The sequence below is a fragment of the Canis aureus genome, chromosome 7 (genome assembly GCF_053574225.1).
Source record: "Canis aureus isolate CA01 chromosome 7, VMU_Caureus_v.1.0, whole genome shotgun sequence".
Lineage (NCBI taxonomy): Eukaryota > Metazoa > Chordata > Mammalia > Carnivora > Canidae > Canis > Canis aureus.
This window is the reverse complement of record NC_135617.1, coordinates 69,551,537-69,689,300: the sequence shown is the minus strand read 5'-3', so window position 1 is coordinate 69,689,300 and position 137,764 is coordinate 69,551,537. Positions and strand designations below refer to the sequence as shown.

At 54.0% G+C, this 137,764-nt stretch overlaps 3 protein-coding genes and 2 long non-coding RNA genes across 10 annotated transcripts; 2 read left to right on the top strand and 3 right to left on the bottom strand.

Moving 5' to 3' along the window:
- Positions 1-7,827: 7,827 nt before the first annotated feature.
- LOC144317674 (uncharacterized) lies at positions 7,828-15,146 on the bottom strand. Its single transcript, XR_013383693.1, has 4 exons — positions 14,695-15,146; positions 13,665-13,769; positions 11,901-12,044; positions 7,828-11,800 (listed from the first exon to the last, which is right to left on the bottom strand). It is a non-coding gene; the product is annotated as an uncharacterized LOC144317674 (long non-coding RNA).
- An 8,014-nt stretch (positions 15,147-23,160) lies between these two features.
- On the top strand, positions 23,161-91,192 carry ITPR3 (inositol 1,4,5-trisphosphate receptor type 3). 3 transcript variants are annotated; one of them, XM_077904400.1, is made up of 58 exons: positions 23,161-23,410; positions 38,815-38,885; positions 50,801-50,922; positions 53,230-53,316; positions 53,909-54,067; positions 54,223-54,321; positions 54,664-54,747; positions 56,992-57,138; positions 57,346-57,441; positions 58,029-58,079; positions 58,234-58,376; positions 59,364-59,463; positions 59,545-59,705; positions 60,270-60,411; positions 62,511-62,672; positions 63,374-63,546; positions 64,113-64,232; positions 64,570-64,752; positions 65,796-66,047; positions 66,135-66,279; positions 66,626-66,767; positions 67,405-67,604; positions 68,993-69,122; positions 69,588-69,645; positions 70,664-70,829; positions 71,729-71,893; positions 71,996-72,070; positions 72,479-72,604; positions 73,274-73,396; positions 73,478-73,678; positions 74,230-74,505; positions 74,729-74,854; positions 74,972-75,097; positions 76,304-76,424; positions 76,963-77,153; positions 77,646-77,794; positions 77,996-78,104; positions 78,233-78,323; positions 78,416-78,585; positions 80,162-80,336; positions 80,514-80,698; positions 80,810-81,010; positions 81,140-81,250; positions 81,657-81,752; positions 81,882-81,983; positions 82,092-82,178; positions 82,667-82,777; positions 82,875-83,067; positions 83,319-83,444; positions 83,887-84,059; positions 84,711-84,875; positions 85,528-85,720; positions 86,197-86,301; positions 86,389-86,516; positions 87,409-87,574; positions 88,153-88,313; positions 89,491-89,652; positions 90,321-91,192. In XM_077904400.1, exons 1-58 carry the CDS (start codon positions 23,322-23,324, stop codon positions 90,387-90,389), a joined length of 8,040 nt encoding a protein of 2,679 aa, XP_077760526.1. In that variant the 5' UTR covers positions 23,161-23,321; the 3' UTR covers positions 90,390-91,192. The 3 variants fall into 3 exon arrangements, with proteins under 3 accessions (XP_077760526.1, XP_077760527.1, XP_077760525.1); XM_077904401.1 differs by having other exon boundaries at positions 23,162-23,410; positions 74,230-74,481; XM_077904399.1 differs by lacking the exon at positions 23,161-23,410 and adding an exon at positions 33,992-34,142.
- Positions 91,193-92,211: 1,019 nt separating this feature from the next.
- On the bottom strand, positions 92,212-105,726 carry UQCC2 (ubiquinol-cytochrome c reductase complex assembly factor 2). The gene is made up of 4 exons (XM_077904414.1): positions 105,538-105,726; positions 95,933-96,007; positions 95,068-95,137; positions 92,212-92,391 (listed from the first exon to the last, which is right to left on the bottom strand). The coding sequence occupies exons 1-4, from the start codon at positions 105,673-105,675 to the stop codon at positions 92,264-92,266; spliced, it is 411 nt and encodes a 136-aa protein (XP_077760540.1). The 5' UTR covers positions 105,676-105,726; the 3' UTR covers positions 92,212-92,263.
- A 4,261-nt stretch (positions 105,727-109,987) lies between these two features.
- On the top strand, positions 109,988-113,928 carry LOC144317673 (uncharacterized). Its single transcript, XR_013383692.1, has 2 exons — positions 109,988-111,194; positions 111,497-113,928. It is a non-coding gene; the product is annotated as an uncharacterized LOC144317673 (long non-coding RNA).
- IP6K3 (inositol hexakisphosphate kinase 3) lies at positions 113,719-137,533 on the bottom strand. 4 transcript variants are annotated; one of them, XM_077904403.1, is made up of 7 exons: positions 137,316-137,533; positions 136,161-136,417; positions 127,644-127,980; positions 119,876-120,080; positions 118,537-118,712; positions 117,259-117,434; positions 113,719-115,373 (listed from the first exon to the last, which is right to left on the bottom strand). In XM_077904403.1, the coding sequence occupies exons 3-7, from the start codon at positions 127,840-127,842 to the stop codon at positions 114,906-114,908; spliced, it is 1,224 nt and encodes a 407-aa protein (XP_077760529.1). In that variant the 5' UTR covers positions 127,843-127,980; positions 136,161-136,417; positions 137,316-137,533; the 3' UTR covers positions 113,719-114,905. The 4 variants fall into 4 exon arrangements, with proteins under 4 accessions (XP_077760529.1, XP_077760530.1, XP_077760528.1 ...); XM_077904404.1 differs by having other exon boundaries at positions 136,161-136,364; XM_077904402.1 differs by lacking the exon at positions 136,161-136,417 and having other exon boundaries at positions 137,316-137,532.
- Positions 137,534-137,764: the final 231 nt, after the last annotated feature.

The following is a 137,764-nucleotide window of genomic DNA, read 5'->3' as shown; positions in this document are numbered from 1 at the left end:
CTCTGCCCCCAGCTAATCCCCCCTACCATGTCTTCCTCCCAGCCTCCCCATCCCCCCCACCCTCCATCTGACCTTTGCCTTCTAGAACTCCTGGAAGTTTCCAACTGGAGGTTTTAATTTGGAAACTCCTCCTGTTCTTAAGCAGTTGGTGGAGGTGGCTGCTACGGCCCCTCCCTTGGAGTCAGGGTCCCTCAGGATGGAGACCCCAGCTTCAACCCCTCAATCCCGAATTTTGGGCCGCTCCTCCATGTTCCGCTTTTTCCGTAGCCTGGTGGGGAGCAAGGGCAGCCTAAAGAGCTCTGACAAGGGCCTGATGGGGAGTCAGGCATGCCCCTCACAAGAGCAAGATGCCACCCCCCTGATGATAAACTGCCAGGGAGGGGTGGGGAGGAAGGAGCTGAGGCCGCCCACCACACTGTCCTACACGCTCTCTGTGGCTTTGCCACAGCACAATTCCTTGGGGCTAGGGATGGGGGACACAGGGGCCCAGATCCCCACTCCCATGGAGGTCCTGAGAGTGGGGGCCCAGGGTAGAGAGGTGAAACCCATCCTGTCCAGGGGAAGCCAGAAGATGCTGGGCAGCCCATCGGAGAAGAAGGAAAGGGAAAAGAAAGAGAAGGCAGTAGGGGAGGCCTCCGGAGATACAAGGACCTCAGACAAGTGAGGGACTGGGCTATGGGGGGCAGGTAGGGGCCTTGGATGGGGGGACTGGGGCAAGATATGGGGCTGAGATGGGAGGACCCATATTGAGGAGGGTCCAGGAATATAGGTCTTCAGATGGATAGAGGACTGGAGTAAGGCCCTCACCTGGGTGCGGAAGGGACAGATATATCGAGGATAGGAGGGAACCTGAGGGGCTTGGGGACCAGAGATGGGGTGAGTCTTCCCACAAGTCAGAGGTTGTGGGTGGAGGCACCAAAGATGAGAGAAGGACAGGCTGGGGATCGGGAGGGGCAAGTGCAAGGGTGAGCCAGGCTGCCATGGCTTCCCAGCTCCTTCCTGGTCCCCACTCTACCCTACCTTCCCTCCCCATTCTCTCCCTCCTGGTCCCCACTCCCATGGGGACCTGGCATCACTCCCTGTGAGGAAGAGGGCCCACCTCCTCTTCTGTTCCCCACCTTCCTTCTCACTCTGCCTTCAAGGAGGGATACCCCCCTGTATGGTGAAGACCCTAGAGGGCCAAGCAGGGATCTGTTGGAGGTGGGAGGGGGGAGGGGCCTGAGCAGGGCCCATGGGAGGGCCTTAGGGAGTTTGGGGGGTTTAAGGAAGCCTTTGTCACATCTCTGGCTCCACCTGCCACCCCCATCTGACTCTGCTTTGGGGTCAGGGGCCACTTTGTCCAAGCATTGGAGGTGGAACAGCATCCCCACAGAGGGCTGTGGGGCCACTGGAGGTCTGCCCCAAGACCTTCACCAGGGAGGAGAAGGAGTGTCTGCTTGACGGTGAGTGTGGTGGCCATAGGCATTGAGACAGTGCCAGAAATAGGCCCTTGTCCTAAGACTCGTTAGGGGTGTGGGGCCTGGAATGGAAGGACAAGGGATAGGTATGAGGGAAGGAGGGGAGGGAGGGGGCAGGCTGCCTGGATTTGAATCCCTTCTGGTGCACTATGCCAAGCTGTGGGATGGGGGCAAAGTTGCTCAACCATTCTGTGCCTCAGTTTCCTTACCTACAGAATGAGAATGGAGCAGTATCTACCTCAGGGGGCAGGTGCAAGGAGTCAGTGAGATGCTCTTTGGAAAGTGCTTAGTGCTATGCCTGGCACATAGGAGTTGTTTGCTAACAAAACGAGGCACCTCACCCTCACTTGAGCCTGCTTGGTGTGTCCCCATCCTGCTGGGCCCAACTAGGCCTGGGCTTACCCCTCGTTCCTGTCAGCCTGTCAGTTACACTGCTCCTTCACAGGAGACCTCAGGCTGGCCTCTTCGAAGGTCGGGGCAACTCCTTGGAACTGACTCCTCACCTTGTACAAGCAGCTTCAGAAATCAGCCATGGCCAAAGGTCTGTGGGACTAGGCTGGGGCAATAGAGGGGGTGAAGCCTGGGTCGGGGCCCCAACCCACATGTTGTGAGGCCCCGGGATTTGTGGCTTGCGCAGACCCCTCTCAGCCCTTGGGGAGCTGTTCCCTCCTGCCTTTTGTTTTATCTGGGGGTGGGGGCGGGGCTGCAGGCTTGGGTTCTTTTCCTCCTCACCTGTTCAGCAACCGGGCATACCCTCAGTTTCTTCTCAAGGAAAGCTTGTCTGATGAGGAGAAAGGCAAGGAAGAGGAAATGGAGGAAGATGACAGCTCCTTCAAGCTCTGTGTCCCAGGCATTGTCCCCCTGCAGTCACCGCTGCATAAGACTTTCAGATCAACAAATACAGTGGGGAAGTGCAGCGTGCAACCCGCCCTCAGGCCCAGAGGGCTCCCCTTTGACTGAGGCTCATGGGTGTGATACCAGTTCTTACCACCAGGTGGGACCAGAGGACCTAAGATGACTACTGGAGCCGGGTTGGCGGGGCCTGAGTCCTGCTTAGTCTGGCTAGAGTCCTTTCTCAGCATTTGGGAGGCAGTGAGGTGGGGACTGTGACTGGGGCTTGCGCTCCAGGAGCATCACCCTTTCTGAGCCCAGAATTCTAACTTGTTTGGTGCCCCTTGCTGCCCAGACACAGTGAGCAAGGATGGGAATAGCTTAACATGATAGCATAACGTGATCATTGCTGTCATTTACATAGCCATTATTACTATGGGCCAGACCCTCTTCTGAACACTTTTCATGAAATACCATATCACAACCCCAAGGTAGGTCCCATTATAATATCTACTTCATAGTGAGGAAGCAGAGGCACAGATAGGTTAAGTAACTTGTCCAAGGTCACACAGCTAGTAAGTGGCAGAGCTGGGATTTGAACCAGGGGAGTTTGGGTAGTTCCAGATCCTTGTTCTTGAGTCTATGGCTGGTGGAAAGTGGGGGCAGGTGTTTGTCCCTGGCATGCTCTCCCCAGGAGGTGAGGAAACTCACACTCATGCATGTAGGAGGGAGCCCACGGCCAGTGAGCTTCCAGGGGGATGTCAGGGAGATGGGGAGGAGCTGTGTGGCTGGCTCCAGGTAATGGAGATGTAGGGGCTGGGGTTGGAGATGACCAGGGACTGCACAGGGCTGGGATGAGGTCTGGAGAGTCGGAGCCGCCTTTTCTTCCATCCCCAGCAGGTTTCTCCACCCTCTCCTGCCTGTCCCATGCCCATCTCTCTGATTCTCAGGTTTCGTGGAGTCGGAGTTAAAGAAGCTTCTGATAGTTCAACGGGAGTCTGGTCTCTGGAAGATGGGCAGCCATGAGGGCCAAGAGCTGCTGACCCAGCCAGAGATCACCCTGGAGGAGGCGGGCATTGTGGATGGCCAGGTACTTCTGGCCTGTCCCAACCACCACCCCTCTGCCTGAGGCCATTGGAGAAAGTAGGGCCTCCTACCTCCATAGGCCCCTGGCCCTGGCCTCAACCTCCCAGGGCCTGGATAGGGAAGGCATGATTCCCTCTTGGTAGTATTTCTGAGAGTAGGGGCTTGACCCCCGGTGCACACACACTTGCCCAGCAGTCTCTCCATCTCTTACTTGACCCCATAATGTTGCTCTTTTCCTGTTTTCTCTCCCAATCCCCCATGCTTCCTCCCATAAAGGCTCATCGGTTACCCATCTGTGTCGCACCATGGCCCACTCACTGCCCACCCTCCTTGACATCAGCCTTCAAGGTCAGGCCTGTCCCAGCTTCTCTGAGCACATACAGGTGGATCTGTTATGGAAAGAAGTGTTGATGTGCTTTTTGAATTAATTTTCATTCATTCAACAACTCATTCTTTCATTCTGTGGACATTTGGCCCAGATAGCCTCTATAGTTTCCTTTTGTAGAAAAATGAAGGAAAGAGTGTAGGGTTCAGAGGCCAAAGGCTTTAGTTGAAGCCTTGTTTTGGCATGGATTTTCTCTGTGCTTTGGATGCGGGCTGTGGCATCTTTACTTGTAAAGGGAGACTGGTGGGAGGATCAGATGGCACTTGATCTTAGCCAAATGACCGAGAAGTGAGTGAAGGATCAAACATGATGAAGAGGGGGTGCCTGGCAGTGCCAAGGGCACTCTGGTGTTAGGGATGTGACTTTCCCCTTTCGGGGAGTGAATACCAGGAATGCCTGTCCCCATCCCCTGGGCACTGAGGGGCAGCCTTCTCATTGTCCTGAGTCACAATGTTCCCTTGTGCTCTAGGGAACTAGGCTGTGCACCCCATCCTAGACTACAGAGGGTGGTCAGCTCTGGCAGGGCCCTTTGCTTTGCCTTTTCACGCTAAAGGGATCTCTAGTCACCCTTCCTGCCCTCTTCTCACCCCTATCCTCTCCAGAACCATCCTTGAGTCAGTCTGCCCCTGTCCCAGGGGTACGGATCACGGTCCTGGGGTAGCCTGAGCAGTATTGGGGGCCCGTAGGGAGTTTCCGGGTTGTGGCAGGTCGGGGCCCAGCCCAGTCCTCACTTGGGGGACAGAGCTACCTCAGGAATGTCTTCCTTCTATGGGTATTTCAAGGGTCCTGTCCTCATCACCACTCCCTACTCTCTCTTTATCTGCCCTCAAGGACACCAAGCTGAGGGGGAAGGAAGCCACCCACCAGCCTTTGGGGAAATGCTGGGGACCTGGGGGGGGGGGGTGCTGAGGCAGCTGAAACACCACTCTAGGCTGGAGGGAAGGGTGCAGAGTCCCCGTGGTGTGGCATCCAGGACAGAGGTGAGGGAAGGGAGGGCTTGGCTGGGGTGCCTGACTCCTGGGGCTCCAAGGACCACCTCCCCCATCAAGTTGGAGGGAGGAGGATCCCTCATTTAGTGGGAGGGAGGTGGACTGGGCTGGCTGTGGGGAGATGGGGGAGGGTCTGGCATGGCCTCAGGGTGCTTATCTCTGGGGGTACAGAGCAGGAAGGGTGAGCCCACCGAGCTGATGCCTCTTTCTTCATCCATTTCTAACCCTAGCACTTGCTCCTGGAGGAGATGGACGAGATGGGAAACTGGCCCCCATAGTGAAGCTGGTGTTGGCCCGAGTTTGCTTGCTCCCAGGTCCCTTCAGCCCCAGTAGAAGTTTAGCCTCTCTCATGAGGGCACACCCGAGGCGCCCCTGGGGCCAAGGGGTCTTAAGATCAATGGTATTCATGCATCTGCAGGGTGGGCTGCCCAGCAGTGTCTCCACCCACCAGACTCAGGCCTGTGCTATTATTAATAAAACCCTCTTTGACTTTGGCCTCCTTGGCTATCTCTGGAGCTCACTCCTCATCCTCAGGCTAGGTGCCAGCTCAGTTTACCCAGGATCTCAGTCTAGCCCTCAGTGTGGCAGCCCTAACCACAGAGCCCTGGGTTCTAGCGGAGGGGCTGCAGTGGGGCATCTAAGCTGCAGGGTCAGAGGCTTGGTGTACCTGCCTGGGTGGTCCAGAATGCCAGGGAAGCCCCTGTGACCACAGGGCCAGACCCTGTGAGTGGGAGCATCCCTGACTTCCCTCCCTCCAAAGTTCCCAAGCCAGGCAGGCGGCCTCACGGGGAAGATCCGGGAATTCTGCAGCAGGAAGTTCCTGCCCAGCTACCACAGGGACAAAGCCAGGAAAGCAGCCTTGGGGTCATGGGGAGCTGCTTGGAGACTGGGCTGGGGGCAGGTAAGGGGTCCCCGGGAGTGACACAGGAGGGCCGCTGCTATAGGGGTGGGGGCCAGGCCCCATCCTGCTGCCCCTGGTTACAGCCCCTCTATGCCATGCTCAGTGCTAGGTGCCTCAGGGGATCTTGGCCAGAGGGAGGTCCAGACATTTAGAAGACCCAAATCTTCATCCAGGAAGCAAGGATAGGCTTGAGTTGGGGGAAATGCTGTGCCCTTAGTGGCCATGGAAGGGTGCACCTTCATACCTGGCTTTTCAGGGATGCAGTGGGAGGGAGGGCCAGGCCCAGTTTGGACACCAGAAGGTGTTGTTTGCCTGGAATCCTTGACTCAGGCTCTGGGCTAGGGGCTGGTGGAAGGGCCCTTCTGACTGTATGTCCCCTGAGTCAGCCAGGAAGCAGCCTCGTGACAATATGACTCACCTGTGCCCTAATTATTTTGTCCCAGAGTGCTGGCTGTTGGGAAGGGTGGGGGCCTTAGACAGTGGCCTGTGGGGGTTCCTGGTTCCACCTGGGCCCTTTGATCACCCTCAGCACAGATGGAGCACTCCTCATGGACCCTGTCTGTGCCCTACCTCCATCCTCATAGGCCCCTGACCTTGTGCCAGGCCATGCCCAGGCTTGGATGGGGAATCCAGGGCCCAGAGCACTGCAGGACAGAACGTCTGCTCCCCCGTTGCCCTCTGGGTGGGACCAGCCAGTGGAGTGCACAGACAGCCCTACGTTGGGTTGGGGTAGGCTAGGTCCCCACTGGCAGCTCAGGCTCCTTGGCTGCCCGTGTGAGCCACGTCGTCACTCATAGGTCACCTCTGCTCCTAGGGAAGGAGCATCTCATCCTCAGCCCTACAGGAGTGTGGCTGCTGGGGAGGCAGGGGGCAGGAACCTTGATTTAGTATCAGAGACTCTGAAGTGATCACTCCCCTCTCTGCTTCTCCCTTTCCCTTTCTCTCAGTGAGGGTCATGCCACCTCCTGCCCCCCTACCTCCGGAGGGTTCCCATGAACTACAGAGAAGGTCTCTGAGGCTGGGAGGTATCCTGTGGAAGCAGGAAGAGGGTCTGCGCACTGATGCAGGCACAAGGGCCTCATCTCGGCCCCTTGAAGTCCTTGGCTGGCTTGTGTGGGTGGGATGACACTCATGAGTGATGAAGGCAGGGGTAACATGACCTGGGGACCTGCTGTGGGGGAAGGCCCAGTGGGCAAGTGCGGAGGGCTGGACTCAGGCTCACGGCCACAGGGAGAGAACCGGGCATTTCCCAGAGGCTTCCAGGGACTTCTGTAGCTGCATCTGTGGGTCAGATCTGTGGACTGGGTGGCACTGAAAGTGGCCCTCCTCCCCCGCAGGCACACAGCAGGGCAGGGCTGGGTCAAAGGCCAGAGGGCTCTGGAACCCAGCCAGGGTGCCTCTCTCTGATTCACTCCAGAGCACCAGTTGGGTTGACAGTGGCCCTGGGCCAGCCTGTGGGTTTGAGGGGAGCCGTTATTTCGGAACTCACCCGGTCTCGGCTCCTTTTTGGGTTTCGTCTTCCCTCTGTTGTCTTTGCATGTGTGGCTCTGTTTCGTGCTCTTTCCACATACACACCCCTCATACTTCTCTTTCTGTGTTTCTATCTCTTTCTTACTGTATCTCTGGTGGGATAGAGGTAAGAAAAGCAGCCTGCGATTATTCTGAGGGCATTTTTGAAACCCGGAGGTGGCTGAAAGGAAGGTAGAGGGGAGTGATGGGGGGGTGGGGAGACACAGATGGTCCCAGGGAAAAGTGGCCAAAGCTGGGCCTGCCTGGAGAGCCGGTGAATCTCTCTCCCTGCGGGCTCCTGGGCAGGACCTCTGTGGAAGATGCTGCCTTGGGCCATATCTAGAGTCACTGTTGGTCAATCTTGCCTGTGCCCGAGCAAGGGAATGGCAAAACCACCTGTATTCTTTTCCAGGTGGGTGGTGAAATGGAGAACAGAGAGGCAGAGGGAAGAGACTCACTGGGTTGGAGCCCCAGCTGCAAGGCTGGCAAGCTCATGTGATCGCATACAGGACCCATACCTCTCAGAGTCTCACTTTCCACATCCATGACATGGGCAATTCATGGGGCTTCTCGGGTTGGCTATTCGGCGTAGAACAAATATTTATCAAGCACCTACTATATCCCCCTCCTATTCTAGGCACTAGGGAATAGAGCAGAGAAGATGTACAGAACCTTTATTATTTTCTTTGAGGATTTATCATATTGCTAGAAGGATAGACAACAAAATACATCAGGGAGTGATAAGTACTATGAAGAAAGATGAGCTGGGTAATGGGATGCTGTTTTAGATCAATGGGGTGGGAAAGGCAGCTCTAAGGAGATTATGTGTTAGCAGGAACCTGGAGGAAGGGGGGGGGGTGTTGGGGGAAGGGCATTACAGCAGAGGGAATAGCAAGTGCAGGTGCCCTGAGGCAGGAGCAGGCTCCAGTGTGTTTGAAGAAGGGGAAGAAGGAGGGTGGGGGGTGGGGACAGGGAGTGAGGGAGAGGGAATAATAGGTGAGGTCTGGAGGGAAGGGAGAGGACATGTATTTAGCCCATCTGAGTTTTTTCTGGGGATTATTTGAACACAGCGAGGAGTGACCTGATGTGGTTTATGGTTTCAGAGTCCTCCTTGGCTGCTGAGGGGGAATGAGACTATAGAGGCAGGGACTGCAGCCTGCAGCAGGGAGGCTGCTGGAGTCGTGAGGCAGGTGGCCTCACTGCTGTAATTATTACAGGGGTACTGACTGGGGGCTGCTGTGGGGGGGATCTCCCACCAGGGAGCGCCCCCTGGCCCGCACCTCTGTGCAGCAGTCAGCCAGGGGCTCCCCCAGGGCAACCTCCCAGCCCCGCCCCTGAGGGCAGAGAGGGGCACCCTGGGCTTGGAGCGGGAGAAGGCCCAGGAAGGCTAGTGGTAGGCCCCAGTCGTGTGTGGGCCACTGCAGTGCGAGGGCAGCACTGAGGTGCGAGGTGCCGCAAATGCAGCCTGGCCCCCTGCCCCCACCCCCAGGCCCCTCGCAGGGGCAGAGCCCAGAGGCGGTCTGACTTAATTCATGGGGAGAGGAGGATAAGATACCTCCCTGCTCACAGGAAATTCACAGTCGGGGGAGTGGGGTAACAGCAGACTCCTGCAATGAAAGCAGATGATGAGGTTCGGACAGTATGCTGGAGGGAGCCAGTCATATCAGCAGGGAGGAATCCAGAAGGCTTCAAGGAGGAGGCACCATTTGTGATTTGGACTAGCAGGGGGAGGGAGAATTCGATGGATGAAATGGGGGGGGGGGAGGGCATGCCTGCCAGGAGAACGCTGTCCTGATGGGAAAGTGTCCAGTGGGCACCACATCCCTCTGTCCACCTCCGTGAGCCATCCCAGACGTCTCTCCTGGGCCTCCTGTTCTGTCCACCTGTTCATATGTCATCCTTTGCTCCCTGCCATCAGTCCCTCTTCACACGTGCTCTCTCCAGGCCTTTCCTGGAGCCCCAAATCACAGCCACAGCTTCCTGGGCCTCTCTAAGCTGCTGCCCCACCATGCCCAGGTCCTCCCTGCCCCTCCTCAATAAGCCCTGCCCATGTCATACAGCTCAGCTCCAGCACCTCTTCTCCTGGAGCACTCAAATCTCCCTGGCTCTGCATGAGCAGGAGCTGTCAGCTCACCTGCTCTTCCCTACCCTGGACAGATACTCTGTGAGGACAGGATGGGTCCTGGGGGGCCTGGGCTCCCGTCGGCAGTGTCTACAGTGTCCACTGTAGTGGTTGGCACACAATAGACTCAACACATGCTGCTAGACTGAGGGGGGAAGGGAGGGGAGGGGCTCAAGGCTATTGCTGGAAAGATAGGCAGGGGCCAGATTGTATAGGACCACTAATACCATCCTAAATGGCTTGGTAAGATGTACTGTGGAGGGTGGAGGGGACAGGATTGGCCAATTTGGAGGCTCTCAAGTGTCCTAGTGAGAAGGGTGTGGGCCTGAGCTGGGACAGGGGCAGATGGGGTGGACAGGAGGACACTTAGGTAGTCATTCTCAACCAGGGACATTCTTTCTGCTAGGAGCCATTTGGCACTGTCTGGAGACATTTTTGGTTTGTGACAAGTTAGGGGAGGGTGCTACTAACATCTAGTGTGTAGAGACCTCTCTAGCTCAGTTTCCTCAGCTTTAATAAAAGTCATTAGGAGGATTAAACAGGTTAATACATGTTTGGTGTTTAGAAAAGTGGCTGATACATACAATACACTATGTAACATGAGCTACTGTTATTTTAAAACATAAATCCTCTGTTCAGAGCTCCACACTGGTTCCCCATCAGTAAGTGTGAGCCAAAGTCCTTCCAAGGGTGATAAGGCCCCTCTTTATCTAGTTGCTGCTCCGTCTCTGACCCCCTCTCCTGCTGCCCTCCTTGCTCTGTGTGCTCTGGCCTCACCAGCTTCTTTGCTGTTCCTCGCAAACACTCTCCCCCCTGCCCCCCCCACACACTCCTGCTTCAGGGCCTTTGCACTTGCTGTTCCCTCTGCTTTGGAGGCTCTGCCTTTAGGAATTTATGTGATTCATTTCCTTGCCTCCTTAAGGTCTTTGGCTGTCACCTTCTCAGGAGGGCTTCTTATCCACTGTATATGTTGTGGGGGGGCGGGGGGGAGGCATTTATTCCCTTTCATTCCCTGAAACTGGCTCTGTCCTTGTGCTCCTGCCTTGCTTTTCTTCCAAGCACTTTAATCATCTAATGTAGCACCTATTTCATTTGTGTGTATGTGTGCTTATTGTCTCTCAACTGGAACGTAAGCTTCATAAGGGCAGACATTGTTGCCTGTTTTGCTTGCTGCTGTGTCCACAGGGCCTCGAACTTTACTAGCACATTCTAAGTGTTCCTTAAATATTGCTTAAGTGAATGAATGGAGTGAGTGAGCGAGGGAAAAACTCCATCAGGAGTCAGAGAGGTAGGAGACGAATGGAAAGAAGAAAGAATGGTGCAGGGGAAGGGAGAGGCCAAGTTGACCTCTGAAAGGGAGAGGCCTGAGGCATGGAGCCTTGCTCATTTGCTCTCCCCAAGGCCTTCCATCCCTGCTTACAGGGATCTTCCTGCCTCTGCCAGCCAGGCCCTGAGTAGGGCACCCGCAGCCCAGGCAGATGGCCAGGCCTGAACAAAGTGTCCTTTTCCCTCTGATAAGCGGCCTCTTTCCAGGGGCATGCAGGGCAGGATGTGTCCTGCTGCTCAGGAAGTGCCTGAGGGTCTGGGTGGGCCTCTGGAGTGGGCATGAGGCCTAGGGCTGTAGTCATCCTGCCTGGAGGCTGAGCAGAGAGGGTGGGGCCGCGGGGGGCTGACCCCAGCCCGCCACCAACTCCTGCAGACACCCACTCCTCCTTCACTCAGCAACTCTATTGAGAGCCTGTTGGAAATATGGCTGTGCAAGTCCCTGCCTTGGAGGGGATGAGGGAGACTGGGTGACAGGTTGCCACACCCTGGGACATTGGCCTGCCTTGGCTGCTTTGCCTTGGGCTCCTGTGGTATGAGGTTGGACTGGAGGCCTAGATCAGCTCCAGGGACAGCGGGGACAGGTGGGGTACTGGAGAGGTGGCTCCCTTCTTGACCTCAGGGCAAGGAGTGAAGACCATGCATTTCTCCAGGCCTGCCTGAGCCCCCAGGTCTTCCACTCCCAATCTGCAAATGTTTCCCTGTGCTCCCAGGAAACTGTCAGTGGTTTCTGATGATTAGCTGTTGCTAGCTTCTTGGGAACCCTGAGCCCCAAGACCCCAGGACCAGAGCGCTAGCTCCTCCAACCCTCATGGACCTTTTTCTGGCTCAGCACACTCTTGACTCAGCCCCTTCCTCTTGAACCCCTCTCATCCTTTTGGTCCTGCCTCAGCTTCTCCACTGCGCTGGAAAGTCTGTGCCCTACAAGAGGGGAGTTTGGCCATGGCACAGTATCTTCTAGTGAGTGGAGTAACCCTCCCCTGTTCAGGCACACATGCCAGTGCTTGTACAAAGCAGGCACAGACTTAAATACCCCTTGGGCATATGCATCCCCCCACATACCTCTCCCAGTTGCCGACCCCCCCTGGGCGTAGGGCCTGAGGACTCCTTGGCCTTCGTTGTCATGGACAGGCAGGATGGGGCAGAGGCAGGTAGTGACAGCCAAGCTCTGCACTCTGGGAGCCCCAGTCTTCAGATCTGTAGGATAGGGGCTGACTTAAGGCCTCTTGGTAACTCTCAGGCCTCTAACCTGTGAGGTCCCTGTTAGCGCAGGGAGAGACCCATTCTGCAATGTTACCTGTGGTAGTTTAGAAGCATGGTCCCAGTATCCTTTGGCACTCTTTCCAGGGAAGGGTGGGATCTATGTCCTTCTTCCCTTGAATCTGTGAGGGTTGTGGCTGCTTCCATCAGTAAAATACAATGGAGGTGATGCCATGTGACTCTGGAAATGAAGTTATAGGGATGCGTGGGTGGCTCAGCGGTTAAGCATCTGCCTTCGGCTCAGGGTGTGACCCTGGGGTCCCAGGATCGAGTCCCATATTGAGCCTGCTTCTCCCTCTGCCTGTGTCTCTGCCTTTCTCTCTCTCTCTCTCTTTCTCTCTCTGTGTGTGTGTCTCTCATGAATAAGTAAAATCTTTAAAAATAATAATAAAATAAAAACTATTTTAAGGGATCCCTGGGTGGCGCAGCGGTTTGGCGCCTGCCTTTGGCCCAGGGCACGATCCTGGATACCTGGGATCGAATCCCACGTCGGGCTCCCAGTGCATGGAGCCTGCTTCTCCCTCTGCCTATGTCTCTGCCTCTCTCTCTCTCTCTCTCTATCATAAATAAATAAAAATTAAAAAAAAAAACTATTTTAAAAAAAGGCCACGTAGGTTCCTCTTGCTTCTCTTTTTTTTTTTTTAATTTTTATTTATTTATGATAGTCACAGAGAGAGAGAGAGGCAGAGACACAGGCAGAGGGAGAAGCAGGCTCCATGCACCGGGAGCCTGATGTGGGATTCGATCCCGGGTCTCCAGGATCACGCCCTGGGCCAAAGGCAGGCACCAAACCGCTGCGCCACCCAGGGATCCCTCCTCTTGCTTCTCTTAGGGTCTTGGTTTCCTCACCTTTCAGGTGGGCGGAACAGCAGCAGTGCCCTGCCACAGGGCCATTTGAAGAATCAGTGCATCGATAGAGACATGGAAGGACTATGGTAAGGTTCAGAAAATGCTCATTCTTATTGGCTCCGAATGAGAGCAGTGTGAGCTGCTAGGTGTGTCCTGGCTGGAGGTCTGAACAGGTTCTGGAGTCAGCCTGCCAGCTGCCACTCCCAGCACTCAAGCCCTTAGGGGAGCGAGCTGGAGAAGCCAAAGGAAGCTAATTAGTTTGGAACCCTTGAATCTGGATTTTTACTCGGGCAGCCTGGCATAGGCCTCTTTTAAAGAACTCCACAACCTCTGTCATCCCATCCCCGGCACCTTCCATTACCCACAACCTGGAAGTCATCCCTGCTGTCTAATTTCTTTTCCCCCTGCTGTGCGTTTTGTCTGTTGGGACAAAGGGAGAGCTAATGAATCATGGTGGTTGGTGCTGGAGTCTGCAGGAATCAGAGCAGGTGCAGCCTCCATGTGTCCCGCAGACTGTGGTACCCAGACAGAAGCCATCCTGGGCATGGAGGCCCACTTGGCTCAGAATGGAGGGAGCCAGGCCAGGCCCACTGGAAGTTGGAGTCGGAGGAAAGATTTAGAAGGAGGCTGGAGCCATAGGCCTTGGTAGAGTCCCTGTCCCAATGGTAAGGGTCTCCTCCCAGCCACCGCCGAGTTCTAGGTAGGGACTGTGAAGGCAAAGGAACTGCCCTCTCGTGGGCGTAACTCGTGGGTGAGCACATTCCCCTCCTGTCTGCAACCCTTCTGCAGAGGGTAGATTAAGCCGGCAGGCTCTGCGGGTCAGGCAGGCCTGAGTTTGGGTCCTAGCTCTGTCACTTATTAGCGGTGTGGCACTGAACAAGCCCCTTCACTTCCCTGAGCTTTCCTTATCTGCAGCATAGGGACACCTTACTAGTGGACAGCCCTCACCAACCTGTTAGATAGATGAGTTTCCACTCCCTCGGTAGCGTGGGGATGATCCATTAGCTGTTTGATTGCCTTCAAGTCTGCTCAGCTCTGTGAGCCTCAATTTTCTCATCTGTAAAATGGGGCAGGGATGAGGCTAGCCTAAGGGCAGTAATGCAGCCATAGCACCACCTAGGGGCAGTGGTCAGCAATAGTTTCTGTTTCTGACTCCTGCTCCAAGAGCTTGGAGAGAGCGCCTTCCTCTCAGTTCGCCCAGTCAATTCTAGAGGGCTGGCTGAGGTGCTGGGGGCCGCTCCTGGGTGTGCCTATGTTCAGAAAGAGGGCAGTGCTGACTAAAGAGGGAACTGCTGAGGCCCAGCTTGGCCCAAGACCTGCTGCTCAGAGGTCTGCTCTGGGTCAGGTGCCGGGCAGGAGCTGGGTGCCATGGCGACTGAGATGCTTAGGTCCTTGGGGAGCTGTCACCCTGCTGCCCCTGCAGAGTGGCCAGCAACACAGCACGGGACTCAGTAGGTATCTGTCAAACGGCTGGACGCAGCACTCCTCACCAGACTGCCCTGAAGGTCTGAGGCTGGGCCTGTTCATGGCAGACCAGGAGGTCTTCCAAAGAAAAGCCTGGCCAGCTTCAATGGCCCAGACCCAGAGGGCTCTGCAGCACTGGGGCCCCAGGAAGGTAGCACCTTGCTCAACAGCTCAGGGTTCTTCTGTGCACCCTGGGACTGTTCTCGTGTTGGGGTGGGATTGGGGGCTGGGCTTCGCCCGGCCTCTGTGAGGCTCCTCTCTTGGTCTTGGGCTGGAGAGGAAGAGAGCCCCAGGAGCTCCGTGGGGGTGTGGGAGGAAGAGGCTGATTGCTCAGCCCAGGAGTCCCTCCTCTCCCGCCCGCTGCTCTCCATCTGGCCGGCAGCCTCCCCCGCTGCCCCAGGACAAGGGCCCTAGTGTCTGCTTGGCTCCTGGGCAAACAGCAGGCCTTTCTCTCCTTCTCCCCTACAGAGTGCCTCAGCTGTGACCCTTCCCTGCCCCCTCAGAAGGGCATGGCTCACCCCTTGCTGCAGGACCTCTTCCATATTATCCAGAAACAGAGGCTGGAATAGGAGCAGATCCTGTTTGGTGGGCGAACCCCTAGATTTCAGCCATTCCCAGCTTCGGCCAAGGAGCCCAGGCAAGGAAGGGCGGGATCACAGGGCTCCAGCCCTGCCAAGGTGGGTGTGGGGCGTGGCTGGAGGCCAGGACCCAGCCCAGGTGGACTTGACATCATCCTCTCCGTCTCCTGCCAGACAAAGGCTGCTCCTGCCTGGCCCTGGCCCCAGGGAGATTTTCCATGCTGGTCCCCTTTCCTAGCAGGATCACTGAGATGATATCCTTCTTCTAAACGGCCTCCCTTTCAGCAGGTGAAGTGCAGAGGCCTGCGCAGCTTCCCCTCAAGGGGCAGGGCCCTTTCCCCCAAATCTGGAGAGAGGCAGAGTTGCCAGAAGCCTTCTCCTTTCTCGGGAGCTCCACTGTGCTGACCTGGATCCAAGGATGGGGTGACGTCACAGTGACTGGGAACTGTAGTCAGCCTCCACTGTAACCTCCACCAGTCCCAACTCCCTCAGAATTCAGGGGCATTTGATGCTCAGTCCAGCCTCCTCCTGGCCAGTGGGTGAAGTGGGCACTCAAACAACTGATTGTTCAGTTGGGGAGGCCTCAGGCATGGTTTGTGGAGAGCTTGATAAAATCTTGTGCCTTACCAATGTTTCCTCCTTGGTCTCCTCTAAAACAAAATCCACCATTAGATTGTCATTCCTTTAGACCCACAAGCCTTTCTCTTTATGAAGATCTCTCAGGACTATGCAAAGGCTACAGAGAATATTTGCTGACAATATTTGCTACAGAGAATATTTGCTGACAGAACTAAGGGCTTTACAAAGCAGTTCCTTACGCTAGACATTCAGCCCTGCCCTCCAGGTCCACTGTCCACTCTTCTCTGCTTACTCTCTGCCCTGGGAGGCTGACCTCTGTGGCCTGAAGTACTTAGACTCCCTCACCGTTTGAGCAATTAGAGGGCAAGGGAGGGCAGGAAGAGAGAGAGGTCCAGGTGTTTGTTCCATTGGCTACTTTTCAGGCTTGGAGTGGTCATGGCTCTACACAGTTGTTAGCTGCATGGCACTTTCCCATCATCCCCTCCTGGGGCAGGTTAACCTGCCCGCACCTCTGTGGGTGGCCCCATTCATGAACTTCTCTTCAGTCCCTCCTTGGGGATGTGTTGGCAGTTTCCTGCCATGTTCTCACTACAACAGTGCCAGATCCTTATTTTACACATGAGAATGCTGAGGGCCAGAGGGCCTGGGCAGCTTCTCTGTACCTGTTGGCAGGTGGTCAGGGCCAGGACTCCAGGGGTCTTGCCCCAGGACTTCTGCCTTCCGCTTCTGTTTGTGAAGGTGCCTGGGGAGAGGGTCACGCCTTGCCTGCCAGCACACCTCAGGGCAGAGGAGGAGGGAAGGCCTGGAGTAGGGCCCCCTGGTTTCAGGACTCCAGAGCCAGAGTGCCTCTCTCTCAAGAGATTAAAATTAGAAGGAATCATGCTTCCTTCTGGGACCAGAGGGAATCCCAGAAGATTCTTTTATCTCTCTCTTCACCAGCATGGGACCATGTGTTCAAGTTAGCTGACCACATTTTTATAATCTGTTTCCTGTCTGGTCCCTTGCATGTGAAGGTGGTTAGCAATGTCTGAAATACACAGATATGGCATCAATGACGGGGTCGTGGGGGTGGGGTGAAAGCAAACAGAATGAGTATTGTTTCCTTTTAGGCTTCCTGGGAGGGTGAGTGTGTGAGTGTGTGTGAGGGTGTGGATGAGAGTGTAGGAGTGAGTGTGAGTGTGTGAGGGAGAGTGTGAGAGTTGGTGTGAGTGTGTGAGGGAGACTGTGAAAGTGTGAATGTGCGAGGGAAAGTGTATAAGTGTGTAGGAGAGCACGGGTGAGGAAGAATACATGAGTACATAAGGAAGAGTGTGAGTGTGAGAAGAAGAATGTGAGTTTGTGAGGGAGAGTGTGACTATGGAATGTCTGAGTATGTGAGGAGGTTGTTGGTATGAGTGTGTGAGGGAGAGTGTGTAAGAGGGTGTGTGTGAGAATGAGTGTGTGAGAAACAATGAGGGAGTGTGTGAAAGTGAATGCGTGAGGGGAAGTGTATAAGAGTGCGTAAGAGAGCATATATGAGGGAGAGTACATGAGTATGTGAGGAAGAGTATTGGTGTGAGAGTGAGGAGACTAAGTTTGTGAGGGAGAGTGTGTGACAGGAATGTGTGAATGTGTGAGGGAAAGTGTGTGACTTTGTGTGTGATGTGAGTGTTGGTGTGAGTGTGTGAATGTGTGAGGGAGAGTGTGTGACTTTGTGTGTGATGTGAGTGTTGGTGTGTGTGAGGGAGAGTGTGAGTGGACGCTCCTGAGGCGACAGCCCTGGTGGTGGCTAAGTGGTTACTGTGGGCTGGGGTGCCAGCCCGGGGCAGCTTATGGCATGGGGAAGGAATTCTCTGGGAACCCCAGAGGGCCTGGGCTGGCACCCCACCCACCGCGGGTGACGGCTGGGTGGTTGCTGCACTGAGTCAGCCCTCTGGCCTGGCTCCGCCCCTGCCCTCTTGCTGCCCTATCAGGAGAGAGGGGCTGAGGAAGCCCTTCAGAACTACCTGTTATTTGCTCCAAACCACAAGATGGCACAGCTAGCTAACATGGGGGTAGCATTCCCACCCCTCCCAACTGCAGTCATGGAGGGACAGAAAGAGGTTAAAGAACAGTCAGAGCCAAGGGTGAAACTTGGGAAGGGGATGTGAACTCTCTTTACAAGAAGTCACAGGCCCAGAGAGGTCTGTCTGTACCCTGTGCAAAGTCACAGGGGAGCTGGGAACGTGTCTCCAGGAGGCAACTGAGGTGGGGGTGGGGACATACTGGTGAAGGAGGCCTAGGGTTCACAGCTGGTAGCCCCTCCTAGGTCCAATTGTCCTCTGTCCCCCCACCCCCACCTCCTAGGTGAAACCATGAATCCAGGGAGAGGGTCTGAGGACCACCACCAGTTCTTTTTTACAGGCCCAGGATGGACAGAGAGTGGAGGTGGGCTTCCTGGAAGTCTTCCTGCTGGCTCTTGGAACTTGGGGGTGATGCTTTGAACATCTTTATTTCTATTTATTTGGGGTTAGAAGCTGTATATTCACATAGTCCAAAATTCAAAAGTTAAGGGAGTGAGCCAAAGGTAATTTCCTCCCAATGGAGCCCCATCCCCTCTTTGGTTCCCCCTCCTAGAGGCCCCTGCAATTGCTGGCTCCCTGTGAATCCTGAGTTCAGGATTTCTTACTAGAGCTTGCCATCCCCTCTCTTCCCCCTCTGGGAGAGGTTCCGGTGGGAGGTGGGTATGAGGAGATATCCAGCCATCGACACTGGGGCCTGGATAAGGCACCCAATTGTCCTGGGGATGGTGGTGACCTCCTTCCTGGGTCTGAACTTGGCCCCAGCTTCCTAGCATCCTGCTCGAGCCACCCAGGAGGGGTGGGGCCCATTACTTCTTTTCACCTCCTTAGCTCAGCATCCCTGGAAGTTCCCTGCCCTCCACCTAGGAGACCCAGGCACCTGACAGACACCCCGAGCTGGGGCTCCCACAGTATCCTTTTATCTCCTGATGTAATTTATTTATTTATTTTTAAAGATTATATTTATTTACTCATGAGAGACACAGAGGAAGAGGCAGGCTCTCCGCAGGGAGCCCGATGTGGGACTAGATCCCAGACCCAGGATCACGCCCTGAGCCAAAGGCAGACGCTCAACCACTGAGACACCCACGTGTCCCTCCTGATGTAATTTATATACTCTCGCCATCTTCTTTCTCCTTGACTGTTCAAATCTTGGGGTGCCTGGCTGGCTCAGTTGGCAGAGCATGCGACTCTTGATCTCAGGGCTGTGAGTTCGAGCCCCATGTTAGTGTACAGCTTATTTTTTAAAAAAATTAAACATGGCTTTGTTAAGCATTTATTATGTGCCTGACCTGGCCTGGAGACATAAAGTGAAGTGGACATAGTGGCCTGCTCCAGTGAAGAGCTCACAGTTGCCTGGGGGAGGGCCAGAAAGCAGAGAGATCATTACAGTTCAAGATAGCCCGTGATATGTTCCTTGGTAGTATGGGGGGGGGGTATAAATTCCACATTAAAGAGTCTGACAATGCCAGGTGTTGGTGAGGATATGAGTCAGTGGGCACACTCCCAGTGGCTGATGAGAGGGGGAATTAGAACAGCCACTTTGCAGAGTGATTTGGCAGTTCTAGGGAGGAACTTCCCTGTGATCCAGCAATTCTACTTTCTAAGCTCTTTCTCTAGAGTTTTTCAAAACCTCTGACAGTATCCTCAAATAAGCATATATCGCACGTTCATGACGATGCAGTTCTCACCCTGATAGTTACCCTGATGACGTGTGATGTATGTTATTTTTGAATCAGTTTCGAGTTTTAAAAATGCTGATCTTCACCTGCTAAATTGATTTGACCCATTAATAGGTTTCAAGCCATGGTTTGAACAATGCTCTCAGGAGACAGGGAGGCTTACTGCAACATTGCTGTCACAGCAAAAACTGAAATAGGGCTTTCACGGTTACCAACAAAATGGATATGGTGTTGTGACATGGTCAGGAATGGACTATCACACTGTCACACTACTGCCCCATGTATTAAAAGAGACACACAGGGTGAAACCATCTGAAGCCATCTAGAATGGAAAGCCCTGCAGAATGATGGTGAATTGTGATTATAGTTGTGATACACTCATATCATTTATGAATACATCCCTATGTGGCATAAGCATAAAAACTGTACAAAGTGAAACCCATATCAGGATAGTGGTCACCTCTGCAGGGAGAGGGAAGGGAATGGGATTGGGGAGGGATAACATAGGGGACTTCAACTCAATTTTTAAGGTTCAGTTCTTTTTTTTTTTAAAAGGTTCTATTTTTTTATTTGAGAGAGAAAGAGAGAGAATGAGTTGGGGCAGGGCAGGGCCAAAGGAGAGGGAGAAGCAGCCTTCCAGCTGAGCAGGCAGTCAGATGTGGGGCTCGGGTTCCCTTCCAGGACCGTGAGATCATGACTTCAGCCAAAGGTAGACGTTTGACCAACTAAGCCACCCAGCTGCATCTTAAGGTTCAGATCTTTAAAAAATATATTGGAACCAAATTTTGCAAAATATTTACATTTGGCGAAGTTAGAGGAAAGGCACCAGGCCCTGACTATATTTTTAATATTTTATTTAATATTATTATTTCTTTTTTTTTTAAGATTTTATTTATTCATAGAGACAGAGAGAGGGGCAGAGACACAGGCAGACACAGGGGAGAAGCAGACTCCATGCAGGAAGCCTGACGTGGGACTCGATCCCGGGTCTCCAGGATCACACCCCAGGCTGCAGGCGGCGCTAAACCGCTGCGCCACCAGGGCTGCCCAATATTATTACTTCTTAAAATATTCCATAATAATGCTTAGGGGACTGATGTTCCAGAACATAAGGGAAGGAGATTTTCTTCTGACTCCTGGATGGGAGTAGAAGGGTGGAGTGGAGAGGGAAACCATTGAGCTCAGGTGCAGTGGTAGGAGTGGATGAGGCCCTGAGTAGGGAGAATGAACACCTAGTCCTTCCTAACTGGGGGCGCTGTGGTGATGGCTTTAGCCCACTTCCCTCCCATGTTGGCACCACACCGGTTTCCAGATGGAAACAGAGGCTGGGACTCGAACCCAAGCCTGTGAGTCAGAGCCTGTGCTCTGAGCAGTCTGCAGGATGGTTCCTCCTTGAAGAGCTGTGTGTCTGCCCAGGGAGCAGGGGTAGGGAGGAGCGGGGAAGGGTGGAGACAGACAGGATCTGGTGCACTGAGCTAAGATGTGTAGACTTGATTCTGTTAGTGATGAGGAGATTCAGGAGGATTTCAAGCAGGGGAATAGTGGAGTGAACTCACTCTAGCTATAGCATCTGTTTCTTAAAAAAAATATATATATATATTATAAAAAATATAAAATAAAAATGTTTTATTAAAAATATATTTTAACCAACGGAACCTTTCTTTAAGCAGACTCTAATTCAGAACCCAGAATCTAAAAGAGCTTATGGTGGAGTTGATTTGGCAGAAGCTGGTGATGGGGGCCTAGAGCCCAGGGATGGCTCCCCTGGGAACACAGCATGGATGTCATGTTCCAGAAAAATACCTGGAAGTGGTGTGTGTGGCAGGAGGCTGGCAGTGGCCTCCCTTCTCAGTTGGATGAGAGTTGTGCTCTCTCCCTCTTTCCCCGAGTCCTCCTGGTTGGTGGAGGGACAGAGGTTCAGAGTACTCCCAGGCTGGGTACGGAGGGAGAAACAGTGGCATGTGCTTTTGTGGGGAGGTAGACCTGAGCTCCACTGCCTGGCTGGGAGGCCTTAGCTAAGTTATGGAACCATCCATCTGAATCTCAGGAGCGGAGAACATGGATTCCTGGATGTGGCGGGCGCAAGGGAGGCACATGTCCTGAGTGTGGCCACCAAGAGGGTGCTTCCAGCACATCCCTCTTCATCCTTGCTGGGTGGGGAGGGGAAAAAGCAGGCCAGGGTTCAGCTCCATCAGAGGCTGGTGCTCAGCAGAGGCCCCGCACACAGTAGGCCCTCAATAAACATTTATGAAATGAATGCATAGGTTTACCTCCTATCAGTGGAGGCCTGACTCCTGGGAGCCAGAGAGGCTGTTCCAGCAGGGCTCCAGGCATGGACAGTGCCCGTCCAGTGCAGTATGGAGTTCTAGAGAGAGTATGGGGCTGCCAGTCAGGGGCCGGGCTTCTGGCTCTGGCTACCAGGAATATACCGTGTGACCTTGAGGTTTGGTGCTCTTTCTCTGGGCTTTTGTCATTTCTTTTTGGCAGAGAAATCTGGATGAGGTTTTTTTTAACTGCAGTTAAATGTGAGGTACATTAAAAAAAGCAATTAAATGGGTCACAATCAGTATTGTAAAATGAAACAAAATACCGAAATAGAACAGAAAATATCAGAGTGCATCAAAGGTCATCAGGGTAAGTATTGTTTTGTGAAACTATTGTTTCAATTATATATAGATAGCTGTGTGGACTGTGGATGTAAAACGTATTTATTACTGTGGGTCTTGGTAACAAACCGTCAAACATCGAGCTCAGCAATCCCGCAGGTGCCCCCCCCCCCCGCCCCCACATTCTAGGGGTCTCTGTGGAAAAGCCACACAGCCAGAACTCTTCTCTTCATTCCCCCGGGGTCAGCAGCTGTCTCTTTACTCTTCACTGCCTCCATCCCTCCCTGGGTCTCTCTTCTTCCTGCTTCCATCCAGTCCCCTCCTCCCTTTCTCCCAGGGACAACCCCCCCACCCCACCCTCTTCCCAGGAAGTCCGGGTGGGGGTTTCAGAAGAGAGTTAAATGGGGATGGCAGTGGACACTCGATTCCAGGAGTTAAGATAAAAGGATTAAGAAGCAAACACCCAAGCACTCGGGAACAGAACAGAAAGTAGGCGAGCTGGAGACGTGGGTTTGAGGGCTGGACTCCGTGAACCAGAGCTCGGTGGCGACACCGCAGCGGGTCACTCCCAGAGGCCCGGTACCGGCCTTGTCGTTGTTGGCACTCGGTGCGCTATTAACCAGCGAAGGTAGCTTTCTCTTTCGTCACCTCCCCACCCCCCTTTAAAAAGAAAGATAGAAGGAGCCAAGAGTTTGGAGCCAACTCCTGGAGAGGGAGCGGCTGAACTGATTCGGAAGTTGGATCTCTTTGTACACAGGAATGCGGAGAGAAAAAAACAAAACCCACCCCATTGCTTCATTTCCCCTCTAAGCCCAAGCGCCTTCTATTGTGCAATGAAAAGGCTTTTCACGTTGAGAAAAATGAATCCCGATTTGCGCTGCGAAGGAACGAGCGCGCCTCTGGGTGCGAGACGGCTCTCAGCTGGGGCGCTCCCGGGTGCTCCGCGCGCTGCTCCAGGTAGAGCCTGCGGGGGCGCTGGACCCCCTTCCGCGCGCGCCCGCCCCGGCTCGCTGCGACCCGAGGGCCGAGGGCAGGGCCGCCTGGGGAACCCCGAGGGCGCGGAGCCCCCCACCACGGCCGGGCCTCCCGGGGATGGCGGTTCCGCGAGTCTGTTTGGGAACTCGTTGGAGCTGGAACTCCGAAACGGGAAGCCCGCCAGAGCCCCAGGACTCCTTGGAGCGGCGCGGGGCCGGCGGCTCGTTCGCGCCCGGGAGGCCCGGCCCCGGACGAGCGAGGGGCGCAGGGCGCAGGGCGCAGGGCGCAGGGAGGCGGGCAGGCGCACATGGGTGCCCGCGGGCCGGCGGCGGCGGGGTGCGGGGGGGCGGGGTGTGGCTTCCCCGCCTCCCGGGCGGGATTTGCATGTGTGTGTGGCGGCCCCAGACTTCCTGCTCCTTCTACGCTGCAGGTACGCGCGGGCCGGGCTGGGCGGGCGCTCCGAGACGCGGGCACCTCCTCGCCCGGACGCCCCCGGCGGCTCCCGGGCCGCGCCGCGCCGCCTTCCGCTCCGGTGGCCGCTAGTCTGCCCCGGCCGCGCCGAGCGCCCCGCTCGCGGGTGGGGGCGCGCCCCTCCGGCCTCCGCGGTCACCGGCGTCCTCTGCACCCAGCCTGGCCCCGCGCCCCAGAGCGCCCCCACCGCCCCGGGGCCCCGGCGGGCTGCAGCCATGAGCGAGATGTCCAGCTTTCTTCACATCGGGGACATCGTCTCCCTGTACGCCGAGGGCTCCGTCAATGGCTTCATCAGCACTTTGGGGTGAGTGAGCCGAGTCCGAGGGGGCGCGGGCCGGGAGGGGGCCCGGGTGCCATTTGCGTGCGTCTGCCGCCGCCCCCGGACGGAAGACCTGGAAGTCCCCAACTTCAAGGAGCGAGGTAACGGCTCGCCTCTCTTTTGGAGAAAGGAAGTGAAATGTTCGCCAGGTAGAAGTCGGAGCCCTCCGCGGGAGTTGTTGGGCGGGGGCGCCCCCTCCGCGAAGCCTGCACCCCTGCAGACACCCCGCTCGCCTGTCTCGGAGCCCGGGGAGAGGCCACTTCCTCTGCAGGTGGTCCCGGGCGGGGCAGGTGGGTGGCTGGGGCCTGAGTTGGGGAAAGGCATCCGGGCCTGGACGTGACTGGCTCTGGGGGTGGGGCGGAGCTGTGGGGGAAGGCAGGCTCAGCCTGGAGCCCGGAGTCCTCTAGTGACGGTCCACTCGCACCTTTCCCCTCCGGCTCTCTCCTGCCCTGCCCGCTTTCGTCGGAGCGTCTTCTCCGCGCCCCCCTTCCAGGAGTCCCAGGTTCTGGCCGCCCCCGCCCCCCCCTCGCCCCGCGCCCCGCCTCTCCCTGTTAATTTCCTGCGCGGCTCTCCTGGCGCCCCGGGGTCCCCGGTCCCAGGATCTCCCGGGCACTTTACAAACATTAATTAATTCTGGACGTCACCCCCCGGGGTCTGGATAGCAGGGAATCTCTTCAGATCCCTGGAGAGGTCTAGGCCCGGAGCGGGGCATAGGGCAAAGGAATTAGGCAGAGCCAATAGGTTTATTTTCAAAGGAGCAGTTGGGTGAGTCGCTGGAGGTGGGGGTAGCGTGGTTTCTCCGCCTCTCCAGCCAGGCTTCTGGGCAGGGCCTGCTGTCTCTGTCCCATTTTCATTTCGGGGACTTGTGCTAAATTGTCTCATCCTCCCCACCGCACCCAGCTGTCCTTTAGGATAGACCCATCCTCCTCTGCTCCCCCTACTCTTCAGACCCCAGCCAGCCACAAGGTCCCTCCTCCCTGGAGCCTTTGGAGGACAGCCCTGGAACCCTCCCTCACCCCAGGCCTGGCTCCCCCTAGCCTGGGAAGTGGGAGTCACCTGGCTCTCTTGGTGTCTCCCAGGGTTGTTGGGAGTTTGGCTCTAGTCCCATTGGAAAGGGGAATCCAACAGGCCTTTGGGGATTGGAGGACTAGCTCGGCCAGCAGGGGATTCTGACTGGGAATTTCAGTATACCTGCCCTCCTTGTCCTGCCACCCTTTTCACGTTTCTTTCCCCTCCCCACTGAGTCGTGGATTCCCTAGCCACAGGGCCTCTCCCCCGCACTGGATCGGACAGATGTTGCTCATTTCCCCAGAGGATGGGGCTGGAACCACACGTGGGCAGCATCTGGACAGGCCTCCCCAGAGCACTTGTCCAGGGGGTCCTGACTGCTCCTCTGGCCAGGGCTGTGCTTGCAGCGAGCCTGCACACAGTAGGCACACAGTAAACACCTCTGACAACGCTGGGGGAAGGACAAGTGTGGGGGAAATGCGGGCAGATGGTGGAAGCCCCCCTCCTACTGCCTGAACAGCACTGGGGGCTTTTGGGAAATGATCATCTTCTCCGTTGCTCAGTGCCTGGGTCAGGGCTGGCACAAAGTGGGTGGATTTTTTGTTTTTGTTTACTAATTTATTTATTTGACAGCACAGAGGGAGCACAAGCCAGGGGTTGGGGGGCGGAGGCGGCAAGCAGAGGGAGAGGGAGAAGCCGATTCCCCATGGAGCAGGGAGCCAATGCAGGCTTGATCTCACAATCCCAGGACCTTGAAAACATGATCTGAGTAGACACTTAACCACTGAGCCACCCAGGCAGCCCAGAGTAGGCAATTTTTAAGTACTTGTGAGATCTGTCAGAGTCAGGGAAAGCATCCCATTCCACCCTCCACACAAGTCTCATCCCCCCACAAGACATTCTGTTGCCTCCCAACATAGCTTCCTCCTGCCTCTGCTCTTTCTGCTGCACTCCCTCCCTCCCCACTTCCTCCGGGCAGGACCTGGTGACCTCTGATGGCACTTCTACTCCAGGGTGCCTGTTCCCTGTGCAAACATCTCCAACATCTCCATTTGCACCGATGGATGCCCACCTCCCAGCTTGGTGCTCTCACACCCTAACTGCATCTTTTCCCCCTAACTTAATTTTCTATTTTGTGTTTCCTACCTCCCCTTTCATAGACTCTGCAGCCCTAGGTGACACTACTCTGATTCCTGGAACCTACCCCAGGCTCTAGGTCTCTTTACCTTTGCACCTGTGCTGCCCCCGCCCTTCGGCCAGCCTCCACCTGGGTAAATCTGACCCACCCTCTAAGACCTAGTGCAAAGTGACCTCTTTTGAGTGATTCAGCTCCTCCTCCCACAACCTGGGAGAATTAACCCTTCTTCCTTTGTGCTTTGCGTGGCTTTGCATAGACTCCTCTCCGGTATTGTGTTTCACAATTAGTTGGAGGGTTCTCTGTAGGGCCATCTAATGCTGGGCATTTTGCCGGGATTAACTAATTAATTACACCATTCATCCGCTCAGCGTGTCCACAGGCCCCATACTGGCCACTGAGACTCTGAGGGAGCAGTGGGTCCCACCCTCTTGGAACTTAGAGTCCGTGAGAGAATGGTCTCTAAACCCTGCTAAGTCCTCACTTCTGAAAGTGTAGTCCTCGGTCCAGCAGCCTCACCTAGATGCTAGCTAGAAATACAGCACCGCAGACCTCTGCCCGTCCCGCAAAATCTGTGTGCTGGACCTCGTGGCATTTGGTGCCTTCAAGTGTGAGCTGCTTTGCTCTAACTCAAACTCTTTCTGCTCTATCCTCACCGGAATCTATCTTTCTTTCTCCTTCCTTCCTCCCCCCACCCTTTTTTAAAAAAGATTTTATTTATTCATTCATGAGAGAGAGAGAGAGAGGGAGGCAGAGACAGATGGAGAAGCAGGCTCCATGCAAGGAGCCTGATGTGGGACTGGATCCTGTGTCTCCAGGATCATGCCCTGGGCGGAAGGCAGGCGCTAAACCGCTGAGCCACCCAGGGATCCCTCCCTCCTTCCCTCCTTCCCTCCCTCCCTCCCTTTCTCTCTATCTCTCTCTCTTTCTTTTCTTCTTTCTTCTTTCTTGAGAGCCAGAGCAGAGTACGAGCAAGCGGAGGGACATGGCAGAGGGAGAACCAGGCTCGATTCACGGCTGGATCCCCAGGACCCTGAGATCATGACCTGAGCCAAAGGCAGCCATGTAACTGACTGAGCCACCCAGGCACCCCTCATTAGAATCTTTCTGCTCCTGTCTTCAACTCTGGTCCCCTTTGAAGCCTTCACTCTGGCTCTTGATGCCCATGTCTGTGAACCCTGAAGGCTGATTTGACTGAGTTCCCAGGCTAGCCTAACACTTGATGTCTGAGAAGTGCCCAGTAAAGGCTAGACAAAATGAATTTGTTGAAGACAGGGGCGGTCTTGGTGGGCAGAGGGGCTGGTCAGCTGGGAGGTGGGAAGGGGGGCCTTGGTGGAGGAGGGAGTCTTGGGCAGCCTTCAGATTCTGGCCAGACTCTATGGGGTGAAGTAGAGGAGGTCAATTAGAGCTGCCTGAATAATTAGAGCTCCTGGTGCAGATTGTACATTAACTCTGGGTTGGGAGGATGGGAGGGGTCTGGGCCGTAGATCCTGGAGCAGGTCAAGACCTCAGCAGGGAAGGGAAAGCAGGCCCACGCCTGTTCTTGGCAGGATTGTGTGGCCAGGGCCACTGCCTCACAACTCACCCTGGGTGAGTGAGGCCAGGGCTGGAGTGACTGAAAAGGAGCAGTGAAAGGTAGAGAATTTATGATTGTTCCTGGCCAGCAGATGTGAGGAACTGGTCCTGAGTGTGCAGGGTGGGCCGCTCAGAGTCTGACATCCAGTTTCTTGAAGATCCCTCTGGGTGACCAGAGGGGTGGGCCCCCACCCACAGGGAATCAGTTGGGGAGGGTAGGTGAGCTGGGTCTTGAGGCTGAGCTCCTGACATTTGTCAAAGTGCCTTGGAGCACCATCTGGGGGGGGGTCTCAGGGCCTCTGAACCTGCGTCACCCAGGGCTGGGTGATCACAGGGAGTAGGGTCCAAAGGGGCCTCCCCTTGGGCTTCCCTGTCCACCTTCCAGCCTGATTCACTTCCCCAGGAGGGTGGACACTGGAGGTCAGCACCCTGAAAACACAGAGGTAAATGTGGAAGAAGGCCCAGTTCCCCAGGGTCAGGACCCTTGGGTTGGCAGCCCCAGGGGCCCAGCTTTCCTGGCTTGTCACTAACTCGCTGGGTGACTTTGGCAGGGCACTGCCTTCTCAGAGTGTGTTTCTGTCAGTCTGGATAGCCTCTAAAGGTGCTCTGTTTGCACCCGAGAATCCCCCTGGGTTCTTTAAAAAACATTTCAGCTTCTGAGTCCCATGTCAGACCAATTGTATCAATATTTCTAGGGCTGGGATCTGACAGTTGTTGTTGTTGTTGTTGTTTTAAACTCCCCAGGGATTTTACCTGGGTGGGGATCCCTGATCTAAGGGCCCTCTTCAGCTGATAGGCTGTGAGGAAGCCTACCTGTTGGATCCACCTGCCCCTTGCTCCAGAGAGCCCATCTCTTAGCCCTCTTCAGACTTCAGTAAGTCATTCAACAAACATTAACTGAGCACCTACTTTGTGCCAGACACTGTTCTAGGCACTGGGGAATCAATAGTACCCAAGATAATTCCAGCCTGTCTTAGTCTATACCCTGGGAGAACTGGGTGAGGAGGTCTGGAAGGGCCCTTTCAACCTTAAATCTCTGAGACACATGTAATCCCAGGGGGGAGGGCACTGCCCCTCTCATGCAGACTGCATTTCTGGGGCAACTTTCAGACCTGCCCTTGGCTCTCCTTTAATCGTGATTTCCCTGGAGATACTGGAAATCCCCCTGTCCTGTGCCCCAGGGCAGGGTCTTGGCCTCAGCTAGGCTGATTCATGTAACTTATTTTTTAAAAATACATATTTTGGGGGGTACCTGGGTAGTTGAATTGGTTGAGCATCCTACTCTTGATTTCAGCTCAGGTCTTAATCTTAGGGTCCTGAGTTCAAGCCCCATGTTGGGCTCTATGCTTGGCATGGAGCCTACTTAAAACACAAAAACAAAAACACACACTTAAAAGAAATAGGTTTTCTTTTTTGTTCAAGAATAATGTATGTCCCATGGAAAAACTGGAAAAACTCAAATAAAAAATTATGTGTGATACTACTGTGACTTACATGAACATTCTGTATGTGGATCTTTTAGTCTTCTTTTTTTTTTAACTTTCGATCTACACAAACGTTTACAAAACGATGTCAAACTGCACAGGTAGATTCGTATTCTGTCATTTTGGGAGGATACATTAAGCTGTATTTTCTAATGCCGACAGGCCATTGTTATGGCTGCACAGCATCGCACGGTATGATTTATCCTAATTAATTCAAGCAACTCTAGTCTTAGGCGTTCAGGTTGTTTCTAAATTTTTGCACTATAAACAATCTGCACAGAACATCCTAGTCCATACATGCCCGAACACTTGTCCAGTTATCCTCTCGGGCTAAATTCCCAGCAGTGGAATTCTGAGATCAAAAGGAAGGTCCATCTTTCCCTCATAGGCTCTAACTCTGTCTATGTGGTGGTAGAGGTGCTGCAAAGGTGGCCCTGTGCCCCAGGGGGGTTCTGACTCCACTTCATGGCCTAAATTTGAGAGTGTGGTACTAGGAGGTATGGGGAGAAAGATCAGCCTCCGCCCTTGAAGTTGGATGTGGTGGCTGTGATGGAGAGGGGTGAAGTGAGGAGAGGAGCTTGTGTGGGGTTTGCTCGAGGACAGAATAGGCCCCGGGGTTCGGCCGTGGGACGCCAGGGACCCAGGCTGCATCCAATTCCCTGGCCCTAAAGAATCTTGCTGTAGCCACTTTTCACACTCTGCCCTGCCCCACATTCCTGACCCTACATCCCCTTCCCTTCCCAGTGGGGTTGTGGGGTGGGTGGGGCAGTGGCTTGGGTTGGGGGTGGGGTGATGTGCTGGATTTTAAGGTGAGGCCACACCAGCCTTCTGCTCACAGCTCAGGGGGCGGTTTCTGAGTTTTGATTGCTTCTGAGACTGGGTCCGGAGTCTCTGTAGTCGACTCCAGGCCTGTTGTCCATGCTCCCCCCACCCCCATGTGGAGATAGGAGCTCCGCCCTAGAAGTGGGGGCTGTGAGAGAGGAGGAGAGGAGGTCTGGGAGAGGGGAGTAGGGCAGAGCCCAGATCTCAAATAAGTTTCATCATTGGCCTCTGAGTGTGAGCTCTGAGCTGCCCTGAGTGTGTCACATTGGTCACGCTGGCACTGGTACCCGGCATTTGCCCCCGACAGTCACAGTTCCCTGCAGTGAAGACCCCTGGGGTAGAAAGGCTAAAGGACTTGCCCCGGGTCACATAGCACGGGTCTGTAGAGAGGAGGCCGCAGGGTCTTTCACACCAGTGACTGTGGGCCACAGAGATGAGTCTACGTCTGGACAACTCAGCGAGCCCAGGGTGTGGGTGGGGGCTGGGGCTGGGTAGGGACACTTTGCAGAGGGGTTTCCACTTGGGGAGATAGGCAGGGAGGGAATCTGCAGGGAGCAGAGTACAATGATCCCGGTGGTGTGTAAATATGGGCATTTGGGGGTTGGCAGGTGGGTAGAGCCAGAAGAGGCAGTGAACATAAATCTCAGGCTCCCCCCCTCCACCGGGGGGTGGGGGTGGGCAGCTGCAGGTGTTGGTGCAGACACCTGTGTGTATTTGGTTCACAAATCCCTCCCATTACTCAGCCAGTCAGCTAGCACCCCCTTCCTCCAGCCTGCAGGAGTGCTGTCCTCTCAGGCCGTGAGTCTAGAAATGGGTGACCAGAGTGATTTAGGTCATGGGAGGCAGAATCAAGTCTGCATCTCCGAGATGCTGCTGCTGCTGGTAGTGGGTAGACTTTATTGAGCTCTTATGCGGTGGCTCTGGCCTTTACCTGTCACTTTGGCCCCTCACCACTGGCCTGAGGCATACATATAATTCAAGACACTCAAATGCCCACTACTTAGACTTAATAATTGTCCACATTTTGCCATATATGATGAATCCATTTTTTTTGCCCAAGTATTTTATGGTAAATTACATAATTGCGTGTTTTCACCTCTAAATACTTCATTACACAGCTGCAAGAAATAAGGATATGTTCCTGTGTGACCATAGTACTGGCATCACACCCTTTAATAATTTATCCGATGCCCAGCCTGAACTCAGATGTGCCCCATTGTCCTAGTGTGTCTTTGACCACTGGTTTCTTTAGTTCAGGATCCAGTCAAGGTCCACGCATTATTGGGGCAGCCTGGGTGGCTCAGCGGTTTAGCGACGCCTTCAGCCCAGGGCCTGATCCTGGAGACACGGGATCGAGTCCCATGTCGGGCTCTCTGCGTGGAGCCTGCTTTTCCCTCTGTCTGTGTCTCCGACTGTGTCTCTGCCTCTTGCGAGCTCTCTCTCTGTGTGTGTGTGTGTGTGTGTGTCTCATGAATAAATAAATAAAATCTTTATTAAAAAAAAAAGTCCATGTGTTACATTTGATTCTTAGGCCCCCACCTCTTGTTACATTTGATTCTTAGGCCCCCACCTCTTTCTTTGCCATGATGATCCTGAGTTCCTGACAAGACAGGGCTGGTTATGCCATAGACTGTCTCACTCTCTGGATCTGTCAGGGCTGTTTTTGCTGCCCTGTTTCCCAGAGAGCTCTGTGGCAGTCCAGAGCGGGGTGGCGGGGCCTTGGGGCCTGCCTGGCTGAGCCCTGAGGCTTCAGTTACTTTGGCGAGCAGGACAGGCTGAGTCCAGAGAGCAGGAGAAAGGCCTGGTCCTGGCAAGCCCAGTGGATGAGGTGAGTGCCGGCCAGGGGCATGGCTCCTGCTTGCACCTCCTCTGTCCCTTTTCAGCTTCCCCTCATGTCTCTCTAGTTCCCTGTCCCTCTTCTTAGCCTAAGAGGCATATCTTCCTGTGTCCCCAGCAGCACTGTTGAGACCCCAGCCCTTGCCAGAGCCCACCAGTCCTGAGAGCCAGAAACCCAGGCCTGTGGGTAGAAGGTTTGTACATTTAGCCTTGTACATTTAGCCAGGGATCTTTCTTTCTCTTGGGCCAAATTTGTCATTTTTGCCACCTCCATGCATCACTGGAGAGATTCTCGGGGTTCCCTGAGCATGTGGCTTACCTGTCCTTTCTAGATGTAAGCTCTCTGAAGAGAAAGCCTACCTGCCTGCCTATTGGTCCAGAGTCTATATCTCAGCCTTCGTCGGACTTCATGAAGTCATTCAACAAACATTTATTGATCCATGCTCATTTAAGTTCCATATACTGGCCCCTCTGGTGGCATATGGTGGATCCTTGGTACAGAAAGATAGGGAGAGGTTAAGTAAATGGATGTTTTTGCAGGGATGCAGAAATGAATTTCTTTTCCCTGATGAGCCAGGGATCCCAGCCAGTGAACCTAGGTTCCTCTCCCAACCTTCTTCCCCACCCCCATCTAGTGGGTGTGACTTTGGGTATTTGGAGAAAGGGACTCCAAGGCCTGTGTCTACCACAAGCCAATCCCAGTAGTCTAACAGTGGCTTCATTGGGAGTGGCCTTCCTTGAGTCTGGCCTAGATTTGTGGGGCAGTGGCCAGTGTCCTGGGCTGGAGTCAGAGATCTGGGGTCTGGAACTGGCTATTCCTTTGACTTGTTGTGTGACCTGGTCAGTTTCCCCTCTGTGCCTCAGTTTCCAAGCTAGATTGGGGGGGGGGGGCTGTCTAGAGTCTCTGATTCCCTGTCCTGTGGCTGCTCTGAGGGTGGCCATGCTGGTGGGTGCAGGCTTTGATTCAGACTCGTCTGATCGTCACTTGCTCCACCTCTAGCTCAATTCTTCCTTCTTATCTAATCTTTCCAGACAGCATTGACCCGCCTCACTGCCTTTCCTGTGGCTCCCACCTGGATCTCAAAGTGCAGCCAGGGCAAAATGGGGCCACTCAGGTCACTGGATGCATCTACCTTCCTCTTTTCCCCCCAAACAAGCTCTTGGGGTGCAGACCCCATGGGCATTTCAAGGACGGCACCCTCCTCCACAACTTTGTAGTGCAGACTTGTCAACCATCTCCTTTCAAAGGGTTCAGGGCAGGGCCCCCTGGGTGGCTCAGTGGTTGAATACCTGCCTTCAGCCCAGGGCATGATCCCGGGATCCTGGAATCGAGTCCCGCATCGGGCTCCCTGCCTGGAGCCTGCTTCTCCCTCTGCCTGTGTCTCTGCCTCTCTCTCTCTGTGTCTCTCATGAATAAATAAATAAAATCTTTAAACAAAAAAAACCCCAAACAACAAAGGGTCCAGGGCAGCCCTGAACACAGGCCTCCTGTCAGGCCCTCCCCACTTACCCTCATCCCACTGCCCACTTTGCTGATGGCCTCTTGGGCCCTGTGTAGTCCAGGCTCAAACTGGCTTTGTGCCTCCCAGTGGGTAGAAGGCTCCTAGCAGGCTCTGTCCTCAAAGCTCCCTAGTGTCCTCTGGACAGGCCCTGAGGTGGGTAGATGCAGGGGTCTAGGACATAGTGGCCCCTGTCCTCAGGGCAATCAGCATGGTGGTTATGAGCTTCTTGACTCCACCTCGCCCGTAATGGCTTCGTTGTAAGGTTTTGTTGAATGCATGGAGATCTAGCTTGTACATGTGCCATCAACTGACCAGAGCGGGGTGAGTGCCGGCCAGGGGCATGGGGTGGTGGGTGGGGCTGGGGATGGTGGTGTGGTGTTGAGTTTTACTCAGTGAACCTCACACTAAACTGTGGTGAGAATAGAATTAGGTATTGGATATAAAAACAGCTTATAAATTAAAACAGGTTCAGCACATTGGAAGGTTGGATTTTCTACTGTGGTCGAGGCTGGGGTGCCACCTGCTTTTAGATGAGGGGCGGTGTCGTGGTAGGACCAGGCGGGGAACTCTGCAGGAGCCTAGGCACGGCCTTGAAGACGGCAGGACTTGGCAGGACTCGGACAGGGCTCTGGTGTGCGAACGCCTGGAGGTGGGACGATGAGATCAGCGGGCGGCGGGGGGTGGGAGCGGGCCTTTGCCGGGACCTTGGGCGGAGACCGGGGCTCTCGGGAGGGCTGGGGAGGGTGAGGCGCCGCCGCCGCTTTCGCCGGAGAGCTCGGCTCTGGTCACGGCGCCAGGTGCGGACCGAGGCCGGGCACCTGTGACCCGGGTCCGGCCAGTTTAATAAATACAGATGCCCCGGTGAGGGAGAGTGGGGGGTGCGGCCCTGGCCGTGGGTGCCGCCGGCGCGGGGTGCGGGGGGAGAGGTCGGGAACGCGGCCGCGGCGCTCGTCACCCTCCCGCCCCCGCGCACTTGCAGTCGAGACAGGCGGGGCGAGGCGGGGCGAGGCGGGGCGACGCTGCGCGTGGGGCGGCGGGTTTCGCTGGGGCGCGGGCAGAGAGCACCCAGCGGACCCCGCCCGGCCCCCCAGCGCGCTCCCTTCCGAGGCGCTGCGCCCGCGGAACTCGGCCTCCCCCCGCCCGGTCTCCCCGCAGCCCGTCGGATAGGCGCGGCCTGCTCTCCCCTCGCCGGCGCCCGGGCTCCCACGGGGCTGCCTCGGCCCGGCCCGGCCGATGAGAACACACAGGAATGGAGGGAGGCTTTCGCGGGGCGCTTGGGGACATTTGGGACTCCACACATCCTGCCGATGGCTTCTCTGCTTGCCGGCCACGTGGGGAGCTGCCCTAGGCACCAGGTGGGAAATAAAGCGATGAGTAGGGCAAGGGGCCGCGGTCAGACGCTCCTGGGGGCGGGGAGGGGACGGGGTCGGGGACGGGGTCGGGGTGAAGCCCAGCGTCCCCAGGCCGCATGGACTGTGCACTACCCCCACCGCACATGGAGGCCGCAGGCTGTGCAACGTTAGAACCAGGAGGAACCCCTGAAGTCCCCATCTACTGCCCTTGTTTTCCTGATACCTTCGGGGAACACCCCTGCCTCTTGTATCCTCCCACTTTGCTTCTTTCCTCTGGTCCCTCCTACACAAGGTCCCTCAGCTGCGGCGGGTCCAGGATGGTTTCCTTCCTGACCTTGTTTGAAGTCCTCCTGAGGCCATGTCCCCCTCCTGATCAATCCCTGCCTTCCCCTATGTGGTTTCAGCTCACGCTCCCAAAATATACCATGCTTTGTAGACCACAGCGCACTGCGAGGGGCTGCGTGGAGCCCTGCCAGAGTGGGAGGGGACAAACTGGACAGCCCCGGAACGCGGGGTAGATTTGTGCCAGGGGGGTTAGGAAAAGCATGCCAGGCATCTGAATTTTCGTGTGTTTTTCCTGCACGTGTGGCCCAGACGAGGAGTTTCCAGGGCTGCTGTGGAGGGGTCAGGGTGAGGATGGATTTCTCCTCGGTCAGAGAAGCTCTGAGGAGGTGGCCTCCCCAAGGCTTGAGCGCTGGACAAGATAGGGGCTGTTACGGGCTACCCCAGCCTGCCCTCAACCACACTCACTTCCATGATGCCCTGTGGCTGTCCAGCACCCTTGGCAGTGCCAGGTCCTAGGCCAGGGCCTCCTCCCCTCCCCCATCCAAACATAGCCATTCGGGTTCCCTCCCTTCAGGGCTTTGCTAAGAGACAAGCAGCTAATCTGATTCACTAATGTCTTACAGGAAACTCTATGAATTATTCAAGGCTCTGTATAGCTCCTGCCTCTTCTTTCGCACCTTCTCTGATTGGCCAAGCTCTGACCTGTTCTTTCCCTGAATTTGGACAAAATCCACAGCTGGTACCACCAGTTGGCACTAATATATATTCTTCATAACATTAACTCTTCTGAGAATGTGACTTGTCTTCCCAAGGAGATTTTTAAACTCCTCGAGTCAGGGACCTACCTTACCTTTTGCTTCTCAAATACTTTCCTCAGCAGCTAGTCAAATGAATTAATTCATTCCATGTATGCCCTCTCTGTGCCAGGCAGTGGTCTAGATTCTGGGGATACAGCAGGAAGCAAAACAGACACATCCCTGTCCTCATGGATCTTCCATCCCAAGTGTAGGGGGGTTGTAACCAAAATAGATAAGTAAAATATACAACAGGTCAGGTGATGAGGAATATTATGGGCACAGTGAGGCGGCGGCGAAGAATGAGGAGTGTGAGAAAGAGCAGTTCTGAGTTTTAAAACAGATAGGGAAGGCAGCCCGGTGGCTCAGCGGTTTAGTGCCGCCTTCAGCCCAGGACCTGATCCTGGAGACCTGGGATCAAGTCCCACGTCGGGCTCCCTGCATGGAGCCTGCTTCTCCCTCTCCCTGTGTCTCTGCCTCTCTCTCTCTCTCTCTGTGTGTGTCTCTCATGAATTAAGAACAAACAAACAAACAAAACAAAACAACAACAACAAAAACAGATAGGGAGATGGGTGCCTGGGTGGCTCAGCGGTTTAGCGTCTGCCTTCCACTCAGGTTGTGATCCCAAGGTCCCGGGATCGAGTCCTATATCGGGCTCCCTGCAGGGAGCCTGCTTTTCCCTCTGTCTGTGTCTTTGCCTCTCTGTGTGTCTCTCATGAATAAATAAATAAAATCCTAAAAAAAAAAAAATGAAAATGAAATGGTTAGGAAGGGAGGGTGTTCAGGGGAATGGCCATTTGAGTGGGGATCTGAAGGAGGTGAGGGAGGGAGCCAGAAGGGTGTCTGAGGGCAGACAAAAGAACTAGTGCCGAATCTCCTGGAAGGTTCGAGGAACCTAGGGGAGGGTTGTGGGCTGGAGTGAAGTGGGCAGGGGGTAGAGGGAGGGGATGAGGTCAGAGAGGTGAGGGCTGGGTCATGTAGGTTCAGGCCATTGTGAATTCTTGGCTTTTACTCAGATAGGTAGTTCTGGAGGGTTCTGAGCAGAGGATGTTCTTGATTTGACTCACCTTTTAAAGTAAAGGTGTGAGGCGTGTGTGTGTGTGCTGTGTGGAGAACAGGTCTTAGGGAGATGAGGGGGGCACATCAGGAGGTCAGTGAGGAGGCAGTTACTCACATCCAGGTGATAGCTGGTGGGGGCTTGGGTCAGGTGGTGGTGGCAAAAATGAAAAGTGGTCAGACTCCACACAGATCTGGAAGATAGAACCTGCAGGGTTTCCTCACATATTGGGTGTGAGAGGTGAATGGAAGAGGAGCCAAAGATTGGCTCAAGGTTTTTTGGCCCCAGCAGTGAGAAGGATGGATTGCCACCAACTGAGATTGGGAGGACTTTAAGAGGAGCCCATTTAGGTGGCAGATGAGGAGCTCAGTTTTGAACCTGTTGAGTCTGAGATCCCCGTGGTCAGCCAAGCAGAGGTGTTAGATGTAGGATCTGGCCTTTGCGGGGGAGATGGATATGGGAGTCATTGATGAGTGTCTGAGTGGTCCTTTGAACCTGTGAGTGTGGCTGAGATGTGCAAGGAAGGGTATGCGAGCAGATAGCAGAGGGAAGAGGGCCAAGCTCTGAGCCAGTGCTGCGGGCCAGAGAGAGGGAAGGAGACCAAAGGGTCCTCCTCACAGAGCAAGCTGCCTCTCTGCTCCCCATCATTGTGAGGTCCTGCACAACATCTGCTCTGACGCTTCTCAGCCGGCTTCAAAACCAACCCTTCTGCTTGCTGGCTGTGTGTCCCTGGCCAGATTGTTTACCTCTCTGTACTCTGGCTTCCCTGCTCACCAAATGGAAATAATAACAAAGTGGATTTAGAAAATTAAATAATGATATATGAAAACATTAGAAACAAAATCCTGCTTGCTTTCATTATTCTTATTGATGACATAAGTGCTGTTGATGCCAAAGAGAAAAACAGGGTCCTGTCCTCAAGAAGCCCATAGTGTAGACATGGCAACTAGTTGCAGTAGGAAGAGACATGGCAACAGGAGAGGCCAGGACCGGGGCGCCTGGGTGGCTCAGTGGTTGAGCGTCTGCCTTCAGCTCAGGTCATGATCCCGGGGTCCTGGGATCGAGTCCCGCATCGGGCTCCCAACAGGGAGCCTGCTTCTCCCTCTGCCTGTGTCTCTGCCTCTCTCTGTGTCTCTCATGAATAAGTGAATAAAATCTTTAAAAAAAGAGAGGGGGGGGCAGGACCAGGTGCTTCGGGAACATGGAGGAAGGAGGCCCAGTGGGAAGGAGGGCACTGGCACTGGCCAAGGAAGGTTTCACAGAGTAGAGGGAGGGTCTGAGTGTGGAAGAATTAAGTGAGGTCTGCTAGGCCTGGGTCTTGGTGGGAAGCCAGGATGGGTTGGGCATGAACGGCATTGTAGGCTGCCACTGCAGAGATGGTCACCTCTGTAGAGATGAGAGCTCCAGGGACCTTGGGATCAACTGGAGATTTAGCATGGTTGGAGCAAGAAGTTGTGAGGCTAGCTAGGGAATGGATAGAGGTCAGACCACAAAAGACCTTGTTAGCCAACCCAAGGAGGGGAGGAGAAGGAGGTTTTGGAATCAGCTCTTTGACTTCAGGCAAATTATCTCACCTTCAAAGTCAGTTTCCTCTTCTGTTAAATGGTGTTAATGACTAGACCCTGGGAGGAAGTTGGTGAGAATTCATAGGGAACAGTTGTGAAGTGCTGAAATAGACCTGGCCTCTGAAATGGTGGATCGTTATCATCACTGTATCCTAGAGGCTGGGATGGCATTGAAGACTTTTAAATGCAGGAATGGAAGGAAGGGTAGACGGGTGGGTGAGTGAGTGGGTGGATGGATGGATTGGTGGCTGGCTGGATAGATAGATGGGTGGGTGGGTAGATGTCCTCCAGAGATTCAGGATTAAGCCCAGTTGTAGTTTAAGGGGGGAGGGGATTTGGGGCCCTAGGGTAGGCCTATAGGGAGGGAATGGAATGCAGCCTGACTGAGGTTGAGAAAGTGCAAGGTTCATTGTCCTGTCTTGGAGACCAAAGGACTGTCCCCCTAGTTTGAGGTCTCATAAACTTCTGTTTGTCTATCTCTAGTGTCTCTCTGCCTCTGTATCCTACTTATTTTTCTGATTCTATTGATCTTTTCTGTTCTCTTTCTCTGTCTCTCCCTTCTGATCTGTCTGACTTCATCTCCGTCTCTCTTAGCGCCTTTCCCTCTCCTTCCTCCATTACCCACTGCCCTTAGGTCGGGCGGCAGGGTCTCAGGGCTTTCACGGGAGTTGCATCTACAGCATGTGGCAGCCCAGGCTGGAGGAGACCCCCCTCACAAGACAGCTCTAGCTCTGTCAGGCAGAGGGGGTGGCCTGCTTGTGTCTCTGTGCTTTTCCTGGGGTCCCCCAGCCCCAGCCCCCAAAGACCTTGCCTTCTAACCTCCGTGCCAGGAAAGGGAAAGCCTTGATGCGTTGAGGGGGGAGCGTGACAGTGATGGAGAGGGATTTTTTGGAGGCTTCCCTGGTGCCCTGGCATCCCCTGCCCTGGGGAGATGGCGTCTTCCCTCCCACTGACCGAGCTGCCTTGTCCCTCAGGTTGGTGGATGACCGCTGTGTGGTGGAGCCGGCCGCGGGGGACCTGGACAACCCCCCTAAGAAGTTCCGAGGTGAGACTCCCGACCCCATACCAGCCTCCCCTCCGAGGCTGTAGGTCCTGGACCTGGGACGAGCCCGTTCAACCCCAGCCAGCGCTCCCACGGCCCGGCAGCCCTCATGCTGCTCTCTGTGGAAGCCCCCCATGGTTGTCTGGGGCCGCCCCCAACTTCTCAAGGGCATACCCACTTCTGGCAGAGGGCCGTCCTCCCCCAAACCCCCCATCAGCCACAAGGCCACCTTTGTCTGCCTGACTGGGCATTTTCTTAGCTGGCAGGGGTGTGGGAGAATTTCCTCAGGCTTCAGGAGGCCCAGGGTGAGAGCTCTTCCTGGGGGCTTCTGGTCTCCTCATCTGCCTGGCGAGGTTGTTGGGCCCTTCTCCTGCCCCCTGCTGTGTCCCCAGCCCCATGTGGATGACGCCAGCCCTGGGGGAACTCATGGATCCCGGGCAGGGCCCTGCTGCCTGACACTGGGCAGGGGCCTCCGTGTCCTCCGTGGTCAGTGGGCTCCTCAGCCGCCCCGCAGGCCCAAGGGCGCTGAGAGAATTAAATGATATCCTGCTGTCACCGTGCCCAGCCGGGGTGAGGTATTGTTGTGATTGCCTATGAGGCTGAGACAGACAATCAGACGGATCCTGGGCGTGGTGGGCAGGGTGGGAGCAAGCAGGGACATGCCGGGCTGCTGCCACCTTGCCTGCCCACGTGGCTGCTCCTCTGGGGAGAGATTAGCTGGGATTGTCCTCCAGGGGGATGCTGGGAGGGAAGCGGGGTTTAAGATAATCCTGTGGCATCCTTGGCCGTCTGTCTGCTGGGGCCTTGCCCATCCACCGGAGGGTGGAGGAGAGGGAGGGGGACCTTCCTCGCCCGCAGGGGGGCCCTGTACCTGCTGTTCTGCTTCTGCTTTTCTCCCAGGCCTCTGAGTGGGGCTGTGTGGGGGTCTCAGGTCAGGCTGTGCCCAGGTGTGTGGGAACCGCCTCTGGCACTGGGCGTGCCTCACCACTGAACACGCCTCGGCCCTGCGCCATCTGGCCCCGCTGCCCCTCTCACCTCCTCCCCTACCCCTTGCCCTGTCTCATTCCCTCCAGCCACACTGCCTCCCTGCTGTTTTCATGTATCTACCTCTGCACCTTTATACTCGTTCCCTCCGCCTGGAAGGTTCTTGCTCCAAATACTCACCTGGCTTGCACGGCAGTCTCCTGTCCTCAGTGGGCCCGTCCCTGATCACCTCATATAAAATTGCACCCCTGTCTCTCTTCCCTGCTTTCCCTCTCTTCACGGCATGAGTCTGACACACTCCGCGTATTTTAGTTATTTGTTTTCCATCCGTGGAGCTAGAATGTCAGCTCCACCAGGGCAGGTATTCTGGTTGTTTTGTTCACTGTTTCAGTGGGTGGTACACATCTGAGGAATAAATGCAGGCAGCAGCCCCTCCTCAGGCTTCCTCCCACCCCTGCCACCTCTCTCAGGCCTGGCTGCTCTAGTTCCCACTGCTGTGATGACCCGTCCGGAATCTCTCAGCTGAACCCAGCCTTGAAGGCACTGGGCCCGGGCTTTGGGGATTTCAGGGTGCTCGTGCGGGGTGCCCTGCTTGGAGGCACAGCTCTGACCATGCCTGCTTCTGGGTCCTGATGATTGAGACGGGGCCTGTGTCTCTCCTGGAGGCAGAAGTAGTAGAGCTTTGGGGATGCCTGCGTGGCTCAGAGGTTGAGCATCTGCCCTCAGCTCAGGGTATGATCCCAGGGTCTGGAGATCGAGTCCTGTATCAGGCTTCTCGCACACAGCCTGCTACAGGCTTCTCCCTCTGCCTGTGTCTCTGCTTCTCTTTCTCTCTCTGTCTCATGAATAAATAAATAAAGTCTTAAAAAAAAAAAAGTAGGAGAGCTTTGAAGCCACTGACAGAGGGGCAGATTTCCACTCTAGTTGGGGGATTTAGGTAAATTCTTGGGAAGAAGTTAGTAAGGGTGAGGGTCCCTAGGGTGGGCTGTGCCAGGGCAGAGAGGGGCCTGGGACTGGAAAGGGAAGGTGTGTACATGTGTCAAGGTGTATGTAGCCAGCCGTGTGGTGTGACAGTGGTGACAGGGAGGTGGGTGTGACAGAGAAAGATTTGCCCTAGAGTTCCAGTGGACAGAGTTTGGGGCCAATTTCTGACACAAAAAAGCCGCTCAGCAGAACAAATACTCTTTTGACTTCTCATCCTCCTCTCCCATTGGTCCTTCCTAGTCTCTTCTTTCTCTTCCTCTCCATCATCCCAAAGCCTGTGAGTGGGGCCCTCCCCAAGGTCGGGGTGGGGGGAGAGGGAAATGCCCCATGGTCCCTGTGGCCTCACCGTGCCCAGCCAGCTCAGAGAGGTGGGAGAGAGGACTCAGCCTCCAGCCTCCTCCCTGCCCTCTCTGCCCCAGGTGTCCTGAAGCAGAGGCCCATCTGAACTCCCTGTGGCCCTATTTGGACCTGAGAAAAACTGATTTTCTGAGACAGAACCCAGGCTCTGTGCAGCCCAGTGGCTGGTGTGTACAGTTGAAGTGTTAGAACTTGGGACAAGAGACATGGCCTCCAACGTGTTCATTTTGACTGAAGCCCGGAGGAGAGAAAAGCAGAGCTTGGCCTCACGCCTGGGAGTCCTGGTTCTCATTGTTCTGCATCTCTCCCTAAATACCCTGGACTGGAAGGAGGTCCTGGCAGAGCCATGGGGACCATGGCAGGTGTGTTGGAAGTTGGCTAGATGTTGTTAGAGATGGCTGTGTCCTGAGGCCCCGTAAGTACTGTCCTGCCATCCTGGGCTGGACCCCGCCATTGCGAGGAACTCTGGTTTCACCCTTTCTCCTGCTACAGCTTGGTTGTCCTCACATGCTGACCCTGGAGGCCCCCAGGCTGAGTGGGCAAAGCCCAGTGAAGCTCCCAGCCTGCCTCCATCAGCCCCTGATTGGCTTCTTGGTTGTGGTTTCAGCTCTAACCATCATCTGAGGCCATTCCAAGCCCTCACATGTTCTGGGAATTCTTTCCAGAGTCTGCAGGCTGTGGGGAGGCCCAGGCTACTGGTGCTCCAATGTGTAGGGCACCTCACTCCAGCCCACCATCCCTGACCTTTGCTTTGCTGTAGGAGTCTTGGGGAGATGGCTGCTCTGAGTTGTGTGCTGCTGACTGGGTCCAGAGCCTGGGCATGTTCCCTCCCATGTGGGGGCATGGGGAGGGGCAGCTCTCGCCTACCAGTCTACCTTAGGGAGGCTCAGAGCCCATACACCAAGCTACAGGGACCCCAGGAATGTATGTAGGGGCCACTTACCCCCTGAGACCGTTGCAGTGGGGAGTTGGTGTTGGGGAGGAGGCTGATGAACTGGCCTTCCTGTGTTTATATGGCTGGGTGCCCCCCAACTCCCCCAAGCTGTGCTTCTGCTCTACATGTCCTGCCTTCCAAGCCCAGTTTATTGTTTTTTTATTATATATATGGGGGGGCTGGGGGAGCGCAGCTAGGAGGAGGAGCTGAGGGGAAGGGAGAGGGAAACAGTCTCCAGCAGACTCCACCCTGAGCGCAGAGCCTGATGCGGGGCTCCATCCACATCCGTGAGCCCTGACAAGGGTTGGACTCAATCGACCGACTTACCTAGGTACCCCAGACCTTGTCATTTTTTTTTTTAAGATTTTATTTATTCATTCATAGAGACAGAGAGAGAGAGAGAGAGAGGCAGAGACACAGGCAGAGGGAGAAGCAGGCTCCACGCAGGGAGCCCGACGTGGGACTCGATCCAGGGTCTCCAGGATTAAGCCCTGGGCTGCAGGCAGCGCTAAACCGCTGCGCCACCGGGGCTGCCCAGACCTTGTCATTTTTATTTTTTATTTATTTTATTTATTTTTTTAAATGACCCTTTAAAAAAAAATTTATTTATTATTTATGATAGTCACACACACAGAGAGAGAGGCAGAGACACAGGCAGAGGGAGAAGCAGGCTCCATGCACCGGGAGCCCGACATGGGATTCGATCGTGGGTCTCCAGGATCGCGCCCTGGGCCAAAGGCAGGCGCCAAACCGCTGCGCCACCCAGGGATCCCGACCTTGTCATTTTTAAAGCATCTTATGCCTGTCGCTGAGGCCCTCGGTCCTCTCCCTGACCCCTCTTCCCTCCCTCCCTCTCCAGAGGCAAATACTCATCAGAAATTGATGTGTATCGGGGCGCCTGGGGGGCTCAGTCAGGTCGGTGTCTGCCTTTGGCTCAGGTCATGATCCTGGGGTCCCGGGATGGGGCCCCATGTTGGGCTCCTTGCTCAGGGGGGACTCTGCTTCTCCCTCACCCTCTGCCCCTCCCCCCATCCCCTGCTCATGCTTTCTCTCAAGTAAATGAGTAAAATCTTAAAAAAAAAAAAAAAGAAATTGTTGTGTATCATTCCAGAGCCTGATTTTATACTTTCGCTATTAATACATAGGGCTATTATAACTAACACAGAGTATTTCCCATTTTTATAACCCTGTATATTAAATTTTTTCTGCACATTTTTCATTCTGCACTTTAAAAAAATATTTTCTTTATTTGACATGAAGAGAGAGAGAGAGCACAAGCAGGGGAAGTGGCAGGCAGAGGGAAAGGGAGAAGCAGACCCCTCCTCCACTACTGAGTGGAGATCCAGATGTGGGACTCGATCCCAGGACTCTAAGATCATGACCTGAGCCAAAGGCAGACGCTCAACTGACTGAGCCACCCAGGCGTCCCTATTCCGCATTGTTTTTGAGATTTCTCCATGTTGATGCATGTGGCTCTAGTTCATCTGGTTAATTGCTGTGTAATATTCCACTGGGTGAATAAACTGCAAGCCATTTATCCTTTCTCCTGTGGATGGACATTTAGCTCATCTCCAGCTGTTGGCAGCTGGCAGCCATGCTGCAGTGAGCATTCCCATACATGTCTCCTTGGGCCCGTGTGCCCGAGAGTTTCTTGGGTGTGTTCCGAGGTAGGGGGAGCCCTGGTGTGAGGAGGCCCTTTTGAGCCTTCCTCTGGGGCTGTGTGTGCTCATCCCCCTACAGATTGTGGGCACGCCCCCCCCCCCCACTCCCACCAGCGATCTTGCCACACCTGGTTCTGTCCCACTTAAATTTCTTCCAGCCTGCTGGGTGTGAAATGGCATCTCACTGTGGTTTTAATTTGCATTCCTCTGATGACTAGTGAAATGGAGCATCTTTTCATGTTTATTGGCCACTTAAAATTCTGTACTTACCTGCCCACCCTCTCCCGCACCCCCAGTTTATAAAAGTAATGCAAACACTTTCCAGGGGCAACCATATAGAAAAACAGACTTAGTAATTTATTCATATGGTTAAAACATCAAAACCTTGTACAAAGAAGTATAGAGGGTCTGCTCCCACCTGCGAGGTCTCCTCACTTCCCTCCTCTACCATGATCCCTGCCAGTGACCACTTTCCTGAGTTACTTATGCTTCTTCCAGGTTTCTTCAAATATAAACATATATTCAGGATCCCACCCCCTACTTTTCTTACACAAAGGTAGGATTCTGTATACGCCATTCTTTTTTGTTGTTGTTCTTTATAAAGCTTACTATGGATCCTACTGGAGACCTTTTCATATTAGCATATAGAGATTTCTCTGTTTTTTCCTTCATTTAAACACTCATTTTTGTTCTGTATCCCAGACAACTGTGTGAAAATAGTGTTTCTACGACTTGCCTGGTTTGAAACATTTAGAAAATATTTATTTTAAAATTGTGGTAAAGATCCATAACAAAACGTTTCCATCCTTGGACACCTGGGTAGCTCAGTGATTGAGCATCTGCCTCTGGCTCAGGTCGTGATCTTGGGGTCCTGGGATCGAGTCCTGGATCAGGCTCCCCACAGAGAGCCTGCTTCTCCCTCTGCCTATGTCTCTGCCTCTCTCTGTGTCTCTCATGAATAAATAAATTTAAAAAGAAAAAGTTTCCCATCTTTAACCATTTTTAGGTGTATGGTTCAGTGGCATTAAGCACATTCTCACTGTTTTACAGCCACCACCACCATCCAGGAACTTTTGTCTTCCTATAAAACTGAATCTCTAAACTGTTAAATAATTACCACCGCATCCCTCCTCCTTAGCCACCATGCTACTTTCCATCTCTATCAATTTGACTATTTCAGTACCCCCATGAGTGGAATCATCCAATATTTGTCCTTTGGTGACTGGGTTCTTTTGCTTAGTATGACAGCCTCAAGGTTTACTCACGTGTAGTGTGTGTCAGAATTTCTGACCTCTCTCTCTCTTTTGCAGCTGCAGAGCATTCCATTATGTGGCTCTGTTGGAATGTATTTAGCCAGTCCCCTTTGATGGGCACCTGGGCTCTTCCTAATCTCCATCTTCTCCAATAGTGCTGTGGGTGAAGACCCTTGTCTTTTGTCATGTTGTACAAACGGAGGTGCGCTCTTGGAAGGTGGACCAGCAGTGAGATGGCTGAGTCGAGGGGCAGGGGCAGCTGGAATCAGTGTCGTAGGAGAAGGCAGCCCCTTCCAACTCTCCATTGTTCCTTCTGTTCCCTCCCAGATCTCTCAGTGTTTTAGCTCATTCCAGGAGAATTTAGCTCCCTTGGCCACTCTTCCACTTCCTCTGCCCCATCCTCCCTAGGCAGCCTGGTGGCGATTCCCCATTGTCACCTCCAGGAACCCAGGGATCATCAGTTCCACCTTCATTTCTCTGCAGCCAGCAACCCCGGATGCTGCCCCACACCCCCTCCCTCTGCTATCAGGTGCACTTTCAGTTTTACATAGAGACTGAACAACCTTGCCTTTCTCTTCTGTAACCACAATGAAGTCTTCCGTGTTTTGTTCAATAGGTCGAGTCTCTAACTGTCGAAAATAATTAGAAGCAGATGTTTACATGATTTACACTGAGCTTATATGTGACTATGACTGTAGAACTTTATTCCCTGTGCTCTGTTCTCATCTCGAGTCCTCAGCACTGGTACCTTTGAATCGTATCGGAGCAGCAGAACTATTTGGGGTCAGGGGTGCCTTTACTAATGCATACCCCTCAGGCTCATGAATCTATGCAGGACCTGGGAGTTTGTATTTTTTTTTAAGATTTAATTAATTTATTTCATTTTACTTATTTTATTTTTAAGATTTTATTTATTTACTCATGAGAGACACAGGCAGAGGGAGGAGCAGGCTCCATGCAGGGAGCCTGATGTGGGACTCCATCCCGGCACTTTGGGATCATGCCTAAGCTGAAGGCCACCCAGATGTCCCTAATTAATTTATTTTAAAGAGAGCATGAACTAGGGGAGGGTTAGGGGGAGAGGGAGAGAGAGAATCTCAAGTAGACTCCATGCTGAGTGCAGAGCTCGACCCAGGACTCGATCTCATGACCTGGGATTATGAACTGAGCTGAAACCAAGAGTCAGATACTCACCTGACTGAGCCACCCAGGTGCCCCAGGAGTTTGTTTTCTAAAGCTTCCCCACTGGCAGTAGCTTTTGGAGTATTACAAACTTGAGTTTAAGGGAAGGTCACTCGACTTCATTTACTATGTGAATATCCTCTTGTCTGCAGCCTCACAGGCCCTGTGCCCCCTCAACTGCAAGTTCATGTCCCCCAACACACACAGTCCCTACTGTTGGAGTCCTCCCTGGACCCAGACTTTTCTCTTGGCCTTCGATGCTGCTGCTCCGGTGTGAGCCCAGTCTCCTGGCCACCCTCCCATCTTTCTTCTTCTCTGCCTTTCTGCCCTGTGGTTTGGTGAGAAGAAAGGTTCCAGCCCCTTCTGGGGTCCTGGCAGGGCTGCCTTTGGGCCGAAAGCACCGTGAAAGCATGGAGGTGTGTGTAGAGATGGGCCACAGACGTTTTAGGGGACTCAAGTCATTCGTTCATCCAACAAGCATTTCCTGACAGGTATTATGGGCAAGGCTCTAAGGGAGATCTGTGTGTGAGAGAAAGAGACAGGTTAGACAAGTGCTAGGGAGTCTGTTTCCAAGACAGGAGAGTCGGGAGTAGGGAGGGCTCATTTCTGGCTTCCTTCCCACTCCCAGGATGCTCCTGGGCGGGGTGTTTCATTCAAACTCAGGCTCTGACCCTTTAGTGGCCGTGTGAGGTCCCTCTAATGGGGCTCCACCATCCTTTAAAGACCTGCATAGAATAGAATTCGAGTGCATCACCATAGGAGGGGTCGTTCATATTTCATTAATTCTTCCTTCAGCTCCTTCCTTCCTGTTAAATATGTTCAAGGAGTTTTAAATGTGGTTATTGAAGCTTTCTTATTTCTAGAGATTCCATGGCGTTCTTTTTCAGCCTTTGATGTTACTTATGTTACTTTTTATAGTTTCCTCCTCTCTGCAGGGATCTTCAAAGTTTTGTGGATTTAAGCAGAGTAGGCTATCTGTTCTGCAGATGTTGTCTGTGCCTGAAGTCTCTTCGCGTCTGTTTCTACTCTCTGTTTGGTGGGTTGGTTCTCTCTCATGACAGCTAGTTCCTGAGAGTTCCTGGTTAGCTTTGACTGCACACTGGAGTGCAGTCAGTGTTTGAAAAAATTGGTGTGACTGGTTGTGGACTAGGAGGAAGGTACCTTTCTCCAGAGAGGACGGGTGTGTGTGTATCCTATTACGAGACTCCTGGCGCTCCACTTGTCCAAGACTGCCTGAAGCTGGGCTCAGGTTTGGGGTTTCTGTAGCATCCAGGAGATTCTAGCAAGGCTCTGGTTTCTAGAAGGAGCTGTTCTGCCTCGGGTTCAGCCTTCACTTGGGGGTGTAGCTTATTGAACGGAGGGTATCCTCTTAGATTCTCACCTTCTGTGGGCCTGGGTTTGGATTTCTGCACCACCACCCTCCATCACCTGATGAAGCCATCCAAATAAAAGCCTATTTCTGGAATCAGTGAATATCCTCAGGGTGAAAGTAGCTTGGGTGTTTCTATATCTTTCTGACTTCCCTTTGATCCTCTGCTTGGGCCCAATAATTCTTCACTATTTTGTCAGTTCTTTAAGAAGTCTTAAAATAATATCCATTTGAAAAATCCAGTTGTGTTAGTTGCTTTCTGGTTGGATTGATCCAAAAGATATCATAACCACGGTTTTTAGCCCTGTCAGAGCCTGCCCCCCTTACCAGGGACAGATGCTCCTGCCATGTTGTTTCATGAAATGGTGATCCAAAACTATATTTCCTGGGTGAGCCAGTTCAGAAAGCTTGAGAACCTCTGCTCTAGGGCGACCTGGGGCAGCATCTCTCTTTCCTTCTGTTCGCCTTTCTGGACTGGGAGTGGTGGGGGTGTGGAGGAGTAGGGGTGCAGGGAGACCAGGGATCTCATGATCACCAAGACCTGCGGGCTCCAGGCTCATTCAGACCCAGGGCCCTGGCCTGCCTCCGCCCATCCCAGTTGGCTAGACCCCAAGTGTGACTGGCTGCTGTCACTTCACTGCCCCTTCCACCACTCTCTTGCCCGTCCCTCCATTCGCAGTGCCTCATCCCTTTCCTCCCTTCTCGGCTATAAATTCAGCCCCATCTCATCCACATGAGAGAGTCATTTCTAGATTCATGCATTCATCTGGCAGATACTCGCTGAGCCCAGGCTAGAGGCTGGGGACATGGTGATGAGCTCCACATGGCCCTGCCCACCTGCAGATGAGCCTGTCAGAATCAGAGTATTATGAAGTAGAATTCAAAAATAACACAATCGATGCATGTCTATATTTATGCAATATAAAATGGGCGTCCAGGGGCAGGGTCTGAGTGACCCTGGAGCTGGGAGGAGGGAGCGAGGTCAATGCAATGTCCTAAGTGTGATAAAAAAGAATAAAGGGGAGCAATTTATAATGAAATAATACACATTTTAGAAGTAGATGTTGGACACAACTAGAAGACCCAAGGAAGCAGTCAGAGCTTGCCTGTGAATCATGAATAGGGCAGCCACAAACGCAAGCATGTGGCCCAGCCACGAGTGATACATTCTCTGAAACAGCAAAACAAATGAAAAGAAAAACAAAAAAACTCCTGGTAAAATTGGAACAATACAAAGAACACAAATTCCCTCAGTTTATATCTGAGTTGCATTCCCAAACAATTCAGCATTTGCTAAAACCATGCAGAAAATGCTTTGTGTTTCTGTGTGCCCCTCTGGGCTCACAGCCCTGCCCGCGGCTATCTACCTGCCAGTGTGTGGCAGGATGCTCTCGGCAGGAGTCATGCCGGACAATATTTATGGTGCAGGTGGTCAGCATCCCTGTCCTGACCACTGAACGCCCACTGTTACCTCTACTGGGACAACCACTTTTCCCTACCCCTTCGCAAAACAATCCCTGGCATGGTCCCCTTCTCCGACTTCTGCTGGGAACTGGTGGCCTCCATGTGGTAACTGGGGGACCTGGGGAGCCCTTGGGAGCTCCAACCCAGCCTGAAGAAGCAGTAGGACTTCCTGGAGGGGGTGACACCTGAGCTGCTTCTTGAGGGCTAAGCAGGTCCTTGTAAAGACATACTCTCCCCAGCAAACTGAGTGCTTATTTCCAGAAGTGATGGCCGTTCGTGCTGGTGGTGCCAAGGTGGGCCAGGCATGGCAGGCCTTGGTGACTCTATCCACTTATGGAATTGTGTTTCCCCCCTCCCTTCTTGGAAATTCTGTCTTTGAATTTTGACTCATTCAGTCTTTCTGCCTGTTCATGGGCTAGATAGAAAACCCAGTTTTGCTTTTAGTTCCTGGGGGCTGGATGACCAGCTCTGACCCGAGCAGGCATCTGGCCTTCTTTCGGAGGGCAGAAGGAGAGGGCCTGAAGGAGGGGCTCCCCAGCAGCTCCCTTCCAGGTGCTCCAGCACAGCCATCCCCGTCCTGGGCACATGCCCCTGGAGGCTGAGCAGTCATGCAGAGCTCTCACAGGCCATGAACCCAGCTCCCTGTCCAGGCTGTGATTCCCTCCTGTGACAGGGAACTTGCTGCCTCGTAGCACAGCCCATGGCATTGTCAACGCGGCCCAGCCACTGTGCTAGCACTTCCCCATGACCCAGAACCTTCCATCTCCTCCTGCCACACTTTTTATTTATTTCAGAGAGAGAAAGCAAGAGACAGAGCACGAACAGAGGAGGAGGGGCAGAGGCAGAGGGAGCCGCAGACTCCCCCCTGAGCAGGGAGCCTGCTGTGGGGCTCGATCCCAGGACCCCAGGATCATGGCCTGAGCCGAAGGCAGATGCTTAGTCCACTGAGCCACCCTGGTGCCCCTGCCGTGCTTTAGAATAGGATTTTCCAACTCATGCCTCCTTTGGATAAGTAGAAACATCGGACGCCCTATCTGGAGTTTGGGCTTACATAAAATCATAGGTGTTTTGTCTACTTTGCAAAATAAAAATAAGAATGGTGAAGCTGCTTCTGAAATTTTGATGGGCTTGATCTCAGGTCGAGATCCCTGGAAGCAGAACTGATTAAGGAGGGGTCTTGAGAGGACGGAGTGAGGGAGCCTTGCCCATTCAGGGCAGGGGAAGAGCCAAGCAAGGATGTGGTTTCAGGGCGAATAGGAACCTCAGCCTGGTCCTGCGGGGATTTGGGGAGTGACCAGCAGTGCAGACAGGTCACCTCCAGAGGCCAGATGGTTCTGTGCCTGTGTCAGCCACTTGGAGCGAGCTGCTCCTGAGCCATGTGGGGGATAGGCTATAACTTCCCAGACATCTGTGGGCGACAAGGCAGTGGGTCAGAGAAGGATGGCAGGTATTAGCTGGCAGCCACCAATGTCCACAAGAGCTGGCACAGATGGGACAAGGGGTGGGGCCCCAGGAGCCTCTGATGAATCTGCCATGGGGGAGAGGGCCCGTGTCTGCCTTCCATGTGGGATCTTGCTCTCACGCCTTCTCCAAGTTCTTCGGGGTTATTCCAACCACTAGCTCTCCACCCTGGTGGGGCAGAGAGGCTGAGGAGGGATGGGGAGAGTGGAGGTGCGATTGGGGGCCGGGTCACGGGCCGAGCCCCGCGTGAACTGATCGCCCTCCCACAGACTGCCTCTTCAAGGTGTGTCCCATGAACCGCTACTCGGCCCAGAAGCAGTACTGGAAGGCCAAACAGACCAAGCAGGACAAGGAGAAGATCGCCGATGTGGTCCTTCTCCAGAAGTTGCAGGTGGGTGTGCTCAGGTGTGCAGCTGCATGTGTACTGCGGGAACTGGGCACACACCGGGGGTCTGCTGCTCATCGAAGCCAAAGGGGGCCGTGGCCTAGTCAAAAACCCCAGTATGAGAGCAATGGGTATGCTGGGCTGTGAATGAGGTGAGAGAGGGGAAGTAGAGTGCTTTCCCGGTGATCCGCTCGTCTCTATGACCTTCTGTGCCAGTTAGGAGAAGGTGCTCCTTCCTCCAGGCTGGCATAGCCCTCTGCTCTGGGCACATGGCTCAGTGAGTGGAATGTGGACTAGATTTCAGCTCCCCTACAACCCTTCAGCTGAACATTGTGGTGCAGTGAACAGCCTGAACATGGAGTTACCAGTAGTTCCTGGTGACCGTGGCTCCAGGGAACCTGATTTGAGAACCAGTCATTTTTTTTTTTTAAAAGATTTTATTTATTGGGACAGCCAGGGTGGCTGAGCGGTTTAGCGCTGCCTTCAGCCCAGGGCGTGATCCTGGAGTCCTGCGATTGAGTCCCATGTCAGACTCCCTGCATGGAGCCTGCTTCTCCCTCTGCCTGTGTTTCTGTCTCTCTCTCTGTGTGTGTCTCTCATGATTAAATAAATAAAATTAAAAAAAAATTTATTTATTTGAGAGAGAGAATGAATGAGCAAGAGAGAGAGCAGAGCACAAGCTGGAGGAGGGGCCGAGGGAGAAGGAGTAGCTGACTCCCCACTGAGCAGGGTGCCCATGTGGGACTTGATTCCAGGACCCTGGGATCATGATCTGAGTGAAGATAGATGCTTAATCAACTGAGCCCCCCAGGCACCCCGAGAACCAATCTTTACCTCCTCCCTCATGTTATGGAGTTGGATCTTGGGGCCCTTAGAGGGGGCCGGGGTGTCCATGCTCATCCTGTGAGTTTGTGGTAGGGCCTGAATGGCCCCAGGTCTCTGACCCACCTTGGGCTCATTGAACACACGGACAGTGCACAATGGAAGTGCCTGGTGGTTGGTCATGGGCCTCCTGGGGGCAGTGGCTCAGCTGACATCCTAGATAGCCCTCTCTAGACAGACCCCAGGGCCCCGGCCCAGTCCCCGGGAAGAGAGGAGGAGGCTTTGGGTGGTCAGCAGCTTTGCAGCCTGTTTTCTGAGGCCCTCCCTCAGGCCTGGTGCCCCACCCCCTGTCCTGTAGACCTTGCTTCCCTGTGTCCCCTTCTGTGATGAGGTGGGTGGGAAATGGGAGAGGGTGGGCCTCCCCCTAGAGCTGTGAGCTGGGCTGAAGAGACGGGGCGGTGGGGGGGCTGCCTGAGGTCTGTTGTAAATACCCCGTCTTTCTTCCCGGGCTGGGGGCTGTCACAGGCTTCCTTCCTGCTGCCAACATGGGCCAAGACTGAACTGGGGACCTGGCCTGGGTGTAAGGGCGCTTACATGTGTGCACACACATGGTCATATCGTCACACACTGTAGGTTGGTGGGAAGTCATGTGGTATGTGGCTAGTTTCCCTAACAGCCACCCTCATCCCAGTCTCAGCCGTGAGGCCTGGATAATGGGGCTGAGGAGAAGATGGGGCAGAGGGGCCGGTGCTTTCAGGGAGCGCCGGTCTGTCGGAGGAGACGGAGCCCTGTCTCCAGGAACCCCAGTCTGACAGAGGAGATGGAGTCAGTCTATCCTTAGGCAGCTTCCAGTCAGATGTGACAGAAGTGCTTAGAAAAAGGTCCTTAATGGGAAGCCACCCAAATCCTCAAGGCCACTAGAGTTGGATCTGCCAGAGTGGGATATGGCCCACCAGTGAGGGCTTCCTGGAGGCAGTGGCCAGGAGCACATAGAGTTTTGGGAGGGAGTGTCTTAGAGGAGAGGGGTGGAGGAGGAGGAGGAAGTAGCACCAGGCACATCTGTCAGGGTTTGGGCTGTGGCAGGGGTTCTGTGTTGGGAGCATCAGGAGTCTGCTAAGATGGGGGTAGTGAGGCACAGCTTAGGTTGTCTGCTGGCGGTATCAGAGGGCATAGGGAGCCCAAGGGCCTGCTGGCATGCCCCCTCCAGAGGAGGTAAGGAGGAAGGGGCAGGGGATTGGGATTCAGTTCCCTGGGCCTCATGCTATCCGACCTCCGACTGACCCTCCATACCCTGACTATCAGACCCTATCAACAGAGGGAGGGAATAGGCTAGGTAGCCCCTGGGTGGGTGGGAGGGTCACTCTGAGTCCAGCGCCAGGAGCTCTATGTGTTTGTGAGCATGCCCATGTGTACATGTGTGGGGGTAGGGGATGTCACCCTGCAGGAGCAGGCTTCTGAGCCTGCCTTCCACTTCTGTGCATGTCTATGCAGCATGCAGCCCAGATGGAGCAGAAACAGAATGACACAGAGAACAAGAAGGTGCATGGGGATGTTGTGAAGTATGGCAGTGTAATCCAGGTGAGACCCAGTTGCATCTCCCCCTGAAGAGACTGGGCTGGTGTTGGGGTGGGGGTGCCAGCAGCATGCCCTCTGGGGGTTGCATCCCCAGTGGGTGGCCCTGGGACTGTCTCTGTGACTGCATATCTGCTCTGTGTGCACCTCTTGCTGTGTGGCCCAAGTAGCTGTGCCCATGGGCATGTTTCTGGCACACTGGTTACCAGCACAGATTCTGGAGTCTGAGTTCAAATCTTGGCTCTGTGACCTTGGTTGGGCAAATTGCTTAACTTCCTAGTGCCTCCGTTTCCCCATCTGTAAAATCAGGCCAGTGGTAGTACTTCCCTTTTGATTGTTGTAAGATTATACGAATTAATACAGAGAAAGGATTTAGAAATGCTGGCTTCCTTTTTTGTGATCACCTGGGTACCTGATGCGGGAAGATATGTGTTCTTGTGCTTGTGGCTGCATGTGTCTCCATTTGTGTATTTATGTCTGTGTATCTGACCCTGTATGTGTGTCCAGCTGTGACCAGTGGGCCCCCTAGAGTGCCCCTCCCTGACAAGCTGGCCTCCTGGGGCCTGGCACCCTCACTTGCACCTTGCCTGCCCCCCAGCTCTTGCACATGAAGAGCAATAAGTACCTGACCGTGAACAAGCGGCTGCCTGCCCTACTGGAGAAGAATGCCATGCGGGTGACGCTGGATGCAACAGGCAATGAAGGCTCCTGGCTCTTCATCCAGCCCTTCTGGAAGTTGCGGAGCAACGGGGACAATGTAAGGACAGGGCCTGGCTGGAGGGGCCTGATGGGAGGCTCAGGCCACAGCTCCAGAGGGGTCTTTGATGAGAGGACTGGGTAAGGTCATGGCCATTTCTTAGAGGGGTCAGACCTGGCCCCCCCACCTTCCACCTGTCCCGCCTGTCCCCATAGGTGGTTGTGGGGGACAAGGTGATCCTGAATCCTGTCAACGCCGGGCAGCCTCTGCATGCCAGCAATTATGAGCTCAGTGACAACGTGGGCTGCAAGGAGGTGAGTGGGTTAGTGGGGTCCCTGAGGGCCTAGACAGCCCCTCCTCACTGCAGTCTCATCCCCCAGCCCCCCAGCCCCCATCCCCCACTGCCTGCTGCATGAACTGCTTCTCTCCATTCCTCTGCCTGTTTCTCCACCTCTGCCCTATTCTGCACCCTCCGGGCTGGCAGCCCCAGGGCAGCCGGGTGGGGCCTGGGGGGCCCTGGCTGAGAGCAGACACCTCTTCCTGGTGCCCTCATGGGAAATGGGCTGCTCTTCCCCTCACCTGGGGCCTTTCACTTGCCCCAGTCTCCAACCGCTGGGGGTCAGCCTTGCATCTAGGTTCACTCTGCCCTTCCCCAGGTCAACTCCGTGAACTGTAACACCAGTTGGAAGATCAACCTGTTCATGCAGTTCCGAGACCACCTGGAGGAGGTGTTGAAAGGGGTAAGGACTGGGGGCCCCCACTGCTGTCACCTGCCTGCTGGCTGCCCAGCCCCTCCCCTGCAGGTCCCCCTTCTCACCTTCCCTCCGCCTCCCCATACCCAGCTCTGCTCCTCCTCTGGCCCTCCCCTCCATGCGCCTCTGTCTCTGGCTCTGCACCCTCTTCAGCCACCGTCCACCCCCATGGCACCCCAGACCCCCCTCCATAAGTTGGACAACCCCTTCTCTTGTCTCTAACCTTGCTTCCTCCCTCTCCATCCCTTCGGGGTCCTGGCTAGCCTCAGTTTTGTCTCTTGCTAAGGGTGTGCCAGTGGACTAGGGGTCCCCATCCATTCACCATGGGGGCCTGCATCCTTTGACCTCTCCAGCTCCCCCACCCCCATGCCTGTTCCATGGATCCAGGCCCGGCGCCCTGCCCTTTGCCCTGTGCCCTCTTAGGCAAGGGTCTGAGGCTGGTGAGTCAGGGCCTGTGCCCTGGTTCCAGACCTGCTAGCTTGCGTGCTGGGACATAGGGGTTGGCAGATACAGAGGGGTTCAGCCTGTGAGGCAGGGTACTGGTGGGTAGTGTGGTAATGACTTATGGAGGGAGCAGAGTGATGGGGAAGGAGGGCTGGAGAGGCCAGTAGAAAAGCCCTGAAAACCCGATGTGGTGATGTGGCGATGTGGTGGAGAGAGGGGGGCTCAGAGGTTTAGGTGGGCTTTAGGGCATCGAACTAGCCTACTGGAGTGGAGGTCCTATGCAGAGGGGCAGATGGGAGGGGCAGATCTGGGGGTAGCAGAGGGTGAGGCTCCTCAGCTAGGGGAATTGGCAGGCACCTGGCCGTGAAAGGGACACATAGTGACAGGTGACAGGCCTGAGAGCAGCCACCCGAGGAGGCTGGCTGCTCTGTGTTCATTGCATCCTCTCCTGCTTAGAAGCCTACCCTGGCTCCCTTTACCCTCTGCTCCCAGCCAGGCTGTTGTGTCAGACTTTACTGCCCCCATCAGGCTACTGTGTCCCATCACCCGCCCCCCTCCATCTCCTGTCCACCATGCTCTGTCCAAGTACCTTTCTTTCCCTCCCTTAAGCCTGCATACCATCCACATACCAATCAAGCCTCAGTCTGTGTGCTACCTCCTCCCAGAAGCCTTCTCTGATTACACATTCCCGTCCCAAATCTGTGTGGCACTTAGATAATAAAGCAGGGTGCTGCCTGGACTGGTTTCGGTGAATCTAACTAGTGCCCCTAGCTATGTGACCTAGACAGGACACTTACCTGCTCTGCCTGAGTTTCTCCGCCCGTAAAGTGGGGATAATGATATATGCAGCCGGGGAGTTTGTGTGAGGGTCAAGTGAGAAAGTCCATGTAAGGTACTCACACCGCAGCTGGCACGTGGGCAGTATACAGTGTCACTTCATTAAATCATGAATTCTGGGGAGCCTGGGTGGCTCAGCGGTTTAGTGAAGCCTTTAGCCCAGGGCCTGGTCCTGGAAACCTGGGATCGAGTCCCACGTCGGGCTCCCTGCATGGAGCCTGCTTTTCCCTCTGCCTGTCTCTCTCTCTGTCTCTCATGAATAAATAAATAAAATCTTAAAAAAAAAAAGTACACAGAAGTGATGGTCGCACCGCATCTTGAGTGTACCACTAAAAAAAACCCAACCAACCAACCAAACAAAAAAACTGTGAATTCTAATTTCTAATCCTCGCAGTGTCTGCAAGGAGGCCATAGTATCCCCATTTTACACAAGAGGAAACTGAGGCTCACAGATGTTAAGGGGCTTATCCAAGGTTACACAGCTTGTGAAGCAGAACCAGGATCCATGCTTGGTCTCTGTGTCCAAAACCCTGGAGATGAATAGGCCACAGTTTTTGCCCTCCAGTTGTCCCAGTCCTGTGGGAGCAGAAGAAATGGGCAAGAACTACCTATATTCAGGCAGAAGGGGCCCCAGGGAGGTACAGCCATGGGCCTGGGGGGACCCCCGCGGGGTGATATCTCTCCTGCCTTCATAGAGTGGGTTTCTAGAGGTACCCTTCAGGGAAGAAGATGATCAAGGGTGGGTTTGACCGAGGAAGCCGAGGAAGGCTTTGGATAAGACCATGTGATCTGGAGGTTCTGGATGTGGGATCTGGGCAGAGTGCCTCTGGCCCTGGCCACCCTCCAGTGGGGCTTAGCATGCATCTCACCCCCTGCATCTGAGGTGGGGGTGCTGGGCCTGGCCCCCGGGAAGGTCCTGGCCCCTTCTGAGCCCGTGACCCACACCTGCAGGGTGATGTGGTGCGCCTGTTCCACGCGGAGCAGGAGAAGTTCCTGACGTGTGATGAGTACAAGGGCAAGCTGCAGGTGTTTCTGCGCACCACACTGCGCCAGTCTGCCACCTCGGCCACCAGCTCCAATGCCCTCTGGGAGGTGGAGGTCAGAACTTGTGCCTTACCCCAGACCCAACCCTCCTCTCCAGCCCTGGGCCCGCCCCTTCTTCTCCCATCACCCTATAGGGGAGAGGGTGTGAAGCCAGGGAGGGATCTGGGTGCCGCTGACCCAGAGCTCTCCAGGCCTCCCTAGAGTGTGAGCCACCCCTCCCTGGCCAGTGTCTCCTCCCAGCCTCACCCCTGCACCCCCCAGGTGGTCCACCACGACCCCTGCCGCGGAGGAGCTGGCCATTGGAATGGCCTGTACCGCTTCAAGCACCTGGCCACGGGCAACTACCTGGCTGCTGAGGTGAGTGGGGAGGTAGAGGGCCCCCTGGGAGCTCAGGCTGTATGCATGTGGGCATGCATGAGCATGCGGGCCTGGTGCACGTCTGCACACGTAGTCACACGTGTCTCTGTGACTTATTTGCACTCTTGCATTTAACAAATACTATCAGATAATTGTGTGACTGCAAATAAGCCTAATCAATGTTACTGGGCCTCTACTACGTGCCAGGAGCTGTTCTCGGCACTGGGGGTACCACAGTGAGCCAGATTCCCAGTGCTCGTATAACTTACATTCCATATGTATGTCTGTCCACCACACAGGCTTGTGTATACTGGGGCATTCGTGCGTATTGGGGCGTGTGTGTGTGTGTGTGTGTGTGTGTACTCATCTGTGGAACCATGAACAGAGGCATGAAGGGCAGGGTCTGGGGGCTCTTATTGGTGGCTTCTTCAGGAGTGACTTGGGTTTTAGTGCTGGGGTGGGCACCCCTGGGACGGTGGAGGCTCTCTGCCCCAGCCTAGGGCTCTGTGTGGACCTTGTTTTGGGATGGGGGTCATGTGAGCATAGCTCAGTGTCCAATAGCTGCCCCACCTTGTGTCTCCATCCAGGAGAACCCCAGCTACAAGGGGGATGTCTGTGAACCCAAGGCAGCAGGAATGGTGAGGACCAGGGCCTGGGAAGAGGGACCATGGGGGCTGGCCATGAAACCCTGGGAGGTGAGCTGGAGGGGGAAGGACTCTCAGGTGGGACCCCAGGTGGTTTCGTGGGGCCCAAGAGCAAGGAGGGGCTTCTGAGCTGGGATGCTCATGCCAGGGTGCTCAGGGTCGTATAGGTCGCCGGAATGCTGGGGAGAAGATCAAGTACCGCCTGGTGGCTGTGCCCCATGGCAACGACATTGCCTCCCTCTTTGAGCTGGACCCCACCACATTGCAGAAAACTGATTCCTTTGTGCCCCGGTGAGTAAGTGCCATGTGCCCCAAGGGCTGACGGGGGTGCCCAGGCTGTGCTGTCCTGTCCCTTGTCTCCCTGCATCCTACCTCCTCTGTGCTCCTGACATCCTCTGGCCTCAGGACCTGCGTGTCCTGTCCCTCTGGGGTCCGAGCTTTCAGAGCTGGGGACAGCTGACCACCACGAACACTCACTGTGTGCCTGACCCTGGGTTCAGTGCATGCTGGGTGCTGCCTTGTGCCAGCTGCTTTGTCAAAATGCCTTCTCTCCAGAGTTCTTATCAGCCACCTGCCCCCATTGGTCTGCATATTCAAGCATAGGCTGCACCAGTTTGTCCACGGTGCACTGTTGAGGGGTGCAGGCTCCCTGATCTTTCAGGCCCTCCCCAACCCTGAAACGCTAGGACATAGCATCAACAAACTTCCTGGCTGTCACTCAAGCTTTAGCATTTACCAGCTGTCTGACCTCGGGCAGCTTACCCAATCACTTTGCCCTGACTTCCCGCTCTGTCAAGTGAGCATATGGAGTCCACCCTAGACAGGGCTGCTGGGAGAAGTGACAGAGTCACCGTTAGGCCCACCCACCCTTACCTGAAAATCCTGGGGCCAGGTGCATGTTGAGATTCAGATTCAGATTGTTTTCTATTTCAGAAAGGTAATTACATTTCATAATAAGAGACAAGAGTGTTTCTGCTCTGAGATGTGTGGATCTCAACACTAAGTGGGATAAATAGTCTAAATAGTCTCATTTGTCTAAATGAATCTTGGTTTCAAGTTTACAAACAAGCTCAGGCTTTTGGGATGCTCTGGGTTTGGGAGTGGAGGTGAGACGCTTGCCTGGGGGCTGTTTGCTGGCCCCTCTGCTCTGGCCTGGGCTCCTCCCGCCCATGGCTGTGAAGTCAGGGGGGATGTGGGGCCGTCCTTGGGTAGAGCAGACCCTGGCTGGGATATGATCCAAGACATGCCCCCTGTGTCCTGCCCCGGCCCCGCCTGCAGGAACTCCTATGTCCGGCTGCGGCATCTCTGCACCAACACATGGATCCAGAGCACCAACGTGCCCATCGACATTGAGGAGGAGCGACCCATTCGGCTCATGGTGCGGGCCGCCCAGGGCTGGGGGGCCGGGGCTGGGCCCTTGGTTTGTTCCTGGGTGCCCTGCTGACCTCTGTCCCCGCAGCTGGGCACCTGCCCGACCAAGGAGGACAAGGAGGCCTTTGCCATCGTGTCTGTTCCTGTATCCGAGATCCGAGACCTGGACTTTGCCAACGATGCCAGCTCCATGCTGGCCAGTGCCGTGGAGAAGCTCAACGAGGGCTTCATCAGCCAGAATGATCGCAGGTGGGCCGCTGGGCGGGGTCCTCGAAGGGTCTGTGTTTCATGAACAAAGAAGATGCTGGGCAGGCTTGGTTGGCTGGGATGGGGGAGATAGATGTGGGCCCCAGGCCCTTGCCTTATTGCTTATGTACTCCCAGAACTCACCCTGATGTTGTGTTGATGCTCAGAGAGATTAAGAGATTTGTCCATGGTCACATAGCTAGTAAGTGGCAGGGTCAGGATGGAAATGCAGAGTCACACCAAACCCCGCCCGGTGCCCTGTTGCTCCTTTCTAGAATGGAGTATACTGAGATTCATTGTCTTGGGCACTTTGGAATCCAGCGGGTGGGGGCTGGGGGGGCGGTGCGAGGGATGTATTGAGAGCCTTTTGGGGTGAAGCCAGGAAGAGAAGTTGAAGGCTGATGATGGGCTCTGTGCTTTGGATAGCCGGGTGGGCGGGTGACTCAATGAGAGCATGTTTGGGGAAGGGCTGGTTGCCCATGATTGGCACTTGACAGGTGGGTCCCCGGGGGGTGTTTCCCAGAATCAGTGCCTCACGCTTGTCATCTCTGGTGTCCCTTCATGAAGGTTTGTCATCCAACTGCTGGAGGACCTGGTGTTCTTTGTCAGCGACGTCCCCAACAATGGGCAGAACGTGCTGGACATCATGGTTACCAAGCCCAACCGAGAGCGGCAGAAGCTGATGAGGGAGCAGAACATCCTCAAACAGGTGCTTGTGTGCACGTGTGGGGGATGGGGTGGGCTGCATCTGGGCCCTGCAGCTCCAGGCCTTGGGGGGGGGTTGTCCAGAACAGGAGCCTTGTCCCATCTGCCGTGGACCTGCAGTCTCACTGCAGCTTCTCTTCACCCCTTTGTAGAAAATTAGTATCTGTTGCACACTGATCACATGCCAGGCACTGCCCTAAGTGCCCTATGTGTCCTGGCTCAGTTGATCCTCTCCACTTGGGGGAGGTACAGTAATTATCTCCATGTTACCTGTAAGGAGGTGAAGGCACAGAGATTGGAGTAACTTGGCCAAGAGTATGAGGCTAGGAAGCAGCAGGATCAGGATTTGAACTCAGGATGTTTCGTCCAGAACTTGTGCTTTTTTCTTTTTTTTTTAAAGTAAGCTCTATGCCCAATGTGGGGTTTGAACTCACCACCTGGAGATCAAGAGTCACATGCTCAACAGACTGATCCAGCCAGGTGTCCTCAGAACTTGTGCTTTTAAAAAAAATAGGGGCCCCCTAGGTGGTTCAGTTGGTTAAGTGTCTACTTTTAGCTCAGGTCATGATCTCAGGGTCCTGGGGTTGAGTTCCACATTGGGCTTCCTGCTCAGGGGGGAGCCTACCTCTCCCTCTTTCTCTGCCCCTCCCCTCTGTTTGTGCACTTACTTTTAAATAAAATTAAAAACATTTTTTTTTCTGGGGTGCCTGGCTGGCTGAGCCCGTTGGTGGCATGTGACTCTTGATCTTGGGGTCATGGGTTCAAGCCCCATGCTGGGTGTGGAGATTACTTAAAAAAATATTTTTTCTGGGCAGCCCGGGTGCTCAGTGGTTTAGCGCCGCCTTCAGCCCAGGGCCTGATCCTGGAGGCCTGGGATCCAGTCCCATGTCAGGCTCCCTGCAGGGAGCCTGCTCCTCCCTCTGCCTATGTCTCTGCCTCTCTCTCTCTCTCTCTCTCTCTCATGAATAAATAAATAAAATCTTTATTTTTTTATTTTTATTATTTTTTTAAATAAATAAAATCTTAAAAAATTTTTTTCTAAGTTTTGATTGTGAAACTTTTCAAATATTGAGAAAGTAGTGAAAGAATAGTATAGGGAACACTGTACAACCACTGCCTGGATCCACCTGTTATCATTTTGCCATTTTGGCTTTATGTAACTGTACATGTGTACATCTGCCCTTCCACCCTGGCATTTCCAAATGGGGTGTACCTCACCCCTGAGTTTTTCAGCGTGCATCTCCTGGAATAAGAGCACTGTCCTCCATAAACATAATACTGTTATCAAATGTAAAAAATTAGTAATAATACTGATCTGATGATCTGTACCATATTTCTCTCCTTTACCCAAAATGTCTTTTTAAAGCTTGTTTTCTTTTCTTTTTTTTTTTTTTTTTTGGGTGCCTGGGTGGCTCACTCAGTTGAGCATCTGCCATGGGCTCGGGTCATGATCCTATGGTCCTGGGATCTGGCCCCGTGTTGGGCTCCTTGCTCAGCGGGAGCCTGCTTCTCCCTGTCTTCCCCACTTGTGCTCTCTGTAGCTATCTCTGTCTCTCACTCTCAAATAAATAAAATCTTAAAAAAAAAAAAAGAAAAAAAGCCTGTTTTTTGAGCCAGGATCTCACTAAGGTTTTCTCATTCCATTTGGTTGCATTTCTTTGGTTTCTGTTTTAGAACAGTTTTTCATGCTCACCCAATCCATGCTTTTAAAATTTATTAACTACATCAACATTTTTTTTTTGATGAGGCAGGCTTGTGTCTGGGCTCTTTGGTGCTGGCCACACTGACCTGGCCTGCCTTTTCTCTTAGCCTCAGACCCCTGAGCTGTGGTAGCCCCAGATGCTGAGCCAGGCCCAGGATCTGAGTGGAGATTAGTCATGTGGGGATGAGTGGGCTGAGGCCAGCGTTGGGATATCGGCCAGGAGAAGGGAGTGGGGGCTGGAAGTGGGGCCGATGGTGGGTGGGCTGGGGTCTCACTCCAGATTAGAATCAGCTTGGTCATTCATGTCCGTATGGCCTTGGGGCAGGGTGAGTTTGGGGCCGAGGATTCCTGGGAAAATGAGGGGTGTAGGGGATCCCTCCTTATTCTCTCTGCTCCCCCAGATCTTTGGCATTCTGAAGGCCCCTTTCCGCGACAAGGGTGGTGAGGGCCCCCTGGTGCGACTGGAGGAGCTGTCAGACCAGAAGAACGCTCCCTACCAGCACATGTTCCGCCTCTGCTACCGTGTGCTGCGGCATTCCCAGGAGGATTACCGCAAGAACCAGGTGCGCTGGGGCGCCAGGTGGCTCAGTTGGTTGAGGGTCTGGCTCTTGATTTCGACTCAGGCCGTGAATGTCAGGCTCCACTTAAAGTTCTCCCTCTCCCTCTGCTCCTCCCCCGCCACACCATTTCTCTCTTTAAAAAAAAAAAGAAGAAGAAGAAGAAGAAGAACCAGGTGCTAGGCTCACCCTGGCCTGACCCTCCCTGGCCTGGGCAGCCCCACTCCCTTGCTCACTGCCTTGCTCACTCCCTCCCTCCTGCTTTTGTTCATTCAGCAAACATTTTCTGAGGTATACACCTGCTGTGTGCCAGGCACTGTTTCAGGACCCCAGGGATGCAGCAGGGAACCAGACAGGAGCATCAGCTTCCTGGGTGTGCAATCCAGCTCCGTGCTCAGAAGGGCCTCAAGATGGGTTTGCCATCTTGAAAGTCTCAGTTTTTGAAGAAGGGTCTGGCTGTTTAATTTTGCACAGGGACGCACAAATCATGTAGCCAGTCCTGCCAGCCAATTTCCTCCCTCATGGAGGCCTCCCTCTGGTCAGGAGACAGGCTGTGAGCTGAAGAACTATGTTATGTGAACCCACTCTTCTGCCCAGTGCTTGTTTCTTCTCCCAGACCTCCACCTGACTAGGGTTGGGGTTCCCTGCCTGGGGTAGTGGGCTAGAGCAGAGCCGCCCCCCCTCCACTCAGCTCGTCTGGTCTCCAGGAGCACATTGCCAAGCAGTTTGGGATGATGCAGTCCCAGATCGGCTATGACATCCTGGCCGAAGACACCATCACTGCTCTCCTGCACAACAACCGCAAGCTCCTAGAGAAGCACATCACCAAGACGGAGGTGGAGACCTTCGTCAGCCTCGTGCGGAAGAACCGGGAGCCCAGGTGAGCCCACCTGTTCCCTGACTGCGCCCACTCCCTTCTTCCCGGTCCTCCCAGGGCACAGAGGCAGTTGGTGCTGGTCGTTAAAATAGTGAAAAACCATGGCCTCCATGGGTAAATTGTCCACGTGTCTGAGATCCTGGCCTCTGCAGCCCCTTCCTTGGACCCCTCCCAAATTTGACCCAATCTTGGAACAAGAGAGTTGACACCCGATACAGGAGAAGACCTAAGACCCTTCTCTGGTGACGAAATTGGTGTCTGTATTTAGCCAGTTGTTAAATATTTTGAATATCCCTCCTGTCCTTGTGCCCCCTTTACCCTGGCCCCCGGGATCCCCAGCTGGCTTCCCCCTGCCCAGGGTGATCAGGGTGATGCCCATGACTTGTCCCTCCCCAGGCAGCTTGGAGTCCATCACGCCCATCTCCCAAGCTTTGGGGCAGGAACAGAAGCAAGTAAACTAGCTCCAGGGAGCCTGTGCTGCCCGTGGGGACAGGAGGAGGAGGGTGGGCTTCATCCCCACTGGGGACAGGCTCCTGAGTCCCCTCGCACCCCTGCTGTCACCACGCCAGGTTCCTGGACTACCTCTCTGACCTATGTGTGTCCAACCACATCGCCATCGCCGTCACCCAGGAGCTCATCTGCAAGTGTGTGCTGGACCCTAAGAACAGCGACATTCTCATCCAGACCGAGTGAGCCGCTGCCTTGCCCTGCTTGGGCCCTGTGCATGTCTGGGCTAGAACTGGCCCTGGGCTCTCTGGATGTGTACCCTTGCCTGCTGCGTGCCCAGCTCTGTGCCCAACCCCCTGTGAAGCCTGCCTTCTGGCCTCTGCTGGACCAGAGGGGGCCCCTGTGAGGAAGGGGCCTTGGGGAATGAGCCAAATCCTCTGTCCTGGAGAAGCTCACTGTCTAAGAAGTGTGTTTGAGCTGGCACTTGGCCGAGCTCCAGGCAGGGTCTTTGTGGCTGGGCATGCTCGGGGAGGGCTCTGGGCAGGGGGTCCTCCTGTGATGGGTGGCCCTGGTTTGCAGGTTGCGGCCAGTGAAGGAGATGGCCCAGTCCCACGAGTATCTGAGCATCGAGTACTCAGAGGAGGAGGTGTGGCTCACTTGGACGGACAAGAATAACGAGCACCACGAGAAGAGTGTGAGGCAGTTGGCTCAGGAGGCGCGGGCTGGCAATGCCCACGACGAAAACGTGCTCAGCTACTACAGGTGCCTGTGGGCCCAGCTATTGCCTGTCCTTCAGCGCTCCCCATGCCCTTGGGCCTTCTCAGAAGGCTGTCAGCCAACCCCTGCTGAGGGATGAGCTCAAGCAGCTTTGTGGCCTTCACCGTGGAGACTGAGGGAAGGATGACTGTGTAACCCTGAGAGCTCAGCCCAGTGACAGGGCCTGAAAGCACCCCAGACCTGTCCCCAAACATATTTATTTAAAAAATAAGATTAGGGCAGCTTGGGTGGCACAGCGGTTTAGCGCCGCCTTCAGCCCAGGGTGTGATCCTGGAGACCAGGGATCGAATCCCACGTCGGGCTCCCTGCATGGAGCCTGCTTCTCCCTCTGCCTGTGTCTCTGCCTCTCTCTCTCTCTCTGTGTGTGTGTGTGTCTCATGAATAAATATATAAAATATTAAAAAAAAAATAATAAAAAAAAAATTAGTGGATAACACTTAGCAAATGCTGGCCATATCCCAGGCCACTCAGGGAAGGCTCACTGTAGCCCTGTGACTATTAGCACCCTCAAAGTTAGGGAGACAGGCACAGAGAGGTGAAAGAGCTTGCCAGAGCTCACACTTCCTTAGTGGTGGGCCACAGTACAAATCTGGCGTCAGGGCCGCAGTGAGTGAGGCAGGGCTCTGAGCCAGAAGCTGAGGGCAGGCCAGCACCCAGTGCAGAGCAGCACCACCTGAGAGCCTACCTTCAGCCCCTCTTCTGCTCGGAGCTCACCCCTGTACCTGCTGCCCTGCCGAGGCCCGTCCCCCTGCTGCACTTCCCTCCCCTGCAGCTCCCAGCCTCTCTGCTCAGCCAGCTCTCCTCCCATGATGACCTGTTCTGGTTGAGCCAGAAAGTGCCCTCCTCCTTCTCGAGGAGGGGAAAGCTGCAAATCCTCACTCAGAATTGTGTCTTTCCTGTTGCGTTGGCGGGTGCCCGGTTTGCCCTAAATCCCTTGGTCACTTTCCCAAGGCCTCAGGTAGTACTGGTAGCCCTCCTAGGCCCTCACCTGTCGTGTGCTCACCCTGTGCCCCCTCCCCCCACCGCAGGTACCAGCTGAAGCTCTTTGCCCGCATGTGCCTGGACCGCCAGTACCTGGCCATCGATGAGATCTCCCAGCAGCTGGGTGTTGACCTGATCTTCCTGTGCATGGCAGATGAGATGCTGCCCTTTGACCTACGCGCCTCCTTCTGCCACCTGATGCTGCACGTGCATGTGGACAGGGACCCCCAAGAACTGGTCACGCCGGTCAAGTTCGCCCGCCTCTGGACTGAGATCCCCACAGCCATCACCATCAAGGAGTGAGATGGGGAGGGGAGGGCGGGCCAGGCGAGGCCAGGGTTGGGGGGCGTCTCTGTGACCCTCATGCCTCACTGCCTCACCCCCAGCTATGATTCCAACCTAAATGCCTCTCGCGATGACAAGAAGAACAAGTTTGCCAGCACCATGGACTTCGTGGAGGACTACCTCAACAACGTGGTCAGCGAAGCCGTGCCCTTTGCCAATGAGGAGAAGAACAAGCTCACCTTCGAGGTTTCTGGCCAAGGGGGGTGCAAGGGGGCCTCTGGTTTGCCCCCTCACTAGGAGTCAGCTGTCCCCAGGGGTGTCCCCGGGGTTCCATGACCTCCATTCCCTCTATGCCCCAGCCACTTCAGGGAGACGGCACAGACCGCTGGGGCTCCCCGGGTAACCTTCCTTGTGGTCCTCGGTCCTTGCTGCCTCATCAGCCCACCGTGGGCGGCTGCATCCTTGCAGCCCTGTGCTCCCCCGGAGGTCCTGCCTTTTCGGAGGAACTTCATCACCTCCTGACACCTGCTGGGCCCCACTTTCCGGTCCAGTCCCGCCCTGCCCCTCACTTCGGCCCCGCCCCCTCCCGCAGGTGGTCAGCCTAGCGCACAATCTCATCTACTTCGGCTTCTACAGCTTCAGTGAGCTGCTGCGGCTCACCCGCACGCTGCTGGGCATCATCGACTGTGTGCAGGGCCCCCCGGCCATGCTGCAGGCCTACGATGACTCGGGCGGTGAGGCTTTGTGGCCAGGGTCACCCCCAGCCCTGGCCTTCCTCCATCTTCTCCTAGTGCCGAAGTCCCTTCTGATCAGCCCCCTGAGCAGCCTGCCTTCTGGCCTCTCCTGGACCAGATGGGCCCCTCTCTAGGCTCTGTGGAGACCCCAAGGTCTGGGGGAGTCGCCTTCCAACGCGGCTTGGTCTTGAGGGGAGATGATGGGGGAAGACGGGAGACACAGGCCCTGCCTGAGGGGCTCCCAGTCATACAGGGGAGGTGGGGGAAATAGCCCTGCCACGGAGGAATCACCGTCTGACAGCAGCCACGGCCCTGCCCTCAGGGACATCCCTAGGGGGCATAAACCCTAATCAAAATGTGCACAGAGTCTGACACCTGGTGTGTCATGCTCTGCACATGGTGTCCCCTGGGCTGTGCATGCTCTGTAGCAGCCCTTAGGGTGCCCTGCATGAGGGTTCTCACTGGTCTCCCCACACAATGTACCTTTGCCCTGGCCAGTCCTTCTTTACTCAGATTTGGCTTGAAGCTCACCTCCCCCAGGAAGCCTTTCTGGGTTAGCCCTGCAGCTGACAGAGACAGAGTAAGGCCGCAGGGCCCTGCTGTGCACCCCCTGTGATCCCCTCATGCTTCTCCACAGGCAAGAACGTGCGGCGGTCCATCCAGGGCGTGGGCCACATGATGTCCACCATGGTGCTGAGCCGAAAGCAATCTGTCTTTGGTGCCCCCAGCCTGTCTGGGGGCACTGGTGCCACGGAGCCACTGGACAGAAGCAAGTTCGAGAACAATGAAGATATTGTGGTGATGGAGACCAAGCTGAAGATCCTGGAGATCTTGCAGGTAGCTGGGCAAGGACAGTAGTTGGAGGTGTTGGGAACAGGGCAGGAGACTGGGTCCCGGGACAAGGAGGTTGTGGGGAGCTGAACCCCAGCTCAGATCACAGTATCAAGTACTGTAGGGCTCCATAGTGATTGGTTGTGTAGCCCACTGGTTTTCAAAGTATGGTCCTTGGGGTGCCTGGGTGGCTCAGTGGGTTGGGTGTCCACCTTCAGCTCAGGTCATGGGTCATGATCCCAGAAGCCCAGGATTGAGCCCTAAGTTGGGCTCCCTGCTCAATCGGGAGCCTGCTCCTCCCTCCACCTCTCACCTTGCTCATGCTCGGTCTCTCTCTCTCTCTCTCAAATAAATAAATAAAATCTTTAAACAAAACAAAACAAATTGTGGTCCTTGGACCAACAGCAGCAGCAGCCTCACCAGGGAACTCAGAAATGCATATTCTTGGGTCCTGCCCCAGACCTACATGCAGAACAGAAGCACCTGAGGAGGCCCACAGTTGTGCTGTGACAAGCCTCCCAGGTGATGGCTGGTGCGCTCTAGAGCCTAGCTCCGTCCCTCCACTGTACACCTGAGGAAAGGAAAAGCAGGGACTTTACTGCCAGTGGCCAGAGATTTTGAAGCAAAGCTAGAGCTTTGAGAGCCCGTTTCCTGGTGAGGCAGACAGTTTTTCCTGTTCTGGGTCTTGTTTGAGAACCCCCCCAACACTTGGGGAAGGGGCTTGTAGGATCCCCAGGACTGGTAAGGATGCTTGCGTTTGCCTTGCTGCCACCAGAGGACGGGAAGGGTAGTGCAGTGATCTCCTTGGGGACCCAGGCTGGCCAGGGGCCTGGGCAGGGGAGTCAGAGGATGTGATTCATTCTAGGAGCTAAGGGCTTCCAGATCTGCATCCTGGGGTGTGGTCAGAAGCTCTGTGGCCCATAAGGATAGAGGCCAGTCAAGGGTGTCTGCAAACCATCTGTCCCCAACCCCCTGCCCCACACTGGCATCTCCTGCAACCCCCTCCCCGGGTCTTCAGTTCCAAGCCCCCTGCCGTCCAGCCCCAGGCAGAGCAGGGTAGGAGGATGAGGTTGGCCTCTGGGTCCGGGGAGCTTCATTCTCATTCCCGTCACTGTCCTCCCTGCGCAGGAGGGACAGAGTGGTCTCTGCCTCATTTGGAGAGGCGCTGTCATCGTCCCTCAGCACTGAGGCAGGAGCGGGGGAGAGGGTGCTCTGGACCTCCCCAGGGAGAAGAGTCTGGATTTTCTTAGCTTCTGATGCTCTGCAGTATCTGGAACATCAGTGCCGAGATCCCTGTGCTTGAGCTCATTCTGGGTCCCCCTCCCCCGTCCTGGGGCACAATTGGCCTCCCCACCTCAGCCCCGTCCTCACTCCCATCCTCCCCACGTCTCCAGTTCATCCTCAACGTCCGCCTGGACTACCGCATCTCCTACCTGCTGTCCGTCTTCAAGAAGGAGTTTGTGGAAGTGTTTCCCATGCAGGACAGCGGGGCTGATGGCACGGCCCCGGCCTTCGACTCCACCAGTGAGCACCCCCCGCCTCCCCCCACCTTCCACCTTCAGGCTGAGGCTTCATGACTCACCCAGGGGTGCACATTAGTGGGGTGGAGGCTGGGAGATGCCTCGAGGCCAGCTCCCCAGCCCTGCCTGTTTCCCAGATCATCCAACTGTCGCGGCAAGGGGCAAGGGCAGACATCATTCTCTCCATCTCCTAAATGGAGAAACAGAGGCCCAGAGAGGGGCGGGGACTTGCCCAGGGTCACAGCCTGTCAGAGGCTGAACCAGGCCAGGACCCAGGTCTCTTGGGGCCCAGCTTGGAACTATGCTCAGGCCCCTGCCCTGGCTGGCTCACCCCCACCGAGGAGCATGCAAGTGGAGTACAGGGATTGGGGTGGTTTGGGGTCCTCCCTGTTCCCTCAGCTGTGTGCTCCCCATCTTTCCTGGGCACGGACCTGCCACCTGCCCTCATCTACCCACTTGCTCCCCGCAGCTGCCAACATGAACCTGGACCGCATCGGGGAGCAGGCGGAGGCCATGTTCGGAGTGGGGTGAGGCTGGGGGGGTGGTGGGGCTGGTGGGTGGTGCCAGCACGGGTGTGAGAACCCCCTCTTGGGTCTCCAAGGCTGGGGCTGGCCGCTCCTCCCACCCCCTGCAGCCTCTTGGCTGTGTGCTTTTGCTCTCTCGTGCCTACTTGGCCCCAGGGACGTGGGGGCCACTGGGGCCCTAATGTCATCTTGGTCATTCCACTGCCCTCACCAGGCCCGTCATGGCTGTGTGGGCATTGGGCCCAGGGCCAGGAGCCGGAGGGGGCGGGGGCGGGGGGCGGCGGGGACGAAGGGAGGAGGATAGGGCCTGTAGGCAGGGCTGCGATGGGGAGGGGTCGCCCCGGGGGGTTGGGCGCTCTTAACCACTTCTCTGCTGCCCTTGGAACCTATTGAAGCTCTTGGACCCTGCTCGGAATGGCATTTATAAATTCACAAAATAAAGTGCATGAATTACAAAGGAAACCAAGAGCTTTGAGATGCAGTTATCAAAATATTGAAGAAAACAAATTTGAAGTGACAGATATTTGGCTCTTTATTAACACATTAAGCAACGAGCTGTGCCGGGGGTATAATTAGGAGCATGATTTCGAAGTAGTGATGAATGTAAACGGTATTCACAATTCCTGTAACAACTGTAAGGTGGTGTGAGAACATCTATGATTTTTCTCGGTGACAAAATCATACGTACTGCTAATTTCCTCTCGCTGGAGGCAACACTGCCTTTTGGAGGCAGGTCAACCCAGAGATGTGACTTTCCCCACCCCGTTCCTGGCCCTCAGCCCATCCCCACGAACCTCTGTTGGGGGTGAGTGTGGGTCTCCCCACGGGAGCAGCTGCTTGAGCTGCTTCATCCAGGGGAGCCCTGCGGGGTCTCAGCGGATGTGGGGATCCCTCGGGGCTGGTGGCTCTGCACACACTGGGCAGAAATCACTGTCCTGAGCGAGTGTGACACTGGGCGCTGCATGTGCAAAGGGGTGTGGGGAGCTCGTGTGCCCACCGTGCCCCTCGTCCGGCACCACAGGAAGACCAGCAGCATGCTGGAGGTGGACGACGAGGGCGGCCGCACGTTCCTGCGTGTGCTCATCCACCTCACCATGCACGACTATGCGCCGCTCGTCTCGGGGGCCCTGCAGCTGCTCTTCAAACACTTCAGCCAGCGCCAGGAGGCCATGCACACTTTCAAGCAGGTGCCGCTCCCATCTGAGCCCCTGGGCCTGGGGGGCTTGCGAGTGGTGGTGGGGTGCCCCAGCCCTGCTCTGGCTGGTGCTGGGCGCTCAGGCTTGACCACCGCAGAGGAGCTCACAGCTCAGGGGAGCTCAAGATATTTCTTTCGTGTTCTCGGTCTTGCTGAGGTCCTTAAAGAGAAAGGCCCGCGGTTGGCCACCTTTATGACCTCTTGGCCTGACGTAAGGCCTGTCACTTTTTTATGAGGTGGACAGCACTTTAGAGTTTACAAACCGTACCACATGCGCCTTTGTTGGGTGCTTCAAGTCATTCCTGGCACGCAGTCAGCTCTCGCTAAGGTGGTTGGCTCTGTGACTGCTGTGTCGTGTGGTCTTGACAGCTTCCCCCCCCGCCCCCGGAAATTCCACCAGCAGGTGCCAGGCACCAAGCAGCAGCCCCTGGCAACGTGGTTACGACTCTCATTCCTGTTTTATGGAGGGGGCGTGGAGGCCCAGGAAGCTTTCCTCCCTCACCCTGACCAGGGCGAGTGAAGTGGGAGCCGAGGTTCACGTACCTCCTGTAGCTGGCATTCAGTGATGCCAGTGTGCTTGATTCTGCCCTGTTCGGGGTCGAAGTGACCAAGTGACAGGCCTTAGTGGCACAAGTCAGTGAGTAACTGAAGCCAGGGGGCGGGGCGGCTTGAGATGAGGAATACAGGGAAGCCTCCAGCCATCAGGGAAGGCTTCTTGGAGGCAGTGGACCATGGCGGAGCCATCAGCCCTGGGTAGGAGCAGAAGTGGAATGGAGATGCCGGGAGTGGAGGCCTGGAACAGGGCAGGTCCCCGAGTATGGGGGGTGGTCTCTACAAGGCGGTGGAGCCGGGGTGCCCGTCCAACCTGGCACGCCCTCCATCAACCTTCAGGTCCAGCTGCTGATCTCGGCTCAGGATGTGGAGAACTACAAGGTGATCAAATCGGAGCTGGACCGGCTGCGGACCATGGTGGAAAAGTCGGAGCTGTGGGTGGACAAGAAGGGCAGCGGCAAGGGCGAGGAGGTGGACACAGGTGCAGCCAAAGACAAGAAGGAGGTGAGCGGGGCGACAGGGAGCTGGAAGTCCAGGGCTCCCGGTGAGGCTGGGCCTGGCTAACTGCCCCTGCCCCCTCCCCGGCCCCATTCCCTGTGTCCCCAGCGGCCCACGGACGAGGAGGGCTTTCTGCACCCACCTGGGGAGAAGAGCAGCGAGAACTACCAGATCGTCAAGGGCGTGAGTATTCTGGGGCCCTGAGGTCCCCCGGAGGCCCCAGAGCCGGGCCTTTCCTGCCTCCCCACTCCGCCGGCCGCTGGCCCTCAAAGTACACATCTTCTGGCTTTGCATGTGCCTTAAAGACAACCCTGCCAAGGTCCAGATGGAAGTATTTTAAAGCTAAAGGAATTTAATGAAATTCCATTTCACAGTCATATTGTTCTATTTACTTTTATGGGCAGAATTGGGTTTTTAGTGCTCCCCTGCCTTGTTGCGGTGATCTGACTCAGTGACCGTGGCCTCCTTCCCCCTTCCCGTCCCTGATGTGGCCTGGGGCTTGGCTGGGCCGGCAGGGGGCTCTGACCAGCCTGAGCAGGGGGGCCAGGGCGGAGGGAAGGCGCTCCAGGCTCACCGCCCCACCCTTGCCAGATCCTGGAGCGGCTGAACAAGATGTGCGGCGTCGGGGAGCAGATGAGGAAGAAGCAGCAGAGGCTGCTCAAGAACATGGATGCCCACAAGGTCATGCTGGACCTGCTGCAGATCCCCTATGACAAGGTGACCTCTGACCTCTGGCTCCCTGGGGCAGCTCCCCGCCAGGCCCTGACCACACAGTAACCCCGAATGTTGACCTAGCCCCGCCTCACCCCAATCCTTGACCCTGACCCCAGTAAGTTTCCCTCTCTGGCTACATCCTGACCATCTCTGCTTCCCTGTGACCTCTGACTGTTGTCTCTGCATCTTGAGCCATGTTGATCCTAATCCGATCCCAGCCTGTCTGTGACTCATGAGGTCAGCTCCTCATAATGACTGCTGCTGATGATTTCATACCCTAGCCTCGCTCTGATCTCTCACCCTGACCTGTCTCCCACACACCCTGGCCCCAGACTCCAAATTCAGCATCATTTCACCTTTTGACTTTCCATGCCTCACCTTGACTGACCTTGATCCTGATGTGTGCCAAGCCTCTCACTGGCTCTTGAGCCCTATACCCAGGGTTCACCTGACCCTGACCCTGACCCCTCAGCCTTGCTCCCCCATGCCAGCCTCACCTCAGCCTCTGACCCTTAGCCCCTCACACATTTCCTTATCCTGACCTGGAGGCCCAGCTTTCACCTTAAGCCCGGCCTCCCTGTGGTCCCAGTCCCAAGCCCTGACCTGCTGCCACACTTGTTGGACCTCAGGCCCAAGGCCCGGCCTCACTCCCCATCCCCTCCTGGTACCCAGGGAGATGCCAAGATGATGGAGATCCTGCGCTACACGCACCAGTTTCTGCAGAAGTTCTGTGCGGGGAACCCCGGCAACCAGGCCCTGCTGCATAAGCACCTGCACCTCTTCCTCACGCCGGGAGTAAGGGCACAAGGTGGGAGGAGCTGCGGGGGGAGGCAGGACCTGGATCCCCCTTTCTCATGACTGCCCACCTGCCCACAGCTCCTGGAGGCGGAGACCATGCAGCACATCTTCCTTAACAACTATCAGCTGTGCTCGGAAATCAGCGAGCCCGTGTTGCAGCACTTTGTGCATCTGCTGGCCACCCACGGGCGGCACGTTCAGTACCTGGACTTCCTGCACACTGTCATCAAGGCCGAGGGCAAGTACGTCAAGAAGTGCCAGGACATGATCATGACCGAGGTGAGGACGAGGCCAAGGGGCGCAGGGGAGCTCCACTGGTGGCTGCAGACAGGGAACTCAGGAGGCAGGATCCAAAGTTAAGACAAGTCAGATAGCGAGTCACAGAAGGGACACTGAAGGCATTAGCCCCAGGGGAGGGAGAACTTAGGTCACAGGGGCAGGTCTAGGAGGACTCAGACGGCAGGCCTGAAGGCACCCAAACACTCCTCTCTTTATCCTTTTATTATCACGTATTTAAAAATTGTTAAAGCAGCTGCTGTATGCCAAGGGCCATGTGTACCTGGGGGATGTCAGGGGGGCACCATCCTTCATGCTCTCTGTATGGGCCCAGCATCTGGAGGAGGGGGCACTTCATCTGGGTCCAGGTTCAGCCCTGATGGTAGAGGGCCCGAGGCATCAGCCCACAGCCCTGGGGGCCATGCAGGGGAAGGTGTTCCTGAGTAGTCAGGTGAGGGCCGGGGTCAGAGTCCCAATCTCTCCCTGGAGCCTGGGGCCTGCCTGCTGGACTGGGGAGGCGGGGGGGTCTGACGGGGCACCCTTCCTGCCTGCAGCTGACCAACGCAGGTGACGACGTGGTCGTGTTCTACAATGACAAGGCCTCACTGGCCCACCTGCTGGACATGATGAAGGCTGCCCGGGACGGCGTGGAGGACCACAGCCCACTCATGTACCACATCTCCCTGGTGGACCTGCTGGCCGCCTGCGCTGAGGGCAAGAACGTCTACACTGAGATCAAGTGCACCTCTCTGCTGCCCCTGGAGGATGTGGTGTCTGTGGTGACGCATGAGGACTGCATCACGGAGGTCTTCTGGGGACTGGGAGAGGTGGTCCGTGGGGGAGTGGAGGAGGGCCAGGGTAGAGGCGGCGGAGGGCAGTGGTAGAGCCAGGCGGGGGCAGCCTCTCAGTCCTGGGATGTAAGGAGCATGGGGTGATGGGAGGGGCATGGCCAGAGGACCAAGCGGGGAGGTCAGGGGAGAATCGATAGGGTGCAGAGGAGAGCCTGGGCAGGTGCCCCCCCTAGCGCCCCTGACCTGGCTCCTGGCTGCTCAGGTGAAAATGGCCTACGTGAACTTTGTGAATCATTGCTACGTGGACACAGAGGTGGAGATGAAGGAGATCTACACCAGCAATCACATCTGGACACTCTTTGAGAACTTCACCCTGGACATGGCTCGGGTCTGTCCCCGGGGGGCGGCGTGGGCTTGTGGGCGCGCCGTGCTAGGCAGGGTCATGGGTGGGAGTCCAGGCAGCCTTCCAGGGGGAGTGAGTGGAGGGGCCTGTCTCCTACCCCAGGTCTGCAGTAAGCGGGAGAAGCGCCTGGCTGACCCCACCCTGGAGAAGTACGTGCTGACAGTCGTGCTGGACACCATCAATGCCTTCTTCAGCTCTCCATTCTCTGAGAACAGCACCTCCCTGCAGGTGAGCTTCTCCCACCCGCACAACTTGTGTGCAGGGAAGGGGAAAAGGAGAGTAAATACTCATGTTTGCTTGTGGCGCATAAAGACGTAGCACAAGGACACACATGTGTGTGTTAGTTGTGTATGTGTAACAAATTGCCCCCAAAATTAGCAGCTTAAAACAACATTTATTCTCCTATAACTTCTGTGGGTCAGGAATTACAGTGGGGACAGTACCCTGGAACAGGAATTCCTAAATTGACTTCGCATGACGGGCCCCAGGGTGGCAGGGGAGAGCTGGCAGCACCGCCTCACCAAAGAGAGGACGGTCATGTCTACTGTGATGGATAGCAGAGCCCGAGCAGTAATCCAGAGGGCCCGATGCAGAGATCTTTGGTGTTGGCTTAGTTGATCGGGTGCCCCAGGCCCGAAAAGACAGCCTTCTGCAGTCTCACCTGCATCAGCAGAAAGGCTCGAGGCTAGGGAGCAGAAGTTTGCCTTTGGTCACTGGAGTCATGTCCCCTCAATTATTCTCGGATCCCCAGACTTCATAGCCCAGAGCCCCTTGAAGGCAAGAGAGGCAGGTTCCCTGGAGGAGGGAGCCCGCAAAACAAATCATAAATCATAACACCAGAAGTCCCCGCATGGACACAAGAGACCCACAGAGGGGTTACCTACACACAGAGGGCCTGAGGGTGGAATGGGTCCTGGTCTGTCCACAAGGGCGGGTTGTCTTGACACACACGTCTTTGGACCCTGGGACCTCTTCGGGACTATGAATGATTTGTGTCAGCTTTTCCCACCTCTCCGTCCCGGGCAGAAGTGGGAGAATGGGCTGATGGGATCAAGGCCGGGGTGAGGCTTTTCAAAGTCATGCTTTTGTGTTGCATACTTTCGGTTTTGAACCATGGGATTATATCACCTTTTTGCAATATTGATTTATTTTATAAAAATTTTTTAAAGGAAGTAAAGGCTCAGCAATAGGTCTATAAGCCCTAGGTCTGGACCTCAGGGAGTTCTCACAGGGCTGCACGTACGGTTGGGCAGGTTGTGCACTTCCAAGAGGAAAAGGGGTGCCTTCTTCCAACCGGCACAGAGACGTATGGTAGCTATTAGAAGCCTTCTTCCTCCGTCATGCCCACTCCCAGTGGGCCCTGGTCACCGGGCCTAGGGCTGCCCAGGGCAGAGGGTGGGCAGGCTGTAGCAGTGGTTGTGTTGCCTCTTGCAGACACACCAGACCATTGTGGTGCAGCTGCTGCAGTCCACCACACGGCTGCTCGAGTGTCCGTGGCTGCAGCAGCAGCACAAGGGCTCCGTGGAGGCCTGCATCCGGACCCTCGCCATGGTGGGTGAGTGTGCCCTGGGGACTGGCTAAGTCCAACCCCTGCCCCTCCCTTCACCACAGGGACACCTGCCCTCCAAATAAAACTCGGTACTCCTCAGCTCCCCCATCATCTGCTCCCAGGTAGTTCTCAGTAAGTCCTTCTTGGCATCTTAGCAATTGACAGAAGCTTTATCTCCTTTGAGCTTTGAGTCAGTTTCCCGGAGGACAATGATGTGTGACATCCCCCAGCCAAGGTCTCTTGCATGCTTGTGGATGGTTTCAGGCAGAAGGGAGGCCGGCAGATTGCTGGGGAACACTGGGGAAGGGGACTGAGAGGTGGGAGACAGGAGGGATGGGTCAGGGTGGAGCAGGGTAGAATCAAAGAGGCAGACACTCCCTCCTTTTGCCTGGAAAGGGGAAGAGGGCACTTCAGGCCAAGTGGGGGCCAGCATGTCCCCGAGTCTCAGTTAGTTCTCCCTGCCCCCAGCACGGCAGCCCTGGCCCCTCTGGCTGGCCAAGCCTGCACCCCGAGTGCCCTCCAGCGCCCCCGTCTCTCTCCCCAGCCAAAGGCCGGGCCATCTCCCTGCCTATGGACCTGGATGCACACATCAGCTCGCTGCTCAGCAGCAGTGCCAGCTGTGTAGCCGCTGCCCAGCGCAACGCGTCCAACTACAAGGCGGCCACTCGGGCCTTCCCCCGCGTCACACCCACTGCCAACCAGTGGGACTACAAGAATATCATCGAGAAGCTGCAGGTGGCTGTGGGGCTTGGCCCTGGGCACGGGACCGTGGGGCATCGTTACAGGGGAAGCCAGGAGAACCCAGGCATCCCCTAGTAGGGTGGGTGCTCGTAAAGGGGGTCAGGACACCTCTCAGTCCTGAGAACACTTCGTGTTTATGCAACACACTCCAGTCCACGGTCTACACACTTCTTACTATCCACAGCAGGAGGCCGAGACTCAGAGAGGACGAGGGGTTTGCCCCAGGTCACACAGCCAGAGGAGGGGTTGGGAGAAAAGCCTGGGTGGGTGGCTCCCAGTCAGGGGCTCTGAGCCCGCAGACAACCTGCACTGTTCAGGGTGGTTCTGTGGGTGAGGGCCCCTCACACAGGCTGGGAGCAATCGCAGGGCTGTTTGGCGTGGGGGCAGGAGCAATGATATGGAGAAATGGCCTCACTCCTCTCTTGGGCCTGGGTGGCCTGCACCTGGCCCAGTAGTGACAGAGCCGTGCCTTGCCCACTTGCCCAGGACATCATCACGGCCCTGGAGGAGCGGCTGCGGCCCCTGGTCCAGGCTGAGCTGTCTGTGCTGGTGGACGTCCTGCACTGGCCTGAGCTGCTATTCCTGGAGGGTAGTGAGGCCTACCAGCGCTGCGAGAGTGGGGGCTTCCTGTCCAAGTGAGCGAGATGCCGAGCCGGGCACAGGGGTGGGAGCGGCAGGTGCAAGGCAGCCTGGGAAAGGGCAGGAAGGGGCCCGTGGGGACCAACAGCCCCCGGGCGGAGGGCCGTGTGCGCTCCTGCTGGGGACGGGGCAGGGGGAGTGGCTGCAGGGAGGCGGCTGGGGATGCCCCGAGCGTGCCCCCCTTCCTCACCCGCTAGGCTGATCCAGCATACCAAGGACCTCATGGAGTCGGAGGAGAAGCTGTGTGTCAAGGTGCTGCGGACCCTGCAGCAAATGCTGCTCAAGAAGGCCAAGTACGGGGACCGGGTGAGTGCCCCGGTGAGCTGGACGTCATGAGAGCCCGGCCAGAAGGGCCAAGGACTCAGGGCCAGCTCCGGGGCTGGTGGTTAAAGGGTGAAATGTGCCAGTGTGGGGCCTCACTCCCTTCCCCACAGGGCAATCAGCTGCGCAAGATGCTGCTACAGAACTATCTCCAGAACCGCAAGTCCAGCTCTAGGGGGGACCTCCCGGACCCCATGGGCACCGGTCAGTACTGCCTCCTTGCCACTGGGCCTCTGGGTGGCCCTCCCTTCTGTTCCCCTGCCCCTCGCCCCCTCACGTGGGTTCCCCAACTGCAGGCCTGGACCAAGACTGGTCGGCGATTGCGGCCACCCAGTGCCGGCTGGACAAGGAGGGGGCCACCAAGCTGGTATGTGACCTGATCACCAGCACCAAGAATGAGAAGATCTTCCAGGAGAGCATTGGCCTGGCCATCCGCCTCCTGGATGGTGGCAACACCGAGATCCAGGTGTGGAGCGGCTGGGGGTGCTGGGGGGCTCACCCCCTGCTCAGGAGGAGGTACGGTGTGCCATGTTGCTGGGACCGCCGGGGCCTGGCTGCAGGGCCAGGCGCTGGGGGCCTGCACGGGTCTGGCTGTGCGTGGGCGGGTCCACACACATCCCCCCCGTGACTGTCCCCGTGTCACGTGGCCTCTTTCTACCCACGCATACCATCCTGCTGAAGCCAGGCCTGCGCCTGTCTCCCTAGCACACTGCCCACATCACATCCATCATCCCTGCCTCTCAGCCTCTGCTCAGGCTTCCTTGCCTCCCCCTCTACATCCTCCTTGGCCTCTGGTGCCTAACTGAAGGACTGCCTCCTCTGAAAAGTCCCCTAGGATTGCTCTAGCCCCATTCGTTCATTCAGGCCTTGGATTTTTTGTTTTGTTTTGTTTTTAAAGATTTATTTATTTGAGAGTGAGCAAGGGAGGAGGGGCAGAGGGAGAGGGAGAGAGAATCTTAAGCAGATTCTGCCAGGCGTGGAGCCCAACACGGCCCTGAGATCACTATGTGAGCCGAAACCAAGAGTCGGATGCTTAACTGACTAAGCCACCCGGGCACCCTCCATGTGATGTTTTTTTTTTTTTTTTAAATTTTATCTATCATCTATCTATCTATCTATCTATCTATCTATCTATCTATCTATCTATCATCTATTTTTTATTCATGAGAGACACAGAGAGAGAGAGAGAGAGAGAGAGGCAGAGACACAGGCAGAGGGAGAAGCAGGCCCCATGCAGGGAGCCCGAAGTGGGACTCGATCCCGGGTCTCCAGGATGGTACCCCGGGCTGAAGGCAGCGCTAAACCACTGAGCCACCCAGGCTGCCCCCACGTGTTGTTTTAATAAGGCTATACTCATGCCTTCCAAGTGCCTGTCAGTGTTCAAGGCACTAAGGATTCAGCAGTGAACAAGAAAGACAAAATCCATACATCCTGTGGATTGGTCCTATATCCTGGGGGGGGACACTAGCCAATAACTACAATCCCTACACGATGCAGAGAGTGTGTTAGACAGTGGTGAAGGGCCAAGGGGGTGCTGGGACAACAATCAGGGTGGAGCAGGCAGCTGGGGCCAAGTTTGAAGGGGAAGTGGCTGATGTGGCAGGAGAAGGGAGAGAAGGGGAGAGTGGTGGGCCCTGGGGTCAGAGAGGTAGCAGGCCTTCAGATGGCCTTGTGGCTGCTGTGAGGTGCGGCTTTTCCTGTGGGTGAGATGGGGCACTGCAGGGTTTCGGGCAGGGGAAGGACAAGACTCAGACTTCCGAGGGGCACCTGCTGTGTGGGGAGCTGATGGAGGGCCAAGGGTACATGCAGATGGTGTGAGGAGGCTGGTGCAGGCCTCCAGCATCGCTGTGATAGCAGTTTGGGACCCTTCCCCTCCGCCTCTGCCAATCCCGGCCACCCCAGCCCCAGCAGTAGTCCTAGAGCCTGTCTGGGGACCCATCTGTGGCCCCACCTCATCCCTGCAGCAAGGGATAGAGCCCTCCAGGGACTCACCAGGGGCTGCTCAGAGCCAGGCCCAGTGCTGAGAGCCACCCTTTCCCCAGAAATCCTTCTACAACCTGATGATGACTGACAAGAAGTCAGAGCGCTTCTTCAAAGTGCTGCACGACCGCATGAAGCGGGCCCAGCAGGAGACCAAGTCCACGGTGGCTGTCAACATGAACGACCTGGGCAGCCAGCCGCGTGAAGACCGGGAACCGGCAGGCCCCACCACCAAAGGTCAGAGGTCATGGCGGTACAGGATGGGGGTGCCCGGCCGGGGTCAGAGGGTATAGGGTGCGGTGGTCACAGGGCAAGAGGTGCAGGCAGGCGCCTGAGGGTGGGAACATAGGGTGAACATAGGGTGAGAGTGAGGTCCTTTCCAGCAGCCCAGCCTCACCAGGCTTTGCCCTGCAGGTCGTGTGGCTTCCTTCTCAATGCCAGGCTCCCCGTCCCGCTATTCACTGGGCCCCAGCCTGCGCCGGGGCCACGAGGTGGGTGAGCGCGTACAGAGCAACGAGATGGGCATGTCCGTGCTCATCATGCAGCCCATCCTGCGCTTTCTGCAGCTGCTTTGTGAGAATCACAACCGGGACCTGCAGGTGAGCACCTGCCCCTTCCACCACCACGCCTGCCATCTGCCGCACACAGGGCCGCCATCCCAGGCCTCTCCCTCCCTGTGACGGCTGTGCCCGCCCTTTTGTGCCCTGCAGAACTTCCTGCGCTCTCAGAACAACAAGACCAACTACAACCTGGTGTGTGAGACACTCCAGTTCTTAGACATCATGTGCGGCAGCACCACCGGCGGCCTGGGGCTGCTGGGCCTTTACATCAATGAGGACAATGTGGGCCTCGTCATCCAGACCCTGGAGACCCTCACTGAGTACTGCCAGGGCCCCTGCCACGAGAACCAGGTGAGCCATCATGGCAGCGTGGACGTGTGGGTGGATGGAGCAGGCAGGGCAGGGGAGAGACTGAGGGCTCCGGAGCTGCCACAGTTCTGAGGGTCCCGGGCCCCATGTACCCCCACTGCCTCCTGCCAGACCTGCATCGTGACACACGAGTCCAATGGCATAGACATCATCACTGCGCTGATTCTCAATGACATCAGTCCCCTGTGCAAGTACCGCATGGATCTGGTGCTGCAGCTCAAGGTGGGGCTCCTGGCAGCTCACACGAGTGTGCATGTGACGTGGGTGCATGTGTTGAGTGTGCATTTGGGGTGTGGTGATGTGTTTAATGTGTACGTGTTCATAAGCATACACGAATGAGAGTGTGAGCAAACGTGTTCTGGGTTTATCTGAGGGCCTCCTGTGTAGGTGTCTGCTATCTGGGGGACTGTGTGCACCCGCTTCAGGGTGGGGGTGAAGGCAGCCAGCGGGTGGGCTGGCGTTGCAGGGCACTTCTCAGCAAGTCCTGGGGAACAGTGGGGAATGCAAAGGTGGTGACACATCTTGCGGGCCGGGGGAGGCTGTTGTGAAGTAGACAGAGGAAGGGTTTGTGGGGGTCACTATGGGGGCCCTCAGACTGTGGCCTGCCCTCCTCCCCACCTGTCCACAGGACAATGCCTCCAAGCTGCTCCTGGCTCTGATGGAGAGCCGGCACGACAGTGAAAACGCGGAGCGAATCCTCATCAGCCTGCGGCCCCAGGAGCTGGTGAGGCTGGGCCAGGGGTCAGGTGGGAAGGCGGGAGTTGGGGGAGGTGCGGGTGGGCTGGGGTGGGTGGGTGTTAGGTAGTTCCCTAGCCCCAGGAAGACGGCGTTCAACCAGGCCCTGTCCCACCAGGTGGACGTCATCAAGAAAGCCTACCTGCAGGAGGACGAGCGTGAGAACTCGGAGGTGAGCCCACGGGAAGTGGGCCACAACATCTACATCCTGGCGCTGCAGGTACCGGCCCCGCCCCGCCCCGCCCCGCCCCGCCGAGACCACGCCCCGCCCGGCGGCCCCGCCCCGCGACTCGGCCCCGCCCCGTGACTCGGCCCCGCCCTCTCGCAGCTCTCTAGGCACAACAAGCAGCTGCAGCACCTGCTGAAGCCGGTGAGGCGCATCCAAGAGGAGGAGGCCGAGGGCATCTCTTCCATGGTGGGGGCCCGAGGATGAGGCAGGATGTGGGGCAGGGCTTAGATCTAGGGGCGGGGCTGGGCGAGAGATTGGAGCGGCCGGTATCTGGGGGTGAGGCTAGGGATTGAGGGCGGCGATGGGCGCCCGTGGGAATCCGGGATGAGGCGGGTCGGCGCCAGGGGCTCCGGGCGGAGTGCGGCGGGGACGTGGCCTGAAGCTGAGTAAAGAGCTAGAATTGGGGGGGAGAGGGCAGGGCTGAGGGCGGGAGGAGCCGGCCCGGTGGCCCTTGGTGGCCCCGGGTGAAACCTGGACGGAGTGGAAGCCCAGAGCAGGACAGCGGAGAGCGCTGACTGTCCTGTGGGGTTGTTTGGACATGGCTCTCCCCCTCCCCCCTCTTAATTTGGGGCTTCATCCTCGTTGGGCTGGGCTGGGCTGGGTCTGGCTGGGCTCCGGGGCCAGGCCTAGCAGTAGGGAGTTGCCGCCTGACTCAGCGGCCCCTCTACCCCCAGCTCAGCCTCAACAACAAGCAGCTGTCCCAGATGCTCAAGTCCTCGGCGCCAGCACAGGAGGAGGAGGAGGACCCCCTGGCCTATTACGAGAACCACACCTCCCAGATAGAGGTGGGCCTGAGGGCAGCAGGGGGCTGTGAGTGATGGCGGTGAACCTGGCCCTCGGTGGCTGCGGCCTAGGTGTGACCACGTGCCTGTGTGCACCCAGATTGTGCGGCAGGACCGCAGCATGGAGCAGATCGTGTTTCCGGTGCCTGGCATCTGTCAGTTCCTGACCGAGGAGACCAAGCACCGGCTCTTCACCACCACGGAGCAGGATGAGCAGGGCAGCAAAGTGAGCGACTTCTTCGACCAGTCCTCGTTCCTGCACAATGAGATGGAATGGCAGCGCAAGCTCCGCAGTGAGGACCCCAGCAGGGTGGGAGGGCAAGGCTGGGCCTGGAGCTGCTCAGTGATGCCCCCTGCAGAACCCCCCCCTCACGTACCCGTGGTTGTCTCACCGCATGCCACCCCTAGGAGGGCTCCAGCCACGTTTTCCTCCTGCAGTGGGGCCTGGAACTCGTGCAGGCACCAGGGGCCTGCGTGCGGTGGGTGGACAGTGTTGATCAGAGACCCCCACTCACGCCAGCCTGCCACCACCCTCCTCCCTCAGGCATGCCACTGATCTACTGGTTCTCCCGCCGCATGACCCTGTGGGGCAGTATCTCCTTCAACCTGGCAGTTTTTATCAACATCATCATTGCCTTCTTCTACCCCTACATGGAGGGCGCGTCCACAGGTGGGGATGCAAGGCTGGCAGCCCACCACGCCCCCTCCCTGGGTTTGGGCAGAGCCATGGGGCCGCCAGGCTCTGAGGGGACCAGATGCTGAGTGGGGAAGAGCACCCCTGCACTGCTCTTTGGGCTCTGCACTCCATTGTGGGGAGAGAGATGTGGTCTGTGGCACAGGCAGGGTCCTTGACCTCTGGAGACAGTACATATCTCTCTGTCTCTCTCTCACACAAACATGAGGCAGAGCTCAGATATGGTAGCAGCAGCTGGGTAGGGCCTCCTGCCTTAAACCTAGACAGGCAGGTGTGATGGTGGGGGCCCTATTACCAGGTGACCAAGAACATACTATGAGGGAAGGTTTCCAGGAGGGGGTGGCTTCTTGGAGTCTGTGGGGGCTGGGGCTGTGGTGGGCTTAGCTGACCAGCGCTCACCCCTGCCCCCTTGCCCCAGGTGTGCTGGGCTCCCCACTCATCTCACTGCTGTTCTGGATTCTCATCTGCTTCTCCATTGTGGCCCTGTTCACCAAGCGCTACAGCATCCGCCCCCTCATCGTGGCACTCATCCTGCGCTCCATCTACTACCTGGGCATTGGGCCCACACTCAACATCCTGGGTGCCCTCAACGTGAGTGCCTGATGCCTCCCCCATGCTCATGGTGCTGTTGGCCCTCACGCAGGCCGGCCGCCTCCCAGCAGCCACTGCTCTGCCCAGCCCCCCTTGTCCTTGTGTTGGGATCAGGCTTGTTAAAAATCCAGGGGCAGGACTGATCTGTGCCTCCTCCATCTCCTTAGACAACCTGGGGCAACTGGCACTTGGAGCCAGTCAGCTAGGGGTCACTTTGGGGCACCAGCTTCAGGGCTGCCGTGTACATGGTGTCTGCTGGGCACTATTCACACTGTAGACATCAAAGATGTGTATGTTCTGACAATTCCTGACAGCTGGAAATAAAAAGTACCTGGAGCAAGGGTGGGCGGTGGGGCAGGCGCCTTTTCCTAACTTACCAAGTCACCATAAAGGCCAAGGTTGATTTATCCGATTCTATCCTCCTTCACCTATATCTCACTTTCTTCCTGGAGCCAGGGGCCCCAGGGGCTTCTCCCCTATTCTATCCCAGGAGCCCAGATACATTTCCAGAAGCAGTCTCATTAATGCCAGGCCTGCCAGTGTGAGCAGGACCAGCTCAGATCTGCTCCACAGAAGGGGCACCGCTGCAGAGAGTGGACATCTGGGGTGGGTGGTGGGACACTGATCCCCATGCCTTATACTTGCCCTCAGCTGACCAACAAGATCGTCTTTGTGGTGAGCTTTGTGGGCAACCGCGGCACGTTCATCCGAGGCTATAAGGCCATGGTCATGGACGTGGAGTTCCTCTACCACGTGGGCTACATCCTGACGAGTGTCCTGGGCCTCTTTGTCCATGAGCTCTTCTACAGCATCCTGGTGAGTCTGCTGGGGGTGGGGCTGGCAGGGGCGTGTGCCCCTCAGCTTGCTAGCGGTTCCCCCGCACTGGTCTTTCTGTCCAGTCCTCTTGCTGCGGGGCTGGAAGGCATGGACTTCCAGAGTCCTCCTCTGCCTGACCCCAGCCTGGCCTTCAGAGCCCTGATGGCCACTCCTGACTCCCATCTGGCCCAGCTCCCGAGGAGCTGGACTGCCCAGGTTTGTTTCCCAGCTCGGCCACTCTCAGCTCTGTAATTTTGGGCAAGTTTCTTAATTGCCCTACACCTCCTTTTCTGTCTCTGTAAATCACAGATAATTAACAGCACCTATTTTCTAGAATGGTCATGAGGCTGAAATGAGCTAATGCATTAAAACTCTACAGAGTATGTCCTGGCAGATGGCAGGCACACTTTAGGAGCTGTCCATCTCCCCAGCGCTGTGCGGGTTTGTCTGCCCATTCACCCTTTACGCCTTCTCCGGGGCCATTCCCTTCCCTTGGGCTTAGAAGTCCAGGTTCCTCCGAGTGGCCTCCCCCTCCAGGTCCTCCAGGCTGGTTCCACCTGCCTGAGCGCAGCTCCTTCGGGTAGAGCCTGTGGGAAGCCACCGGGAGCTGGTGGCTGCTGCAGGCCCTCAAGGCCGTATCCCCACCTTGCAGCTCTTTGACCTCATCTATCGTGAGGAGACGCTATTCAATGTCATCAAGAGCGTGACCCGCAATGGCCGCTCCATCCTGCTGACCGCCCTGCTGGCCCTCATCCTCGTCTACCTCTTCTCCATCGTTGGCTTCCTCTTCCTCAAGGATGACTTCATCCTCGAGGTTGACCGGCTGCCCGGCAATCACTCAGGAGGTCTGGTGCTCCTCTCTGTGATGGGTGGGGGGAGGGGGGCTGCACAAATGATCAGGCCCTGGGAGTGCTTATCCAACCAGGCTCCCTGCCTCAGTTTCTCCTCCTGGGTCCTGTGGAGGGCTAGCTCGTACCAGTCGCCCTGGCACAGGCTGAGGGGGTGGGAGAGCCTTGGTTTTCGGCTCCCTAAGGAGCTTCTTGGTTGCAGACCCTGGCATTCATGTTAAACTCAGTATTTGCAGGGACTGCCTGTGTGCCAGGCTCAAGGGTGTGGACCCCCTTCCTGCCCTCAGTACACAGCCCGGAGCTGGGCGGGGGGGACAGGGCATGAAGACCCTTCATTCGTAGCCTGACAGTGGGGAGCTTGCAGGATGGGGGAAGGCTTCGTGGAGGATGTGATGCTGGGGACACGACGAGGGGAATGGTACATCAGGCCAGCCATGTCCTTATCCTGCTGACCTCAGCCCTGTCCTCTCTAGCCAGCCCCCTGGGGATGCCACATGGAGCTGCCACGTTTGTGGGCACGTGCAGTGGGGACCAGCTGAACTGTGACTCCGGGGTCTCGGTACCCGAGGTCCTGGAAGGTGAGCGCAGTGTGTCTCAGGGAGCCTGGGGGAGGGGCGTGGAGGCAGGTGGTTTGATGTGGGTGTGCGCCCACACTCTGCTTGTAGGGAACGAAGAGCTGGAGAGCACGGAGCGGGCCTGTGACACTCTGCTGATGTGCATCGTCACCGTCATGAACCACGGGCTGCGCAACGGAGGTGGCGTGGGCGACATTCTCCGCAAGCCCTCCAAAGACGTGAGCATCCCTGGCCCCACTCCCAGATCCATGCTGCCCAAGGCCTGGCCTAGCCAGCCATGGTGGGGTCCTGCCCTCAGGTCACAGGCCGGCAGAGCAAGCAGCTTGGCCCTCCCACCATCTGCAGTGTTGCTGGTCCCCACCATGCATCCCCTTCTGCTCTCCCACCGAGCCAAAGTCAAGCGGCGCTCCCAAGCTTGTTGGGTTTCCCCGCCCCACTCCGCTTGTACCCCCCACCAGCTCACCGTAGCTGCTCTAAAACCTTGGCAACCAGGCTTTGCCCAGGCTAGGGAAGGCATGAGTCAGACATCGGGCGGATCCCCGGCAACACTGGCTTCCTCTGTGAGGCAGGGCCCCAGCCCACATTTGGGGTGGGCAGGGTGGGGAAGCTGAGTTGGCTCCACAAGGAGGCCTCAGGATTTGACTTAGGCAGCCAGGCATCACCGGTAGTCTGTCCCCGGTCGCATGGGAGCGAGAAGCCACTTCCCTGGGCCAGACAGTTTCCAGAATGTGTGAGGCCAGGCATCCCCAGGGTGGGGCAGAGGAGTTCAGAACTGGCTCTGCCCCCAACCAAGAGTCAGGGGCAGAGACAAGCCTCGACCTCCAGCCTTACTGCCCTGTGCTGGACTCCTTCCATGGGGCTCAGCCCAGCTGGGATCCGGCATCTGCTCTTTCCTGACCTGCACTCAGGGCTTGCGGTTGCAGTGCTCGCTGCCCTGCTGCTCAGAGTGAGCCTGGCTGGGTGGGCTTGGCCTCCCTCAGGGTCCTGGGAGCCAGAGGCCTTCATTCCCCTCTGCTGAGGGCCTGGCCTCCTCTGTCACTGCCCTGCCCCCTGCCTGAGTCTGGCCTGCTCTGGTGAACTGGGCCCAGCCTCCCTGCCTCACCCCTGCAGGAGTCTCTCTTCCCAGCCCGAGTGGTCTATGATCTCCTGTTCTTCTTCATTGTCATCATCATCGTGCTGAACCTCATCTTTGGGGTGATCATCGATACCTTCGCTGACCTGCGCAGCGAGAAGCAGAAGAAGGAAGAAATTCTCAAGACCACGTGCTTCATCTGTGGTGAGGCCTGGTTCCTGCCTCCCGGGCTGACTGGGCGTGTGGGGGGGGGCATGGCAGCCTCAGTCTGGCCCTTCCCAGGTTCGCGTGGCCACCAGAGGGCCCTGCCCTGGGGCTGGTGGCTCCGGGACTTTTTGCTCAGGCCAGTCCTGAGGTGAACAGGACCCTGCCTGAACTTGAGGTCATAGAAGGGGTGGGAAAGGGCCTCAGAAAGGCCCTGAGAAGGGCCTTCTCAGTTTATGGAGGAAACCCAGGCTCTCTGACCCCCGTTCCAGGGCTTTTCCCGCTCCTGCTGTGAAGTGCTAGTGGCTCACCACAGGCTAAGGAGCAGGTGTCACCTGTGGGACAGACCCTTCTCGGCCATTCCTGCCTGCCCAGCTGCTGGGAGCGCTGGCTGCCCTGGGCCTCCGCCCCCAGGTGGAGGGCTGCGACTGTGGGGGCCGGGGGGGCCGTCACTCACCTTCATTGGCCTGTTAGGCCGAGGACACACACCCGCTACACACCACGAGGCGGTGTCTACTCCACCAGGTGGCCCCACCTCGGCTCTCTGTCCTCCTCACTCCCCCTCTGCACCCCCACAGGTCTGGAGAGAGACAAATTCGATAACAAGACAGTGTCATTTGAGGAGCACATCAAGTTTGAACATAACATGTGGAACTACCTGTACTTCATTGTGCTGGTCCGAGTGAAAAACAAGACGGACTACACAGGGCCCGAGAGCTACGTGGCCCAGATGATCAAGGTGTGACCCCGGGGGTGGGCGGGACAGTTGGGCACGCTCGTGGGGATGCCATCCTCACCAGGGCCCCGCCAGCTGCCTATGCTGCCGGAGGGGACTCTGAGCTCTTCTGCTTGGGCGCTGTTGTCTGGAAAAAGCCCACAGCTGACCTGCCAGCCCCGAAAAATGTACATGGTGTCCCCAGGGCCTGTGGGTGCCCGAACCTGAGGAATCCGGGGAGCAGGGGCCACCGCTCCGTGGACCATCCTCAGGGAGCCAGCTCAGCAGGAGGAAGGGCAGCTTCCCTGAGCTTTGTATGGTCAGGCTGAGACAGAGCTTTTGGAAAAACTTTGAAACTATCAGACCTAGGAGGAATCAAAGTTAATCTGTGCAATTTCTGTAGTGATGAAGGGAGGGAAGGCAGTAAATTAAAAAAAAAAATCTTGCAGTGTTTTGGGGAAATGAAGCCCATCCATTCCATCAAATGTAGTACATCTTCAAATTCTTGCACAATGGATAAATTGCAGGCTAAGAGAAAAGACGTATTTAGCAGCATGGCAGGGGCAGGGGACGGGGGGAGGGTTCTATTTGTTTCTTAAGTTTGTAATTTGAACAGATCTTTAGTATAGGTTTATCTGTCGGTCTGAGAACTCATGGCTTGTGACAAGGGGCCAGGAAACTGGTGGTCTTCTCCTGTGTCTCCTCTGTCCTGGGAAACGTGGCCTTGCCTCTCAGACACGTGTCAGATGCCAGCTGTCCTCGGCAGAGCCTCCTGTCCCTCAGCGTGCCATTTGTCTGGCTCGCAGCTTCCTGGGGTGTAGGGCGTGTAGGGTGGGGTGGGGCGGAAGGGAGGAAGGGAGGGAGGAAGGAAGGAGCTTCAGGGCCTGATGCAGAGGCCCCCCTCCACCTCTCGTGGGGTGTGAAGAGAGTAAACAGATGGTGTCAATACCAGTGGGACTTGAGGCTGTCTAATGGAAACTGGCCTGTCACCACGCTCTGGCCTCAACACCCCATTGAGGGTTCACGGCCAGCTCTCTGGCTCCAGGGAGGACCCCGTCGGTCCAGATTTTCCCGTGACATATCCCTGGGGAGCAGTTTGTCCAGGATGTGACAGCAGGCTCCCCCTACATTACTGCTTCTATAAACAAGGCCTTCCGAGGCCAGGCCCAAGCTTGCTCATCCTGCCCGGGATCTTTTTCAGAACAAGAACCTGGATTGGTTCCCCCGGATGAGGGCCATGTCACTGGTGAGCAATGAGGGGGAAGGGGAGCAGAATGAGATCCGGATTCTTCAGGACAAGCTCAATTCCACCATGAAGCTGGTGTCACACCTCACTGCCCAGCTCAACGAGCTCAAGGAGCAGGTGTGTACCCAGGCCTATGCTGGCCCCACCCTAGGGTCCCATACTCTGCAGCTCCAGACCCTCACTGGGAGGTTGCAGCCCAGCCTGCCACGGCGGGGAGGGGAGGGTGCTGGGACCTTCACATTCTTTCCTTTCCTTCTTGGGTTTGGGGTGGAAGACAGGTTCGGTACGCTTTTCCCCCCGTGGAAAGCTAGACTGGGGTTCGCAGCCCCTGTAAGCACCCTGAAGGACATGGCCGAGTGGAGCCTTGGTGCTGTGTGAGGGGTCCTCCCCCTTGCCCACCCCTTACCCTAGAAGCTGCTAGGGAGGCTCTCTGAGGGGTTTACCAGTGACTGGGGAAGTCAAGGCATCCTTCCACTTGTCAAGACCTCCTCTTGCCTAGAACACCCTTCTTTCCAGCTGGCAGTGGCTAAGTGGCCTTAGGCAGTGCCTCGTTTAGGTGGGGGGGGGGGTTTCCCAGTTGCGCATCAGGGGTTTGCGATGCACCAATTAAGGACAAGGGTTTGGGGTTGACATCCTCCGTGTACCCTGGGGGCGGGGGGAGGGGGGCTTGGCCTGCTGCCAGTGCTGAACAGCAGCTGGGCCCAGTGGGCAAGAGGCTGGGCGGTGAGGTGGAGGGCGGGCGCTGGGCAGCCCGATCCGACCCGCAGGCCTCCGTCTAATCCTAGATGACGGAGCAGCGCAAACGCAGGCAACGCCTGGGCTTTGTGGATGTCCAGAACTGCATGAGCCGCTGAGAGCCACCCGAGGCCCCGACAGGGGATGGTCATCCCGGACAGTGTGACTGGAATACTGCCCTTCCCCATGGGTCGGGTGGCACCAGCCCACCAGCCTCGCAAGGCCCAGTGCCCACTCGGCCCCTGGCTTCCACCCTGCCGGACACCCCCAGGCCATCCCAGGCTCGGCCAGCACGGAGTGGGGAGCCACAGAGCCGGCAGTCCTGCCTAGAGCTGGAGAGACAACTAGACAGTCACTGGGACTCAGCTTACCCTAATGCCTTAGAGGAAGTCTCCGGAAGGACTGCTTTGTCCCTTAGAACAGTACCTGACATTCCTGTGTTCCTCCTCGGGGGTCATTAGGAGTGAGGTCACCTCTTTATTCTAAGCACTACATTTGCTCTCTGCCTGCCCGCCCCCCCCCCCCGCCCCCGGGGGGAGGTGCAGTAATGCTGTTGTTGCTAGTGATCTTAGGGCTTCGTTATTTAACTTATTCGAGGGTGCCGTGTTCAACCCTGGCCGCGGCTGCAAGGCTCCCCGGGCCTCAGATCTGCTGTAGACTGCACAGAGACCTTACTGTCCAGGCCATCCCTCTGGCCCGGGCCCAGGTACACTGGTGACCTGAGGACAAAGAGCCTTGCTCCTGGGACCTGCCTCTTCCTAGTAGGCAGCTGAGAAGAGTTGTTGGCCTAGAGGACAGGGCAGGGGTGTGTTCGAGTGGCTGGTTTTTGACTGCTTGTTTGATCTCTTGGTGTAACATTTTACAAATCCTTTGGCCTGAGAACTAATATGGCAATTGCCTTAAATAAATTAATAGAACTCTAGTCCATTAGAAAGGGATGTGGTTTCCGACACTCCCCAGGGGCTGAGGGGCTTCATGTGGCACCCAGGCAGAGGACAGGTTCTGAGCCCTTGCCCCCTGGCCTCACCTCACCTTGGGCTCCTGGTAGATGCCCTGGGTGCATCCTGTCTCACAGCAATTCCTGGACAGAGCTGTACTGCACTGTAACTGGTTTGTATTTTATTGTATGTATTTCAAAGCATACTGAGGGGTACAGATGAGGCTAAGAACTCCCCTGCCCTTGTTCCCGAGGGGTGCTGTCAGCCCCTGCCCTACACCTTCTCTCAGCTCTGTCCTTAACAGAAGAAAGCGCAGGTGGGGGACCAAACACTGAATACAGAGCTAAGGTTCCATAGTAAGGTGATCCCATGTGTGGCCCTGGCTCGGGGGCTCTTGTCCTGTGGCCTCCCACAGAAGCTGCTCAGAGTGCTGAAGCTGACTGCAACCCAAGGCCCCGCTTGGCCAAGGCCCATCCGAAGCCCTGCCCCAGCCTTTAAGCCAACCTGAAACAACCTGGTTTTCCTACAAGGTCAGGGGCAGGGGACTGAGCTGCATCTTCCTGAATCAGTGAGAATGAGGGCCAAGTGGGCTCTTCTCATCTCTGCCATCTTTCCCTTTGCAGCAGGATGCCTTCTTCAATATTTACTGCTATTTTTGGCTCTCCCCCAGGAGCTCCTACAACAAAAGGGAGCCTGAGAATCTTGCCAGAAGCCAGCCAGACCCCCCAGCTGGCAGGTGGGGCTCCCGTGGCTGCTCAGGAAGCACCTTGCCCAGAGGTCCCTTCACCTTCCCTTCTCAGGCCCAGACAGAGGCCCTCATTTCCTCTCCTCTGAAGACTTCCCTACCTGACCAGTGGGCGGGGTGGATGCTCAATGGCCTCCCTTCTAAAGAAGGCAGAAGTTAAAAAGAAAAAAAAAAAAAAAAAAGAAGGCAGAAGCTTCCTTTAGAGGCGCAGGGGCTTCCTTTTTGTGAAGGCTGGATAAGATTCCCAAACTGCGAGGATGGGGAAATCAGGACAGTTTTATTTATGATGGCAAGATACAAGACTCCACACTTAGGTGTGCGGGCGAGACAAGGACCGAGCCCAGGCCTTCTGCTTCTCCTCGGTATTCCTGGGGGCAAACTTCTCCTGCAGTTTCTTCCACATTCCTTTATTCATTTCCTTAAACTCTTCCAAAGTGTCTGTAATAGGGGAAGACAATAAATACATAAATAGACTGCGTTTTACAATTCGGTGATGTCAATTGGCCCCAGAGGCTTTTGCCATCCAGATATACCTTGATTTTCACACTGTGTGTTCCCGAGAGAGGGAGTGCGGCCCCAAGTTCTGATAAGCAAATCAGATGGGCTAAGAGAAAAATCACTGCTCGTATGGATGGGGCACTTGCATAGCAGGCACCATGCGAAGCACTCTGTACCTCTCGATGGCCAGTCTCTGCCCCCATCTAAGCTGGGGCCCCTGCTGCCTGGTTCTGCAGGAGCAGCAAAGAAATGGCACTGCCATGTCAGTGACACATCCTGCAGGCCCAGGGGCCCAGAGGCTTTCACTCAAAACTTGGCCTGTGTCACATAGACCTAACCGTCTCCACTTTGCAGATGTGCAAATGGAGGCAGAGGGAGGTGAGGTAATTTGCTCAGGTCGCACAGCTCAGAAGTGGTGGAGCAGGGTGGGGATGGGTGTGGGGGAACAGACCTGGGATGGGATCCCCACCAATCATTTCCTCACTGGGAAACAAATGATTTAACCCTGCTAGCCTCAGGTTCCTCATCTGGTGGAGATTGAAACTCCTGCCTCAAAAGTCGTGGACGGAAGGAAATAATAGAAGAATGTGTTGGCACCCGGCCTGCACTCAAGAAGAGGTGGCCAGCTTCATAGCTAAGAGGTGGCCAGCTTCATAGCTACGAAGGTGGCAGTACGCTGGCCCGCAAGACCCCACAAACGCAAACACACTCACAATCCATAGGCACCACAACCAGCTCTCTCAGTCTCAGCATTACTTACCTTTTGGGCCAGACAATCCTTTCTTGTGGGGCTGACATGATCATCGCAGGATGTTTAGTAGCAACGTGGCCTCTACCCACTAGATGTCAGTAGCAGCCCCCTACCCGGCCCCTAGCTGTGACATCTAAAAATGTCTCCAGACACTGTCACATGGCAATGTGGCAGTTTTGTCATACCCCCCACCCCCCAACCAGTGGAGAACCAGCAGTCTAAAGTCTCTCCAGGGCTAAAGTTCTACACTACCTAATTTTATCTGTATTTTAAATTTAGATTTTCACACAGTATTGTTTAAATTTCAGCCTGGATTTTCACGGGTTAACCAAACTTCTAGAGAAAAAAGAATAGCTTTTAGAACAAAAAGGCAACTTAGATTATCATCAGTGGCCTCTTGACTAAATTAGGACATACACTACTGCAGCCAGGAGCCCAACATCCCACCCTGAAACCTTCCCAGAAGTCCAGGTTTCCTCAGGGGCACAAAGTGGGATGCTGAGGGGCCCCATCCATGTGTAAGCCCTGAGGCCTCTTTCAGAGGCGCCCATGACCCCAAGCCCAGGTGAACACACTTGGGCCCCAGACTCGCCAGGCCCTCAAACACTGTATGGTGTGTAATCTTGCCTTGTCAGGGAAATAATCAGTAAGCCTATGCCACATAGTCACAACAAAATATGAGGCTTATCGTGAAAACAAATTATCAGCAAATTTCCTGGAGCTGAACTCCTGGCCAAAATAAGCTGCAGCACAGGGTGATAGTGGGGAGTCTGTTGCCCCCCCCAACTCACAGAGGGGTCCAGGCCCTGACAAAGGGGATGGAGGCCGGGATTCTGGAACTTATTTCCATTCTAGTTTCAAGCCCAAACTTTGTTCAAACCCTTTGGGACCCTCAAGAGTGACACAGGGCATCAATGCAGGTGGTTATGTGGGCCCAGAGATGGGAATAAATTTATGTATGTGTTTTAGAAAATTGTTGATAAAGTAATTCTGCTTGGCCAAAATATCTTTACCCCAGTTTTCCAGAGTACTGTAACAAAAAGAGGATCAGAGTTGACACCACCAGGTTTTACTTGTTCAGAGGGTAAGTGTTTTCTGGAAGGCCAAATCCCCAAAATTTAGTTGCTAAAAAGCTGCCAAAGGAATAGGAAAGAGAAATTTCCAGAGTACCGGAAGGCAAATGTTTCAGGGCTATGCCCTCCCAGAAAAGGTTAGCCTATTTTTGTATATGCTAGCCTTGGCAATACAAATCGTAATTTTCCAGAACTTGCCTACTTTAACCCAGGCTCCAACTGTCACTACCCCCATCTCTTCCTTTGGTGACAATGGAGATGGGGAAGTAAGGAGGGGATGTCTAGGCAGGGTATTTCCTTTCCTGTTAATTGAGGTCTGTCAACAACTCCCAAATGTACCTAGTTAAACCCATATCTAACCCACAAACCATGTCCCCTGGGTCAAAAAACTCTTTGACGATATCCCTGTACAAGTTTATTGAATACCTTTTTGTTTTAATTAAAACCCTCATTGTTTATAAAGCTCCCTTAGGACCATAAAAATAAAATTATTTTCCTTCCATCCTGATTTAAACTACTTCCATTTTGCAAATATGTATTCCCCTGTTCCTTGCTGCCCAGCCTTGAATTTAAAAGCTCTAAAGATGGATTTTCTTTTTTTAAATAAATGTCTTTGACCTTCTCCATATTCTATGGCCAAAAAGCATGCCCTGAAGCTTCAGAATTTCCTCTGGGCTATTCCACAAGACTTTCCATCAAGCAGAGCAGTCTTAATAGACAATTCCCCTTGGCTGCTCAAACTCAAAGAATCATTTGCAAACCAACCAGAAAGGGGCAGCAGGGCTTCAGTACCTGTGGACAGGATCAGCTTGTACTCTTCCACAGACAGGCCACTGAAGCTCGTGTCTCTGGGGCGAGGGTACTGGTCACATGGGGAGAGAGAACAGAGGAGGGATTACTTCTGCACACAACCTGAGACCTGACGAACCGGGAGAAGCCTTGCTCTCCTGGCACGGTTCACCAGTGGGCCTCTACAAACCAGAGACTGGCTAGAAGAGCAGCGCCACCTAGAGGTCAAAGACTTGGCCTTGCTTGAATGGACCCAAGAATCCTGCCTGTGTGATTCGTGTCTGGGTGTGGCCCACGATTCTGCACTTCTAACCAGCTCCCCAGGGATGCCCACACTGCTGCTCACAGACCCCACTTTGAGTTGTGAGGATTTAGAAGAAATCCCTTTTCCCTGCAGGCTAGGCATTTGGCTGTGTATATCTCTGGAGTTACTCAACATACTCCAGCTCGGGGAAAACCACATTAAATGGAATTTGACAGTAATCATGTCAGGGCTGAGGAAAAGCCCAGCTTTGTCTGACAGGACTTTCCCGAAGCATCCCTCTTTATCACCAGTGTGGGGAAATGCCAGCTCCATCAGAGTAGATGGGAAAATATGGGTATGGTCCAACAGTTGTCAGATACACCCTGAGCATACAATGGTCTATAAAACACATGGCTTTAGTTCAAAACTATAAATAGCTTTTATTTAGGTGACCTAAAAGCCTCTACCAGGTGCCTCTGTTAGTTTGGTTGAAATTACTGGTTACATTTGAAAGTAGCAAAACCCCAATTCTTTACAAAGCACCGCAGAATCAGATTTTTACTTACTCTCACTGGTCCTTTCCAGTAGGAAGGCTGGGGTTATAAAAAAGACTGGCCCACTCACCTTGTGTTTGTAATAGTTTGAATGGAGTCTTGCTAAGCTCTCATACATCTGATCACAGGCCTCAGGTTCTGCAATCTGAAAAACAAAGAAACCCCCCCATGTGAGCAAACAAGCCCTGCCTCCCACAAGGAGGGTCTGTACTTCCAGGATGGACCCCACTTACATAAAGGCATTCAAATGAAGCAGGCCTGCAGCTTAGCACTAGCTTCTCCACTCTGTGGGGAGCAAACTTGGCCTACAGCTCCAGTTATTAGAAAGCTATTAGAAATCACCTTTTCATAATGGCTCCACCAGATCAACTCTCCAACCTTCAGAAAAACTCCATCAATCAACTGGCAAACAAACATCAGTTGAGCACCTGCATCAGGTACTCACAGTTGAGCAGCTGTGACCTGTGGACTACTACAACGGCTGCAGTGGAAGCCACCACAATGAAAATATAGTATCAGGAGGGTGAACCTTTTGGCGGTGTGGGCTGCAAGAAACCGGAGGGGGCATTCGTGTGCTCAGTGTAGGACACAAATGACACTAAGCTGGGTTCTGAAGGATGTACAGGAGTTGGGGAGCAGAAGGGAGAGTGCAGACCCTCCTGGTGGAGGGAGGGTATGAGCAAGCGGAGGCATGGATACTATCTCAGCTTTAGACCAGTCTGGCTGAGGGCCTGATGTGTAGGTAAGAGCCTGGGTGGGAGAAAGAGCAAGAGCTTTTTGAGTTAAACCTTCAATACAAAATGTATTAAATATTTTTTTATGAAAGGCAAAATAAATTGAGCTTTCATCTGTGGTGAGCCATTGCAATTTTACAAGGAAAGAAACATGACGAAGGCCGTGGTTTAAGATCAGATAGGTGAACTGAGGAGAATCCAGAGGAGAGTCCAATTAGGTCCTGCTAGAAAGGAGAGGCCCTGAACACTGATGCCATGAGAGTAGAGGAGGAGAAAACCAAGAGATAACCTGGTGCCCCTGCTGGAAATTGCAGGAAAGGTGGACACACACAGATGTGAGGTGGTTTTTCCCTGTTCATCTCTCTTTTTAGTTATCCCTTCCTTCTGCCCTTGCTATTATTTACCTACTATTCCTTACATGATTCTGCCAAGAATTCTGAAAGCTCCCCAGAAAAAAACAAAACAAAACCCTTTCTCTTTTATGTTTTTCCCCAGAATTCAAATGATGGATTTTCCAACTTAAATCCTTTCTTGAAGAAGGCAAAGCATAAATAAGTCAGCAGTTAAGTGTTTTAATAAGGCAGTTCTGCTTCTGCCTCTGTGCATGTGTCAAATGAGGTTCCCCACTTCAGAGCCAACAAAAAAAGACAATCTGTCATGTAGTTTCACTTGATCCATCCCTGGGTTCAGGCCACTCATCACGAGATTGCTCAGGTAGCCACATCAGAAAAGAGAGGATTCTGGGCTGAGGAGGTAGCCAGTGTTCGCTGAATAACAAAGGCATTACTTGGGTGGACTGGTGCTGTGGACTAAACAGAAAGAATGCATGGAAAAATATGAGACCAGGACTGGGTTCTGACCCCTGCAGGACAGCTTTTCTGGAGAGTGGGGTGTGGGTGGGGTGGGATGTGTGGGGGGATGTCCAGTTGGAACAGAATTCTGCAGCTGGCACTTTGGAGGAAAGCATTTTGAACATTATGGTTTCAGCAGAGCATGCAAAACTGCGAGCTAACACGGAAGCTAGGAGAACAGGGTACGAGACACAAAAGGAAAAAGAGAAGAATGCCAGCATCAAGGTTTAAATATCACGTCGGTTATCAAAAGAAAATCAAGCATTTTTATCTTCTGCTTGTGGCTTTTATTCTTGTGTAAACGAGTTCACTTACAAATTTAAAAATCACGGGCACCTGGGTGGCGCAGTTGGTTAAGCATCTGCCTTCAGCTCAGGTCATGATCTATCTCAGGGTCCTAGGATTGAGCCCTGCATCAGGTTCCCTGCTCGGCAGGGAGTCTGCTCTCCCCTTCCATCTGTCCCTTCCCCCCACTTGTACACATCCTTCCTCTCTCAAATAAATAAATAAATAAATAAATAAATAAATAATCTTAAAAAAAAATTTTTTTTTTTTTAAATCATGCATCCAGAACCTGCAGCGTGCTCGGCCTGCAGGTATGTGCAGGTCTCCATGGCTATGAAGAGCAGTGGAGTTGCACTGCCTGGCCTGGAATCTTGACTCTTTCACCTATCAGATACTGGATGCTGGGCAAATCACACTCTCCCCCTATCCCCCACACTTTAGAAAAAAACTGCCACATTTGCTTTATCACACTCCATCTCTATATACATATTTTCCCTTCTGATCCATTTGAAAGTTGAAGCGTGATGCTCCTTCATGCCATAATATTTCAGGATGTTTCCTAAGAACAAGGGCATTCTCTTATATAACGATGGTTCAGTGATCAAATTCAGGACACCTGACATTGATGCAACACTTTTATCTGGTTCATCATCCATATTCCAATTCTGTCAATTGTCTCAGTAATAATCCTTATAGGAAAAAAAATATTCTGTTGGCCTGGCATCACCCATGGCATTTATCTATCGTACATCTTTCTCCTTTCAGCTGGGACAATTCGCCAGTCTTTCTTTGTCTTTCAGGCACCGATATTTTTGAAGCACACCTGCCAACTTAACCTTTCTTTTAAAAGAATAGATAATAATAGTCCCTATTTCTGAGGGCAGTGCGAGGAAAAAATGAGGTAATGCCTGGACTGCTCTGAAGTTGGGGCCCAGAACACTATAAATATGAGTGATTCGCTTTTCTTAGTATTATTGGTAGTCAACAGTTGTAGCAGGCCTCCACCTCACAGACTATGAGGGGAAAGAGTAGAACCATTCAGGACAACCCTGGAGACAGGTGATTCTGGGGCAGGCGAATGAGGGGTGCTGTGGCCACTGGCCAGAGTAGACCTGCCAGCCAGAGGGTCATGGCTGAGGATGAGCAGCAGCTACCAGAGGGAAGTGGGGGCTCTCCAGGCACAGGGCCAGTTAAAGCACATGCCCAGGGAAGAGGCAATGAGATAATTCTGGGTGGATCAGTGTTGCTGGTGTGACCACCGGGCTGTGGCTAGGCATAGAAGTAACAAAGGTGTGGATAACTGCCCCATCTGATCATGCCACCGGCTCTGACCCTGTTGGTGGTCCCTGCGGCCACCAGGCACCCCAGTCAGCTCGGTGGGGATGAAACTCTGATCCTTGGGTCTCTGCCAAATAAGCAGTCAACTGTGGCACCTTTCTTACTCAATGGGTTGTTTGTCTGGACCTTCCCCCTCTACCACCATCTGACCACCTTCCCAACCGAGGTCTTAGGAAAGGCATTCACACCTGGGATTTGCCCTCCTCACAGCTCTGCTGGGCTCCCATCACTGCTGTCAGGCCAGCAAAACAACGTTTCTTGATCAAACCCCCAATCTGACCAGCTCCTCGCCCTTAGAAATCTTGTCCATGCAAATTCCCCTCCTGCTTCTCCTTTGACTTCTCTAACAGTGAGAATTTACCATGGGTCTACTCAGCTCAGCTACCTACTATACCCTCAAAAGGGTGAGCAGGTGTCCTCTTCCTTCCTTTTAGTATTAACGACACAGCCTCCTAGATATCTTACATGATGCCTGATGCTCCATTGACAATCCAAGAAGGAACCAAATGCCTAACAATAACCAATCACCAAAAAATCACCCAACTTCTTATTTGAGGTCAGAAGGTGTCTGTATGAGGCTGTAAGCACAGCTTGATGGAGGTGATGAGAACCACGCATGCCAACTTCTAGCCACTTGTTACTGCCAAAGGGCAGAACAGCCATGGCCAATTCTGGGTCCTGGGCACATCCAACCCCAAGTTCAGCAATGAAAACAGTCTCGTTTACCACTTAAAAAGGTATCAATAGAAATATCTATCTAATTCCAGAAACCTTGCCACACTCCTACATCCTACACTTTATTCAGACTCTGGCACAAACGTTTCTGAATTTTGAAATATACAGTTTTCCTGATGAAATGTACTGTGCACTTTTAGAAGTATTCTTATATACAAGCTTTAAATTACCTGATTTTGCATTCACACCTAATGAGATTATGGACATTTTAGGACTAATAGCAGCTCTGGGTTTGAAAAAAGGCAGCAGTGGGACATTATGAAAAATTCAGCTCTGCTCCTTAAATGTGAATAAAATAGATGTTCAACTGACATAGTGTCCTTTATGGCTCTATTTTTGCTCCTTTTGCATTTCCCCTGCTCAGTTGTCAGAAAATTTCTCTTTACCATATTAAACTTTTATACATACAAATCTACATCAGGGCCGCAGGCAATGATTTCCATTTTCAAAATTGAATTTTGGGTGGTGACTGCAATTGGTACACACAGCGGCCCTGATTCTAGTCACACAAAGGGACGCATAAGCACTTTTGGAAAAGGGTGTTGCAAATTGCTTTGCTAATTAAGGTAGAGCTGGATTCGGGCCAGGAGGATCTATGAAAAAAGGTTTTCACGGCTGGGTAATGAACTTCTGGAGCCTCTTCCCTTCAATTCAATTGCAAATCTATTTCTTGAGCACCTACTATGCAGACTGCTCTGCTAGGGGCTGTGAGAGGACGTAAAGACTGGGCCTCGGCCTTGGAGAAACTGGCAATCAAGCTGAAGAGACAAGGAATGCACGCATTAAAAATCGAACATGGCCCTGGGGCAGCGTGTGATTGAGTGCTAGAGACACAGAAAATCAGGGGTGGGAGTCACCAGGCTTGACTAACAGGGCAGGTATGGCAGGGGTCTGGTTCCACTGCCGTGACAGTTCACAGAGTGAGGGGGAGCCAGAGTACCACACCGAGGAGAGGAGTACAGTGGCAAGGCTGGAGCTGGATGTGGCTGGGAGAACCCATGAAAAAGCAGAGGACAAAGGTGTTTTAGGTAAAGCAGGGTCTTAAGCGAGCCAAGGAGTGCTTCGAGGGCATGGGAAGGCAGCAAGTCTTGGCAAGCCTTGTGTGTTTGGGGGGATGGTGTCTTCAGAGCACTATATTCTCAAGGGTTAAGAACCACTTCTATGCTGGCCAATCTGGGAGGCAAGGAGAGGCCAGGGCACATGCTGGGGTGTGGTGAGGGGCAAAACACAGGCTGGCACCAAAGATCAGAGGACAGTGAAGGCCTCACAAACCTGCCTGCCACTTGTCCAGGAGGCAGAGGCAGACCCAGAGAGCTCTGTGCAAAGTGCACACCCACTGAAAGTGATCAATAATTTATCCCTCTAGGAGGAAGAGCACGTACATCTCTAAACAAGCACAGAAACTCACATCCCTTGGTCTGAACACTACCTTAACTCTCTCTGGCTCCACCTGGAACTCGGGGAAGAGAAAAGATGGAGTCGTCTGCATTCCCTCTCAGAGGACTCTCCTCACAACTCCTGTTTTGCAGTGGGTTCAATATTATAGCTAAAAATAGCATGATCTATCCTTAGGCCATCCTTAGGCCCACATGTGGGGGTGGGCACTGCTGAGATGGTATCACCGCCGCTGGCACAGGCCAGGCAGTTGTGGGGCTAGCTCCTTGCCACACTGAGGAAGGCCAAGGACCAGGGCTCTGCTGGATGACCGAGACAACAGGATTATATACAATCTTCACATACTCCCCCAGAGAACTGGAAACATCATTTACATCACTGCAAACCCAAGATACAGTTCAACTTTTTTCCAATGAGATTGGTATGATTTAACCCTGGCTATAATGCAAGAATTCTCTGGCTGGTGCGCAGTCAAGAATCTTTCAGGCGGTTGCTTGTGCACCTAGGGAACTCATTAGAAGGACTAGCCCCTTTCCCTGTACTTAAGCTAACAATTAGAGTTGTTTTGCCATCTTCCCCCACGTTGTGATTCTATTTATTAAAGCTCCTGGTGCTGCAGGGGACCTGTTTTCTTGAAGAAACTGTATTCAAAGGGGGGCAAAACCCATAACCATTAACTTTCAAAATACCGCACAAAAGGACAGAGGGTGTAAGAGGTGTTAAGTGTGTTCCTGCTTCCCACCATCACTTCCCTCTTGGTGGGTTCTGGGTGGACCGTGAGACTCCCCAAAGGGCAATCTCAAGTGGAATAAATGGGAGGCGGTGGTTTTTGTATTCTGCTTTCAAGTCTGAAAGACTGATTTGCTTTCTAGGGAGTCTGGCCCTTCTGCACTGGTGTCCTACCTGAGAGTCATCTTTCTTCCTATTTGTACTAGGGGGGGTCGCGGCTGGGGCAAAGAAAAGCGGGTGGGTAAACACAGGGTGATATTTGCTTTCAGCAAAACTGTCATTGGTTCAGAAAGGTTTGTACAGGAGGGAAAAGGAGTAGCTTGGGGTTCATGGATCAAGAGGACTTTCTAGCAAGAAACCACTTGGAGAAATGGCAGCTGAGGAAAGATCTGGCACCAAGGAGGCAACGCCAAATCAGGACCAGGTGTTGCTTACTTGGCTTGCCACTTACTCCCAGCGGACCCTAAGCTGGTTTCGGTTTCTGATTTTGTTTCCTTGTCTGTAAAATGGGAGTAAGTGATGGCCAACTTACTCAGCTGCACTAAGGATTAATTTAAATGAGAATATGCATGCAAAAGCATACGGAACACGTGTGCAGTGTTACTGTTCAGATGCAGGAAGCCAAGAGGCGGAGAGAACTGCCTGTCCCTCTCCTCTACGGGAACAAGGAGGCTCCCCCTCTGGTCTGGTCTTTCTGGCAACTGGCACAACCAAGGGCGAGTTCCCTAACCATCAGCCAACTGGTCTAATGCCTGCTGCTTGCTGCCAGCTTAATGAGGAGTCCACCAGAACCACCTTTCTTTCTCAAGGTTTATAAATGATCCGGGGGTGTCAGTGGGAGTGACTCACAGTGATGTTCTCAATTCTGGCAAGAGGGCTGCTCCCTCTAAAAAATATCACCAAGATTTACTAAGCCCAGAAGTATTCTCAGGTGACATTAGGATGAGGTACCATGACAGTGGTCCTGAGTAATGTGCTTGCTGCCATCATGGTATGTTGGTTTGCTCTACTAGGGATACATTCATCAGTGGCTCCAGAACCATCAACAGAGCCAGGATTTGCATCTAAAACCATGACTCAAATCTGTGTGGGCCTTCAACTGATTAGAACTATTTCCCCAGCTGATGACAAAGGATGACAACTCCAAAAGAGAAAGCTCTACCCTCCTTTCCTGGATCCCCTTACACTAAGTCAAGTAGGTGAACATCACACTCTCTCACCTCCCCAAGGGCCCAACCACTGTCAGCTTTTCTGCTGGCTGCTTTCACCACTTGAATTTCAGTAAATTAAATTGCATGTCTACCTGACTATAAAATTTCTTGACGGTAAGGAGCAGACTGTCCCTCTTCTAGAGTTCCTGAGGTTCCCCACACACTCAAGCTCTCAAATGAATTCTCACCATCAGGACACAGAAATATTCCTTCTCACTCTTCACTGCTTCTCTCCATCTAATGCTACCACACCTGCAACTACATTCAAATGATTTTTGTCTCATGAGCCATAACAGATCATTTATTTAATCTATTCATCTAGGGACGCCTGGGTGGCTCAGCGGTTGAGCATCTGCCTTTGGCTCAGGGCGTGATTCCAGATCTGGGGATCATGTCCACATCAGGCTCCCTACAGAGGGCCTGCTTCTCCCTCTATGTCTCTGCCTCTCTGTGTCTCTCATGAATAGATAAATTTAAAAATCCTTAAAAATCTATCCAGATATTTACGGATTGTCTTTTATGCACCAAGAACTATGCTAGACTGGGCAGGGGCGGGGGGGGGTGGGAGATAAACAGCACCTTCTCTACTCTCAGGAGGCTCACACTAAAAATATGTAGGGAGCAGTGCCCTACGAAGTCTAGGGTGTTTGCAGAGCTGGGATGAGATAGAATTCTTGCCTTCAAGATCTTTATATGTTGGGCCAGTGAAGACCCTTGTAAAAGATGTGTTGGCCGAGTGCCCCCACCAAGCTCTAAGCCAGACCCTTCATCCATGCCCTCCACCCAATCTGGAATCTGGTTTCACTGATGCCACTGGGCATGTTCTAACTCCTTGAGATGGGCTGGCTTGGCTCTTTGTTGGGCTAAGTTGCAAAACCAAACCAAACCAAACCAAACCATGTTCCTGCTTTGTTGTGGCCAAGTCTGGCAAAAAGTCCTTTCTTCAGGTCCTGTGTTTATCACATTTCCTATCTCTGACCTCTTGCCTGAGCCCCAGGCTCAAATATCCCACTGTCTACTTGACATTTCCACTTGGGAGGTAAGTCCACTTGGCATCTTGAATTTAATGTCTCACACTGAATTCAAGATGTTCTTCCCATACCCTACCTGCTCCTCATCTAGTCTTTCCCATCTCAGTAAACGGCACCTCCTCCCACCTGGTTGCTCAGGCCAAAAAAACATCTGGTGTTATTCTTTCTTGCCAGAATAGCCTTTTCTCTAGCCTCCTTGCTTCTCTCCTTGCCCCCATAATCCATTCACCACCCGCAACCAAGATGATTTTTTTAAAACAAATAAATTAGGTCGCGTTAGTCTTCACAACCCCTTCCCGGTGGCTTCTTGCTGGCCTTATGATAAAATCCAACTCCTAACCAGAGCCTAGAAGACCGTACTGCGCCTGGCTCTTGTCCTATGATTTCAACTCTTCGTAAACGAAAAAACCTTCCTTTTTGTTCCTTATCAGGCCAGTGTGCTTCCTACCTAGGACCTCTGGGTGGAATGCCCTTCCGACCAAGTATACAGTCAGCTCGTCCTCTTCCCTCGCGTCTCATCTCTGTGTCACCTCCTGAGCGAGGCCTTCTCTACCTCAATTAGTACTACCCTTTGATCATGCTATTCTGCTTTGCCAGCACGGTATTGATCTGGACTGACCTATGTCCACTTGCTTACTGTGTCCCAGAGGAGAATGTAAACTTCAACTTCAGGCGAACAGGCGCTTGTCTGTCTCCCAGCACCTAGCACAGTTCCCAGCACTCGGTGGGTGCTCAGTGAGTATGTGCTGTGTATGAATGAGGCCCAGAGCCGCTGTAGCACCAACCTGGAGGAGAGCAAGAACGCAGGTCGGCTACGCACACAGGGACAGGGGCTGAGGTCCCGAACCTGCCGCACCGGGCTCACCGGGGCGCAGGGAGCACACACGGGCTTAGCTGGGGCCCTGCAGAGGTCCTTGAGGTTTAGCTCGGTCACTGCACAACACTGCCAGGAAAGCACCGTGTCGGGGAAGCTAGAGGCCTGTGACCGTCGCCACCTGCGACCGCTGTGCGTCTCGACCCAGGCTGCACCCTGAATCATCTGGTGAAAGTTAAAAAATAGAGACCAAAGCCCCGCCCCCAGGGGCTCTGATTCCCGAAGGCTGAATGGTTCCGGACATCTAGATTTTTAAGGAGCTTCTTCAGGAATTCCAAGGGCAGCCAGACGAGAGCGCTGAGTAACAAAGCTGGGTCGCCGCCCTCCGCAGTTCCGGGGCGGGGGGTCCGCGCGCACGTGCGGCCAGGGAGGAAGGCGCGCGCATGCGCCGACCCCGCCGCTCCCCGCTCGTAGGCCCCGCCCGCGCCTCGTCCTTCCCGCCCCTCGCCCCAACCGCCGCCCCGCTGCGGGCGGACCCCACAGTCCGGTCACCTGGGTGTTCTCTCCCTCCCGAAAGGCCTGTGCTACCCGCTGCCGCAGGTAAGTGCCCAAGTCCCGGCCCCGTTTGCTCTCGTCCACTGGCCATTCCTCACAGAGCTTAAGGAAACGCCGGTAGCGGCTGGCCGCCATCTTGGGCCCCGCCTGCCTCCGCCCCTGAGGGAGGAGCCCGCGCAATAGGTGGCGCTTGCGCGCTTAGGCTCTCCGGCTTCCTGAGGAGGCGGGGCGGGAGGGAGGAACGAGCATGCGCGACTTCGCGGGCGCTCCGGGGCTCTCCGGATGGCGGCGCTGTTCTCCTGTCTCTGCGGTGGAGCTGGTTCAGTGCTCGTCCTCGAACTGGCCCCGCTCCCAGGGGCGGGTGAGACGCGGAGCACCCCCAGGGACAGGTTTGCTTCTCTTTTCAGTGACTGCACAGTCTAAAAAAAACTTCCTCCGAGACCTCTGCTGATTTGCATAAACGAATATATTTGCATGTAAATGCAGATTGTTATTCGATGAAGATGTGTGTGGACTTCATCCCGTAGCATGCTCGAGTTGTTGTTCGCCTCCGCTGCTCCCCTCTGCAGCTCCTGTGCTTGTCACTACGACTTGGCACTGCTCCGCAGCTCTCGTTCCTCTTTCCCCAGCCCCTGTTGGTACCCCTTTCGGAGTCCCCCCCCCCAACCCCCCATCGGGCACGTGTCCCTGGGAGGCGCAGATTTGCCAGCTTGAGCAAAGTCAGCTGGGTTGATTCAGCCTGGGAAACTTGTTTCACGAAGTCTTTTCTTATACATCTCCAGCTGCAGCATCATGTGGAATGTCATCATTTTTCTTTTCAAGCTACCCCCACCAGTTCCCTTAAGAAATCCGCAGCCCAGCTTTGCTGAGCCAGGCTCTTGTTTTCACTGTCTGCATTTAGCCAGGACCATCCCCTGCATGCAACACTCGCCTCCCCCAGGCCTCTTCCTTCTCACCCTCCTTCTATATAAAGGTAAATTCAGGAGACTCTTGCCTTCAAGGGGTAGACTGTTGAGTAGTGAACACACAACCCAAACACAGGTTCAAAGTGACAGGGGCTTTGATTGAAGTGTTAGGCAATGCTGCGGAGTTTGGAGGAAGAAATGCTACTTCTGGCTGTCAGGGGAGTAAGGGGAGAAAGATCAGAGGTGGCTTCTGGAGGAGATGGCATTTGGGCTGAACCTTGAAGGACGGTTAGGGTTTGAGTAAGTGGGAACAAGAGGTTGCTGAGCAGCAAGAGCCAGGCCTGGGGCAGGAATGAGAGGGAGGGGTTTAATTTGAGGAAAGATCAGTGGGTAGTTTTAACAGGAATGAGTCAGCTTTGAACTGTTCTGAAGGTCTTAAGAGTAAAGACCTATTGAATGAGAACCTCTGGGGACCTGGGGTGTGCACTGCCCACTTGAGGTAAGTGAGTTCAGGGAGGGCCTACCTGAGGCTAGGAGAGCTCAGGAGTGGAAAATGAAGCTTTCACGGGCACCCCCACCTCATTCCCAGTCCAGCAGTACCTCCCAGCCCTATCCTCCTCATCAGCTGTATTTATAGCCACATAGTTTTGATGGCTGCCATGAGGCCTAAAGGTCAAGGATTATATCTGTTTACTGTCAAGTTCTGGGTGCCTAGGGCTGTGCTGGGTACCTAGAGGTCTTGTCATTCTGCCTGAGGCCTGACCACAGCTGTGGCTCTGAAGACCACCTGGCTGGCTGACAGAGTCCCTAGGAGGCAGGGCCTGAGGTCCCTCTGTCTTCAGTGAGTGGAAGAGTAGCATTAGGTGGCAACAAATAGTTTTCACTCCGCTTGAGGCACAAGTGGATTGAGAGGTTGAGAACAACTAGACAGTTGAGTTCCAGAACAACTGGAACTCCTTCTCAGGCTCTCCTTTCCCTAGCACAATGTCTTCTAGAAGGGTTGTGGTTGTCCCTGGTTCAGACTGCCCTGCCCACCTCTCTCACCCGCTGGAGGCTTGTTTGTTTTGGTGATTCAGTAGTGAGGCCTTGGCGTCTTATAGACCCGAGTTGGAATGTGGGCTTGCTCATTGATTCATTCATTCATTCATTCATTCAGAACTATCTATGTAATCTGTGGAGGCCCAGGATGAGGTGAAAATATAAAATTCCTTGTTAAAATATTATTAAGAATTTCAAGACAGGGCGTCTGGGTGGCTCAGTGGGTTAAGTGTCTGCCTGGGCTCAGATCATGATCTCAGGGTCCTGGGATTGCACCCCACATCGGGCTCCCTGATCAGTGGGGAGCCTGCTTCTCCCCCCGGCTTGTGCTCATGCCCTTTCTCTCTTTCTCAAGTAAATAAATAAAATCTTACAAAAAAAAAAAAAAAAGAAAGAAAGAAAGAAAGAATTTCAAGACAGTAACAGCCAAGCGTTAAACCAGTATGGGGCTTTTGGGCACTCAGGGCTCTGTGTGACCACACAGGTCACACACCCATGAAGCAGCCCTGGGCTCCTCCCCCATGGTAGACGAGACAGGCGAGGGCCTGATCCTGTGAGTTTTATATTTAAGTAGGTGGAGATGGACAACAACTGAACAGAACTATGATAACAATAATAATAGTACTTTTTTTTAAAAGATTTTATTTATTGATTCATGAAAGACACCGAGAGAGAGAGAGGCAGAGACACAGGCAGAAGGAGAAGCAGGCTCCATGCAGGGAGCCCAACGCGGGACTCGATCCCAGGTCTCCAGGATCATAACCTGGGCTGAAGGCAGCGCCAAACTGCTGGGCCATCGGGGCTGCCCAGAACTATGATAACAATACTAATAGTACTTTGTATGTGTTAAGTCGTTTAGCAAGTGAACAAGATAAGATTTGAGGCAGGGTGCTGGGTGCACAGTGATTGGGGCCAGGGTGGGTCTGAGTGGTCTAGGGGAGGGCTGTGTATGAGAGAGACCTGAGTGGCTTCCTAGCATGGGGGCAGCAGAAGCCTTCAGGGCAGCCAGCTTTGAGTGGGCTATTTAATCTCTCTGAGCTTTATTTTATTTTATTTTATTTCATTTTATTTTTTTAAAGATTTTATTTATTTATTCATGAGACACACACACACACACACACACACAGAGGCAGAGACACAGGCAGAGGGAGAAGCAGGCTCCATGCAGGGAGTCTGATGTGGAACTTGATCCTGGGTCTCAAGGATCAGGCCCTGGGCTGAAGGCGGCGCTAAACCGCTGGGCTATCCAGGCGGCCCTAATCTCTCTGAACTTTAGTTCTTCATCTTAAAATGGGAATTATAATGATAAAGTAACCCTTCTCTGGGTATTTGCTCTGTGTTTGGCACTGTCCTAATGCCTCATACAGTAGTGGCTCATTTAGTGTTCATGATGGCTCTCAGAGACAAGTACTGTTATTGTTCCAATTGTACAGAGGTGGAGACAGTACAGAGAGGATGAGAACTTGCCAAGGTCACCAGCTGGTAAGTGGCAGAACCTGGACTTGAACCCTGGCTGACTGAGTCCAGAGCCTACACACTCACCCCCTGTCAGGAGGCCCCTTCGGTGTTATCATGAACTGCATACATGGTGTCTTTTGGGACACGTGACAGGTTCCCAGGGGGCTCTAGGGCCCTCCAGCCTTGTTTTACCTGTGACCCCCACCTTCTGATGCCTGTGGGTGGTCAGAGCCAGAGTCTGGGCCCATTGGCTTGTCAGTCACCCAGCGCCATTCTGGACACATTAATAAGCCTTGCCTGGAATGGGACTTGGCAGTTCCAGTCCTCAGGGAGTTATGACCATTTTAACACCCACCTGCTGACTGTCACTCATTCCACAGTGAATGCCCCTGGCTCCTTGAAAACTCCCTCCCAGAGCTGTACCTCCCGACCCATTTGGAATGGGTATTTGGGCTCTGTGGAATCCTGGTTGCTTTTTATAGAAACAGACACCATGGGAGGGGAGGGGAGGGGAGGGGAGGGGAGGGGAGGGGAGGGGAGGGGAGGGGAGGGGAGAAAGTAAGCACTGCTTCAGTTTTTCAAATTATAATGATCCTGGTAATTGAGACACCAAATTGCACATTTAAATCGCTTGAAAGTAAAAATATCGTTTTGTAATGCTGGTGTTAATAATGTAAACATTAAAAACGAATTAAACACTTAGCTGTATTGTGGAGCATAGTTGCCTGATTTTTCTTCTTTCAACTCTTTCAACTGGAGGAAACAATTGGCTACAATACCTAGATATGTTACCATAAAAAGTGGTCTGGACTTGCATGGAAGAGGTTAGTCAGTTAATGCCCCTGCATAAAGGTGAGCCAGAAGGGGCAGGCTGGTGGTATATTGCTGCCTTTCTCTGGAGGTGAGCTGCTTTTTAAGATTCACAGGCGTTGGGGCTCCTGGGTGGCTCCAGGGTGTGATCCTGGGGTCCCACATTGGGCTCCCTGCATGGAGCCTGCTTCTCCCTCTGCCTGTGTCTCTGCCTCTCTCTCTCTCTGTGTCTCTCATGAATAAATAAATAAATAAAATCTTAAAAAGAAGACTCACAGGTATTTAAGGTGTGCTGGGGTAGGCTAGTGGTGTCCTAAAGCACAGCCCAGTGAATGTACCCACAGTTCCTTGGCTCTGTGGGAAATCTGTCATCTGCCCTGGGCCCTGCCTCCCTTCACTCTGCTCTAGTTGAGGTCACCTCAGAGAGAGGCCTTCCCTGGCCCCCATTTCAGGGAATAGGCCTGCTACTCTTGGTCCCTGCAAAACGCTAGTCACTATTGGACAGCAGGCCCTGGCAGAGAGTCACCTCTCACTAAATGAATCTGAAGAGAACCGGCAACATCAGAGTCTGGAGCTGGGATATCCCCGCCTACCTGTTCCCACCCAGACACCTGCCCCCATGAGACACTCCTCTCTAGAGGTCTGAGGGAGAAAGGTAGGAGGACACATCAGGAGCAAGTGGATCTCTAGATTTCTTGCTTGGATTAGCCGTTTCAGGGCAGCCTAGTCACAGTAGGGAGAAGTTCTGAAATGAAATTACATTATAATGAAAAGGACCTAACCTGGCTGCAGGTCAGCCTGCCCAGCTGGTGCTCGACTTGGTACTGTCCCAGAGCTGCTTTCCCTCCCTCCCACCCTCCGTCCCTCTAGTTCTTGGCACCCATGCCTTCATTTTAGTTCTTTCCTCATCTTCTGTTTTATGTTTTTGGCCACTGTGGATGCAGATGTAAATCAAAAGTCAGAAGCTTAGATCATTTTGCAGAGCTGCTGATGAGTGGTCTTGCCTTGCCATTTGTTTTAGGAGACTGCTTCCTGCCCTTTCCAGCATGGGCTACAAGACTCCATGCGGCGGGGAAGAATGATGGGACTGCCAGCGTGCTGCCCAGAGGCCCAGGGCTTCCTGATGACATCGCGTCATGGAAAAGCTATAATAACATTCTGCTCTTTAGCTTCCTCTTCAATCACACCAGGAACGCCAGAGGGAGGAGACAGGTCTGGGTGACTGTCTCCCAGGCCGTCCTAGTCCTCCCTGGTGGGGAGGTCAGGAACAGATTGCTCCTCTATGTCACCTGTCTGGAGGACCAAGTGAAAGTTCCTGGGGGGCAGCTGGGGTCGGGAGACGTGAAGCAAGTCTACCAGCTCCCTGGGCTCATACTCACTGTGTGAGGATGCAGCCGGGCGAAGGATCTGCATCAGGCCACTGCTGACAGGAGGATTATGGAGGTTATAACAGATTTGCTGGGGTCTCCTCGAACCTATTTCCTTTTCTAGGCTCATAGTTAAAGTACATCTCAGCCTGCTGGCATCTGAGCCCAGGGCTAGTTCTTGTGTCTGGAATGTGGGTGTGCCTTTTCTGTGTCTGACTTTTAGACCTTTTGGTTGATTGAGGAAGGTCCCTGGATGACTGTGTGGAGCAGAGAGGCTCTCTCTCTGCTGACTAAACCTGATTGTAATGTTAAGCTACTGTTGTTTGGGGATTGTTTGTTATAATGGCCCACCCTGACTAATAATTGTGCATTTCTCAGTTTAGAAAAGAAGAGACTCCCCAGTCCAGGGAAGGGGAGGCCAGCCAGGAGGCGCTTCCAGACAAGAGAAGAGGCGGGAGGTTTGGAGGTCCTTGATGGTCCTCAAGTGCTGAGTTTTCTTCACTTCCATCTTATTCTCTCTTGGTGCCTCTTCACATCAACCCCTGTGGCCAACACCTACCCTGCTATTTCCTGAGCAAAATGCTTGCTTCCTATCCCTGTGCTTGTTCATAATACCTGCTTTCTTTATAACCTCTGAGACTTGCCTCCCTTTCAGGGCACAGCTCAGACACCACCTCCATGAACTCCCCACATGGCTGTGAGTTCTCCCTGCCTCTCCTCTCCTGATAATAGTCTGCATGGCTGAGCAAATGGTCCCCAGGCCTTGTTTGAAGCACCCCTGATATTTTCACATGATGGTATTCACCTTTTCATTACGTTATAAGGTTCTTAAGGATAACGACATGATCTTCACACACTTCCTTGTTTCTGGCACAGGTCTCAGCACTGTGCCGTATATACCAGGCACTGGGGAAATATTTATTGGTTGGATGAATGGAAGGAAAGGACAGAATAATGTAATCATAAATGAATGAGCTACTCAGCCAGATTTTTAAGTGTCTCCACTATCTGGGCTCACTCCATTTCTTTCCTCTTCATTCTACTACTCCCAACTACAAAATCCCCATTCTGGATGGGTTGGTCTGTTCAGACTCATGAGCATGCTGGACTTTTCCTTCTCTCCACTCAGCTCCTTCCCCATTCTTATCACCATTCAGGGCCTAAATGAAGTCCCACCCTCTCCAACAGTTTCTGTGATTTGTGTTTCTGTGTTAGCTGTGAGCTGACCTCTGTGAACTTTAGGATTGATCATCTGCACCACACAGATGAATCCTCTGTATCACTGGGTACCTTCTTTGTACGGTTTGTTGTTAGTTCACACGTGTTATTCTTGCCTCCTAGAATACTAGAATCTATGCTCCCAAGAGCTGGATCTTCTTCAGTGCTTAGCAAAAACAGGGAAGAGCTCCTTAGTTCAGTGTACTCTTAATGGTTACTGGATACTCCGGGCCCCCTCACCTCTTTTGCCATTTTAAAGTAAACTGCCATTGGATATCAAATGCATTCATGCTGACGATCTTCTCTTCTTCCCGTATCTCTCTGATCTTCTCCTTATGCCTGGATTTTCAGTGCTCAAGTGGACTCTTTCAGCTGGGTTAGCAAAGCCTTGTACACATTTCTAGACAGTGGTGACTCCTCTGAGCCCAGACTCCTCTGAGTCTGGGAAGCACAGTCTAAAACTGGTAGCCAGCTTTGCCCCTTGCAACAAACTCCACCTTTGTTGGTGACATCTTCAGGGGTATGTGGGATTTGGTCTGGGCCTCGAGGGCTTGGCAGAGGGGGAAGGCCTCCTGTGAAGGGCACTGTTGGATAAAGGACTGGCTGAGGGAAAAAGGGTCACGTGGACAGGAGCCAGGAGAGTGACATGCATGGCCAGCCCTGAAAGACTAATATTCTAGCTAACCGCTCCCACCCCCCATCTTCAGGCAGGTCCCACAATACCCAGGGCTGAGAACAGGGACAGGAATCAGAAGCTAAGGCAGGGAGCTCCAGATTTGATTGAACCAGATTTTTAAGCAAGGAATTGCCCTAGAAAAGGCAGTATTTAGGGCTCCATTTTGTCTTTAACAAATATTTAGTTTTTGGTTGACTTCTTTTTGCCACCCAACATACTTTGTCTCAGTTCTCCCATCATGAGTGCAGAGCATGCAAATTAATCACAATGTTACCTCAGCCACACATACTTAAGGAAGTTAATAACTTGCTTTGAAATCCATATAATATATCCTAAAATTAAACAAACAAAATTTTTTAATCCAAGCCACTCTTTCCTTAAGTGTGGATTTTGGAAGGTTGATGGTAATTAGCCATGAGAATACAAAAATTATTTAACTCTATGTTATAGAAAGTTCAGATAAAAGGACCACTTATGAGGTCTGGTACCTGCCTTGTAGATACATGGAAATACTTGATTAGCTACCGTTTTCCACCCAGGATCTCCAAAGGATTGTAGGAAATCAGTGAACTGTTCTTTCTTTCTTTTTTTTTTTTTCCAGGGAACTGTTCTTGCTGTACACACTAGTCGCCCATAAATTGGAACTGCCATACAGTGTGGTGATCAGAATAAACAAACAGAAAGGGTAATAAGGCACACCAAATAATTACTGGTGACCTCAGCAATTTTATTAACAAATTTATTTCCCTAATTGGGTAACGTATCTTCATGCTCGACTCAAGGGCATTGTAATGGGTTTCCACGCTGCAGAAGAACTAATTAATTAGGACTGTTTGCTCTTCCGTATTTACACTTGTCCACCAGTCTTGTAAACATTACACCTGGTTTCCTCGGCCCTCCAGCCTTCTCTCTCCTGATTCCCCCACCCTACCCCCAAAATAAATAAATAGAAAGCAAATAGTATAATTTAACATCAGTAGCTCATCCTTTCGTGCAGTCCACCCCCACTGGAAGCTGCATTTCATGGTTAGAGCCATTTTGTGGCCAGGATCTAGTCAAGTTATCGCTCCCAATAGGTACTTGGAAGTCTAGAAAGAGACCCTTGTCTCCATGGGCAAAAATGGAGAACCTGGGGTCTCGATTTGCCAGGGCTGTGTCTGGATTGCCCTTGCCCATTCAGACCCTCGGTAGGAAGCTGGTGAGATGGGCAGATCTGCCCCACTCCTTCCTGCCCCACCCAAATGCCTCTTGGGAAGGTAGGAGACAGTCATTCGTGAGCTCCAGAAAAATCATACACTTGTGAACTCACTGTTCAGGTCTTCTTCAAGTAGAGTTTTTTGCCTCATAGCTTGCCAAGACTTCAGTGTGACAACAAAAAAGCATTTTTGGGGCAGCCCTGGTGGCTCAGCAGTTTAGCACTGCCTTCAGTCTGGGGCCTGATCCTGGGGGCCCAGGATCGAGTCCCATATCGGGCTCCCTGCATGGAGCCTGCTTCTCCCTCTGCCTGTGTCTCTGCCTCTCTCTCTCTCATTGTGTCTCTCATGAATAAATAAATAAAATTAAAAAAAAAATTTTCAACGCAAATTCTCCAGAATCTTACTGTAATGCTGGCTTCTCTCTCATGCCGCAGCCCTCCAATGTACTGCAAAATGGTGCCATTTCACACTGACTGTCCAGTCTCCAATGACCAGCATTAGTATAAGATGCCAGCATACGTGGAATTCCCTCCAGAGCTAGTTTCTTTAGCAGCCAGTAATATACCTGCCATGTATGGCTTTTGAATGTGGATATAATTATTACAAAGACATCTAACAGTTTCTAGAGTACCCTGGCTGGCAGTAGGTCCCTTTTGAGATCTAGACTCCAAAAAAATCTGGATAGGCCCAACAAGCCTCATTCTCCCTCTTGAATATCCTGTAGGATCTGGATGAGGTTTTCTAGGCCAAAAATATAGCCCGGATCTGGTCCGTCATAAGTGGTGTGTTCGTTCCAGGAGCCTTTGTATGTTGTGTGAGCAAAGTCGATCATCCGGATGTCAACTTTGGTGAGACCTCCGGCAGAGATGCCATGGGTCGTCTGCGGAGCCTCCTGAGAATGCAGACCTCCTGGGGTCCTTTCTGGCAGCTCCTGCCCATCATAGATGATGAGGAGAGAGCTGGAGTAGAACCGATATGAACTCTGGCTCCTAATGACCGAGAGGAGGGCCCGGAGCTGGTGCTGGATGGGCTCCAGGAGCTCTGTCCGGAGGCGGGTTCCGTCATGCAGGAACTGATGGAGTGCTTGTCGGAACCCCTCAACGGAGAGTTTTCTTCCGTAATACTTGTCTTTGCAGAGAAAGTGCTTCTTATCAACTTGATAAACCTTATAATAAAAAAAAATGTGAAGAATTGCCAACTTAAGAACAGACTTGGAACTGCTATGGTTGCAGTGTCAGAAACTAATAGGATATATAAACAGTTTTCTGGGAGATGCAGGGCAAGCATGGCTGAAATGAATGGAAGGATGATCTTTCATCAAGCACCAGGGGATCTTTCACATTTCAAAATGCTTTCTGTGCAAGCTTTTAATAGGAATCCAGGGTCTAAATATTCTTCACCCCACAAAGGTGATCCTCCACCCAGGAGGAAAAGCTTTGGATCACCTTTCTTGTGAATTTCCAGTGTCATCCTCCAAATCATGATTTAAACCCTGGCTTCTGGCCCTCTTCAATTCAAATATTAGCAAACCCAAGCTAGAAAGCTTCAGTAGGAATCTGAAATCACAGCCAATGGCCTTGGAAAGCCAACTAGATTCAAATTTCCCTAATTAAGTTTATAAAGTCCTTTCTCTGCAGATTCTAAGGAAACAATCATGGCTCCTGAGGTAAAGCAGGGTTGACTGAAGATAAAAAGATCAAAAGACGGGCTGGATCAGGTATGGGTGGGGTTTTCAGGCAGCCAGCTCAGCTGAGGGGAGCCTCACAGCAGCCCCGGGAACTGGTGGCTCCTCCTTGGCACCAGCACCTCCTCTCCCCTGTCATGTCTTGGCCACCAGAAAGGAACAGATGGAGGAGATGCTGATGGGGGGTGGGGGGACAGTGGCACCCGCTCCCATTTCATTCAGATGGCAGAGGCAGAGGCTGTACCAAGGCCAGTGGCTAGCATGGCCGTGACTTGGCACACCTCTACCTGGCACACCTGGGAAGGGCAGCCCACACCTGGCCAAGATAGTTTCTCAGGTCTTTCCTACCTTCAGATTATGTGGTATGTTTATGGGAAGCCAGTGCTGAAAAAATCAGAAAGATATGATAGACTTGCTTTGGAGGGCTGAAGATGGGCTGCTAAATTAGCTGTCATAAATACATGACAGGTGTCATTGTCTAAATAAATCAGATCATTTTCAGAAGATTGGAGGTCCAGAGAGAGATTCCATTTACACCCCAAATCATCACACTCCATTCTCTTGAGGACTGCATTCCAAACCTTCCAAGGGACATCTGTGCAACAAATTTATAGACTCCACTTCCAGCTTCAAGGGTGGCAGTTTCAATTAAGGAAAGCTTTAACGTGTACCGTCAAATTGGTGTCTGGTTTTGCTTTGGGGAGATAGACTGCAAAATCAAACGAGTGGGGAAAGTTTATTTCTTCCCTTTCCTATAGCCCCTGCCACAGGCCACATCAGAGCTGCAAAACTGGGGTAGAGTCTGGGCAGTAAAAAATTAACTTTCCTTTGCCTCAGCAGGCTACGATCTGCTTAATTCATTAACCAGAACAGGTAGCAGACAACAACAACAACAACAAAAACCCAGAAAAGGTGGAGTAGGAAGAAGGAATGGCTTCTAAGAATTCAAAAAGCAGAGTGCTGTACAGCACTGGAGAAGGAGAGGGTTCAGCTTTATCCTTCAAGAGACTGAGAAAGTCACGGAGTGCACAGGGAAGCTCTTTTTCACGTCTCTCCCCAGCCCCTGCTCACACACTGTCATCAGAGGTCTGCTGTCAATATGGACAGGACCCATGTGGCCACTGGGAAATTTAAGCTGCCAGAGACCCTGAGACAGAGTTTAAAAAAAAAAAAAAGTGACTTTTTGGCAGCACTTTCCTGAAAGGGGCTCTTATAGAAATCCCAGTATATCCTAGGGTAGATAGCGTTTCCTGCCTGGGCAGGCTGTGCCCAGCTGCCTCCTGTGTGGCTCTGTACACAGAGGTGTCTGGGAGACACGCTCATCGCCCCACAGTGGACATGCCAGGATGCCCAGCCCTGCACCTACCTGCATGCCACAGATGCGCACGCCCAAGCAGGCCGAGGTGCTCTGCGCACACTTCCTCATGTGGCGGGCCTTCTTCTCCTCAGACACATCATCCCCGTGCTGCCGGGTCCCCATCTTCAGGTCTAGGATACAGGGGTGCTTATATTGTGACACGACGTTTTCCAGCAGCAGAAACCCTGGTCATGCCAAGTTCAGGAAGGCTCCGCCGACATGAAGGCCACTGCCCCTACGGAGGCAGTTAGCATGCCTTGGCGGATGCCTGGGAACACAAAGCTAGCTATTCCTTCTCTTTCGGCTCCTTACAGACAAGCCCATCGTCCCTCTTAAGAATTCCAAGTATTAGCTTTGCAGGCTGCTTTAATAAGTCCATTTATTTAAAAAAAAAAAAAGTCCATTTATTTAGGGGAGTTTATGACTATGTGAGCTTTCTTTTTCCTTTTTGCTCTGAGGTTGAAATCTAAATGCAGGCGTGAAATCCCTGGCAGACCATGCCCAATTTACATTTTATGGCAGAAAATCATAAGGCTAAAACCTTGAGTCACTGAACGGGCCAGTACCTTTTGGGAGAAGTAGGTTGATGTTAGCTTTGGAGATGAGTTGCAGGAATATTAATTTCAGCGGAGTAATTATCCTGCAAAAGCTTCTTAGGGATTAGGGCTGCAGATGTGTCTTAGTAAATACTGTGAAACCAGTCACCCGTCTTGCAGGAAGGAGCCCAGCGCTGACAAAGGGGGCGTTTCAAGCCTGCATGTACTCAGAACATGGCAGCCTGAGAATGAGGGAGGAATGTCTCCCTCACGGGCACTTCCCTGATGGGGGAACCACCCCCCTCACTCCGTCAGATCCATAGGAAGACATCTTCAGGGAGAATTTGGAGGGATAAAAGGGAGGCTGGGGTGTGGGGAACCGACCCATCCCTCTGAGCCTCCCACTGCCCCCACCCAGCATGGCAGTCATCATTCCTATCTGCACACACAGACCTCCCAGCCCAGCCCCCTCTGCCCAGGTGGCAGTGACACAGCCAGTGGCCTGACCATGGGCGCTGTGTTCAGCTCAATTTCCAGTCTGACTTCCCCACACTCTCTAATTTTTCTTTTGGAGGGATCAGATTTCTTCTAGGTCCTAGGTTTGAGGGCTTGTGCCTTGAAGTGTCCCTCACATCAGTCTCCCCACACTTCCCCCTCCCCTGGCCCTGTGTACACCCCGTCTGTCTGTCTCCACCACCCGCCTTCAATCCTCCCACCCTTTGATAGGTGGTAGGAGTGTGAGCAAGGATACGGTGCCGCTTGTTCTCTGGGTACTCGGTGCACAGGCGGGTCAGGTGGGCCTGATGGCACTGCAGGCCCCACGGGTTAAAGCTCCTCCTCTCAGACTGGTTCCCTTTAGCATCTTCCACCAGCGAGGAGACGTGGGCATTGAGTTGGAACTCGGACCTCAGGAGCGTCGTGGCCGGGCTATGGGAGACAGAAGCGAATGATAGGCCAGCAATGGCCAGAGGACTGGGGAAGGGTGCCCATCTCTGTGACTGGGCTCTCCAGGGTTGGGCCCTGACACGGACTGTCCCTGCCTACTCTCCAGGATGCCTGCAGGGCCTCTGTATGCCCCTCCTGCCCCATTCAGGCCCTGGGCACCAGATCAGTCCACACTGCAGCCCTGGCATGGCGTCTCTCAGAACCCCAGAAGAACTCATTAGGAAACGTCATCTCCTCCTTAGAGGGCTGAGGTGGTTTAAATTCACTTGTAAGTGACCTGGATTACTATTGTGCTATTGAGGCGACACAGCGTGGAGAGAGCAACCCTCCCTAGAATCAGAAGACTGGGGGTTTAGGCTGTGAGTGTGCCATGTCATTGTTCCCTTGAGACCTCAAAGTGTCCTCAGGGGTGGGAATCCTGGATCCTTGGTCCACCCTCTCTCCTGTCCTCTGCATCTTGGCTTTCCCATCTGTGAAATGGAGATAATCTGTACCCACTTCCTGACGCTGAGCCAAGAGGCTTAATTAGATCCGCTGAGCTCCTTGGGGAAGGGAGGTACTTTCATTGTATTAGCTCCCTTTTGTTTTCCAGAAATGTTTTATAAGTTCCCAGGGGTCCTTTTCATCTGAGAAAGGTCAGCTAACATTATCAGAGGTTTTGGAGACCTCTCTGGGATCTCGGGTGCCTTGAGCTGCCTGTGTCTCTAAGGTCCCAGGGGGGACTTCACTGACCTCTCCTTTTCCCTTCCTGATTGCTAGGGAAAGGTGATTTCTGACTGCCATTAGCCACTTTTCCTTTGTGTCAAGTCTTCTGGGTTTCTGCGTTGCCCCCACCCTCACACCCCACCAGAGACACTTCCTGGTCTCGGTGAAACAGGTATTTAATTAAACAAATATGTACTGAATGCCTGCTCTACATAGGACTCTGTACATGCGGCAGCTTCTGAGGTAAATACATCAGTCCTCCCTCTAAAACCACAGGAAAGAAAATCCATTCCTTTTCTGGGTCCCATTGCGCTTCTAGACAGAGACTTCATGTGAATCTCTCACTCCCTTGTCCCTACTGGGGAGCCGTTAGCTTTGGCGCAGGTGGGAGTGGTACTGGTCCCTGCTGGATTTCTGCCATCCTGCCACATGGCCCTCACCTCTCCTCGAGCGAGTGTGCCAGCTGCCACTGGGTGAGGGAGTGGGCGCCACCACTGCCGCTGGTGGTCTGCTGGAGAGTCTGCCATAGTGCCACTGCCGCCGACTCCGTGGAGACCTTGAAGGGCCCCCGGTTCTCCTTCAGCGGGTTGGCCACCAGGCTGAGATGGCCTCGGTTGTCTTTTTGGAGGTGCACCGTGATGGTGCCTGCAGAGCACACGAGGGAGGAAGGGAGGGGGAAACCAGATGGAATTTACCTGGTGGATGTGTTGCAAGAGGTGACATCCTTTTGAATTGTAGTTTAATGTAATGTCACTGATCAACCCCCCCACCCCTTCCCTAACTCTTCTCTCAAGGAAGAGTTATGGGGACTGTTCCAGAATGAGCCCAGGGCCATGGAACCTGCAGAAAATAGCCTTGGGCTGATCTGGGCACAGGCTGCGCTTCATTGCATCTCTCTGCCCTTTCATGCTTTGGACAAAGTCAGTCCCATACATTTTGTTCTCACTTTCTGGCTCCTCAGTAGTGGTACCTTCCCCGTCAAAACAGCTGTTTCCACGGGGCACAACCTGGCGTCATTGGAGCTGGTCCTCTGTAGAGAGGACCCCTCTGCCTCAGGGTGGCTGTGAGGGAAGTTGGGGCCCATCCCATTCCTCCCCGTTGCCTCCTTCATCATCCTTTCTCTCCCTTCCCTTTCCCTCTCTCTTCTTCCAGGAAGCCCACCTCAGACAGCCTTCCAGGACCTGTGTCACCTTCATTTAGACCCCCACCCCTACCCCTGGTCTCTGGCTTTAACACAGATGCCTGCCATCTCCTTCAGCTAGACACACAGCATGTGAATATTATTAATGGAACATGGTTCTTTGATAGGAAACAGGAGACTTGTAGGATTTCTCCAGCTACGGTAACTCCTGACTGTTGGTGTTTGTAATGGAGACACAACAGCCTGCTTCATTCGCTGCTTGTGAGAGTCAGAGTGCAAGGGAACCCAGTGGACAAATGTGCTAATTGGGCTTCTCCTCCGGGACATTGGCCAGGTCACGTAATTAGGTCTGGCACGAATGCCAATGACTCCGTGGCCACCCACTTTGGATTTCTTGCTCTGGTGGCACAGTCTAGGAGTTCCCTTGTGGAGTAGGCTTAGCATCAGAGCTAAGTGGGTGCCTGGCCTCACCCAAGTTCTGGTGGAGTCGGAGTTATACTCTTGCTGGTGGCATGGGAGACAGCCACACAGATGGCTTTGCAAGGACTGGATCTCTAGACTTCTTCCTGCAGCTGATGCCATGACTGTTCTATTGGCTCCTTCTGTCACCAAGCTACCCTCCACCTGTCCCCACCTTTCTCTGTGCCTGCAAGGCTGACCCTGTGGAGTGTACCAATGGCTTCCTTGCCCCTGGTTTCCCAGGGGTTTGGCCAGTGAAGGACATTGGCAGGAGATGGGGTGGGGCAGGAGAAAGGTGGAGGTATTTATCCTACTGGTTCCCTTGGTGCTGCAGCATGATCCTTTCCTCTAGGGCCCCCCTCTTGCTGGGTCAGTAATACCGTTCCCTCTCTGTGGCCTTCGGGCCTAGGGGTGGTCACAGCCTTTCAGTGCTGCTGGCCCCTCTGTGCCTCATCAGCCCCCCCTTGTCCTCTTAATCCTGCATGCACTCCTATGAGCCGTCCCTTTGAAAATTCTCCTCATTTAAACCCCTTTCAATATACCACTCATTTTCTGCTGGCACTCTGACTGAGAGAAGGGGGGGCTGCACGTGATCATGTCCTCTCAAGTATTTATTTCCTCCCCCGGCCACTTGGTCACTTTCCTGGACATGTGGTAATTTCTGCTGCACCAGCACTCAGGGCATCTGATTTTCCTGCTTGTGTCCCTGCCCTGGCTGGTCAGTGCAGACGCTTGCTTTCAGGGCTGCTCTATAATTCAGCAAGTCACTCCTCAGGCCATCTGTGCCTAGCTCAGCGGTCTCTCCGGTCTAGTCCTGTCATCTCAGATTCCTGGTGCCCTAAATTTGCAGCCCAAGAGTGACATTCAGTTCTCTCTAGCTCCTTAAAAAGAATTCTGCTTTTCCTTAGCTCATGTCAGGCCCCTGAGTCTTGTGAATTAATAATGATACTACTAATAATACCATACGTGAACCTGGCATTTTGCGGTTTCCCTGAACACTGGCATGCATCCCCAGGTGGAGCCCACCAGAGGTGTTCCGCTCATGAGAACAGGGGACTGATGGCAGGTCAGAGAAAGAACCATGGTGGTAGTAATCAGTGCCAGGTGTCTGCTTCTGTGCTTTTCGTTTGTTACTACCTAGTTCTAGCAGGCCTGTGATGCCCTTGTCTGCGGTCACTGAGACTCAGAGAGATGGAATAAGGTGCCTAAGGTCACACAGTAGGGGTGGAGCTCTTGAGAAGGCCATGCTCCACGTGGGTATGGAAGAAGGGAGAAGCTGTAACACAGAGCTGAGGTCTTTAGCCTTTTATCGGGAGAGCAGTGTCGTCATGCTGTGTTTACTTGTGGGTAGGTGAGGAACACTCCTGCTGTGTCCCTATCAGATTTGTTTTGGCCAGTCTGTTCCGTGAGAGTGAACAGAGAAACCATGATCCCAGTACCTTAGAGGGTCATCAGTCCAGAGGGCTGGGAGTGCCAAGAGGCCCCAGGACATGGTGTTTATGTTTCCATTCCTAGTTCCTCGGCTTGGAGGGTTGCTGTGCTTATTCCCTGGAGAGGGCCTGACCCGGAAGCCAGCACCAGGTCCCAGAGCCGACCCCTCCACAGTGGGGAAAGGAGAGCGCTCTGGCTTCTGTGCTTGTCCTTGGGGAGCTTGGAGCCTCCCAGCTGCCTGGGGAGCCCAGGATGTGTGCCAGACAAGGGCAAGGCCCTTTTGGGTCTTGTAAAGGTCAGCTCACCATCTGGTCTTCCCCGTGGTGGGACTATGGTATCACTCTTGCCAGAAACCACTGTCTCGGGGAGCCCCCGGCCTCAGGAGGCCTCCCTGGAAGGACAAGAAATGTGACCTTCACCCACTTCTCTAGGCTCCAGCTCTTGTCTGATCTCATCAGATCTGAGTGTCTAAATAAATGGAGGTGAGCAGAGTTGCAAAATAGCCCCAATAAAATCCAAGTCATTTCTACTCCTCATATTGTCAGAGCTACCCAGCCAGACTCCATGGCCCTGCCTCCTTGCTTCGCCTTTCTGCACGCCTGTGGCTCTGTGTCTCTGCCTGTCCATCTTCCTTGCGTTTCCCACAGCCATCTCCATCTCAGCCCAGACCTTCCTCTGAAGCCCGAGACCTGTAGCAGATAGCTGCCTTGCAGACGACTTCAAGTTGCCAGCAATTCACCAAAGCAGCATATCAGTGGGATCAAGACTCCTTGGGGCTTGGATTGGTTTTTGGTCAGGAGTCATGTCGGTCCTGGCCCGGCTTCTGGCTTGCTTTGTATTTCCATGGGGGCTGGGCCTGCAGGGATGTGGGCTCCCGGCACTGTGCGGCCCCCGCCTGTTGAGCCTTGTGAGCCTGTCACCAGCCCCCAGGCTCCCCAACCTGCAGTCTTGCCAGCTGAGCGCACAGGAATGCTTACAGGCAAAAGTGTCGCCCAGAGCATCTCAGCAGTTTCGGGTTGGCCAAGCAGCTTCCCTAGCCTCCAGGAATGTTCTGTCCTGTACGCATGTATGTATGTATGTATGTATGTATTATTTTTTTTAATTTATTTTTTTATTGGAGTGCAATTTGCTAACATATAGCATAACACCCAGTGCTCATCCCATCAAGTGCCCCCCTCAGTGCCCATCACCCAGTCACCCCAACCCTCCGCCCACCTCCCTTTCCACTACCCTTTGTTCATTTCCCAGTTTTAGGTATCTCTCATGTTTTGTCACCCTCACTGATATTTTCATTCATTTTCTCTCCTTTCCCTTTATTCCCTTTCACTAATTCTTATATTCCCCAAATGAATGAGACCATATAATGTTTGTCCTTCTCCAATTGACTTACTTCACTCAGCATAATACCCTCCAGTTCCACCCACGTCAAAGCAAATGGTGGGTATTTGTCGTTTTTAATGGCTGAGTAATATTCCATTGTATACATAAACCACATCATCTTTATCCATTCATCTTTCGATGGGCACCGAGGCTCCTTCCACAGTTTGGCTATTGTGGACATTGCTGCTAGAAACATTGGGATGCAGGTGTTCCGGCGTTTAACTGCATCTGTATCTTTGGGGTAAATCCCCAGAAGTGCAATTGCTGGGTCGTAGGGCTGGTCTATTTTTAACTCTTTGAGGAACCTCCATACAGTTTTCCAGAGTGGCTGCACCAGTTCACATTCCCACCAACAGTGCAAGAGGGTTCCCCTTTCTCCGCATCCTCTCCAACATTTGTGGTTTCCAGCTTTGTTAATTTTCCCCATTCTCACTGGTGTGAGGTGGGATCTCATTGTGGTTTTGATTTGTATTTCCCTGATGGCAAGTGATGCGGAGCATTTTCTCATGTGCTTGTTGGCCATGTCTATGTCTTCTTTGGTGAAATTTCTGTTCATGTATTTTGCCCATTTCATGATTGGATTGTTTGTTTCTTTGCCGTTGAGTTTAATAAGTTCTTTTTTTTTTTTGAGTTTAATAAGTTCTTTATAGATCTTAGATACTAGCCCTTTATCTGAGAGGTCATTTGCAAATACCTTATCCCATTTTGTAGATTGTCTTTTAGTTTTGTTGACTGTTTCTTTTGCTGTGCAGAAACTTTTTATCTTGATGAAGTCCCGATAATTCATTTTTGCTTTTGTTTCTCTTGCCTTCATGATGTATCTTGCAAGAAGTTGTTGTGGCCAAGTTCAAAAAGGGTGTTGCCTGTGTTCTCCTCTAGGATTTTGATGGAATCTTGTGTCACATTTAGATTTTTCATCCACTGTATTTATTTTTAAGCTCGTGAGAGCATCTGTTCGCCGGTGTCTGTAGTATGAGTCTGGCTTATCTGTTCACCAGCCAGACTTAGAAGTATGTCCTTGCATGTCCAAAGCTGACAGGTACGCTGGGAGGCAGAGGGATGCAGCCCTGAGATGCCGTTGTGCCGAGGAGCCCAGCAAAAGGCCCAGGCGTGCTCTTGGCATGGGGAGGCTACCCTTTGGAGTGACGTCCATGCCCTACATTCCCGGGTGCCATCAGAGCAGGGCAGTGAGAAGGGAGAGGCTGTGCTCCATGGCATACAGTGCCACTACAGAAACTGCCCCTCTCTCTAGGGCCCTTCCCATGGGGGAGAAAAAGGGAGGCCCCCTGTGGCAGTCCCCCTGACCTGAGGTCACCAGTTGAGTGACTGGGCAAATCACATCCCCTCCTTCATTGGGCTAGATGACCCCTGAGCCCCGGCATCCGAGGAGCCCGTCTCCTGGGTAACAGTGGCTGGTAGAGCAGGCCTTGATGGCCACAAGCCTACCCTTGGGAGCCAGACCTCGAAGCTCTGAATCCCAGCTCTGCCTCTCACTGGCTGCATGGCCTCAGGCAAGTCCTGTCACCTCTCTGGGCCTCCGTCTCCTCACCTGTGAAATGGGGATCGTAGTAGTACCTGCCTCAGAGTGTTGTTGTGAGGATTGAGTTGATAGTGGAAACAATTTACAGTGTGTTCTGCACTGAGTGAGCACCGACGGTTAGCTGATCCCACTTTTCTTATCTGGTGAAACGAGAACCTGCGCAGCCTGAGAGCCCTGGGAGGGACCTTTTCCCACCTAAAACCTGACCTCAGCCACCTGCTTCAGGCATCTGAGAGTGTGAGGGCTCTGGTTCTGGGCCTTTCTCTACTGTCTCCCTAGATGTGTGTTTCATTACGTGGTGCCTGGCCAACGGCACCCTGCAGATCACGTTCTGGCTGCTGAGTGAATCCACGTTTCTGCACCATGGAAACCTCATGTTTGGGAGTCACTCGAGTCCGTGGACCCTGCCTCACCCTCAGCAGGGCTATGTGGTCTCACCTGAGGGGTGTCCTGTGGTTCCCGACCCAGCCCCCTCCCGGCTCGTGTGGAAACACCATCCCCCAGGTGAAGCCCCAGGACAGAAGTTGAAGCATGTTCTGTGACCGCTGATACGTGCAGCTGTGATCCCTTGGCTTCAATTAATCTATCAAATTAGCAGGAGGTACCAGAGATGAGCCTGACCTGGATTGGGAGGCAGAGTATAGAGTAGGGGTCTAGACAGGAGACCAGTGCCTGAGGGTGCCCGAGAGTGGGGCTGCACTACACCCCCCACCGTGGAGGAATGGGCACGTGTAGACAGGACACAGGGAAGGCATCAGGATGGGGTCCTGGAGACTAAGCAGCCTCTTACATTTCCCTTCTTTGCCTGTGACTGCCCTGGCGGTCTGTCTCAGCTCCAGAGCTGTGTCCAACAAGCGTGAAATGCTGCGGGCAGGAGCCACCCCACGCAAGATCCTGCCACCCTTTTACTAGGTTGAGTTTGGTTGTGAAAGGACAGACGTTCATTCCAGTGGGCGCTCTGACAGGATGGGCAGTGACCCACAGCTGATGGGCAACACTGGCCTGCGGCTCCAGAGACCCCAGGGGAGGTATGCACAGACTGCACACCAGCCGTCTGCCCCTCCCTCTCTCTGTGTGGTGCTCATATACATCTATCTTGCCTCAGACTCTCGGAAGGTCTTGGCAAGCCAGGACTGAAGCAGTGCCTGGGGCTCAAGGCATATAAATGAATGAATGAATCTCACTCTGGGACATGCTGAATACAGATTCCTAGGCCCTGATCCCAGGGGTTCTGGTGCACAGATCTGCAAGGGAGCCTGGGAATATGCATTTTAAACCCCCCCCCCCCCGCCCCCCAATCAGCCTTGGTCAATCCCAGCACATACTCTGAGAAACACTCATAGGGCTAGGCCGTGTCCTTCCCGGTTATCTTGATCATTGAAATGCAAGTGAGTTTTTGACTTATTTGGATTTCCTCATCACTTTTTTTGCAGATACTTAGATGACGAGCACAGAAGCTTATAGTCACAACAGTTAAAAACCTTTGAAAGAGGTCTTTTCTCTGGGCACTCATCATCCTGTTGAGGGGCTGGTGGCTGGCAGAGTCATGCCCTGAAGGCTGAGTGTGGACAAAAAGCCTGCCCCATGGACGCTGGCCAGCTGCCCAGAGTGCCCCTGCCTGGAGGTCCACAAATGGTGGCCCTCCCCACCCAGCCTTCACTCCCCTGAACCCACCTTGGACTCAGATCCAGAACAGACACTGCTCTCTGCCTCATTGCCCCCATTTTACCTGGAAGGCAGCCCATGGCCCTGGCTTGGCCACTATATGAGGATGTTCCCATCCCAGTTTCCTCAACATCAGGAACATCAGTTCCCATCAGTTTCCTCATCAGGTCCCAGCTCCTTCATGCCCTGACCCAGGCCTGAGGTTCCTGCCACCCACTTGGGTCCCCAGAGGGAGCTGAAGGAGGCCTCAGCCTGCCATGTCTTTCCCAGCCCTGGTCACAGGACCCAGCCGTGGCACTTCCGAAGCACAGGGTGGGGTTGGGGTGTCATTTTAGTCCATTCTCAGTTCCTCAAAGCCTGGTGGCTTGAGCTAATTTGTAGGGATGCCAAGTGGCATTAGACTCTGGGCCTGGAGGCTTGAAGAGTTCAGAGAAACTAGGACAGGGAAGGCCAACTGGTCTGTGGGAGAGGGGCATATCTCCATGGCAACTCTTACACACGCCACAGTGCCTGGGGAAGCAGTGGGTGCGTGCACACGAGCCCAGCCCAGTATGGCAGGCGCAGAGCCACGTCTGGCTGCCTGGACACTCACCTTTGTACTGTGGAGTGAATCGCTTCATGGCCAGAGGCAGGGATTCGTAGAACCTCTGCTCCTGGAAGATGAGGGGCTTGCATACCGTGTGCTCATCGTACTTCATCACGCTCAGATGCCCTCCGACCTGGTGCAGGAAGGGCTCTAGCCGCACGCCCACTCTGGCATCCCCAGCATCCGTGCTGTCCTGCACAACCATGTATCTATCCACAGGAAGAAGGTCTGGGGTAGAAGAGGCAGTTCCTGGACAGGAGGCAAGGCCGTCAGTGGTCCTCAGTTTTCTCCTTCTTGGCCTTTGTCACTGTCATAGCACAGCTGTCCTTCTGTCTGTGGGCCCCTGGAAAGCAGAGGAGGAAGGTGGAAATGGTGTGAGGGAGATGGTGTACTGAGAGGAACAGAAGGACCCACAGTTCCCAGCCACGACCCACCAGTAGTTGAACGAGACTCGAAAGAGGCATCTGTCACTTCTAGAATAATCTGTCCTAGGAAACTGGTAACCATGATTGCCTCCAGGAAGCCAGGATGAGAGGTAGACTTCTCTAAATACTGTTCTCTGCCCTTTGAATTTAAATATTAAAACATTTTTTAAAAAAAATCAAGCAGTACACATAACCGTAGGCATCCAGAGTACACAGATTGTCTTAACTCCTCATGTTGTGTTTCCTGCCTTCCTTAGGGAGTATTGGTCACAGGCCCAAGAAGAGAGCAGAGTCCCTGCTATCCAGGCACTCAGCCTCTTGCAAGGGCTTAGGGGGTACAGGAAAGCTTCATTTTTGTACAGCACAGCTGTGCACGTCAATCTACATCATGGCTTCACGACAGAATTGCTGTGTAACTTTGAGAAGTGACCAAACCTCTGCGCCTCTGTTTCCCCATCTATAGAATGAAATAATAAGGATACTTCATGGACTTAGGACAAAATTAAGATAAAGACTGTGAAAAGGTTAGCTGAGGGCCCAGAGCTAAGTACTCCATAAATGTAATTTATCATTGTTATTTCTAGCATTATTGCCATGGTAGTTATATCTTCCCAACAGCTCTGGGTTGAAAGGAAGGCAGACTTTCTCACTGCCGCTTTGCACACGAGAGAAGCAAGGTCTGAAATGCCTTGACCAGGCCCTGGTGCGGGCCAGGAGCGAGGCAGGAGGAAAGTGGAGGCTGCTTGTCTCTGGGCCTTATTCTCTGCTACCTGCCAGAGCTCCCCCTCCTCCCTAAGGGCAGGCTTGCTGGAACTTGGGGCTGGAAATGCAGCGCCGAAAGACATCCTGACTTTGTCTCAGGAGAGTGCCAAGGAGACAGTGTGAGGGGAGGCTCTTCTGGCCACATTTGTCCTGTCCTGTTTGAGAGGACATTCCTACAGGGGTGCCCATCACTGCCGAGTTATTAATACTCTCTCCTCTGTTGGACTCCCAGCCAAGGATGCCTCCAAGCTAGGCAGCACTGGACATGATTAATGCCCTGAATGACCTTCAGTCCAGACCGTCGGCATGGCCAGCTGGCTCCATGCATGGAGTGCCTATCAATTTGTTCAGGACCCCAGCTCAGAGAGCTTCCTGCCACCCACCTGTACCTCTGGCACCAGGTGGCGCTGAAAACCTCAGCCTGGCCCATTTATTACCCCCTCACCCCCTAGGGGTGTCTCTCTCTTTCTCTCTCTCTTTCTCACATTAGCTACTGTCTTTTGGGCCACAGAGTGCCTGCCCCTTTAGGAAGGGAGAGGTGTTTTGCCTGGTATGTGCATTTGCTTTGCTGGATGTAGGATGAGGCTTCTAAGAGCTGCCTGTATGGCTGGAGCATGATGGGGGAGGTTAGGGTTGCTGGGCCAGGTATTAGGGGTTCAGGGAGCCTGAGGCCTGATGGTAAGGGGCTGTGCTGACACCACAGCCTAGGCCTACCCTGGGTCTGCTCTCAGACTGTAAAGAAGGAGCCCCACTTGAGCCTGTTCCATGAGCTGAGAAGCCAGTAGGAGGCATCTCGATGCAGATGCAAATCAGAAATTGGCTCAGGGATAAGTTGATATATGACAAGATAGCACAACTGCTTGGCAAACCCAGCCCTACTTGCAAATTTGGTGAAGGCAAGAAAGAAGAAAGAAGAGAAAACCAAGGTGGCCCAACACCAACTAACCAGGCCTGGCCTTGCCAAGGCAGCCCAGCTGTGCCGATGTGTCCAGGTGGTATCCCAGGCGAGCCCTCATGCTCCCATGCCAGCAGCCCACCACCCTCCCTCCCCACACTCCTCTCTCCCTAAGGAGCCCTTAGGAGATCAGTGTCACCTTGCAGTGGTGGTGTGGGAGAGGAAATAGCAATAATTGGTAATAAAGTCAGAGAGCTTGCTGGGTGCCAGGCAATGTTCTAGGTGTGTTGTATAGATCAACTCCTTTAACCTTCACAACTACCCCATGAGGTAGTATTATCAGCCTGTTTCAGAGATTGGGAAAACGAGAGGTTAAATAACTTGCCTACTGCCTCCCGCCAGTAAGGAGGGAGCAGGGATTTGAACCCAGACACTTGTGCCCCATAGCACACTTACCCACCATGCAGCAGGGGGGTTGAGGGCTACTGTGTATTCACTTTGAAAGTCAGAAAATTGACCCCAAGGAGACTGGAACTTGGCCAAAGTCACCTGTAAGTCACTGGCTCTGCTGGGACAGGACACAGGTTTCCTTGTCCCCCAGGCCTGTCTCTCCTCCAACCTGATGGAGTAAGTGCATGTCCCAGTGGTGGGTGGGCTCCGCACCTCTACAGAAACCATCGTGGCAGGTCAATGCAGGGCTGGGGCTTGGTGTTGACTTTTTTGGGACTCTTTGGCTAGGGGTTTCAACAAGACCCAAGAGGCACTGTCATTCCCAGATGTTCTCAGGAGCCCTGCCTGAACCTTCTTAGAGAGCAGAGAGCAAGCCAGGGGCATCCAAGCAGCCCATGGCACAACAGTGCAAACTTAGGGTGAGTTGATAGTGATGGGGTATCTGTTGGGTAGTCAGCCTATACTTCTAAAACTCTAGATTTGGGGCACCTGCCTGGCTCAGTCAATAGAGCATGTGACTCGATCTTGGGATTGTGTGTTTGAGCCTCGTGTTAGACATAGAGCTTATTTTTTAAAAAATGTTAAAAAAAAATCTAGACTCAACAGGTAGGGAAACTGGGGCTCTTCCTCTCACGCGTCATCTGAAGGTATAGGTGAAGCGATATCTGAGGGTCCTCCTACTCCTGAGCTGTATGGTTTGTGGTTCTGACACAGGTTGGTGGGAAGGGTAGAGGAGGATTAGGGCGGTGGCCTCAGCCCCTGAGCTAGGCAGGTGGGTTTGCTGCTGCTCAGGGAGGCACTCTGTGGCTTCCCATTGGCACTAATGCTGACCTTCCATTCCCGAGGAAGCTTGAGGTTGTTCTCTGTCACCATCTTTGTTGTGCAACCTCCCATTCTCTGGAATGAGTTAGGGAAGACCTCCATTCTTCCCAGTCCTCCCTCAGAAGTCCCAAGTAAATAATTCAAGCTGACAGGTCTTTCTCAACCCAGACCTTCCCTTTGCTACATGCAGGTACGTCTGTTATATGCATGGGCCGTGGCCTTTGATCAGTGCTCTGTTTCCTCAGAGCACTGTGCAGGGAGTCAGGAGCCCAGATCTGTTGCAGGCATTCCCACTAGCCTCATGAGGCCCCTAGGATGAACTCCTAATGTTCATCTGAGTCTTGATTTCCCACCCACTGCCATAGCCTTGTCATGATACTCAGATGACAAAATGCACAGAATTCCTTTGTGAAGTCCTCTTCCCAAGTGTCTCTGCCACCGAGGCTTGTCACTGCGTGGGTTATTCTCAGGACTGACTCAGCTAGGGTGCTGGGAGGCAGGTGAGGCACCCGCTTGAGACAGGACCTTCCGCTCCCTCTGACACACTCACTGAGTACACTGGGCTCCCTTCAGTGTGTCAGAGGGAGACAAATGTCCTTTCTCCAGCCCACACTTCCCCCTGTAGCCCCACAGCCGGCCCCTCACCCAGCATCCCACCCTAGTGTTCTTGGGGAGGGAGAAATAGGAGACAGGGAGGGAGGGTGGGCAGGGAGGGAGATGCCCCAAGCCAGAAGAGTTCAGCTGAGAGCCCCCTCCCCAGGAGTAGTGAACAAATGACCTCAGGTCCCTGTGTCCTCTTCTGTCACTGGGTTGTGTCCTGAATGAAAAACTCTGGGCTCACTCCAGGAGACTCAAGGGCTAAAATCCCTGATGGGCCCCACTGTCCAGCTGGTGATTAAATGAGCCCCTCCTCCCCCGCCCCGCCGTGGGGCTGCCTCGGTCATTGCAGCCCCTTGGGACCTGAGTGACAGCCAGCCTGCCACAGGGTTGCAGGACACTCCCTAGACTGAAAGGAGGGTCATGGACAGCAGGGCCTGGGTTTGTATTTGGCTTCCAGAGTGGGGACAGATGACAATACCAGTGATGCCAGACACAGGGACAGAGGCCACCAGCAGGCTGAGGGGAATGAGTGCCTCGTGGCTCATCACTACCAGTTGGCACATTTTATTTCCTGAGAGTCTGTGTATATAATCTCTGCTGCATGCTAAACCCGGGTTCATTAAAAATTACAGAAGCTCTGCCCCTTTTTAAGCCTGCCGTTCCCATTGTAGGGAAGATGGCAGGCAAGACCACAAATCAAACTTGTACCAGTTCAAACTTAGACGAAATTCGTCATGAACTGTATCTTATGAGAGCCTGTCAGCTCCTTATATCTGGAGACAAGCTGGCTGACTGTGGTCATTGTCAGCGCTGTTCACAAATAGTCTGTTTTTTTCCTGTGGGAATGTGGTATGATTGCGCTTCCCTTGCCCTTTGAAGGTAAGTGCAGCCACGTGATTTGCTTCTGCCGACATGATGTGCATGGTAGTGACAGATGTCATTTCCAGTGGGAACTTTAAGGGCAAGTCATTGCCCATGTCCTCTCTCTCTGGCCCATCTCAGAAGCACCATCACTCCCTGAGTGACTGACTATACATGTTGGATATGTAGCCTGACAGAGAAATACATCTCTGTGCTAGTAGGCCCCTGTGATTTGGGGGTGGTTTGTTATGCAGCACAGCCTCATGCTTCCTGACCAGTGCACCAGCTCACAGCCAGATTCCTATCATGGAGCCAGGAAGTGGAAAGTGACCTCACTTGAACCAGGCAGTCAGATACTTCATGCCCAAATATATCCTATATAATAGTAGCCTCTCCTATGAAGCATCTCCTGTGGATCACTGGCTTTATAGTCACTATCACCATTTCTGAAGAGAATCACTCTCAGGTGGGGAACCTGAGGGTCTGAGACGTTGAAGACCTTGTGCACAGTTAGAGGAGCTACTGAGCACTCTAGCTGGGATTCAAGACTGTCTACTCTAAAGGCCTCAGGGCTGGGATCCTGTCTGAGGCCCTCTTCATGCTGTGTGCCTCAGTGGCCTACAGCAGACATGAGAGCCTTCCAGGAGCTCATACCCAGCTGGGTGGTGCACTGCTGGTGGAGGGTCTGATGGGGTGCTCGGCACTGTGGATTTGCAGGGCCAGGGGCAAAGGGCTGCTGCCTGAGGGACGGTCTAGAGCCTCCCAAAGCCACACCGCCACAAGCATCATCTTTAGACCAGAACAGTTATACTCTTGGAGCATGATAACCTCTCAAATGTATATGAACACTTTGGAGATTACCAAAATACAGATTCATTTAAAGGCACTATTTGAGTTCCTAGTAGTTTTTATCATCATTTTCTCAATCAGTGGATACTAAAAGTATAATGATTATCGCAGGAGGACTCGTAGGGAACAAATTATGTTGAAATGGAGTCCTAGTTGAAAAGGTTTAGGAGAGGTACTGCTGTCATCTGTGACAGGCATGGTGTCACACTTCCAGGATAGGGTCTGAGCAGGGGGAGATGCCAGCTGTGCCTGTGTCTGGGGGAGGCTGAAAAGGGCCTGTCTCAGGAGAAGAGGGGACGCAGGAAGCAATAGGGAAGTGGCCAGGGCTGGCCAGGAGACCAGAGGGAGGGCTGTGAGTGGCAGTAACCCTGGCTTGCTTTACTTGCTGGCCTAGAGGGGTGGAGAGAAGGCCTGGCCACCCAGCCCAGGGGAGCGCCTGTCTGGTCCTGCTCAGGCCAAGGAGGAGGGGGTTGCCTGAGAAGGTGAGGTGAGGAAGCCTTCAGGATTGCATTCCAATAAATCTGGCGGGGCAGGAAGTGTTTTGGGAAGAGATAATTAAGAAACAGCTTGGGGCAGCCCCGGTGGCGGTGGTGCAGCGGTTTAGCACCGCCTGCAGCCCGGGGTGTGATCCTGGAGACCTGGGATGGAGTCCCACACCAGACTCCCTGCATGGAGCCTGCTTCTCCCTCTGCCTGTGTCTCTGCCTCTCTCTTCACTTTCTCTGAATGAATAAATAAATAAATCTTTAAAAAGAAAGAAAGAAACAGCTTGTATCAAAAGAAGACTGCAGTATAAGATGTGTCAGGCTGCAGATTCAAAAGCAGCATGGTTTATGGCCTGCCCTCTCTACTCTGAAGCTCTACTGTACATTTCGTAGGCCTGCTGGAGCCAGAGATTTGATACAAGTACCTTTCAATGTCTTTGTGATGCCCAAGGGAGCATTTTTTAATCTATTAGAGAAGAGAGGACCTGAAAACCATTTAAAACTGCTTAGGTTGTAATGGGCAAGAGGATTTTGAGTTTCTCATGTGGCAGAGGGTTGTGTATCATCTGGGGCCATCCAGGCTGGGAAAGCACAAGATTATTTTCTGGGGGAAAAAGCCATGTTTTAAAATCCACTCTAAAAATGACTCAAGGGCTGTAGGATGGCGTGCCCTCCATCTGTGTGGTCCTCTACCCAATGGGATCAATACCGAACACTGGGGGACTTCACACATCACCTTCTCAGCCATGGCTGAAATATGTGGCTTTGCGGAGCATCTGTTCCCCAGGGAAGGCCTGATAGCCAGAACCACAGAGAAATGCTTCATATTCCTCTGTCACACAAACTTATTTCAGGGCTGATTTTATCCTTTGAGAGAAGTTTTTTTCCTCTCCTTTTCCTTTAACATGTAAAATCTCCCAATGTTCCTCCAGTTTGAGGACCAAATGCGATTTTAATATAGCGATTATTAGTTTAGAAGCCCTTCAGCCACTGACAAATGTCCTTAGCAGCAGCAGCAGCAATGTTCTGAGCTTGCTGTCAGGGCGGGAGACGCATGGGGCAAAGATGACTCAAGAATCCCAGTGCCACTGGAAGGGCTACTCCGGGGGTGGCTAAGGCTGGAGGCTTCTTCCTCCCTCACCCCTATGGTATCTTAACCTCGTGACAGCATCATGGGCCCTCGGGTACCTTGGGCATGGTTACTGATGGCTCTAGCAGCATTCCCTAATTCCCTTAGGACCTGACCCCCTAGAAGCTGCATCTGGGATCTTGGAGGCTGCTTACCACCCAGACAGGCACATTTCCCAACCTCCGACACCCTTCCCCAGGCCTCTACACCTTTCTCTAAGTACTGTGATCAGCAGCCACCTGCCTTACATAAGAGGCCTTTGAGCTAGACAGGAGGTTTTGTCAGTGGTTAGCATGGCAACTTTATGGCTGCAAGAAGAAACATCCTTTTAAGGTTAAAATGTAGCAATGGGTGGAGCAAGCGTGTGAGCGTGCAGACGAATGTGTAAGTGCATGTGTTCGTGAGAGCGAGAGGTCCTGATGCTGCAAGACCACCGGGTGGAACCGGCCCAGTCCGCCGAGCCAGCCTGTTCAGGGAGAGCGCGAGCGGGCCTTTCCCCAGCAGAGGGCAGCAGCAGACATGCCAGCCCAAACTCCACAGCCAGCCCACCCGCCCTGGCCCTCTGCCAGGTCACACATTCCGGACCTGGACTTGCTGGGCCTGTCCTCAGAGAGCCCAGAAGGGCGGCTGAGAGGCCCCTGCCTTTCCCAGGGGCAGTTTTTCAAGAGCTCAGGAGTTACCTTCAAGGTCGATGTCCTTCCACGTTCCGGTCTCCTCTCACTTCACCCTACTTTTTCTCAGGGGTGTCTGGTTGCAGGGGAGCTTCCTGCCCTTGATGAGGCGTGTTCTGAGGAGTGGGGTGCCTGGCTCCATTCAGAGGGTGAGGGACCCCAAAGCTGGTGATATGGCTTGCCAAAGAGGGGTTTGCGCGTAGGAGCTAGAGGGCATATCCCAGCTGAGAGGAACGTGGTCCTCAGCAGCACCCTGGGAGGGTCCCAGGGGCCTCAGGCCCTTTGCAGTGGAGGAGCTTCTCAGATCCTCGATAAGGAGCTGGCTTTGGGGAGTACGGCACAGGAAGGGACTAGGAGACCTGGCCCTGCCTCAGATTCCCTGTCCCTTTCTTTCTGGGCCTCAGTTGCTTGTTCTATACTGAGAGGTGTCTGACTCAGCCAGATTCTCACTCCTGTGGGATGACTGGCCCTTTCATTTAGCAGGTCAGTGTGGTGATGGGTAGGCGGGGCGGGGGTGGGGGGTTGGCAGAGACACTTTCAGATTGGGGACTTAAAAGACATACAGACCCACATACCTTGATTGTATCCTGGTCCAAACAAAGCAATAAAAAACACCCAGGGGGCCATCGGGGAAATATGAATATGAACTCCACGTGGACATTCTTCGGGAGGTGTTCATTTTGTCAGTGGGATAATGGCCATCGGGGTTGTGTAAGAACCTCCTGAGGTACTTCAGGGGGAATGCTCTGATGTCCAAAAATTGCTTCAAGTACTTTATCCTTAGGGTAGTCAATGAAGCAGATATGGTAAAGGTCACACAACCATGTGAATCCTGGGGTAGGATATGCAAGAGTTCATTATATATCATTCCCCCTGCTGTTTCCTGTAGGCTTAAAGTTTTTCATGGTAAAAAGGTTAAATTATAAACTGGTAGCTTTAAAAATCTGTAGAAGCCTGGGCCCTGCCCCAGGGGATCCGAATCTCTGGAGGGGGAACCTGGGATGGATGTTTTTAGATCCCCTGGAGGTCCTGAGGACCATGACAGGCTCAGACAGGTTCAGGTCTCAGATTTACTGAGGTCAAGAAGAGTCCATGGGGAGGGGCTCCCCAAAACTGTGCCACCACCCCAGGCAGGGGCCCTCGGCAGTCCCCGTGGTCAACCCGCACTCCACGGGGGCACCCGATACCCAGGCCATAGGCCCACTGCCCACAGGCTGAGGTCATCCTGGCTTCGTGCACCCCTCCCCCGCCATGGAGGGTGGGGCTGCCGGGACAGGACACACTGTCCCTGGAGCCCAGGGGGTGCTGCCTGCTTCTCCCCAGACAGCTGCCTCTGTGAAGGGTTAAACGGTGGGAATCATTGGCCCCCACCCCTGTACCTGCCACCCAGCTTCCTCTGCAGGCCCAGCTTGCGGAACCCACCCTGCCTACGTGCAGGAGCCCAGGTTAAAGACTCCTGGACAGCCTAGGAAGGCTGGGATGAGTGACTCCAAGGGCAGGGCACAGAGATGAGAGACAAGCAAACAACAGAATTTCTGCTGTGAGCCAACCCAGCAGCACCCCCACATACACAGTTGTATAGACGCGCATAAATGAGCAGGCTGGCACCTCCATGGGGTAGACCCCTTCTTGGGGGTGGGGGGCTGTCCTGTCCTGGGTGGACCCTCACTCCCACACCGCCAAGAGCTCCACGAGGCCCTCCCCACCCTATCCACTGAGGCAGCACTCACCAGGGCCTCCTTCCTGGAAGCACAGCAGGGAGTGTGTGGAAGAGAAGGTCCAGTGGAAAAGAATCTCCTTCGGTGGCTGCCGACTGCTGGCCCTGAGCAGAGGCCTTTCCCGGCGCCCCAGCACAGAGAGCTCACTGTCCACTACGGCGCTGGTGGAGAGGTCTGCCTAGAACCAGGTCCGCCCAGCGGGCCTGAGATGGGAGGTCACCTGACCCTTGGGAAGGGCTGGCAGGGGCTGACGCGTCCAGCTGTCAGCTGGTGTATGGCTGCTCCGAGCAGGGGAGCAGGGCCTGCGGCCTAGGAGGGCATGTGAATGAGGAGGAGGAAGAGGAGGAGAGGCCTGAGAGGGAGAAGCCTTATGCTCTGCTGCCTGGTTGGAGGTCAGGCCCTGTGCACCAGGGCCAATTGCATGAGGTCCCCAGTGGTTTTTTGATTCCTTGAGGTAAGGC

What these genes read in the sequence shown, in the direction of transcription:
- ITPR3 (XM_077904399.1), top strand. Translation starts at nt 34,021, where the DNA reads ATGAGAACACACAGGAATGGAGGGAGGCTTTCGCGGGGCGCTTGGGGA. An exon ending in ATATCATCGAGAAGCTGCAG is followed by an intron (nt 77,154 to 77,645) that starts GTGGCTGTGGGG and finishes CCACTTGCCCAG; the next exon opens with GACATCATCACGGCCCTGGA. An exon ending in GACCACGTGCTTCATCTGTG is followed by an intron (nt 87,575 to 88,152) that starts GTGAGGCCTGGT and finishes GCACCCCCACAG; the next exon opens with GTCTGGAGAGAGACAAATTC.
- UQCC2 (XM_077904414.1), bottom strand. Translation starts at nt 105,675, where the DNA reads ATGGCGGCCAGCCGCTACCGGCGTTTCCTTAAGCTCTGTGAGGAATGG. An exon ending in CAAACTATTACAAACACAAG is followed by an intron (nt 95,138 to 95,932) that starts GTGAGTGGGCCA and finishes CCATGTGACCAG; the next exon opens with TACCCTCGCCCCAGAGACAC. An exon ending in CAAGCTGATCCTGTCCACAG is followed by an intron (nt 92,392 to 95,067) that starts GTACTGAAGCCC and finishes CCCCTATTACAG; the next exon opens with ACACTTTGGAAGAGTTTAAG.
- IP6K3 (XM_077904403.1), bottom strand. Translation starts at nt 127,842, where the DNA reads ATGGTTGTGCAGGACAGCACGGATGCTGGGGATGCCAGAGTGGGCGTG. An exon ending in CCCAGAGAACAAGCGGCACC is followed by an intron (nt 117,435 to 118,536) that starts GTATCCTTGCTC and finishes TGGCATGACCAG; the next exon opens with GGTTTCTGCTGCTGGAAAAC. An exon ending in TGCGCATCTGTGGCATGCAG is followed by an intron (nt 115,374 to 117,258) that starts GTAGGTGCAGGG and finishes TTTTATTATAAG; the next exon opens with GTTTATCAAGTTGATAAGAA.